The sequence below is a fragment of the Nelumbo nucifera genome, chromosome 2, assembly GCF_055504915.1.
Source record: "Nelumbo nucifera cultivar China Antique chromosome 2, China Antique-T2T, whole genome shotgun sequence".
Taxonomy (NCBI): Eukaryota; Viridiplantae; Streptophyta; class Magnoliopsida; order Proteales; family Nelumbonaceae; genus Nelumbo; species Nelumbo nucifera.
Window position 1 is genome coordinate 91,042,178 of NC_142650.1, and position 144,179 is coordinate 91,186,356.

At 38.5% G+C, this 144,179-nt stretch overlaps 5 protein-coding genes, 1 non-coding gene and 1 pseudogene across 9 annotated transcripts; 4 read left to right on the forward strand and 3 right to left on the reverse strand.

Annotated features, from left to right (window-relative positions):
* Positions 1–6,679: 6,679 nt before the first annotated feature.
* LOC104590047 (uncharacterized) lies at positions 6,680–39,669 on the forward strand. 2 transcript variants are annotated; one of them, XM_019196434.2, is made up of 6 exons: positions 6,713–6,840; positions 21,988–22,283; positions 22,458–22,675; positions 23,525–23,746; positions 24,190–24,314; positions 39,348–39,669. In XM_019196434.2, the coding sequence occupies exons 3-6, from the start codon at positions 22,506–22,508 to the stop codon at positions 39,533–39,535; spliced, it is 705 nt and encodes a 234-aa protein (XP_019051979.1). In that variant the 5' UTR covers positions 6,713–6,840; positions 21,988–22,283; positions 22,458–22,505; the 3' UTR covers positions 39,536–39,669. The 2 variants fall into 2 exon arrangements, with proteins under 2 accessions (XP_010246863.1, XP_019051979.1); XM_010248561.2 differs by lacking the exon at positions 21,988–22,283 and having other exon boundaries at positions 6,680–6,840.
* Positions 39,670–44,144: 4,475 nt separating this feature from the next.
* LOC104590048 (uncharacterized) lies at positions 44,145–53,300 on the reverse strand. The gene is made up of 3 exons (XM_010248562.3): positions 53,114–53,300; positions 52,669–52,706; positions 44,145–44,421 (listed from the first exon to the last, which is right to left on the reverse strand). The coding sequence occupies exons 1-3, from the start codon at positions 53,184–53,186 to the stop codon at positions 44,308–44,310; spliced, it is 225 nt and encodes a 74-aa protein (XP_010246864.1). The 5' UTR covers positions 53,187–53,300; the 3' UTR covers positions 44,145–44,307.
* Positions 53,301–62,633: 9,333 nt separating this feature from the next.
* Positions 62,634–92,968, reverse strand: LOC104590050 (binding protein). 2 transcript variants are annotated; one of them, XM_010248563.3, is made up of 17 exons: positions 92,735–92,967; positions 92,304–92,617; positions 92,064–92,221; positions 90,786–91,971; positions 90,081–90,272; positions 79,837–80,502; positions 79,474–79,650; positions 79,312–79,379; positions 72,997–73,219; positions 72,812–72,911; positions 72,615–72,730; positions 72,479–72,536; positions 64,147–64,298; positions 63,877–64,063; positions 63,481–63,657; positions 63,314–63,403; positions 62,634–62,854 (listed from the first exon to the last, which is right to left on the reverse strand). In XM_010248563.3, the coding sequence occupies exons 1-17, from the start codon at positions 92,865–92,867 to the stop codon at positions 62,835–62,837; spliced, it is 4,017 nt and encodes a 1,338-aa protein (XP_010246865.1). In that variant the 5' UTR covers positions 92,868–92,967; the 3' UTR covers positions 62,634–62,834. The 2 variants fall into 2 exon arrangements, 1 of the variants encoding a protein (XP_010246865.1); XR_016082867.1 differs by having other exon boundaries at positions 62,835–62,854; positions 63,314–63,421; positions 92,735–92,968.
* Positions 92,969–106,318: 13,350 nt separating this feature from the next.
* Positions 106,319–109,518, forward strand: LOC104590051 (uncharacterized). The gene is made up of 2 exons (XM_010248565.3): positions 106,319–106,669; positions 108,828–109,518. The coding sequence occupies exons 1-2, from the start codon at positions 106,576–106,578 to the stop codon at positions 109,418–109,420; spliced, it is 687 nt and encodes a 228-aa protein (XP_010246867.1). The 5' UTR covers positions 106,319–106,575; the 3' UTR covers positions 109,421–109,518.
* Positions 109,519–115,559: 6,041 nt separating this feature from the next.
* Positions 115,560–122,961, reverse strand: SRR1 (sensitivity to red light reduced protein (SRR1)). Of its 2 annotated transcripts, none has more exons than XM_010248568.3 (2): positions 122,822–122,961; positions 115,560–116,571 (listed from the first exon to the last, which is right to left on the reverse strand). In XM_010248568.3, exon 2 carries the CDS (start codon positions 116,485–116,487, stop codon positions 115,654–115,656), a length of 834 nt encoding a protein of 277 aa, XP_010246870.1. In that variant the 5' UTR covers positions 116,488–116,571; positions 122,822–122,961; the 3' UTR covers positions 115,560–115,653. The 2 variants fall into 2 exon arrangements, with proteins under 2 accessions (XP_010246870.1, XP_010246869.1); XM_010248567.3 differs by having other exon boundaries at positions 115,560–116,586; positions 122,822–122,960.
* Positions 122,962–132,104: 9,143 nt separating this feature from the next.
* Positions 132,105–133,983, forward strand: LOC148802505 (zinc finger BED domain-containing protein RICESLEEPER 2-like; annotated as a pseudogene).
* An 809-nt stretch (positions 133,984–134,792) lies between these two features.
* LOC148802506 (small nucleolar RNA snoR101) lies at positions 134,793–134,855 on the forward strand. The gene has a single exon (XR_016083309.1). It is a non-coding gene; the product is annotated as a small nucleolar RNA snoR101 (small nucleolar RNA).
* Positions 134,856–144,179: the final 9,324 nt, after the last annotated feature.

A 144,179-nucleotide genomic window follows, 5' to 3' on the forward strand; every position in this document is an offset into this window, starting at 1 on the left:
GAACCTCCCATCCCTTCAAAGATGGCACTTGTATATGGGAAAATCTCTCTAGTCTCAGGGCTTTCCTTTAATATATTTATGCATGTATGTATTTATGTATGTAATATTCTCCTAAATTAATTGTTAGTAAATATACAAACTCTATTTCTATCAATAGTAAATTAATTATTTATCTTTGATTAATCACTTATCTATTTAACTATTTTTATTAGCTAAAATATTTTTTTCTATGGCAATGATATAATGCTTATTTTTCTTTTTAATCCCTTCTATCATCATATTGAACAAGGTTTTAAAAAGCTAAAGGTGTAGTTAAGGCATAATGGCCAAAAAGGTGAGGTGCAAGCTTTAAGGCATTGCAAGGAGTAAGCCTAGAAGCTTAAGAAAAAAATTAATTAAAGTTTATAAATTGATAAAAATAACATATAATATACCAAGTTAAATGATAGAAGGCATATATACCCATATAACAAAAGTTATAAGTAATTGATTTTAGTGTTTAAGCATTAAATAAAATAATAACTAATTAACTAACAATTATAAAAATTTTACATTTCTTGTTTCAAAATGCAAAATTTTCAAATTATTCAAATGGCCATTTTATAAGAAAGGAAACATATAAAGAATCATCGATATAATTGATATTAAATTTATAGTCATCTAATGGTTTAGAATAAAGAAAGCAACTTAGTTTATTTGATCTATGGAAAAGAAAAAATCAATACAAAAATAAATCTATTAGGAAAAGAAATGAGAAAAATAACAAGATTGAAATGTTAGATTTAAAATAATAAGAAAAAAAAATCTCACTTGATTTATCTAGGAGAAACTAAGAACTTGATTAGCTGTTTTTGCATTGAATTCTCTTTCATCCCCATTGGCAGAGATGGGGAGAGCACTCCCTGCCTTGTAGGGCCCTCCGATCACTGCCTATAGGATCCCCACCTATGTATATGTATGTATATTTGTATTGTTAATATTTTTAAAAACATTATTGAATATGTTTAAATTGGATCTTTTTTAATAGATTCTAAATTTTAACTTTTTAAATAAAATAAAAGAAAAAACTAAAATGATTAACATCTTAAAAAAATTTAAGGGGGCGTTCTTTTTCTGGATTTTGAGAGGGAGGAAAGTTGGTCAATGGGATTTTGATTCCCATTGACCAAGAATCCCATGTTATTTTTTCAGATATATGTGGGGACCAGGGAAAGTTTATTTTCTTGGGTAAGTGATAACCATCTCCAAGGTGGATAAATAACTTTCCCATTGTTGATATGTAAAAAAGAGGGAGGGGAGAGAGAAAAGACGAACCAACTAGAAGAAGTTATTGGGCCTACTAAAAAAGGAATTGGCCCGTTATACTACATTAATGAGTCATGGGCTTAAGCCTCGAATTTTCATGCAATGCTCTTAAAAAAATCCTAGATTTAAATCTGTCATTTGATGGACAGATTGGACAAATCTTTGATTAGGATTTAGTGAATCCCATTTAAAAGCAACCAGCAGCTTTCAAGGCTTAATTGATCCACCAAAAAACGGAAATTAATGGCTGGTCAATGGGATAAATGATGCATGAAACCAGCCCCTTTGCCAAGTGACATGTTAAATCTAATCTACGGATTTAATTACACTTAAATGGGGATCAAAGATTGACCACCGAATTGTAAATTTAGTGGGGACCGTTTGAATTAACTTAAGTGCATCATAATGAATAAGAGAAGAAAAGGGAATGTTGGTTGGATATCTTGACCGACCACATGTGGGCTACTTTCATGCTAAATGGCTTCCAAGATCCAATCAATCTAGTGGGCCCATTGGGGTGACAATTGTCATTTTCCATTAGAAAGAAATTGAAGATTGTCTTGCTAAATTACAATAGGTTTCCACAAGTGAAGGCAATTCGAATGTGAGGTTGGGCGGGCTCTTCAAGTGAAGCCACCCATTATAAAAAGGAGAGGAGAGTAGTGAGACTCTCTCTCGGAGAGAGAGGTGACCAGGAGGATGAAAAGAGCTGGTTCTACTACAGAAAAGAGAAGATAAAAAAACATAACAAGGAAAGGAAGGGAGAAGACAGAATAATTTGGAAGAATTCTAGCTCATGAGCTGATGCTGAACTATTGAAATTTCAAATTAAATGTTGTTAGCCACGTGCATGTTGAGAGATTTTCAACTGAAATCATTCTCTCCTCTTCGATTCTCTCCAGCAATTCCCAACTAGAAATTTGGCTTCTCGACTGTAGAAGCCTCAAAACTACTGCAGTCCCGTGTCATGCGAATTGAAGAATTTGGTCATTTGAGTTGTTGTACTCAAAGAAAGCTCCCATCAAATTACTGCAAACAAAAAATATTCTATTAAATTATTGTAGTCAAGAAGATCTTCGTCAATTCATTACAAGGGACCTCCTACCACTAAAGTCGTCAAGCTTTATGGGTCGTGTTTGTGACAAGCTACAAATGCAAGTTCAATCGTGTTCGTGACAAGAGAACCAGAGGGTATTCTTAAAAAAAAAAAAATAGTTTGTATCCCACTTAAATTTCTACAAAAAAAAATTAAATTTCTTTGAATTTGTCCGCATTAATTTTTGTGCTCCAAATTTAGCGCGAAATTTATGTTGGCAAATTTCTAGCACGCCCGGTGGGACATCTCTTTCCTCTCATCTCTCAAGTCAACACATCAAGTTTGTTTTTCAAGCGGTTTGGACACATGTGTCCAAAGAAAACCGTTTCAAGCTTCGTCGAGAACAAGAAAAATGCCACATATAGCTCAAGCTCATCCATCTTAAGTACATTTTTAGCCTCCAACTACGAGAGACCAACCACCTGCCTTATGACAGGGTCTGGGAACTCACAACTGGTTGCACCTCTCACCTTCTATGGAACTCAAGGGGTCCCTTCAAAACTCTAAAATGCCAAAGAGGGACCTTCAATGTTGCCGGCGACAAAGGATGCTAATACGAAGCAGGTAGTCCCGGCAAAAGAGTTCATCACAACAAATCCACTTGAGTATCCAAGTGGAGGAATGCCCATGTCAGACATGGAATCGAGTACTGGGTCCAGGTCTGGCTCCCATCCCAACTCTCTCAAGATTGGAGGGTCTGATTAAATGCAGACTCGCTCCTACACCTCAGTAGCACCGTCATGATGGTGGGAGCTACTATAGTGGAAGAACAACTTGCTGAGATGGCTGCGGCCATCACTAAGTTCACAAAGACGGTGGAAGAGAAGGACCTTCAAATTGCTTCTTTCATGAACCAAATGGAACAAATGCAAACAATGACATCCAGTCAGGGGCCTTCACACCCACCAGGGTTCACCCCGCAAGTAGACCCTCCCTGAGAGGAGTTGCCAGAATGTACTAACATACGGGACACCCAACATGCTTCGGTTGCCTCCCCCTCAGTACAACAACTCCAAGACATGATAGCTGACATGATACGTACTCAGTATGGAGGTGTATCACAATCATCCTTAGTGTATACTAAGCCATATATTGGGCGCATTGATCATATGCTTATGCCATTAGGGTACTAACCCCCAAAGTTTCAACAATTTGATGAGAAAGGTAACCCTAGGCAACATATTGTGCACTTCATAGAGACATGCAACAATGCCAGAACTTTCGGTGATTTAATGGTAAAGCAATTCGTACAATCTCTACGAGGAAATGCTTTTGACTGGTACACCGACCTCCCTTCTGGATCAATTAAAAAGAGACTTCTTGGATCGCTTCTACAGTACTCGACGTACTGTAAGCATGTATAGACTCACTACCACAAAACAGAGAAACATTGAACCAATCATTGACTATATTGACAAGTGGAGAAATCTCTACCAAAATTGTCGAGACAATCTCTCAAAAGCTTTAGCTATTGATACATGTATCTAAGGCATGTGTTGGGGTTTGCATTACATCCTCAAGGGAATAAAACCCCGAACATTTGAGGAATTACCCACCCACGCCCATGACATGGAACTTAGTTTGGCTACCTTTGGAGAACATCACCTAGATGATTTTCAAAGGGAAAAGCAAAAGAAAGATAGTGAAAATGAGATGAAATTGTCTAGGCTGATGCAAGTTCTAGCAACCTCAATAACCCCTTTCAAGGTTATTGTGAAGAAAAAAAAGCAATAAAGAAATTAAATCAAATATTCAACGAGAGAAAGAAAATCCAAAGTTCACTCTTAAGGAATTGGAAGCGGAGGTGTATCCATTCTCTGATTTAAATGTCCCAAAAATGTTGGATGCCCTTCTAGTTGAAAAGCTTATAGAGCTTCCTGATAGTAAACGCCCAAAAGAAGAAGCGAAAATTGATCATCCAAAATATTGTCGTTACCATCGGGTAATTATCCACCCAGTCAAAAAATGTTTTGTCCTCAAAGGCAAGATAATGCAATTGGCCGAATCAGGAGTGGTCGAACTATATCCAAGTGAGGACATAGCGACCACCAACATGACAACCATTACATTTGGATCCTTTGAACCTGAAGCTCTCCAATGCCCTCATTATCTTATCATCTATGAACTCACACTGGGGGCATCACTAAAGCAAATAGTCCCCATTAACCCTTCTACATGTTGTCATACACTAGGGGTAGTATTAAATCGAGCACAAGCACAGGCCTTAAGTCCCAAGGAAATTCCTTCACCCCGACTCACCACATCACTCTCAAAAGATGATTGGACCATAATTACACGTTAGGAGCATCATGCGACACACCAATCCACTCTACCTTATAGACAATCAAAGCAAATTAAAAGGAATGTTCGATCACAAAAACTCCATGAAAGCAAGAAAAGACAAGGCAAGAATGTTGTTATCCAATCACTGCGAGTGGTAACCAATAAAGTTTTGAAACAAGTCCCTCGACTTCCAATTACTCTACAAGAGTACATACAAAAGAAATTTTAGCTATGCATACAGTCACATGTTACACAGAAAGAAAATGAGTCAAAATTCCCTCATGAATATGAGCTTAAACTATCTGTGCTCCCAAATACAATCCTAAACTGTCTATTAGAATAAAAAAAAACTCACTCAAATACGCTCCTACATATGAGTATAAACTATCTACAAAACTCCCGAGTATGAGTATAAATTACTTGACTTCCTAGATTTAAATTTGTCATTTGATGGACAAATTGGACAAATCTTTGATTAGGATTAGTAAATCCCATTTAAAAGGCAACCAGCAGCTTTCAAGGCTTAATTGATCCATCAAAAAAAGGAAATTAATGGCTGGTCAATGGGCTAAATGATGCATGGGCCTAGCCCCTTTGCCAAGTGGCATATTAAATCTAATCTATGGATTTAATTACACTTAAATGGGGATCGAAGATTGACCACCGAATTGTAAATTTAGTGGGGCCCGTTTGAATTAACTTAAGTGAATCATAATGAATCAGAGAAAAAAAGGGAATGTTGATTGGATATCTTAACCGACCACATGTGGGCTAGTTTCTTGTTAAATGGCTTGCAATTATAATTGATCATGATCCAATTAATCTAGTGGGCCCATTGGGGTGACAATTGTCACTTGCCATTAAAAAGAAATTGAAGATTGTCTTGCTAAATTACAATAGGTTTCCATAAATGAAGCCAATTCGAATGTGAGGTTGGGCGGGCTCATCAAGTGAGGCCACCCATTATAAAAAGGAGAGGAGAGTAGTGAGTCTCTCTCTTGGAGAGGTGACTGGGAGGATGAAGAGAATTGGTTCGTCTACGGAAAAGAGAACTTGTTAGCCACGTGCATGTTGAGAGATTTTCAACTGAAATCATTTTCTCTTCTTCGGCTCTTTCCAGTAGTTTCCAACCAGAAATTCGACTTCTCAACTGCTGAAGTCTCAAAACTACTGTAGTCCCGTGTCACGTGAATCAAAAAATTTGGTCATTTGAGTTGTACTCAAAAAAAGCTCCCATCAAATTATTGTAAACAATAAATCTTCTATTAAATTGTTGTAGTCAAGAAGATCTTCGTTGAATCATTACAAGGGACCTCCTACCATTAAAGTCATTAAGCTTTACGGGTCGTGCCTGTGACAATCTACAAATGCAAGTTCAATCGTGTTCGTGACAAGATAATCAGAGGGTATTTTCAAAAAAAAAAAAAAAAAGAATTTGTATCCCATTTAAATTTCTGCAAAAGAAAAAATTAAATTTCTTTGAATTTATCCGCATTAATTTTTGTGCTCCAAATTTAGCACAAAATTTGTGTTGACACCCATCTTGGGGGAAAGTTGCCAACACTTGAATAAAACAAAAATACCCATTGTAATAATGGATTTTATGACTAAAATGGTCATTGTTTTGTTTGCATGGAAAATAAAAGAACATGGTAAATCCCATAGAGACAAGGATGGAATTACCTTATCCTTGCTGATGAGGGGATGGAGATGGGGAGTGGCTCCTCTTCCCCGGCCTACCCTGCTGTCATTTGTATTAGCCCGGTTCCCGAACATTCGAGTCCGACTATGTAAACTTCTTACCCATCTGGGCCTAGGGTTTGCTTGGTTAGGGCCCAGGCCCAGCCTGCATTATGTGCGGGCTTGGTGCGGGGCTGAGCCCACAGGCAAAATAGCTGTCCGGGTCTGGAAGTTTGCGGGCCGATCCGGGCCGGGTGTTGAAAAATCATCCCTGCGGATCTGAAGGCTTTCTTAATCGGGTCCGGCCTTTCGGATCAATTAGAAAGCGGCCGTGCTTTGTCTGAAAGGAATGCCGGAAGGAAGTTTGAAAGATTAGCCGGAGAGCTCTCATGGCGGAAGAATCAAAAGCTCAGGTCTCTAACCCTCCACTGTCTCCGCCACCTAAATCATCTCAAGAAAACCCCAGGCAGTCTCAGGTACTTGAACCTTCTTATCTCTACTCGTACTGTCAAATTGGGATCTCAATTCGCTCTATCCTCCTTCCCCAACTTTCATTCATTGTGATCTGGGGTTTCTAGCTGTAACCATTCAATCTAGAGCCCTTCTGTTCTTTCTTTTTATCATGATGAATTTGGATATCTTTGGTTAGATAGGTTCATATTTTTTTGGTTCTTGGTTTTTATTTTCGATGAATTATTCTTTGTTTAATGTAAAATTGCATTTATGAATCTTTCTTCTTTTTCAGTATAAGATTTTTTCCCGTTCATTATGCACAGGATCTTTGACATATCTGGTGGCTTTTATCTGGAACTTTTGAGCTTTGAAAGTTATAGGCTATGCATCTATGGTTCTTTCTAGAACGGAACCAAATTTTGGACATTACATTTTATGCCTTGATTGAAAAATGGTGTTTTCAAGCCTCCCAGCTGGATGGGAACTATAAGGTTAGGAAGTTTTCTTGGTGTAATGATATATGGGAAATAACATATATCAGGCAGAAGTTACATTAAAGTACTTGTTCGCAGATTTAGAGGGCAAATCGTAAAATGAGATTTCCAACCAAAAGTGAAGACACAACAGTTTATAAATAACCATCAAGAGAATTATGATTTAGATTTCTATTAATCCATGGTTCCAAACTGTGCTATGTAATCAAATTTTATAATCTAGTCTCATACAGCTTTCTCATCTTTGGAAACTTAAATATTATCTTGGAGTTGGAGTTATCCTCTTCCATGTTTTTGGACTTCAATTAAATAAATTCCCAATCATGTATTCTAGAAATTTTCTTTTGTTTCATTTAGTTAGTCCAAGGACCCATTATCTGAGATTCCTTTGTTGCAGCACTTAAATGGGTCTCTTTGAAACGGCTTTTCTATGGCATAAACACACTTCCTGAAATACAAAGAACTTGTGAATAAACTATTTTGGGGCTAGCTTTTCACCCTCGAGTCATTTCATCACAAAGTTCGGTTTCATCACAACATGACTTTAAGCACTAAGCACTAGCTAGAAACAAGTAATAATAAAACCTATTTACTTTTTGTAGTTTTTGTTTTTGCCATTTCCGGAAGAAGGTGGCTAGCTTTTTTTTTTTTTTTCTGCTATTCCATGTGCTTTTATTTATGTTTTGATGGTCATATACAAAGTTCTATTCAGTGCAGCTAATTACATTACATGGATTTCCTCTAGGAATACATTGCCCAACGTTTTCTTGTCAATTTCCATGAAATTTACCATTCAGAAAAATGACTAAGATATTGCCATTCCTGGTACTTGGTTCCATCTGTCCAGGGTCTTGGGAGTGGGGACTGTATACAGACTTATAGGTGTAAAACGGGCTGGGCCACCCATGGGCCAGCAGAGCCCACGTGCTACAGTGCCATATCGTTCCAGGCGCAGCCCATACCCCTGGGCGAGAGATTGAGGCCCACAGACTGGCATGGCTCGCAGCCCATATGGGCCCATGCCAGTATGTATATATTAATGATATATAAATATATGAACATGTATTTTTTCCTTCATAGAAAAGAAAGAAAAATCATGCTGACCTACAGGCTGGCCTGGCCCTGCAGCTGTGCCCCCTACCCGCACTTTAATGCCATACCAGAAAGGTCTGCTACAATGCAGCAGCACGACAAAAATGAGTACACCTATATACAGACCTAATGCTTGTCAGCCAAAGTTTTTTTTCATTATACCAGGTCGTACAAAAATAACTAAGCTATCCTCTATAGGAAATATATTTATCAAAAAAAAATTCTCTATAGGAAATATAACTTGGCTGGCAATGAGACTTATGGTTGCTCAAGTTGGAGGAGTTCTTGCAAGGTGCAACCAGCTGGTTGGTAAGGTCTCCTGCTGGTTGTAGTGGAGACTTGGGATTGAATCCCGCCTGCACCTGGGTTGTGTAACCCTTCAGAACATATCAAAAAAAAAAAAAGGAAATTGGAGGGTTATGGAAGTTTCACAAAAGGTAGGGGTGGGTGACAGAACAAGCTTTTGGAGAGACATTTGATGCAATGACAGAAGCCTGATGGATAGATTCCCATTGGCAAATGATAGGGATACTTGAGTTTCAGACTTGTATGAGTTGCATGGTGAAGTCATCACATGGTGCCCAACTTTTTGAAGGAATCTAAACGAATGGGAAATTGAGGATCTGATTTTGTTGATCAATTTACTTAACACATCTATCCCTTGGGTAAACCAGGAAGATACAAGAATTTGGAAATGGGTAAGCTTGGGGAACTTTTCAGTGAAGTCTTTTTTCAAGAATGTAAGTACTACTCAGGTGGCAAAGTTTCCATAAAAGGAAATTTAGCTACCAACACATTTCTTGATTCCTTGAGTTGTGTGCTATGTGGATAGGAGAGGGAGACTGCAGATCATCTGTTCCTCACCTGTCCAATATCCAGTGTGGTGTACAATCACTTCTGCTATCTCCTAAATCTCAGCTGGTGCCTGCCAAAAACTGAGGGAGCACTTGAAGTCCTGGAAGATTAGTAGCCTAAACAGGAGGAGCAGAAAATTATGGTGTCTAATCCCAGCTGTTGTAACCTGGTGCGTATGAAAGGAGAATAACCTCAGAATTTTCGAAGATAGAAGCACCCCATATGAAGAGCTATTTTTAAAAAGGGGGTAGATGTTCTAAGAGGTAAAACGACCTTAGAAGTTAAGGCGACTGAGATCTCTGGCAGCAGAGAAGTGTTGGAGAAAGGTTATAATGAGTTTGATGGGGTTCAATGGCCTATTCCGGTTGTAGAGGAAGAAGGTTCAATTTAGAAGATTGGTTGAGTGTGGTGGTTCATGAGGAAAAGGGAGATGGAGTGGTTGTTGAAAGAAACAGTTTTCAGCTGAAAGAGTTAGCAGTCAACCAGAGATGGAGATTGATAGACAAATCAATGAACAGGTTGCATCTGAGAGGCTAGTTGGAGGAAGTTTTGTTGAAATTGTGGTAGGGAAGCTAGGGAGAGAATTGGGGAGAAGGAAGGTCAAAGCAGATAAGGAAAGTTTGTTGAAAGAGAATAGAGGCATCAGTGAAATCTCTTCAAACTTGAAGAGAATAAGGTGCTTGGGTTCTGGCCAGTTTGGTCCATGTGACTAAAGTATTTTCAGAATAGAGGCTCTTTGGGGCTAGTCCTTGCAATTAATATAAGAGATTGTATAAGAGGAAGAAGCAATAGGTAAAGCAAGACAAAACAAGAAATTTTGGAAGATTCACAAGTCATGGATCAAGATCTTTTGCAGACTAAGGATGCTGATCATGTAAGTGTGCAATCAGAGTTGGCAGATTTAGCTTATGGTGATGAAAGAACAAATTAGGATGGAGAAGATTCAAGAGGTAGTGGAGAGTGGTGGTGAATAGGTTTTAGATTAAACAATACCGGTTGAAAGAAAATTGGATTTGTGGGTGGAGAAGTGCAAGTCAGCATATTAATGGGTCTCTACTTTGTGGGTGGTGAAGAATTTGCTAGGAAAGCTTTTTTGGATGTTGAAAAGGGTGAGCAGAGTTGATATTTTATTAATGGGAAGAGCATGGGGAGGTGCTTGTGACAAGGTTGAAAGTATCAGAAACACCAAGTATATTGGAAAGGCAATTTTATGAGACATGTCGGGATATGCCTTGATAGTTGGATACGCATGTGTATCGGAGAAAAATTAAGATACACATGAAAACACTATAAATAATTTAATAAATCATAAAAATACATCAATAACACTAAATGTAAGGCTTGAATGAGGTATACATACATTAAATTAATATATTTTAATGGGTTTTATGAAAAATATATCATAGTCAACTATAATTTTCATTAAAAAACCCTATGCTTAACTATAATTTATAAATTATAATTCTTAAGTTTTAAGGGATGAGAAAAGCCCAACTATCCTATTCAACAATAAAACATACATTGGCACAACTTCTAAGTCAAAATATAATTCATAATTATTTCTTATTTAAATAATTACTATTTATTTTTAATTTCAAAATTTACAAAAAAATCAAAATAAATAAACATTGTACAATTTATTCAAAAAATTACTGAAGAAGAAATTTTAATTGCTCTGTGGATATGATAAATCATCTATAAATCTATTATATTTTGATTAGGTCATAAAAATATAATTAATTATTATTTATTTATTTTAATTCTGAAAATATAAAAAATAAAAAAAATAATTATTGAAGAAGGAAGTTCATTTGCTCTATAGCATAGTTTTCAAAGCGCCCAGGCGAGGCTAGGCGACAGGGGGGTGCCTTCTCGCCTAGTCACCTTGGCAATGGATTTTTTTTTTATTTTTTTTGAAAACATGGATCCTAGGGTAGTTCCCTAGGTACCATAACCATATTTCCTTAATAATTATTCATAATTTTCATAAGAAAAGTATAAAGTTCATGTTAAATTAAAGAAAATCAACATATTCATGAGAAGAAAAAGAAGAAAGAAAAGAAAATTGAAAAAATATAGGGGCTGAACCCTTATTTTTGTTATAGGAGAAGAAGAAAAAGAAAAAGTAGAAGAAAAGAAGAAGAAGAAGAAGAAGAAGATATGGAAGAAGAAAATGTGTTAATTAGACAAAATTTTAACTTCTACCTTATTGGTCTAGGTTTTGAGGTCTTTGAGGGTTCAATACAGCATTCAACAATGTTTGTGTTGATTGAACCTAACAAATAAGAAAATAATAAAAAGAAATTAGTACATAAGCACACAAAATGAATATTTTAGTTTAATAATGTCTACTTTATAATTTTAATCTCAAAAAATAAAGAATAAAAAAGTATTTTATAATAGAAAGTATAAAATTGCTTGGTGATTAGGCGAGGGTGTCTTGACGCCTAAGTGTCACCTTGACAACCATGCTCTTTGGATATGATAAATCATCTATAGGTCTACAATATATTCAATCCTTATGATTAGATCATAAAAATATAATTAACTATTATTTCTGAAAAATATAAAAAATTAAAATAATTATTGAAGAAGAAATTTCAATTACTCTATGGATATGGGGAAGAAGAGAGGAGAAGAAGGTTGAGAGAAATGGGGTGATGACACACTCTCACAGCCCTCTTTTGGAGATGTGGGGCCATTTGGTCAAGATGTCTTTAGAGGACATGGAGGTGATATATTGTTGCTTCTTTGTGCACTAAGCCAGATTGGAGATGGTGATGGTCAGAGCTGAGATTTAAACCCTTCTTGTTTAGATTGAAATGCTCCTTAAGTTTTGAGAGAACAGAGATAGAAGCAAGTTTCTGTGTGATTATAGGTTGGTTGTGGGAAGGCTTAAGGCTTGTAGAACTTCCGGACTTTGAAACATCATAGCCAGGGGCCCAGGGCTTGTAGAATTTCTAGACTTTGAGACAGCATAGCAGATGGCTGGTAATGATCACCTTCGGCCTGTGCTCTGGTTCTGTTTCTGCAAGAAAATAAAGAAAGAAAAGAAAAGAACAGAAGAAAGAAGAGAGGAAGAGAAGAAGAATGCAAAAGAAGGGAGCAGTTCTCTTAGATTCTGCCGCCCAGATCTGTTATTTATAGGTTTCTATCATAAAAGAGGTTACAAAGATATCTATACCCCTGCCGCCTAAAACACTACTTAACAGAATAAAATAGTAACTAAAGCAGGCCCCAAAAGAAGTAATAACAGGCCCATAACAAGGCCCAAATAGAACTAAAAATAAGTAAATAAAGAAATAACCAATATGGCAAGGTAGCAAGTAAATTACTATATTGCTTTTCTACAGTCCCCCTCAAGGTAGGAATAGATATAGGTCATTCCCTACTTGCATAAATCTATTTCTAATCTGTCCCTTGTAAATCTGACCTTGTAACTGCTTTGGTGAAGAGATCAACAAGCTGCATATTGGAGGCAACATAAAGAAGGTAAATTTCTTGGAAGGCAACTTTTTCTCTAATAAAGTGTCGGTCCACTTCAATATGTTTGGTTCTATCATGCTGTATGGGATTATGAGCAATATTAAACCTAGTTATCACAATACAACATTAGTGGTCTTTCATATTTAACCTCTAACTCCTCAAGTAGTGATCTTAGCCATAATAACACTTCAGTCACCTCATCAGCCATAGATCTGTACTCTGCTTCAGCACTAGAGTGAGCAACAACATTTTGTTTTTTACTCTTCCATGAAACAAGATTGCCTCTACAAAAGCACAATACCTTGAGGTAGATCTCCTATCATCCACATAGCCAACCCAATCTACATCAGTGTACACTTCTATCTTCATATGACCGTTATTCTTGAAGAGTACACCTCTGCTTGGACACCTCTTTAAGTAGGTAAGTATCATTTCAACTACAAGATGGGAAGTTTTAGGAGACTATATATATTGCCTGACAACACTAACAGCATAAGAAATATCTGACTGTGTTAGGTAGAGGTAGAGAAGCTTTCCAACTAGTCGTTGATACATAGCTTTATCTTTAAGTGACTCACCTCTTACATTTATCCTATGATTCAGCTCAATTAGTGTGTCTACTAGTTTAACTCCCAATTTTCCAATTTCTTCTAGGAGATCAAGGGCATATTTTCTCTAAGAAATGAAGATGCCATGCTTAGATCTGGTCACTTCAATTCCCAGAAAATATTGCAAATCACCTAGATCTTTCACCTCAAACTACTTACTAAGTAAAATTAATCTCATCACTATCAATTGCCCGTTAACATAATATCATCAACATATACGGCCTAGAGAGTTAAGGTTGAACCTGCTTTCTTAAGAAAAAGGGTGTGATCTAATTGAGCCTATACATAGCCAGATTTTTCCAAGGCACGTTTAAACCTGTCAAATCATGCCCTTGGAGACTGTTTCAAACCATACAAAGCCTTCTTAAGTCGGTAGACTTTCTTTCCACTAGCTTCATCATAGAAACTTGGGGGCAACTGCACATGTACTTCTTCCTGGAGATCACCTTTCAGAAAGGCATTCTTAACATTCATCTAGAACAACGACCATGAGAAGTTTGCAGCAAGTGACAACAACACTTTGATTGTGTTCATTATGGCAATTGGTGCAAAGTTTTCTACATAATCAATACCATAAGTCTATGTGTATCCCTTAGCCAACTAGTCGGGCTTTGTATCTTTCAATTGAGCCATTTGCATTGCACTTCACTACAAATATCCATTTGCATCCAACCAGTTTCTTCCCTCTTTGCTGATCTACTAGCTCCCAAGTATCATTTTTGATAAGTGCATCCATCTCTACCTTACATTGCTTTCTTCTATTCAAGTACTATTAGGGCTTCCTGCACTGTTCTAGGCATGGATACATCAGAAATGGACACCAAAAAGAACTTATATGATGGTGAGAGGTGGTCATAAGAAAGAAACTGAGAGATGCAATGGGCAGTAGACGAGGTGCAACGATGTTTCCCTTTGCGTATTGCAATAGGAAGGTCAAGATCATCTATAGGTGGCTGAGGTCAATGGTGGTGGTAGGCATATCTTCTGCAATAGTTGTGGGTACAAAGGATGTAATACCTGAATCTGGTGCCGCAAAGGTGACTAGAAGTGGCTTGGATTGCTCATCATTGGAACCAATTTGCTTCCACCATCGTCTGTGAAACACCCTCAACTCCTTGCACTTCTGATAGCCCCCCTCACTACACTCCCCTTCAGTGATAGGAATAGGCAATGGGACTTCTTGAGCAAAAACACCTTGCTCACCACTCTCCCCCTGAAAATAAATCCTAGAGTAATAAAGGACATCCTCAAAGAAAGTAACATCCATAGATACAAACGAGTCCCAAAGACAGGACCATAACATCAATACCCCTTTTGATTTTGTGCATACCCAAGAAAAATACACTTGGCTACCTTAGGATCAAATTTGGAACAATGAGGTCCAAGGATTTGAACAAAACAAGTGCACCCAAAAGTTTTAAGGGGAATAGTAAATTGGTCCTTATCAGGGTACAATAGGTTAAAAGGAGCTTTCATGTCTAAAACCCGTGAAGGAACTCTGTTAATAAGATAAATAACAATGTGGATGTCACCCCCCCCCCCCCAAACCAAATAGGAACATTAGAATTCAGCATGATGCTCCTAGTAACTTCAAGAATGTGTCTATTATTTCTCTTAGCTGGGGTGTGTGAGGACAAGTACTTTGATGAATAATCCCATACTCAAGGAGATATGAGGCCAAGGGTTTTGCAAAATACTCATTGGCATTATCAAATCTAGGATTTTTTTATTCTTATTCCAAATTGAGTCAAAACCATCTGGTGGAATGCATGGGTCAAAGTAGGTACCTCATCTCGAGAACGCATAAGATAAACCCAAGAAAAACGAGAGTAATCATCCACAAATAGAAGGAAAAATCTGTAACCCCCAAAGGTTCAAAATATCGATATGATTGTAGGGCATATTGGCCTGTACTGGTACTGTTTTTTATGTTTTTTTTTTTTAAACTGGTTCAGAGGGGCCGGTTTCAAGCTGGTCTATCCCTTGAACCACTTGCCGACCCGAAACACTCCCTGTAGGGGCGTATCGGGAAGGCTCTGATACTATCCGTATCGACCGATACGGGCTAATACATGACAAAATTTTGATCCTTCCCCCCCCCCCCCCCATTGCAGTAATGTGATATGGCCCCCAAACATTGGTATGCACAATTTCAAAAGGAACAATGATTCTTTTATTATTCAAGAAATAGGTTGATTTACAATGCTTTGCAAGTTCATAGCTCTCACACCTCAAACTAGACACTTGGATTGACTCAAACAAAGTAGGAAAAAGATTCTTCAAAGACCTAAAAGACAAATGACCCAACCGATTATGCCAAAGCATAACCTAACTCATAGATTGAGAATTGAGACACAAAAGACTTTCCAACCTCTTTCCTCCTCCCAGGTGGATGCTCAAGCAAATAAATTCCATTCGTTTCATGGCCAGTCTCAATTACCTTCCTTGTCGCCAGGTCCTAGAAGACACAATGATTAGGGTATAAAGTTACTGAAAATTTTGGTTTTTAATAATGCTACTCACTAAAATCATATTAGTGTCGAGTTTGGGGACATGAAGGACAGAGGACAAGGAGATGGAATTAGACACTCTGATATCTCCCTTGCCAGAAATATATACAAGAGAGCCATCAACAATAGTATTGATGAGAAAAAAGAGAGCCATCAACAATAGAAACCTTGTCTCTACCAAAAGATAATGAGTAGAAAGTAAACATAGAAGATAAACTAGTTATATGGTCAGAACCATCTAAATCAACAATCCAAAAAGGACTAGAGTTACCAAGGGCTGAAGCATGATATACAGTAGCTCTTGTACCTGAGTGAGCAAAAGCTGAAGTGGGAGTAGTGATAAAACTCAAACTAGATGTTCGTATAAGTTCAGATCAGAAGAAAGAGAAGGAAAAAAAAGAGAGAAGGAGAAGAAGGAGAAAAGGTCACATCCGAACTAGAGAGAAAAATTCAAATCCCTCTAGTTGGCCCTTCTTTTATTTATACTCTTCTAAGGTATACAAGAATTACCATTGTGCCCTCACTTTTGTGAGAGCCAGATAGAAAACAATTCACTCTTTTCTTTCATAAGGTAAAGCCATGTCATCCTTGAATAATCATCAACAAAAATTACAAAGTACTTGTAACCATTATAAGACACTACTCTGTTTGGACCCCAGATGTCCGAATGGATTAAAGAAAAATGACTCGATGTACGACTATCAACTCCAGGACTAAAGGAGACATGATGATGTTTCCCAAACTGACACGACTCACAATTTAAATTAGAAAGACGACTCAACGACGGAACAAGTAACTGAAGAGCTCTAAGAGACGGATGACCAAGTCTGCAGTGCCATTGATGAGGGGAGAGAGATGACTGAAGAGCTGTTGTCAAATCACCTCCATCAAGATAATACAGTCCACTAGCTTCATGCCCTCCACCAATCTTCATCCCCGTCTTGAGATTCTAAAACACACAAGTGGAAGGGTAAAAAGTTATTGAGCAATTAAGAGACTTAGTCAATTTACTAATAGACATCGGGTTAAAGGGAAACTTGGGAACATATAAAACTGAGGAGAGGGATAATGAGTCTGTGTCAACATTACCAACACCACATATGGCTGATGTAGAGCCATTGGCAAGAGTAACAGATTGGGAAGTGGAGGACGGAGAAATGGATGAAAACACACCTGGAGTTCCAGTCATATGATCGGAAGCTCCAGAATCTATAATCCAACGGGAAGGTGTGGATGCCAGACAAGTCGTGAAACACTCAAACACTCACCATCTCCTTTCTTGAAGTATCTGTAGATGTAGTGGGGATTTGATCAGTAACTTGAGATCCTTGTCTTGAGATACCACCATTTACTGCTGCATGATTTGCCCAGGTTGAAGGTGGGCCATGTAGATCATAGCAAAAGTTTATAGTATTCCCTCCATACCACAATGAGTACATCTTCTCTGAGTATTACCACGTCCCCTACCACGAGCTCCCCCTGAGTCTCGTCCTCCAACACGACCACCACCACAATTATACATGCCACCACCACCACGACCATACATGGGTCCACCACCACTACCACAACCATGCTGGCCTCCTCTACCACCACGACCTCCCCCTCTCGTAATTGCAAATGCAGACCTATCTGACATAGTGGAAGTCTCTGTGGGTCCAATTGAAATCCTCCGAAGACGAGCAAACACTTCCTCAAGAGAGGGAAGAGCAGATCCACCCAGTATTTTTGCCCTTACGGGTTCATACTTGGACTTCAATCCTACTAAAAATTTGGTCACATCCAATTGCTCTCTTTGTTGTTGCTGAATTTTGACATCAGGTGTAAGAGGATGATAAATCGTAAATTTCTCATACTGGCATGATAGTCCTCAAGACTCTGATTCCCTTGTTGCAGATTGAAGTACTCTTGGTACAGTTGGTAAACCCTAGTAGTGTTATCTTGTCCAGAATATAGTTTCCTTGCATGATCCCAGACTTCCTTGGCTGTATCTAAAAACATGAAGTTCACACTAATTTTGGACTCCATGATGTTCCATAGCCAAGTCATAATTTTAGCATCCTCCTGCTCCCATTCATCATATAGTAGGCCTTGCACTTTGCTTTGATACCAAGATGGTTGGTATTGACCACCTTCGGCCTGTGCTCTGGTTCAGTTTCTGCAAGAAAATAACAGAAGAAAAGAAGAGAGGAAGAGAAGAAGAGAAGAGAAGAGAAAAAGAATGAAAAAGAAGGGAGCAATTCTCTTAGATTCTTCCGCCCAGATTTGTTATTTATAGGTTTCTATCATAAAAGAGACTACAAAGACATCTATACCCCTGCTGCCCAAAACACTACTTAACAGAATAAAATAGTAACTAAAGCAGGCACAGAAAAAAAGTAATAACAGGCCCATAACAAGGCCCAAACAGAACTAAAAATAAGTAAATAAAGAAATAACCAATATGACAGGGTAGCAACAAGTAAATTACTATACTGTTTCTCTACAATAGCCAAGAGAGAACTGTGGTATTTGATTATCATGAGAGGTGTTTGTTAGATCAACTAAAGGAACCATTATCGACTTAAGTTTCTCAATAGAAGTTTGGTTGGACAATTTGTTAATTCCAAACTAGATGTAGAAGATGCATGCACTTGGGCAATGGCTGAATGGAAGCCGAGCAATTCCCTTCAAGGTGAGGAGACTCAATGCGGGTTTTTTTTTTTTTCTTTTAGTTTTGAAGTTGAAGCTCTTGATATTCTCAATCGTGAACAAGATCAGTTACGCTATACAGAATTAAGGTTGGGGAGATGGAATCCTCTTGTTGGGGCTTTGGGAAACATGGGGCCTTCAAGTTTCATTTGGATAAATGTTTTTGGTATTCCTCTACACGCCTGGAGCTTTCAAACGTTCAAGGCGGTTGGAAATGCTTGTGGTAGTTTTAGGTTTGTTGATTCAAGAACCAGTGCATGGAAGAATCTTATTACTGCACGTATTCTTATTGAGGTGGAGGAAATCCATCTTGTTCTAGCTTCATTGTTGCTACATTTCGGTGGAGAATTGTATGATTTAGGAGTGGTGGTGGGTCTTACCCTGGTGGCTGGATAGACAATATGGATTCGTGGATGGAGTGGATGCTTCTTCTTTAACTGGTTTGAAGTTGTGGGAGTCGAATGGACTCCTAGTAGGGGATGTGCCAGAGGTTGAAGGAGAGGGCATTTCTGGTATAAAATTAGCTAATGATGATAGTGGGGTTGTTGGGATGGGGCTGATTGATTTTCAAGATATTGGGAAGGAGGAGAGGGGTGACTTGGGGGAAGATCGAAAGAGGACATGATAAGTGGGGTCCACTCGGAGTCAGCTAGAGAAATGATTAAGGGTGGCCTGCGTGTCTCGGTAGTTATTGTTGCTGGAGGAGGGCCAGAGATTGAAGGACACGTGGCGGATCAAAAGAAAAAGGGGTTGTGGCTTGATAAGGGGGATTGAAAGATATAAATGGTTTTATGAGGAGCGGGTTGATGGTTTAACTGGGGACCACTTTCGAAAGCCCAAATTATTGAATGTGAGAAGCTGCTTGGTGTGTTGGGTTTAAATTTTAATAGATGGAGTTTAGTTTCTTTTAAATGTTCAAAGGTACTAAGTGGAGGAGACCGGGCAAAATCTCCTCAAATAAAGATTGAAGGGGAAAGAGGAGGAGGACTCAAGAGGGGTTGTTACGGCCGTAACAACATTTCCTCTTTCAGCCGTAACAACCCCATCATCACTCTCTGAAATGCCTCCTGAATCAGCCGTAACAACCCCTCTTGAGTCCTCCTCCTCTTTCAGCCCGATCTCCTCAAATAAATGTTGGCTTCGATGTGGCTTGTTGCACATTTCCCCAAGCTGAGAAAAACAATGCTGATCAATGGCTTTGTGAGGAAGTGTTGGTTGGAAGGTTTAAGGTTAGGTGTGGATTTGGGTAGGAGGGAAGAGGCTGAGAAACATTTGGGTGTAGTATAGCTTTCCTGCATACACTTCTCATAATAAGAATCATCCTCCTTGGGTTTGTCTTACCACCAGAAATATAACCCCATTTTCCTCTACTACAAACAAGTATCCTCATTGACTGTGACCAAGCTAAATAGTTAGTTCCATCAAGTTTTACTATTCTCACGGCCAATAGAGGATGTGCAAATGTTCCTGAACCCAGTCCGGGTTCTGTGTTTTGCTTAATCTCAACTTCAAAGTGTTCCATTAATGCAATACCTTAGGGAACAATGTTCAAAAGACAAATGGAGATAATTGAAAAAGAGCACACCCAAAACTGACCTGAACAAGATCCAAATCTAGGGTTGCGCATAGCCCTGCAACCTGGGAGAAATAGATAAATGGCAACCACTCCTTATAGGGACTACAAAACCCTGTTCAGATTGGGTCAATCTCAAAGATGGTCCAAAATCTTCCTTTCAAGCCCTAAGTGCCAGCTTGAAGTAATCTCCAGGACCCCTATTCTGTTTTCTCCAGTTGGCTAGGGCTTTTGAGACAAACTCCATGAACCAGTCTTGGGCTCCAATCTGAATGTGTATTGTCTCCAAAAATCCTCTACCAACTAGGCCACATGAATCAACAATCAATCACTAATTCAATTATCCATACACATTGTCTATGGGATTAAAGAAAAGGAAAAATTGTCCTACTATAATACCAAGAAGAAAACTAAACCAGCAATATGTATTCAGTTTAATCAAGAAAACGTATTAATAAGAGAATAGAGGAAGATCAGAGCAAGAAGAAGAAGAGAAGATGGAAGAAAAAGGAGAAGAAAAAGAGAGAATTGTAACTCTCTCCAGTCTCAATTCGATCTTTTTATTAGATCTTTGAAAAAATAATATGAAATTAAATAGATGTCCTTAATAGGCAGCTGCACTAAAGTAAGAACTAATAGGTCCATATGAGTGAGGCCCATTAACACAAAACATAGTAAAATAAAAAGAAATAAACTAAGGCCCATTTCGACCCTACATCTCTACAGTATTCATGAGTGAAATTGTGAATCATATCATAAATCATAAGATTTTGACAACTATCTTAATACTTTTCTAAAATATAATATTTTATGTCATAACTGCATATTTGTTCACATACATATTAGGGTTTTAGTTATACTAGTGGACAATTAAGTATAATTTCTAATCTAATCTTTACATAGGGAAGCCCAGTGCACGAGACTCCCGCCAATGTGGGGTCTGAGGAGGGACAGATGTACGCAGCCTTACCCTGCACATATAGAGAGGCTGTTTCCAAGATTTGAACGCTGGTCACCCAGGTCGCAATGGAGCAACCAAACAGTTGCGCCAAGGCCCACCCTCATGTAATCTTTACATGTTCTTAGAAATAAAATATCTAGAAAACAGTCAGGTTTATATCTGGATCTGATCCAGATAGATGTATTTGCAAGTTAAAGGGTTGGATTTGGTTTTGGTTATTATTAAAGTGGACTGAATATGGATCCTTCTTGCTGGGTCCAGCCAGATCTGAGTCTGGATTTGCTAAGGCCTAATGATTTTCATCTGAACTTGGATTTATCTGCATCCACTACAGATCCGACCCATTACATACCCTAGTTTATAGCTAACCTTCCAATTCTTCTTTTCTGCTTTGGCTGGACCCTTGGACCGGGGAGAGCTCCCTCAAAGAGATGTTTCCAACTCTGTTTAATCTGGCAGTTGACAAAGAGGTGTTGGTAGCTGATTCTTATGTGCAGAGGGGAGACAACATTTGCTGGACCCCCTCTTTTAGAAGGGACTTTAATGATTGGGAGATTCAGCAAGTAGGAAATCTCCTAGCTCTGCTCCAAGAGCAGACTCTGAATCTGCAAAGTCAGGATTCAAGAGTGTGGAAGTGGAACAAATCAGGAGAGTTCTCAGTTAAATCCTTCTACAGTTTGTTAGTCAAAGGAAATCAAGTTCCTTTTCCTAGCCGGGCCATTTGGGGAGCAGTGGCACCCTCTAAAATCAAATTTTTTGTTTGGGTGGCAGCTTTAGAGAAATGCCTCACAAAACAGATTCTGCTGAAGAAAGGTTTTATGTGCAATGACTTGAGATGCAACCTGTGCAGTGTGGAGATGGAATCAGTTAATCATTTGTTTCTACATTTTAAGTTTGTAACAGTGATTTGGAACTATTTTCTAAAGAACTTAAAGGTAAGCTGGAGTATGCCAGCCTCAGTTAGAACATGCTTGGAGGCTTGGAACATATCTGGAATGACATAGAAGGGGAAATTATGCTGGTCTTCGATTCCTTTGGCTATTTTGTGGGCAATTTGGGCTGTAAGGAACAGCAGGACTTTTGATCAGAAAGCCTCCTCAGAAGCTGAGATCATTAACAGGGCTATAGAGCTTCTTAGGAGCTGGTTGTCTATACACACAGGTTTTAAAGAGGATACATCTGATTGTACTTTTTTGAGGGTGAGGTCCTTTTGTTGCAGTTTTTGTACAGTTTCTCGTTGTACTTTACTTCTTCTCAAAAAAAAAAAAAAAAAACTTCTTTTCTGCTTTGAAAAAATTCACTTTCTGGCTCTTAATGTTTCCACGTGTGATTATTCTATGATTGGTGAGCATTCCCTTTTTCTTGTTCCTCAGGTACCCACATTCCCTGGTTTCTCTGCTTCTCCTAATGGTGCAATTCAGATGTATCCAATCATGTACCCTGCACTTGTTCCTGGCTTAATCCTTGTGCAGAATCAGGAACGCACTAACCATGGTGCTGGCATATATGCTGTTCCTGTTCTCCCATCCGTGGGGCCAATGTCTGGACTACCTTCCAACACTCTTATTCCCCTTACGTACAATCTACCAACGTAAGTATTTTGTTGGAACCTCTAATAAAAAGTAGAAAGTTGATATCTATAAATGGATTATATCCACTAGTTAATAAATAATTAAAAATATAGTTGTCTGTGATTTAAATGATTTAATGAGTTCCACTCCCTTTGGCTTCTGGAGAGAACATCCCGTTCAGGATGGACTCCTCTGTCAACTCATTGGTAGATGTCTTTTCACAGGAGCTGATGAGGGCTATGTTACATTTGGGTGCTGATGTCCTTGGACATGTTTTGCTTTTTTTTTTTTTTTATCCCTAGCTTTTCTGCATTTCTTAGCTATAGCATTGCATATCCCCCATCTGTGGTCACAAGGTTGTGGCTTTCTGGTTTTTATTGGGGGTTGTTTCATACTAGATGCTGTGGTTATGCTTATGATCCATATCTTATCATTGATGAATTCTGTGTTTCTATTAGGAAAAAGAAGAAAGAAAAGAATCATTTAGCTGTGTTTCCTTTCTCTATCAGTAATAAGTTAACATGCACAAGACTTCCGCCATTGTGGGGTCTGGGGAGGGATAGATGCACACAGCCTTATCCCTACACATACAGAGAGACTGGTTCCAATATATTTTTCCTATCTATTTCCAGTAAATTATTCAGGATTTAGTTGAAATGGTATCTGTTAATCAATGATCAAAAAAACAAAATGGTATCTGTTAATCCATACTGTGGTACTATGTCTAAATGATGCTATATTGTGTATTATATCCATGAGTTATGCAATGATACTCCTTTGGTTTACCAGAGGTATGCATTGAATTTATCAAACTTTATTTGATTATAAAGAATCTGTGAATTTCCTTCATCTTGCATGTGTGCCAATAGAAGGACAGCTACACCTGAGGGTGGAGCTGTAAACGAGGAGCAAGGACAAGAGGGACTGCAACAACATGCCCCACAAAGACAGGTTGAGAGGAGATTTCAGTTTGCTTTTCAGATTGACTTGTTGCTCATACTGAAGCTGGCAGCTGTGATTTTCGTGTTCAACCAAGATGGATCAAGACAAAGACTCATTCTTCTTGTCTTTTTTGCTTTGCTGGTGTATCTGTAAGCGGCTGAGTATATAATCTTTTCCTTTTCATCTCTTGAAACATATATCCATCCGATTGCTGTATTGGCCTCCAATTATCTGCATATACTTTGTCAGCAACCCCCCCCCTTGCACTTTCTTTTAGGGTGGGTTGTTTTCTTAGTAATCAAATTGGATCTTAATATATCTGATTCCAAATAAATTACATATTTAAGACATCTGGTTTTAATCTCCTTGTATTTGGACTAGACATGTGTATCATAGTACTGTCTTAGGTGGGGATTTTCTCCCACAATGCTGGTGAGTCTAGATCATTTGTCTGATAGAGGACCCGCCAGATTGGTCATATAGATGTTCTTTTGAACACTACATAACTTGTTCTTGATCCATTGCCTAATAAAAAATAATCATTTTTTTCCTAAAAAGATCATTAATATTTTTTATATTGTTTGTTTTGAAGATACCAGACTGGGGCCCTTATGCCACTTATGCGGAGGCCAGTAGCACCTCCACAACCACGACCTGTTAGAGATGAGAATGGCCCTGCTCCTGTTAGAGAACAGGATGAGAATGTTGCTTTGGCAGGTACTTGTTCTTTTGTTGCTATGTCTACATGCTTCTGTGCATACCTAGATAATCATGGATTTCCATACATTAATACATTACTTGAATAAAAGAAACAGAAAAGAATGTATTTTCTGATGTAATTTAGAGAGAAGAAGAGAGATTAACCTAGAATCGAAGAAAAGAATAAAAGAGAGAGAAAGGGTGTGGTTAGTTAATTCTGGATGCCCCACTAATTCTTATTTATACTTATGTCTTTACAAAGAAATAGAATTACTCTAATACCCCCACTAACTTCATACAAAAACAAAAGAAAAATAAATATGGCCCAACTGGCCCAACTACCATAACTGTAACATAAAGAAACAAACAGAAAAATAAAGTGTGGGATTGGGACCACAACACTAATAATCTACCAACTATCTCTACACTCACTCAAGTTGGGAGTAGATATTCATCATTCCCAACTTGCGTAAATCTGTCTCCAACTTGACTTTTGTGACTGCTTTAGTGAAGAGATAAGCTAACCACATATCTAAGGCAATATAGGGAAGACACACTTCTTGAGATGCAACTTGCTCTCGGATAAAATGTCTGTCCACCTCGATATGTTTAGTCCTGTCATGCTGTATTGAATTGTGGGCAATGTTAATTGCAACTTGATTATCACAATACAACATCAGAGGTTTCTCGTAGTCAACCCCTAGCTCATCAAGTAAAGATCTCAACCATAACACTTCTGCAACACCATTGGCCATGGACTTGTATTTAGCTTCAGCATTGGAGCGAACAACATTTTGTTTCTTGCTTCTCCAAGAAACAAGGTTTCCCCCTACAAGTGCATAATATCCAGAGGTAAATCTCCTGTCATCAATACATCCAGTCAGTCAGCATCTATATGTACCTCTATCTTCATGTGACCACTATTCATGAAGAGTATGCCTCTCTCTGGGCGTCTCTTCAAGTAAGAAAGTATCCTTTCCACCGCAAGAAGGTGGGTGGTCCTAAAACAGCATATGAAATATATAGTCGTGTTAGGCAAAGATGAAGAAGTTTCCCAACCAACCTTTGATACATAGCCCTGTCCTCAAGAGGTTCTCCACCTTTTGCACTTATTTTATGGTTCAACTCAATGGGTGTGTCAGCAGGCTTTACTCCTAACTTTCTAGTTTCTTCCAATAAGTCAAGAGCATACTTTCTTTGAGAGATAAAAATGCCTTGCTTAGATCAAGCTACCTCAATTCCTAGGAAATAACACAATTCCCCCAAGTCCTTCACTTCAAATTCCTTGTGAAGATGTTGCTTAAGAGAGTCAATCTCACTAATATCACTTCCTGTCACTACAATGTCATCCACATAGACAGCAAGTAAGGTCAAGGTGGAGTCTGTCTTCTTAAAGAAGAGAGTGTGATCTGATTGAGCCTGCATATAACCAAACCTTTCCAAGGCCAATCTAAACCTATCAAACCAGGTTCTTGGAGATTGCTTCAACCCATATAAAGCCTTCTTCAGCCAGCATACCTTCTTTCCTGCTTCTGTACTATAAAAACCAGGGGATAATTCCATGTAGACCTCCTCTTGCAAGTCTCCATTGAAAAATGCATTCTTGACATCCATCTGAAACAGTGGCCATGAGAAATTTGCAGCAATAGATAGTAGGACTCTTATAGTGTTGGCAACTAGTGCAAAGGTTTCCATATAGTCTATGCCATAAGTTTGTGTGAATCCCTTTGCAACCAATCTGGCCTTATATCTCTCTACAGAACCATCAACATTATATTTCACTGTAAACACCCATCTGCACCCAACAGGTTTCTTCCTCTCAAATTGGTCAACTAGTTCCCATGTATTGTTCTTAACAAGAGCATCCATCTCTACTTTCATTGCTTCCTTCCACTCAGGTATCAATAGAGCTTCTTGCACTATTCTAGAAATAGGAATAGCAGCAATAGATGCCAGGAAAGATCTATAGGATTTTGAGAGACAATCATAAGAAAGAAACTGGGAGACACAATAAGCAATGGATGAAGTACAACGATGCTTCCATTTACGAATTGCAATTGGGAGATCAAGGTCATCTAAAGGTGAAGGCTGAGGCTCAACAGTGCTAAGCAATGTATCTGCAAAAGTGGGCTCAATAGTGGGAGTAGTGCCTGGATCTAGAGTTGTAGAAGATGTTGGGATCGGCCTGGACTACTGAGGACGGGAATCAACCTGCCTCCACCATTGCCTGTGATACACTCTCAATTCCCTGCACTTCTGACAACCCTCTTCACGACACTCCCCCTCAGTGACTGGAATAGGTAATGGAACTTTTGGGGCTGAAATCCCTTCCTCACTACTCTCCCCCTGAGAAGAAACCCTATGATAGTAGGGCATATCCTCTCCTTGACTTGAAAGAAGAAAGGGGAGAATTTGGAGAGGCATAAAAGGAACAAAGAAGGGGTTTGAGAAGACAGCTAGAGGATTGCCTACATGAGGAGGAAATAAGTTGGAGGCAAAAATCTCGATGCAAATGGCTGCAAGAGGGATATAGAAATACCAAGTTTTTTCATTGTGGAAAATGGAAGGAGGAACTTCATATCCAGACTGGAAGTGGATGGTTGCTCTGACACAACAGGATGAGATAGCAGGGGCCCTTGTAGAACACTTTAAGTCCATCTTAAGAAGGCCTTTAAGTAGGGGGGTGTGGTTAAAAGGACTGGATTGGCCAGATGTAGGGGTAGACAATAAGCAAAGGTTGGAAAGAAGGTTTGAGTTGGAAGAGATTAAGGAGGCTGTGTTTTCTATGGACAGAACAAAAGCTCTAGGCCTAGATGGTTTTATGATGGCTTTTACCAAGACTATTGGGATATTTTTGAAGGTGACCTTTTGTTAGTGTTTGAAGAATTTCACAAGAGAGGAATTGTTAACCCTGGAATGAATTCCACCTTCTTAGCTTTGGTCCCAAAAAAGAAAGATGCATCCCATCCAAAGGATTTTAGGCCAATTTGGTTAATAGCTTGTATAAGATATTAGCAAAGGTGTTGTCTTTGAGATTGAAGGAAGTACTACCAGTAATCATTGCACCAAATCAAGGAGCTTTTGTGAGTGGAAGACAAATTACTAATCAGATTCTAATTGCCAATGAGTGGAGAACTTCAGGAAGGATAGAAAGAAGGGAGTGGTATGTAAGATGGACTTGGAAAAGGCTTATGACTTGGTGGGTTGGTCTTTTTTGAAGAAAGTTATGACCAAATTTGGGTTTGGGAAGGATGGTGCAAATGGATTATGGGGTGTATTTGGAATTGTCATTATTCTGTGCCAGTGAATGGGACAGTGGTAGACTCTTTCCAGCCATTAGGGGCATAAGACAAGGGGACCCTCTCTCTCCCTTCTTGTTCACACAGGTTGTTGATGTTCTAGAGAGATTGATCCATAGAGCAGATTCTAGGGCCCTCTTAAGAGGTTGGAGAGTTGGAAAGGAGGAAACCCCCCTTACCCACTTACAGTTTGCAGATGACACGATTTTGTTCTGTGAAGGAGGAAATCTGAGGTGCATCAGGAACATGAAATTGGTGATACAATTCTTTGAACAAATGTCCAACCTAAAGGAGAATTTTGAGAAAAGTTGTGTAGTGGGTGTGAATATGGAGGGAGAGATCAACGAGAGTGCAGAATTGTTGGGATGTGAAGTGTCAGGATGGACATTGAATTAATTAGGGTTGCCATTGGGTGATAACCCAAAGAAAGAGAGTTTCTAGAATCTGGTGGTGGAAATATTTGAAAAGAGACTTGTCTCTTGGAAAAAGAATTACCTTTCCCTTGGAGGGAGGATCACACTGATTAGGGATACTCTAGCCAACTTACCCATTTATTTCCTATTAGTGTCCAAAATCCCAGCGAAGGTATCTAACAGATTGGAGAAGATGATGAGAGACTTTCTTTAGGAGCCAGGAGAGGAGAAGAGGGACCATAGGGTGAGTTGGGAGGTGGTGACTAGGAGCAAAAACGTAGGTGGACTAGGGCTTGGGAATATTAGGAAAAGGAATTTGACCCTTCTGGGGAAATGCTTATGGAGGTTCCCACTAGAGAAGGAGAAATTATGGGCTAATGTAGTGGTAAGCATCCATAGGCTGGAGCAAAATGGATGGGATGCTGGAATTCGAGCTAGGACTACAAGTTGGACTCTAAAATTTGGATCCCCACCCCTACTGGCTCATTCTCTTGTGCCTCTTTATTCAAAGTCTTAAGCTAGTCCACCAGTCCTGTAACCCTCCCTTTCCCTGTTAAAGAGGTTTGGTGCAAACCAATTCCTCCTAGGGTTGGTAGTTTTTTGCTAGGAAGCTTTTCTGGAAAGAATCAACACTGGTGATCTGCTCCAAAAGAAGAGACCCAAGACATGTTTATCCCTTCACAGGTGTGTTCTTTGTAAAGCTGAGTGGGAGACTGGCTTTCACCTATTGGTGTCATGCCAGTTTGCAAAGTCTATTTGGGAGTGGGCTTTCTCCCTCTTTGGGTGTATTTGGAACCCTCCATCAAACTTGGAAAGTCTTTTCTCCCCTTCTTTCTTCAAGTGGCGTATGAAAAGAGGTAGGAATGAGTGCGTCTTGGACTTTATGGGAAGAAAGAAACTCCAGGATCTTCTCTGAAGTAGAGAGAGGTGCTGAAGAACTGAGAGAAATGATCCATATAAGGGTTGTACAGTGGCTGAAATCCTCAAAGTTGTTCACAAATTACGCAGTGGATGACATGTTGAGGAAGTGGGGTGAGATTGCTAGTTGCACCCAGATCAAAACAAGAATGAGTGTGTCTTGGACCCCTCCACCAACTGATTTCTTAAAACTAAACTTTGATGGGAGTAGTAGAGGGAATCCTGTACACTTGGGGATTGCGGGCATGTTTAGGGATGAGAATGGGATTTTTTTAGCCCTGTTCTCAGGCCCAATTGGAGTGGGTGACTCTCTCAGAACCAAGATCTATGCAGTTATGAAAGGAGTCCAGAGAACTAAGGAGATGAATATAAGAAAACTTATAATTGAAGGGGACTCGGAGGTAGTGGTAGGGTGGCTCCCCTTTGTAATTATTTCTATGATTAATTAATGAAATGTATTATTGATAAAAAAAAGCATATGAGAACATTAGAGTTGAACATGATGCTTCTGGCTACCTCCAAGATATGGCTATTTTTTCTCTCAGCAACCCCATTTTGCTAAGGTGTACAGGGACAAGTGCTCTGATGAATGACTCCATGATCTAGGAGATATGATGCCAAGGGTTTTGCAAAGTACTCCTTGGCATTATTGGATCTGAGAATTTTGATCCTAATTTCAAATTGGTTTAGTACCATCTGATGGAAAGATTGGGTCAGAGAAGGGACTTCAACTCAAGAGTGCATAAGGTAAACCCACGAGAAACGGGTATAATCATCAACAAATAACAAGAAGTATCTATACCTCCCCCCCCCCCCCCATAGCAGGAATATGATATGGTCCCCAAACATCTGTATAGACAATTTCAAAAGGAAGATCGTTTCTTTTATTGCTCAAAGAATAAGTTGATCTACAATGTTTTGCAACTTCACAGCTTTCACACCTCAAACTAGACACTTGGACTGACTCAAACAAATTTGGAAACCGACTCTTCAAAAACCCCAAAGACAAATGACCTAATCTGTTATGCCAAAGCATAATTTGACTCCAAGATTGAGAAACAAATAATCTCCCAACTTCACTCTCCTTCCCCTGTGGATGTTGAAGTAGGTAAACTCCATTCGTCTGATGGCCAATCCCAATCACCTTCCTCGTTTTCAGATCCTGAAAAACATAACGATCAGGGAAAAAGGTCACTGAACAGTTTTGATTCTTAGTAGTGTACTACTAACCGAGAACAAGTTAGCACTAAGCTTAGGGACATGCAAAACTGAAGACAAAGAGATAGCATCAGATAGTCGGATGTCTCCCTTGCCAAAAATAGGCACAAGGGAGCCATCAATAATAGATACTTTGTCTCTGTTAGAAGATAGACAATAGGTGGTAAACAAGGTGGATAAACTAGCCATATGGTCGGAAGCACCTGAATCTATTACCCAAAAGGGTCTAGTGTTACTTGGGGCTGATGTATGATATGTTGTAGCTCTTGTACCTGAGTGAACAAAGGCTAAAGTGGGAGTAGTAGATGTAGCTGATGGCTGAGATGAGGACCCAAAAATACCAACTTCATTCTCTAATTGTGTCAAGGCAGCCCGAACAGCAGCTAAGGCATCTAGGATGTGGTCCTTGTGTTGGAAGTGGATGCACTGTCTATAATAACTACCACATTAGCACTTTCCTTCTTGTTTCTGAATCTCACTAGCATCAGATGGGAATGCAACTTCCAACAAGTGTCCCTGGTATGTTTTGGCTTCTTACTCAGCATGAGGAGTTGCTAGTAAGTGATGTTATTAATCATGAGAGACATATTTGGGAGGAGAATAAGATTCGTAACTTAGTTCCCCTCAATATTTGGAATGGCATTAGAACCATCTTTATCCCCTCTAACTCAAATGAGGATATGTTGATTTGGAGGTTGAATCCCAAAGGGCACTTTACTGTTAAATCGGCATACAAAGAAGCTATTATCATGCACAGGGGTCAAAGTGATTTTAACCTTTAGGTCAACAGGATTTGGAGGCTTAAAACTCCTAAAATCAAAACCTTTTTATACCTGCTGCTTAATTCTAGGCTGCCTTCTAAAAGCTTCTTAAGGTCTTTAGGTCTCTCCATTGATGTTGGTTGCAGTTTTTGCGATGGAATTGAAGACATCGATCATATTTTTAAAAATTGTACTATTGCTAAACAAATCTAGAATATCTTAGACCCAAATATTAAGGGGCCTAGTGAAAACGACTCCTCACTTCGGGAGTGGTGGGATGGCTTAGTTTCCAATTAGACTGGTTCTATGTTCCTTGTGAAATCCTGCTTTATCTTGTGGCAGATTTGGAAGAATAGAAACGAAAATACCTTCCAAAACCATTGTAGCCACCCTTCGGTCATCATTGATAGAGCTTTGTCTCTATATTTTAATCACAATGTTGAAAATTGTTCTAAATCCAGTATTGTACAGAATAAAGATTGGAAGCCAATCAAATGGAAAGCTCCAAAAGGGAGTTCTATCAAAATTAATTTTAACGCGTCCAAAAATAATAAAGGTGATTGCGCAATTGGTTGTGTTGCAAGAAATCAATGGGGGATTGTTCTTGAGACCAAAACTTATTTTATTGGGAATTCCTCAATTAATGTAGCGGAGGCTTGGGCTGCGTGGGAGGCCAACAATATCGCTTTTTAACTATAGGGGTCTCCCCATCTTCATTGAGGGAGACTCTCTTCTTGTGATTTTGTGCTTAAAGAACAAAGTGGACTGCCCGTGGAGATTGAAGACCATCATCAAGGAGTGTTTGAAGCTGGCTGGAGATTTGGAATATGGTGTCACCTACAACCATGTCTATAGAGAGGCCAATCAAGCTGCAGACTGGATGACAAACCAAGCTCTTTCTTTTCCTCTCAGCACTCTTAGTTTTTGCCCTCCCTTTATCCTTAGAGACTTAAGTTCTATTTGTTTTTTTTATGCTTGGGGCCGAGCTACCCCCATCTTGTGTAGCTCCTCCTATAGGCTGAAATGTCTCTTTTATCTTCCTTTCTTCGTTTCCCTTTCCTTCTCCCCTCCAACCTTAGATTTTGTTGATGCTAAGGCTGATTCTATAGGCTGAAATGACAATATAACCTTTCTCCTACTCTTTTTACTGTGTACCAATGAATATGCTTGAGGTAATGTCACACTCTCCCTAGTAAGTGGTTGCTGTCTTACAATGTCAAAATTTGAATTTAGACCAACTAGGAACTCAAACACTCTATTTGTTCCAATCAACTTTTTATATGTTGTTGCATCCCTCTGACTTTCCCATTCAATTGTTTCCAAGTGATCAATTTCATGACATAGGGATTTTAGAGTAGCAAAGTAAACTGACACTGGTTTCTCCCCTTGCTTAAGATTATTCACTTCAAACTTCAGTTGATAAGCTCAAGCAACATTAAGGGGTTGGGAGTATGTCTCCTTCATGTTGTCCCAAATCTCCTTGGCTGTTTTTGCCCATAAGTAGTTTCGGCTGATGTGAGGCTACAAAGAATTGCATAGCCAAGTCATCACCAAATAGTTCTCTTGAACCCATTTGGGATGTGATATGTCATCCTTGGCTGGCTTCTTTGTGTCCCCGGTCACATAGCCTAATTTACCTCTACCTCCAATGGCCATCATTGCTGATTGGGCCCATTCCAAGTAATTGGTTCCATCAAACCTAACAATGGTAACCTGAAAAGAATTTTCAGTCATGCTACTAGTCCCTAAAAGTCCTTCCCCATGAGTCTTCAGCTCACTTCCAGCCTTCTCCATCCTATGTAGAGCACTAACAGGTCAAGACTTCAAGAAAGTAACCCAAAAAGAACTTTTATGCTGAAAACCCCAAGGAATTGAAAGAAAACAGCCCAGAATTCATTCACAACTAGGAACAGTCATCAAGAACTCATTCTCAGCTGATAGTCACCTTCCAAGAAAACATCTACAGTCAATAATCAACCCCCCAGTTCATCATCAGTCTGAAAATCAGTCTTTGAGTCCAAAAAACTGATCGTAGGGTTTTAAAAAAAAAGGAGAAAACAGCAGGGGAGACAAAGATTTAACAAGTGCTGCTCATAGAGAGGCTTAAACTACTTCTAACCAAGATCGGCCTTACTAAAGATTGTACCTTTCTCAGAAGAACACTGATTGCCACCTCAACTGAAATCCTAATCTGGTCTCACCTGTTTTTTCTGATTCTTCTTGGTAACTGGGCAATCTCCAATTCTTATTTATACTTGTGTCTTTACAAAGAAATAGAATTACTCTAATACCTCTACTAACTTCATAGGAAAACAAAAGAACAATAAATATGGCCCAACCAACCCAACTACCTTAACTATAAATAAAGAAACAAACAGAAAAATAAAGTGTGGGACTGGGACCACACACACTAATAGTCTATCAACTATCTCTACAACATTCAGTTTATTGCTTGCCATGCAACATGAAAGAATGACAATAGTGTATACAAGCCTGCTAAGAATAACAAGATGTACATACATGAATGTCCATCACCACAGACTAGTATAGATATTATCATCATCATCATGCATGCCTTATCCCAACTATATGGGATCAGCTACACAAGTCCTGTTTCACCAATCTGTTCTATTTAATGCCATACCCACTATTTAATTATTAGTGCTTAAATCATTTCTTATTACTACCCATGTTCTTTTTGATCTACCCTAAAATCTTCTAGCCCTTTCAATGTTGTAACAAATCACTTCTAACTGGTACAGTTAGTGGTCTTCAATGCACGTGCCCAAACCATCTTAGTGTACTCTCTTTCATTTTATCACCTATTAGAGCTACTCCTGGGTTCCCACGGATAATTTCATTCCTAATCCTATCCTTGCTAGTTTTCCCACTCATCCATCTTAGCATTTGCATTTCTACTACATTTATTTTTTGGGCATGTTTTTTGACTACCCAACACTCTGCTCCATACAACATAACTGACATTACAATTGTTTTATAGAAATTTCCTTTTAATCTAAGTGGTATTCACCTATCACATAGAAGTTCAAATGCACCTCTCCATTTGCCCATCCTACTCTAATTATTTGGGTGACATCCTCCCTTGTTATGAATTATTGAACCAAGGTTCCAAAAATGGTCACATTAAGTTATGGTCTTGATTTACACTCCTATTATTACTAAATTTACATGTCATATAATCTATTTTAGTCCTCATTTTAAAACGTCATCTTTCTAAGGCGTTTGCCTATAAGCTTTATTTTGCATTTAATCCTTTATTAGTTTAGTCAATTAAAACAATTCCTCCTAAATATGTTTAGTTAATTCATATATGATCAGTGCAAATAGATAAAGGCTAAGTGTTGAACCTTGGTGATGACCCATAGTAACTGTAAAATTTGAAGTCTCTCCCATTGGTGTTCTATGGTTGTTGCCCCCTCATGCATATCCTTAATTAGGTCCATATACCTATTTTGAACCATATTCTTTTTCAAGACCCACCATATTATCTCTCTAGGATCTCTATCATATGCCTTTCTCTAGGTCAACGAACACCATATGAAGAACTTTCTTCTTCTCCCTGAACTTTTCTATCAATTGTCTCAAAAGAAATATTGCTTACATGGTTGATTTCCCTGGCATAAAGCCAAATTGGTTCTTTGGTACACTTGTTTCAAGTTGTAATCTTTGTTCAAGTATTCTCTCCCAAAGTTCCGTAGTGTGGTTTATAAGTTTAATCCCCTAATAGTTATTACAACTTTGTATTATCACCTTTGTTCTTAAACATAGGCACCATACTGTTGTTTCTCCAATCATCAGACATCTTCTTTTCTTTCACAATCTTATTAAGTAGCGTGGTTATTCACCACAAGCCTACCTTTCCATACTTTTATCGGAATACCATCAAATCCTAACGCCTTTCCTTTCATCTTATTTAGTGCCCCTTTTACTTCAGTAAGTCTAACTCTATGAAGGTACATATTATTTTTAACCCTACTAGTATTGCTAGATTCTCTTCCATTAACACATTGTACTTGTCGTTCATTTAATAATTTTTCAAAATAGTTTTTCCATTTGTGTTTGATTACCTTACCTTTTTGCCAAGATTTTTTTATCTTCATTTTTAATGCACCTAACATGGTTTAAATTTCTTCCTTTTCTTCTCTTAGTTTTGCTAGTTTATACATTCATTTTTCTCCTCCTTTAGTGCCTAATTTTTGGTAAAGCTCATCATAAGCCTTACATTTAACTTCACTCACTTTCTTTTTAACTTTTTTTCTTATGGTTTTATATTTTTTCAAGTTTTCTACTTAAGCTTTTTGTGATTCTTTGTAGCATGCTCGTTTTAATCTAATAATATTTTGAACCTCTTCATTCCACCACCATGTTTCTCTAGTACTTTACAACTTCCTCTTATGTTCTTCCAAGACATCCTTTGCTACTTCATTTATATTGTCTACCATATCAAGCCAACTATCATTAATCTTCCCATTTAAATTCTAATTTCCTTCTATTATCAATATATTTCTATATCGAGCTAGCTTTTCTCCTTTTAAGTTTCTCACATAATTCTTGGACACCCAAATTTTTCTCTGTTCCTCTTCAATTTCCTAATGCACACATTTACCATCAGTAGTCTATATTGTGTTGTTAAGCTTTTTCTCAGAGCAACTTTGCAATGCTTACACATCATTCATTCTGTTCTCCTTGCAAGAAAAAAAAAACTATTTGACTTATGTTTGACCCACTTTTAAATGTTATTAAGTGTTCATCATTTTTTTCGAAAAAGGTGCTTACAATTGTCATATCATAAATTACTGCAAAATGTAATATTGTACCTCCTAATTCATTCCTCTCCCCAAACCCAAATCCTACATGCACCATATCATATCTTACTCTTGATTTCCTTACATGCCCATTTAAGTCTCCTCTTAAAAAAATCTTCTCTTCATTTGGAATTTCTTAAACCTCCTAAGTTTTCCAAAAATTGTCTTTTAACATTTTCTTCTAAACCCACTTAAGGTGCATAAGCACTAATTATGTTAATGATTTCCTCACCTAAAACAAGTGTAATTAAAATTATCCTATCCCTAAATCTTTTAACATTAACATTTTCATTTTTTAAATCCTTATCTACTATTATCGCTACACCATTTTTATTATTTACCTCTCCTATATGCCGCAATTTGTATTCATCAATTTTTTTGGCCTTTTTATCCTTCTGTTTAGTTTCTTGTAGGCATGCAATATTAACCCTCTCCTCTTCATAGTGTTTACTAATTCCATAGTTTTTCCTATTAATTTTTTACATCCCAAGTGGCTAAACGAAGTCATGTTTATTGGACTAGTATAGATATGCTAAGTCTTTCTTTCCATTTTTTTATTGCTTCATGGGGTTATACAATAGGGGGTAGCTCATCCCCAATGCCCATAATACCCCCCCCAATATACTTAACTTCCCTTGGAAGTTGGACCAAAACCTGACATAACCCCACCCGGGACCCCTTCACAAAGCAAACAAAGCTCACCCCAAACCTTTTGCAATTGAACTAAACATTCTCTTTCTTTTTCTTGGCATACCTATTCTTCTTAACCATCTTGTTGATTCCAACCCCAAATAACCCCCTTTCAATCTATCAAACACCTTCAAAATTGGCACGGGTCTGCTGAACCTTTGGGATGACCTTGACAGCTCTTCTTTTCTCCATTAAGATCACTAATCCTTTCAAGCTCAAAGAAGCATTCTTCTCAAACACCTACTTCGCAACCAAACCATCTCCCTTCAGTTGCTTAGGCTTTGCTTCACTCTGGAGTCTTATCACTCTTCTCCCACTCTGCCTCTAGATAATCTTCAACGGGGCTTAAAAAGCCCTCGCTGTTCTTCAGGAGCGCACTAGACCTTTCTTCCACTTCCCTAAAGGCTTTCATTGCAAAATCCTCTGTCCAAGAAAAAAATCTTGGTATCTTACTTAACCTCTTTAGTAATAATCTTTTCCAAATCGGCTTTCTTCTCAGCTTCATGGGTCTCATCCAATTTGATCTCTTCATCCTCCTCTTCATTCTCCCTCTCCAAATCATCCTCAAGGGGTTTCATTCTATATTTCCTTCTTCTATGGAATACCTTTGCTCTATTAACCTCCTTCCTTTTGTTTCCTTCCCTCTCCTCATCTTCTTTAACAAAACCATCCTCTTCCTTCTCCTTCCCCGAACAATCCTCATCGTCATTTGCTCCCTTCCTCAAACTGATTTCCTCTTCCCCTTCCACTCCTTCCAACCCATTTGAAACTCCCTCCCTTCCGCTTATAGTAAACAAATTAGAACCTTCCTTGATCTTTCCACCAAACCATTGAATCTGTTTGCCTTCCTTAACTGCTTGTGTTTTGCTGGATCCAACAGTAGTTTCCCCTTTGTTCTCCTCTTCATTGTCTCCCAGAAATTCCTCTTTAGCAACCAGACCCACGGCCTCTCATTGCATTCTTATTAAAGGAGAAGAAGAAAGACTGGAAAGTTCATTTAATATTTCCCCTTTCTCACTGGTCACGTGCTCCCTAAACAGTCCATGAGCCTCCTCCATGTCTAAACTATTATTCCCATTATTCTCATTTGACCCACCATTTTTTCCAGCCCATCAGCTTTGGGCTTCACCATAACAAGCCCAACCAAGTTACATAAATTTCCCCCCATGTGGTCCCTTACCTTATCACCTTCATAAGTTGTATCCCGATCCACAACCCAACTTGACCCATCCACCCAGCCCAACTCCTCTTCTACCGCTCTCTTAGGCTTCTCCACCACTCCTTCATGCATCTCCACCAAGTCTTGAAACTCCTGCACATGCAAACATGCACCAACTCCACCTGTCATCATTTGAAAACAAGTATTTTTTGAAAGCTACCCTTCTCCAAGTCCCAATTCGAAGAGACTTCAGCCTGCACTGTTCCTTTCACATTCTCCAGTCTTTGCTTGGCCGAAAGTAGGTAAGTACCATTAACTCTTAACCCATCGATACCCTGAAAATTATGTAAGCATTCCTTATCAGTCCCTTCGTCTTCCTCCCTGCAAGCTTCCTTCCACAGAAGCTTCAATGGAGGTTGCTAACTGTACAGAGAAGAGAAGATTTTTGGCCATCACTTTCACCTCCTAGGAATGTCATCCAGCTTAACTCCATTGATGAGTAAAGCTGCTGAGTGCAAATCGAAAGTGAAGCCTACTACCAACTTCCCTCCACAAATTGATGCAATGGACATGAACACCTCTTGCTTCCAAAGATGGAAAGGAAGTCCGACCAAACAAACAGTAATGCCATCTTCAAAAGACGGTCTTTGCATTGGACAAAGAAGACCATCTTGAGATCAAAATATTACCCTGATCTGTCTGTAAACTTACTGCATCCAACTCCACTTCTTCAACCAAATCAATAAGAGCTTTTCGTTTTTTAAAAGGTATGAAAATTACCTTTAAGTTTTAAACCTCGACTTACCACCTCTGCAATCTTCTTCCAATCCTGAACCTTCTTCAATTCAGCCACCAGCATCTTATCCCAGTTCTTTCCTTCCTTAATGTCCATCTTGCAATTCCAGTTCCCTCTTGCAAACACTATGGTGTTTTCTTACTCAACCTCCACCAGAAACAAGAAAACCCTGTTTTTCCGTTTTAAATTTCTTGGCTGTAACAAGCATATTCTCTAAATAAACAGTGAAGCCTTCCAAGATGTTGAATAACCCCACCCTTCTCTCATTCTTCCTTCTGGGAAACAAACCAGCAGTTTCCAACCTTTACCAAAAAGTTAAAACAGGGCAATGAAGTTACCTCTGTTATTCCTCCTCTCCGCCTCATACCTCCTTCCTTTGGTCTCCTTGTAACTTTTTTCAATCCAAACATCTATCTTTGTGTATAGCCATATGCAACAAAATTCTTGAACCACACAACAACCTCAGCTCCAATCAGAACCACCCACGATTTCTCCAGTTATAATCTTCAGAGAACTGTTCCTCCAACTCTGACCTCTTTGAATAAGAGATTTTTTTGCTTCAAACTGCAAACGAACCTTAACTACTTAATAAACATAAATTTTCAAAAACACCAATATGACCTTTAGGCTCAGTTTGGAAGGAGTACAAATGCAAATATGTAGAGTGCAAAATCTTGTATTTTATATTATTTGATATATATTTGCACTGTACATATTTGTATTTGTACTCCTTCCAAACTAAGCCTTATATGCAAGATGCATCTTCACCCTCATCAACACCACCCTATAGAACACTTGATAGCTTTCCTTTTCATTTTCTATTTAGTTAGTGGAATCTATTTGATGTCAGCTAGCAATCAAAAATTAGCATTACAGGCAAATGATTGTCTCATAAAATATTGAATCATTTTGGAATATTCTTCTTTCTTCATTAAGTCGATTACACTATTTTCTGTCACTCCCTTCTGCAGAGGTACAACCTGGAGATGAAAATGAGATTCAACCTCAAGATAACGTGAACCAGCATGTTGAAAACGAGAATCAGCCAGAACCTGGTGCAAGGGATGGTATAAACTGGTGGGGGATTGCAAAGGAGATCCAAATGATTGTTGTTGGATTCATCACTTCCCTCCTTCCAGGGTTTCACAACATCGATTAATTCTCTGTATAGATCACCAACTTCATGGAAATACATTTATACTTGATTTTGGACTAATATTCTTTCTACCATTTCAGGTATAATACATAATTATAAAAAAAAAGGTATAATACATGCTAATTATTTCTTTTGTATCCTTTTTCCCTTTTTCGTGCCGGGGGTATTTATTTTTTCAAGGCAAAAACGAGAAACATCACTGTTATAGATGACAGCAACCAAGGCGGTTTAATTCAACTAGGACAACTAGATCAACTAACAATTTGTTGACTTGGTCCACCTAGTCAGCCAAAAAATTACTCTTTAAGTTGAGGTATTTTTCCCTTTGAAAGTTGAATAATTTCTCATCCTAGCCCAATTAGTCTTCTCATCAATATCATAACTTTGTCTTTCCGGCAGTTATCATACTTAAAAACTTGTAACCAATGAACCAGTATCATAAAGGTGTAACTAACCAATCACAGTAATATTTTATTAAAATTCACCGAGGATTGAGTGATGTGGTTTGATTGGTCAAAATTCTTTCAGTATCATGTCTTTCCAACAGTATATAATTGACCTGAACGGTTGGACTACTTGACCCATCATCTGGAGACAAAGTAGGGATGTAACTTGAGTTGGCCCAAATTAGCGTTCTACATTGAATTCAATGGTCAAACCAATGAATTGTTTAAACCGTTCACAAGTCATGGTTTAGACCAATTAAAACCTTCAATTTAAATTTATTATATGCAATATGTTATATTTATATACATGGATTCGACAATGATACCAGAAAAGCTTACAGCTAATCAACTGGAGTGGAGTGCTTTGATTGGTCAAAGCTTTTCCGGTATCATAGATTTTCCCTATATACATATATCAACTATGAAAAATGGAAGTGAAATAACGGAGAAAAAGATGAGACCTGTGAGGCAGAGAATGAAAGGGCAAAGAGAAATTAAAAGAGAATTATTGGTTAGTGAAAGGCAACAGCAATGGCAATGGAGATGGTAGCAGTTCTTAAACAATCTCTCTCTCTCTCTCTTTCTCTCTCTCTGATCTAAGGATTTGGATTTCTCTGGTCTGATTGGTTCAACCCAGATGTTTGAAACTTTGAACTATTTACCCACCATCCAGAAAGAAAACTGGTTGCATCTTTAGTTTGGTTTTCTAAACATTGATTTTCACGTTTTGGAACCTGTTAGGAATCGTGTAAAGGAATTACACCATTCATATAATTATTGATTTTTGTCTCTAAATCTATGAAGGGACTGTGATCTCTTTAAATCTACAAAACGATTTCACCCACAAATCTGCATAATCAAAACTGCTACTTCAAGGTACCAATCTAGGAAATTTCAATGCCAGTTCCAATAAAAGGATCTCAAAGAAATCTAGGCCCCATTTGGTTTGCAGGAATAGGGATCTGGAATCGGAATTGGAATGGGTTATTCCAATTCCAACTGTTTGATTGGGTAGAATTGGAATCTCATTCTCATTCTTGTTGGAATGGCATTTCACATTTGAGGCCTTGGGAATGAAATTTCATTCCTGCTGATTCCAATTTCCATTCCCATTCCTATCTGAACCAGACTATGAGAATAAACCATTCCAATTCAAATTCCGATTCTGACTACCAACCAAACTGACCCCTAATTAATTTCCCATACGTGATATTACTAATCAATTACTAAATCTGTCCTCCCGAATTTTTTTAATGGATGAAAATTTTCTCAGCATTAGGCTGCTCTAATAAATCCTGGGGATTTTTAAAGGAAGCCCAACCGTTCTATTGGTATCAAATGAAAATCATGCTAATACAATGGTTATGGATATAGAAAAGCCATCACGTCACTGATCTTTGCTTGAGAAACTTGGGAGGACATAAGAAGTTGACACAGAGTCTTGACACACCACTCGGGTACAAGCAATATCAAAGCCCACGACTGTACAGCTAGAGAAAAGAAATGGTCGACTATACATCAATGACCCATCTTGACATCTCCATGTTGTCTTGGAAGTTGGGACAATCAATGGAGTGAAAGTTTCATGTAGAAACTTGCCAAACCGCAGAGAGGGAATAGAGTTCGGAGTCCATTGTATGCTCGCAATCTGTTAAATCAGAGACAGGATTTCCCGAAAGCAAAAACCATGCAAACATCCTGAGATCATGGCATCCAGCTGCATATTGTGAGAGTTTGGTTTCAGTCAGTACAAGCTGGTGCTCACACCATTCAAACAGTCTCTTGCAACCTTACATTGGAAATATTTCCCCATGAAAATAAATCACACAAATACAGAGATATTCTTAATGCAAGGCTGTAAATACTGAACAGGCTTTGCACTGACTGAAGCCTATCTCATATTATGAATATCTCCCCATGAATTTAACATACAAGCACAGGAGATATTTCTGACTTGTGGCTGTATGCCATGCTCTCAGGGTGTTAACATGGTTTTTGCTTTCAGAAAATGATTTGCATTCTTAAATTTGTATTTATTCTCATTTGCACCCACTGGCAATACAGATTTTGTATTCCAAAAATTGATGCAAAATTTGCACCTTTCTTCTTACATCAAGTCCCTCTCACATAAAGAGGGACCATATCATCTTGTTTCTTATCTCACTCATACAAATAACCTTCCATACTCTTTCTTACAAGGCTATATAAATGGGCTCCACAAGAGGGGTAGCCCTCCCCCAAAAGGTTGGATCCCCCACAGAAGGCAAACTCGGCCCCAAATCTTGGCCACAACCAGCTAGAGACTTTACCAGCAGTTTGGGTGGCACCTTCTCTCCCTTATAAAGTAGAGACCACATTATTTTACTTCTCACAAAGACAGTCAAATATGAAGCAAAAGTAAACCAGACGTGCATTCAACCTACTGCACTCCATGTATTTACACCAGTGCAAAGCACTACAAACTGAGCCTAACAAATCACTGCCTACCTTAACCTTACAAACAAACACAACAATCACATGTACTGATGATAATTACCACTCAGACTATAGCGGTGTAGGTGGTGCAACTCTTTCCACCTCTGCTGTGCCTTTGGACTTCATGTCGGACCAACATATTTGAAAATCACTTCTATTATGGACCTGCCCTCATGGATCCAAACAAAAATGTAGATGTGATTGAAGAGTAAGAAATATTGTCCTGATGATATTTAGTTGTCTTTGAAAAGTGTTTACTGTTTAGTTGATAGTTGATACATCATACATTCATTCCATTCTGGCCAAATTTCGTATCAGAGACGTTTTCTGAAGAACTTTGAACTCTTGATTTGTCAGAACAAGTAAAACCAGTCCCAACTTATTATAATCGGACTTAACACAGGAGAGGGCCTCATAAAAGAGAAAGGACCCAATAGTTGTTTGTCTCCTCATTGGTGTGTCCTTTGTAAATCTGATGGTAAGTCTGGATATCATTTACTAATTTCCTGTCAGTTTGCTAAAGCCATTTGGGAATGGTTTACATTTTTGTTTGGTACAGATGGACTCCCCCTTTGAATGTGCAAAGCTTATTCACTTCCATGCCCAACTGCCTAACAAAAAAGGCCAAGATCATGTGGAAATGTATTAGGGCTGCAGTATGTTGGACAGTTTGGGAGGAGAGAAATTCATGGATTTTTTTAGATAAAGAGAAAAGCTTGAAATTTGAAAGTAATATTGGAGATTATTCACATTATGATGATACATTGGTTGAAAATTTCAGAACTGTTTGCAGATTTCTCAGTTGATGAGATACTAAAGAATTGGAAGGAAATTGCAGAATCAGCTTCAGCTAAGGAAGCATCAAATCCTTGTTGGACCCCTCCACCTTGCGGACTTATCAAACTAAACTTTGACGGCAGTAGTTTGGGCAATCCAAGGCCCTCCGGAATAGGGGGAGTGAAAGAGATGAGAAAGGGAATCTGTTAGCTATGTATTCTGGTCCAATTGGGGTGGGAGATTCCTTGAGGGCTAAGATACTATGAGCTCTTGAAGGGGTACAAAGAATCAAAGACATGCATATTAATAAATTGATCATAGAAGGTTCTGAAACTGTAGTGAACTGGTTAAAAGAGGACAACTCCAAACTCTAGAACTACAGCAATGAAAAGAGAAAATTTAAGTGACTGACTAAGGACATTGAAATTAGTTGTACATGGATAAAGAGAAGTGCAAACTCATTGACAGATGGTTTAGCTAGGCAAAGGGTGAACAGAAACTCTATTTTTTGGGCTGTTTTGTAATTGATTTACGGTTTGGGTGTACATTGATGTATTAGGGAATTAAGATTTTTTAGCTCCTTAGCTATGTAATTTCTCAAATCTTTAATAAAATTCACTGTTATTGATAAAAGAGAGAGAGAGAGAGAGAGAGAGAGAGAGAGAGAGAGAGATTTGCCTTAAACAAGACCAGTTGATGATGAAATCACACCAGCTGTACCCAAAAGATGAATCTTAAAAGACACTTGACTTTCTAAAATGGAGTCTCCACCCAAGTTAAAAAGAATACCTTCTTCCAAAAATCGAAGAAGACGAAAGCATGATATTATACTCTAAAAACAAGAATCCCTCCCAAATACAAACTCCAACTGCAGTCAAGTGGTAAAAAGAAACAGCAAAGCCGAACCATCAACATAAACAAGAAAGGCAGAAATATTGCATTATGTAAATGCCTAATTTTCATTAAAAGATCCCCACATCCAAAGAGGCCTCCTTTTAATATTCTGGAAACTGAGACATTAATTTGTAACTGGTGGTTTTTTCTCCAAAGAACAACTTATTTGATACATAATGGAGCTCAATAAGACTTCCCACAATGTATCAAGCTTCCAGCTCCCAGGAAAAGACCAAAAATGGCTGCACTGCCAAGTGTGGTTTGGCCAATGTACCTAATCTTCAAAAGACCTGGGACCTGCAATCCAATAATGGACTTAGGACTGACAGTAACATGTATAATATAAGAGTATCATCCTACAATTTACACTATAAGCTAAGCCCCCAAACAAGTTTGAGAGGCTAGTTTGCTTGTTGGGGCTAGACAAATGTACTGTGAATACCAGCGAAGTCCTTTATTTGACCAATGGATAAAATCCAAGGGAAAAACAATAATAAACACTATAGGTTAATCACTGGTAATATCATACACCTTTGTAGGATATAACTGGAAAAATAGAAATTTCAAACACAAAATAAGGATATAATTGTTTTAATGGAACTTTGCAGAGATGTTTAAAAGGATGGTTTATATGGAACAATTTGATTTAAAAGCCTTAAAAGCAGATTTTTCACAAAAGAAATCCCTTATAGAAAAAACAAGTGCCAAAATTCCAGAAAGGTTTCAGATGGAGTTTTGGGAATGAAATTTGGTTGGATAAAGGTCATGAAAATTAGGACTGTCAACAGATTCCAAAAGTCCAAGATCTAAGCCAATTATTTCAGCCCATCAATAAAGAACTAAAATTATTTCAGAATTAGATTATCCATTTGCATAAACAGATTGGATTTAGATTTTAAAGGTTGCATCGTCATCATAGTCCAGATTGGATTTCGATCTGATTATGATCCAAGTCCAATTAACTTTTACAATAACATACATACCATCATCATCATCCAAGCTTTATCCCAACTATATGGGGCTGGCTACATGAATCCTGTTTAGCCATTCTGTTCTGTTTAATGTCATATCCATTGTTAAATTATAGGTGCTTAAGTCATTTCTTACTAGTTACTATTACCCATATGCCTATTTGCATATGTGTGTATGTGTGTGTGTATATATATATATAATGCACATACACATAATATATAATCATATGAAGTTTATAATAATTAAATTCACTAATCTACATTTATATAAATTTATTCCAAAGTCAAAAAAGAGAGATTATTTTTATAGTTTTTTAGTATTTTCTTTGTTTCAACTTTTAAGATAGTGAAACAGACTCATATTAAACTGAATTTTGATGAAACTCCATTGTAACCTGGGCTCATCCAGAACTAGGTGGAGCTTTCAAGGATGAAATGAGTACAATAGTGGCTCTCTTCTCAGGACTGATAGGGGTTCGTGATTCCCTAAAATAGGCCTGTCAAAAAATGAAAAAAAAAAACCACTAGGAAATGAAACAGATAGAGGAGACTGGTTAACCATTTCAAACCTCCCTTCCCTGGGATGTTCTCTTTGGAAGAAAATCATGGAAGTCTATCCTCTTCTTCACAATGGTCTGTCCCCTAAGTTGCGTTCTGGGCACCGTCTGAAATTCTGGAGAGACAAATGGTGCAATAACAGGTCCTTATAAGAGCTGTTCCCCTGCTTTTTCAACTTGCAGAAAATCAAGAAGCAATTGTGGCCCAATGCTGTGAAGTGAATGGAAATAGAATCTCCTGGATTCCTTCTTTCAGAAGACCCTTTCAAGATTGGGAAGTGGAACAAGTGGTGGATCTATTGGGCTTGCTTTCGAACCAGAATTTGAACCTTTTGGAAGAAGATTCTTGGACCTGAGATTGGAATACAAGATGGCATTTTCACTGTGAACTCCTTTGCCAAAGTGTTATCAAGTGGAGAGAGTGGGAATTTCCCTGCTGTTAAAATTTGGAGCCAGATTCCTCATTTCAAAGCGAATGCTCTGCTTTGGGCTGTAGTTTTGGATAGAAACCTAACTAAACAGAATCTGGCCAGGAGAGGAATTCTGATTCAGAACTTGTTATGTGAGTTTTGTGGTCAAGCTGGAGAGGATAATAATCATCTTTTTGTCCACTGCCATATATCGGCAGCATTATGGGATCATTTCCTCTCTTCTGGTCTTTCCTAGGTCATGCCAAAACAGGTGTCGGACCTGTTATGGAGCTGGAATCTGCAAGGTCTCTCTAAGCTGGCAAAAAGTGTGTGGTGGGCTATCCCTGCAGCTGTGATCAGTTCTATCTGGATGGAGAGAAACAGAAGAATCTTTCAAAACAAAGCAAAGGATGTAGACTGTCTCAGCTCCTGTGCTGTGGGAAAATTAGTGTCATGGACTGCAGGTGTGAAAGGCTTCCAGTCTAGGGTACTTGGAACTCAGTAGCCTCAGTTGAGGTCCAGAAGTGTATTTGAATTGTAATGTAAGTTGGGAGATTGTTCTCAGTTTTTTTGCTTCTTTTATGGGGGCTTATTTGTATGCTCTGTTTCAGTTAATAAATTTACCTTACCTTTTCAAAAAATAAAATAAACCTAAAGAAAAATGGATCAAGATCAATTTGTCCCCCAAAGATGTTGAATGAACACCTTTGATGAACTTGTAGATTTTTGATAGCTGTAATGGATGCTTGAGATAGAAAATATAAAAGAGAAACTACTGGAAGGGATGGGAGCATATAATCACCTAGGCATAGAAATCACCTTTTTATAATTAAATGTGAAATGGTTAAAAGCCTTAGGAGGAAAAAAAAACTTTGACTGTCCAGGCTAGACATCAAGGACTAAAACAGCCAAATCTGACAAAACAAACCAGAAAAAGAAAAAAAAAAAAAACAAGAATAAAAAAAAATGTAATTACAAAAGAATCCCAGATCCAGTTATTCCCCAAATACACATTGAATCGAAACCCCAGCTCTGGCCTATCAGCTGAGGCATTAGCCAATCGAGGAATCCACCTGAACAAGCAATTCAGGTTACTCCCAAGATATTTGACTTCCCTAACCATAACCCTGAATCTCCAAGGAATTTCATTGTCAGAATTAAGCCAAGAAATAACAACTCCCTTCAATTATCACATTTCTCCAGCTATGTTGTTTTCCTGAATGTCTCACATACAGACAAATTAATGTTGAAGGGAGTTGTTATTTCGAGACATCAAAAGGAAAGCAAAGAGAAGCTGTGGTATCATCCATATAAACATAGAAGAGTAAATTTGTTTTGGTAACTCTCTAAGTGAGCTGTTAGGAGCTCTGTACGTGCCCAACATGGGCCGTACATCTCCAAAATAACTCTTTCCATGCATTTCAATAAAATGGTATTACTTCTGCCCCAAATTTTAGTTTGCATATTTTGGCTTCATTTCTAAATCATTCCCAGGCAGCATAATCTAGTGCCTACATATGGTATTAGAACCTTCGTTATCAAGTCTTTCTGAGAGTTTGAGTCAAAAAGAGAGACGAAAAGACAATTTTTGCACTACCGCCATAGCCCCAATATCTTTTGTCCCAAAATTCAATCCTTGAAAATCTTCCCAAAAATGGGTGAGTTCCACTAATGGGGTAAGATTCCAAATGGAATTCCCATTAAGTAATAACCAGCAAAAGCCAATGAAGATGTGGGTATGTCTACCATGGGCAATGTCCCAATGAATGAAAGAAAAAAGGGAAACTCCCATCAGTTTTCTCACAAGTGTGATTTTACAAAATATAGCAATGGAATCAAAGGGTGGAGTTTAAGAATCTGTTTGGACGAGTTAACAACAAAGTTAAGGATTCCACCACCGGAATACACGATTGAGGACATTGAAAGGAAATCCATGTGAATATCCATTTACGCCTGAAGGGACAAGTATTAATATTCTCAAGAAATCACACCATCACCAAGAAAGAGACTGAGCAAACTGCAGCAAGAGAGGTGATTCAGAAAATTAAAGAGTTATATGGGGTTCATATCAAAGATGTAAATTTTGTTAGGGTAGGGTTTTTACCATGAAATCCTTCTACTCAGCTCTGTTAAAGGACCAGCAGGTTTCAGATTCTATGCGAGGGATCTGGGTGAATTCCATTCCACCTAGAGTGGAAGCTTTTGCTTGGTTGGTTGCCCTGGATAGTATCCTAACAGTTGACCACTGAAAAGTAAAGGACTGTATTTAGCAAACATCTGCGTTATGTGTGGCTCGGATGAAGAAACTGTCTTACACTTTCTCTCCTTGCAAGACTAAAAACATCATGTGGAAATTCCACTCCTCTTTATTCGGGCAAAGAGTATTTCAGCCAAGCTCAGCAGCAGAATTTTCTCCACTTGGCCAAGAATTGGAGGAAGTAGGAAAGCAAGGATAGTATGGAGCTGCATTCCCTTTGCTGTGTGCTGGACACTGTGGAACAAAAGAAATAAAAGGATTTTTTAAGACAAATCTAAAAATACTGAAACTCTGGTGGCTCTGGTTGGGAAATTAGTTTCAGATTGGGTATGGATGCTACCAGATTTTGATCAAGTCAGCAGATCAGACTTGGGGGAGTATTTCTGGAATGTGCTTGAAATTCAATCGTTGTAACTTGTCTCAGTTTTGTTTTGGCCTGTGCTTTTAGACGAGTTTGTTTTTTTTTTTTGTAAGCTAGGTGCCATCTTATCACCTATTGTCTGCATCTGTTTTTTGATTTAATAAAATTTTGTTTCATTTTACTCTTCAAAAAACATTATTTTTGGGTGACAACTGAAAAAGGAAAAAAAAAAAAAAAACATTGATAAATTAGAATTGGAGAATATGGAACTCAAAGCCCAACTGTCACAGTCCGTTGCTAATGATGACCCAATTCAAGTTGTTGACATCTCCGATGATGAAGGCAGCGTCCAAGGCAAAAATTGAAGATTTTGGATTTTTCAAATTACTAGGGAGGATATTGGGACATAATTTGAAAAATACCATTAGTCTAATAGTTATGATGAGTTAAAACTTCGGTTATGGTGAATTATGTAAAGACTGATTTGCGTCTCTTACACTTTCTTTCCCCTTTTGGCTCTTGGAGCACATTTTTATGTTGTATCATATGTACAATATTATTTTTCTCTTTATTCTTTCTTGTAAGTGAGGGACATAAATGTCCTTTCTCAGCCTTGTACAGAATTCATATATAAGATAATCTTGTGGGACATGTGACTCATTGAACACACCCTTACATTCTAGTTTTTCTCTTGTTCGAACTGTGTTAACATAGTAACAGAGCAGGTCTCTCAAACATGTCTTTGATTGAGATCTATTTATTGGACTTGTAAGGGAGATTGAAGGGCTACTAGATCAACCTACTTGCATCAGTTTGGGAACTCTCTGATAATTGTTTTGGTCAGCACAAGCTTTCCCTCTTTTTTTTCTGGAAAATCACATTCAGCCCTAAAGTTTTTTCTCTTTCTCTTGATCTGCTGCTTCAATCACCTTGAAACTTCAGACCTGAAGTCGCCCAGGTCAGTTTTAATTTAATTGTTTGCATAATTTTTTTTTCTGGATCAGATTGCCTTTGAGGGGTGTTTTTCCCTCTTCTCTGTTTGACAGTCCAGTAAACATACCTTTTTTGGACTGTCATCTGTCTTCAACCTTTGTCTGGCTGATCTATGATTGGGTCATGATCCCCTTTGTGCTGTGTGATCACTTGCATATCTGATATCAAGTTTTTGGTTTATTTGGTGGTGTGGCTGCCTTGTTTTCCTTGGGTTTTCTGGAATCCTTTAGCTGAAATGGCTCTGGAGAAAAGAGATATTCTGCCTGTGAAGTTCAATGTGACTAATTATGCATTCTGGAAGTTCAATTTCCAGAAAGTTAAGGATTGGTGGTTGGAAAGTAATCCTAGTGTGAATTGGGAGGGAATGAGGTTTCATAAGAAATTGCAATACCTTAAAAACATAAAATCAAGGAGTGGAATCTGACGGAATTTGGGATAATAGAAGAAAGGAAGTTATTTGTGATTGAGAAAACTGAGGAGATTGATATGAAGGCAGGACTCTTGAGGAGGGAGATAAAAACAAATGTGGAAGTTGAGGAAACAGCTGGAGGATATTTTGTATAAGGAGGAAGCAAGTTGGAATCAAGATGCAAATGGTTGAAGGAAGGGATAGGAATACAAAGTATTTCCATGGTGTGGGAAATGTAAGGAGGAAGAACCAAAGAATTTCATCTCAAAATTGGAAATGAAGGGTTCAACTGTTACCCAACAAAGTGAGATTGCTAGGGCCTTTGTAACTCATTTTAGATCCATTTATAGAAGACCATTAAATGATCGTGTGTGGGTTGAAGGTTTGGACTGGTCAAGACTAGCTGTGGAGGAAAGGGAGTGGTTAGAAAGGAAGTTTGAACTGGAGGAAATTAGACAGTCACTAGTTGAGTTGCCGTATAGCTTGGTCCACACCCTGGGTCCAACCAAGTGCTGAACCGAATCACCTCAACAAAAGACTTGACCCATACCTCTTGACTTTCCATTTTAAAATTGTTTGAAAACCTTCCTTTTTCATTTACCTTTACTTCCCAGTCAACCGAAGAGGATTATTATTCCCTTTCCCCTTCTATTTTTTCTTTCATTTGCAATTACTGCTTAGCAGTCTGTACTTATAAGAATATTTGATCAGGTATTCATTGTGCCCATTCTACAAATAAAATCTCTCCTCTTCATAAAGAGAAAGCACTCACAATTGAAGACACTCTATGGCAACATGACATCTAGCCTTTTGGATCAGATCAAAACCCTGATAAAAAAGGTGCAGTTTTTCCTTTGGTTGGTAACCTATAGCAATGAGATTTACTCTTTCTCATGGAATTAAAAATAATGGGACTAGATGTTGAATGACAAAGAAAATGGTTGTGTCTGAATCAAGAGATAACCTAGAAAGAGGCAATGGTGATGGTCTGGAATCTATACCAGTGAATCAGTAGTCAATAAAATTGATAGTCAGGAAAGGATGACAAAGATACACAACAGTTGTTTAACATGCATGGAGTCAAAGACATCTGAGCCTAGACCTACATAAGTTTGACTAGTTGGCATGTAACATGTCTAAATGAACAAGGAAGGCCAAAGAAGGGTTTGAGCCAAAGTAAGAATTTTTCAGTTGGGTTCTATCAATTCAGATGCTTTGGGAACAGAGAGAATTTTTCAGTTGGATTCTATATTTCTATGAATTCAAGATCTGTGACATATCTTACAAAAATTTTTACAACCAGGATTCTTCTCTTTGAGAATAACAAAGAAATGGCTGGTTAGACAAGGAACTCATGCTAGTCCCTCCATGACTTCACTTCTGGAACATAATATTTGGCAATATTGCAGCTGGGTTGTAATATAAAGCAAAGATCATCATTGTAAAGTTGGCTATGGCCAACAAAGAACCTTTTTATACTTTGTTCTGTTGGATGTGGGTCCAGCCCATATGGAGGGGCCCACCCCACCTTCATTTACTCCCTAAAGAAAAGGGAGCCGAATAGTGGGTTACCACATTATTCGGTCTTGGTTTTTTGGTGGCGTCAAACTAGTAACCACCGAACAGAGAAGGACGAAGAAGGAGAAAAAAATTACAGAACCAAAAAAGAAAGTTTTTTCTTGGTTCTTTGAGTTTTGTGAAGAAGAGGAAAAAGCTGGCTCTTGTTCCATTCAAGATCAAGTTCGGAGGTGCCTTTCAAGCCCGTTCTTGATGATAATAAGTGCTGGAGTTAAGAATCCCACTCCAGTTCAGATTTGGTGATTCTTCTTCCTTTTCTCTACTTCTCAGTTCAGATTTACAGCAACTTGGTGAGATCTAAACTTATGTTTGTGTTGTATCCACCTTGCATTTGGTGATGTTAATGCTGTTCTTGTGAGCCAAGGATTATTTCCTTGATGTTTGTAAGCCTCTAGTTGCAACTAGAGAAGACTATTGTACCCATTCATTTCTAAATTAGTGGAAGACTTTTACGGACCATAAGTCCCGTGGTTTTTCCCCGATTTTGGGGTTTTCCACGTAAAAACTCCGGTGTGCTGTTGTGTGGTGATTGTTATATGTTTTTCTGTTACTTGACTGAATTGTTTACTTGTTATTATTGTTGTTGGCAAACCCATTTTGACACACAAATTTGGGGGAAAGTTTGTTGCTGTCTTGTGATTGGTTTTACATTCATTTCTGCTACTATAATGTAACTTACCCAACATGTTCATAGTGGTAACCTGGTAGTTCTAAAGAGAGGGATTTTTTAGATATTTACCAATCCCTAAGTTTCTAAAATATACCTCCTCAGAAAGGTAAAAAGTTATATTTGAATATCCCTGAATTCAAGGGGTCTTCAACCACATAATTACCAGGTTTTGTGTGGCATATATTTCTCTTTCTTATTTCTGTGTATTTCATGTACATGCATCGGGAAAAGCATCACCGCAGAAGAATGAGCCAACAGATGAATAACAGAAATGTAGCAAATAGAACCACGGGATTGGCCTTATCTGTCAAAAAGCAATAGCTACCTAGCGACAGTACCTTGTACCGGATGGCTTCATAAGTTCCATAGACAGCACCTGCACAGAAGCAGATAGTTCATGTCTCCAGCGACACAATTCAATTAATATAACTAAATATCACTTAACGCCATTACATGGCAACACGAAACAACACAATTATATAAAATCACACAAATAAGAAATCTGAGTTCACCAATACAGTAAGAAGGGGAAAAAAGAATGCCTATAATAAAGCAAATATAGTACATTCAACACCGCAACTGTCATTCAAAGCTCTGAAGATTTGACAAAGTTACATTATCCTAAAAAAATTAAGGGTTGAATCAGCTTTCGTGCTCGAGATTTTAGCTTTAAATTAGCGGAAAAAATCAAACAGAAACCAAAACGAAAGAAAATCAAGAACTCTGAAACAATACTGAAAGTAGGATTTTAGGGTTCCAGCGGAAGGAGGGAGTGAAGATTACCGACAGCGCCACCAACAGCACCGCCAACGACAACGCCTGTGGTGACCCGACGAAGGCAGCTATCACTCGCCATGCCTCTTGCTTATTCTTCTTCTTCTTCCCCGTTTAACACTCTCCCAGTCTCCCTCACTCTCGCTCTCGCAGCTTTGCCCAAGAAGGGAAGTAGTTCAAGAAGCAGGCGTCTGAATGAACTGAGAACCTTCTTTCTGTTGGTTTTCCTGTGGGACTTTTTCAGGCCGTTGGATGAGAATCTAATGATGATTTAACCGTGAAACGGTTGGACCAAAGTACGGACCAGGAGTATTGGACCGAGGCCCAGGCCCAGTCCTCAAATTTTCAGGCGGCTGTGTTAAAATTGATCGCCCTTAGTCGGCCCACTTCGGCTCCTAATTGTTGTTGCCTTGTGGATTGCTTCTGGTTTACTGCAGTTAGGGCTGTTCATAAGAAGATTCAACCCGACCAAACCGACTAATCCGGACTGACCCAATCCGAGTTGGCTGGGTTTTCTTCAATACTGTTCGGTTTCGGGTTGTAAAAAATTATAAACCAATGGTTCGGATCGGTTTCGGTTTTCTGAAAACCGAAACCGATCCGAGCCAAACCGACTTAGTAGTTAGTATTTAGTTCTTAGTTAGTAGTTACAACCTACTTAGTTCCTACTTAACTAAGTTGCCTCTATCCTAATTACAACCTAACTTAGTTTCTAGTCTTCTAGTTAGGAATGATATTAATGGCAAGTATTGTAAGACAATTAGATAGAATTTTTTTGGAAAAGTTTAAAGAAATGAATCAAAGGATCCTAGTTTCTATGGTCTTTTACACCAAATAGGCAACCAATTACAATTATAATTAGGTGTCATTTTTTACTTAGATTAGAAGGTTTCTTGAAATATACAAATTTCAATCTTCTTTCTCTAATACAGTTTGACTTACTATTTTCTTGATAACTTCTATTCTAACTTGGTCCGCCCCTTTAGCCCCTCAACTCAAGCACAATCTCTAATACAATTTGACTTTCAAGCATGGTTGAACTTAGAGCCGAAACCGACCCAACCCGACTCAAACCGACCAGGTCGATTTTGCTTAACACAGGGTCGGTTTCGGTTTCAATTTTAGGTAACCCAACCAAGTCGGGTCGGTTGGAAAAATCTCAGTAAACCAACCCAACCCGACTAGTGAACAGCCCTAACTGCAGTCGGGGGTTCAAACCAAGCTCTTGCACATGATTTTCAGGTTCTGGGCAGGATATGGACCTGAAATTTCAAGATTGAGCTGGGTAGACCGAACCCAGTAAAGCCCAATCAAAACCTACCTGAAGTTCTACAATATATTTAATTAATGTAAACTGTGTATTTTTGTTATATATATATATATATATATATAAGTTGAAGGGGCTAAAAGGTAGGGGTGTTCATTATACGGTTCAAACCATAAAATCGAACTGAATCAAATCGAATTTGCAATTTGGTTCGGTTTACACCTAAAAACGGTTTGGTTTGGTTTAATAGTTTTCTAAATTACAGTTTATGGTTTCAGTTTGGTTTATTGAATTTCATAAACCAAACCAAATTGTAAACCGTAAACCAAAATTATATAAACCAAACCGTAAACCAATATGAATATATGATGTATAAATATTATATGTAATATAATATATCTAAATTGAATGCATAAAATTGTAAATGTATAATACACTCTTTATTTTATAATAAAATAAAAGTTTTAAGTTTTAATTTTTAGGGAAGCTGATGCTGCGCAATCCAGGCACTCCTAGCTGGTTGCTGACTGGCTCCTACCTGGCAACGGACGACACCTAAGAAGAAGACGGTGAAGAATTCCCGGGGGACTTGCCTGGTGGGAAAACTCCGATGCTTAAGTTAGAACGCTGGAGAAAATAGTAAAGAGTGTAAAGAGGCTAAGAGTGTAGGTCGCGCTAGATCACTAAGTGCTCCAGATCAGCTCGAGAGCAAGCTTGAGTAAGGTAAGATGATTCAAGATCCCAAATCAGATCAGATCCCCTCCCCTTCGACTAAGGGGCTCTTATACAGGCATTCTTGTCAAATCGAGTGTAACCGCCACTGGGCTTCTATCGCAGCCGTTATCTGCCAGGGCTGCGCAGGTAACCATTGCAGGGTACTACCCATCTATCGAGAGACGTGGGTGCGGTTTGTTGAATTGGCAGGGACTGCGCCGTCAACCAGGAGACGTGGCGCAGTCTAATGGGTATGGTGTTGTCAGATAGAAGCTTCCTGAAAGCATTGCATCGCTTAGTCGTGAGCTACCTTGTAGCGAGCTATCCTGTCGCGTAGCGAGCTACCCTGTCGCGATCTACTTTATAGCGAGCTCCTAGGGGTACTTCGAGGTGACCTCTCTCAAGGTTGCCTTTGGGGCAGTTTTTCTACCTAAGTGTTGAAGCGAGCTGATTACCCTAGCTCGCTAGCTGTGATAGACTTGGAGTATTCCCTTTCAGTAGATCAGAGGTTCTCGAGCTCGCGTTGTAGTGAGCTCCCCCTATAGCGAGCTATGACGTAATGAGCTATCCTGCGAGCTCGCTACTTAGCCACGGTCAGGCTATGGTGCTGAGTTGTTGTTCGTGTTGAGTCATGTCCGTGTGTCATCGTCTCAAGGGGTCAGGTCAAATCACCCTCCATCAGAAGTTATTTGGGCTTTCTAATTGTATTAAGCCCAATAGAATCATAGAATGGTTCAAGTCTCCAAACTGTATTAGAAATCGCACCAAACCGTAATAAAACGGTTTGGTTTGGATTGATTTCCATACCAAAATGGTTTGGTTTGGTTTGGAAATTTCTCAAATCGTAATGTACCGGTTTGGTCTAAGATCTTCTCCAAACCGCACCAAACCAGACCGTGAACACCCCTACTAAACGAGCTTCGATAGAAGCAGTAAGAAATTATTTAAGCATCAATAATTTAACAATGATATGACATCAAACAAGACTGGTGATACTTTTTTTTGGCCAAAAGAAACCTCAAGATATATCATTCATTTGATATAGCAAAAGGGCACCTAGAGTTGCTGCTATACATACATACTATTTTGTCATATTTACAGGCAGAAAAATCTAGATCATGAGCAGCCTCATTAAATGATCTGCTAAGGTTTGAATTCATATAACCAACCCAATATAGTTGGGATAAGGTTTGGATGATGATGATGATAATATTTATATTATATTTGCACCCTTATATACACAATGTGATCCTTTTCTTTTTGAAATAAAGCAGAAGAGCACTACACACAATGGAGAGTAGTGCATCTCCAAAAGTCAGCAAAGCAAATAAGAAGGGAAGGAGGAAGAGACAAAGAATTTAAATCTAAAAAAGTCGAAGAAGAAGAAGAAGAAGAAGAAAATTGAGCTTCATGGCCAAGCCAATCAATTGCCTGGGTTGCCTATTGGAACACATGTTGGGTGTTAGCCCTCTCTTGAAACAAATCTCACATCCGAATGCAGCTTCAAATCACGTTCTTCGACTTCCATGGAGTCCTCATCTTGTGCTCGAGACATGATATGACCAACTTCAGTCGCCCTCAATGATAATTGGATAATTTCTAAACTTTAAAGCCATAATATGGGCTTCCCAAGCAGCCCAAGCTTCCGCTTAGCTAATAGTGCATAAGCCAAGCTTATAAGCTTTAGTGTAAAGAACTCAACCCAGATGATCACGATATATGCTTGCAACCGAACACTTCTTGTCACTATTGCAAGATGCATCGAAATTGATTTTAATGATGCCAAACTTTGGATATTTCCACATGATAGGTTTCCAAGTCTTCTCATTTAGCTCCACCATTAGGTCCTTTGACCCTTCAAAATACTCTAAGAACATACTAAGCACTCTTTCCAAAAGGATCAATTGGGGGACTGTTACATTATTGAAAGTCTTGAGGTTCCTATTCCTCCAAATAGCCTACAAAATAAAAGGCAATTTTTCTCTCACTAAAAGCTGATTATTTTCCCTTCTATTTCCTAACCTTGTCCACCAATCAAAAAGAGATTGTGGGTTTTTAATGAAACAGAGGTGGGATCAGATCATGGTCCAATTATCCTTCACTGTTACAAAGATATTTGGAGCGGATTTCGCCCTTTTCACTTTGAGGGGATGGGCTTCTCACCCGGAGTGCGAAGAAGTCATAAATGAGGCTTGGACATTCCCGAATAGGCAGTCTTCTCTAGGGTTGAGGCTGAGTAGATATGTAGGCAAGCCTTAAAGACTTGGAATAAACACTCTTTTGGCCATATTCAGCACCACATTAATTTAGTGAAACACCAACTGGAGATGGTGCAACGTGAGGCAGTGAATAACTCCAACATTCAACAAGTTGCCTACCTTCAAAATCAGTTAGATATTGAGCTACAGAGAGAAGAGTTGATGTGGAAACATAAGTCAAGGATATTGTGGCTTCATTGCATTAAAGATAGAGATGGGCATCTAGTTACTTCTGAAGCTGAAATTGAGGAGGTAATTTTAAATTATTTTAATGATCTATTTACTTCCTCAAATCCAAATTCTCTTTGTGCCCCCTAAGTGCAAATGGGATTCGAAGAGCAGCTTTCTCTATAGGAGCTTTTAAGGCTCCAGATTCGGATGGCTTCTCAGCTATCTTTTTCCAAAAATTCTGGAGCATCGTTTGTCCTAATCTAATTATATCCTTGCAGGATTGGTTCAAAAGAGGAATAGTCCTGGACAACTATAACTTCACGAGCATGTTTCATCCCCAAATGTCGTTACGCCCAAGAGATGAGTCATTTTAGGCCAATAAGTTTGACAAACGTGACATACAGAATTTTTCCTAAATGTCTGGTGCACCGGCTTCAACAAGTCCTACCTCTTTTAGTTGATGATTCCCAATGTGCCTTCGTGAAGAACAGAATGATTATTGATAATGTAGGAATAGCTCATGAGGCTTTTCATTTCCTTAAGAACCATAAGTCGGGTAAGACCTTTTACATGGCCGTTAAATTCGAATCTTAACAAGGCTTATGATCAATTGGAATGGCCCTATATTATTAAAGTCCTAGATAAATTGGGTTTCAATTCACATTGGCAGGGCCTAATCCAAAGTTGTATAAGCTCGGTGGAGTTTGCCTTCAAGATAAACGGCACACAAAGAGGAAAGGTGAAGCCATCTCGGGGAATCAGACAAGGGGATCCCCTGTCCCCCTATATTTTCATTTTAGTAGTTCAAGCTCTTTCTCTTCAAATCCAAGACTCAATTCAGAATGAAAGGTGATGAGGGCTGATTTGGCCCTCCAATGATATTGTGACACATGGCACCTCGGAACAAGTAGGTGACACCCGAAACCACTTAGGCAACAACTTACCTTAGCCAAGTTGACGATGTTTCACCTAGCGGCCTGGTCCAGGCGCAAACTGGCGGCCTGGCACAGGCGTCAACCTAGTAGCCTGGCACAGACGCCAAACTGGGGGCCTGGCACAAGCGCCAAACCGGCAGCCTGACGCAGACGCCGAACTGGCGGCCTGGCACAGGCGCCGACCTAGCGGCCTGCAAGACGTGCTCGCCGACGAATTCGGCATGCATATCCTAACACTCCCACGATCCTTAGAAGTTGGCTCACGTGTCGAACGATCTGGAGGGTGGTCAACGTGCATGGCGGTTACCTCCGGGAATCTTGGACCACTTAGACGACCTCATGGAAATCTCGGATGCAGTGCGTGAAGCCCACGCCAAACAATGCCTATATAAAGGCACCAACCCCAATGGCATAGGGGGGGCAAGTAAGCATATTCTAGCTCTCATACTTTGTGATTTTTAGCTCGCAGTCTACATAAGAGTACTGACTTAAGCGTCGAAGCGACCTCGCCGGGTTAGCCACCCCGGGTCCTCTGACATTGGTTCCTCGTAGGTCTCTAAAAAACTACGAAGCTCAAAATTCAATCCAGCTCGCCACCAGCCAGCTCGGCACTCTGGTCAGCTCATCACCTAACCTACCTAACTCGGCCCAGCCAGCTCGTCACCTAACCTGCCTAGCTCGGCCCAGTCAGTTCGGCACCTAACCTGCCCAACTCGGCCCAGTTAACTCGGCACCTAATCTGCCCCCAGCTCGGCCTGATCAGCTTGGCATCCAGGTCCTCATCTAGCAAAAGTTCACTTCGGCCTCTGAATCATTGGCCACTTAGAAGCAAACCAAGTGACGAGGTACTTAGCACAAAAAATTAATACTTTACCAAAAAATTGATTCATCAGAAGGTTACATCTGTTGAGGTTCAAGAGATCAGGCGTGAGTATCTCACATCTATTCTATGCTGATGATTGTCTCTTGTTCCTGAATGCTGACATTCAGAATGCTCTTCAAATTAAAAAATAAAAAATTACAGGAATACTCTGAAGTCTTAGGGCAACTTATTAACTTGAATAAGTTGGATGTGAGTTTCAGCAGAAATACCCCTACTAAATTCAAGAGAATCATCACAAGAATCCCGGGTATTAAGGAGAGCAAGGGCCAACCAAGATATCTAGGCCTTCCGAGTTCTATTGGGGCAAATAAATCAAAGATGTTTGCTGATATGGTGAGCAGAACTCAGTCTAAAGTGCAAGGTTGGAAAGGATGTACCCTTACGCAAGCTGGTAAAGATGTCTTAGTCAAAGCTATTGCTACCCCATCTTCCATCCATTATATGAGCCACTTTAGGATTCCTGAAAGTATTTACAGGAAACTTAATGGGCTTATGTCAATTTTTATTTGGGGGCAGAGGAGTAATGAAAATAGAATTAAATGGGTGGGTTGGAAAAGAATGTGTAATAGCAAGATGCAGGGTGGTTTGGGCTTTAGAGATCTCAAGTGCTTCAATTTAGCTCTTTTAGCGAAGGCAACTTGGAGAATTATTCAAAATCCTAATACCCTTTATGGAGTAGGACACTCAAGCAAATTTATTTCCCGCATTCAAGGTTTCTTGAGGCGTCTCTGGGGTCGAAGCCGTCTTGGGCTTTGAGAAGTCTTTTAGATGGCAGAGCTTTGCTTTGTAAGGGGCTAATTTGGCGGATTGGTAACGGGCTAACGGCAAGGAAATTGACATTTGGAATGATGTGTGGATCCCAAATTTTCTGGAAGGTAGAGTGATATCTGGGAGACCTGCTGACTGTAATTTTAACAAATTTTGTGACCTAATTCTATTAAACCCATAGAGGTGGAACACTACAATCCTACGTCATCTCTTCTCTCCTGAGGAAGTTGTTGCTATAAAGAAGATTTCTCTTGGTTTGCATGAGTCTGAGGATAGATTGATTTGGAAATTCTGTAAGGATGGGGAATACTCTTATCAAAAGTGGGTATTTTGTCCCAAAATTATCTTCTCAAATGCCCTCTCATACTAAATCCTCTGCTAGGAACAACTAGTATCCTCAGATGCCAGTTTCAGCTTCAAAGAAGGTTTGGAACTCTAAATCCCCCCCCCCAAAAAAAAAAAAAAAAAAAAAAATTTAAAGTTTTATGTGGCAAGCTATCTCTAATGCTCTAGCAGTCCACCAATTATTTGCTAAGAAAGGGCTTAGGATCTCGGCTATGTGTCCTCGATGTGGAGAGGAGGGGGAAGCAGTAGTTCATGTTCTCCTTAAATGTAATTTTGTGAGGGCTATCTGGTTTGCTAACAACCTAGCAATGCGTACGGAGGGGATAGACCATGACTCAATTGCAAACTGGTTTTTTAAGCTTCTGGCCCAACAACATGGAATGCCAAATGGCCATGACTGGATCTAGGCATTCTCGATTTTCTGCTGGGAGATTTGGAAGGCTCGTAATGGGTTGATTTTCAATGGAACAATCACCACCTCGAGTCAGGTAGTTTTGAAAAGTTGGAGCTTCATTTCAAAGCTACAATCAATTGCCCATAGCTGGCCAATTCTTACAGTTTTAGCTCCAATTACTGAACAACAACAAAATTGGACCCCTCCCCCCTGGGATGGATAAAGGTAAACGTGGACACGAATTTTTCACCTCATAGCAGCTACTCTGATATTGCCTGTATAATAAGAGATTTAGAGGGTTACATTCTAATTGGAAGAATTTCCAAATGCTTATATGCCTCAGTGAAGATGGCGGAAGCTATGGCTTTATGGTTGGGTTGCATGGAAGCTTTAGTATTCGGTCGAGTGAAGATGATTTTTGCATCAGACTTGCTGGAGGTGGTGAATGATATCCGGGCTGCTATCAATCCAACTGCTTTGGCTTGCTTTTCTCCCTTAAATGCTTTTTGGCAGGATATAAAAATTTTTGTAGCCTCTTTTGAAACTGTTTGTTTTCAACATGTTCCAAGATCATGTAATTCCTTGGCGGACCTTCTGGCCAAGTGCGCTTTGCAAGAGTTGGGTTTGACTCCTCCCCTGTTTTCCTCTTTAATGGAATGAATAAAATCTCTCTTTGATTACCAAAAAAAAATACAAAAGAATTGCGTATCATGAATTTTCAGACAGCGATATTCTTTAACTTTTTTTTTATTTTCAGTATTTCACCAATAAATACATTAAGACCCTTCTAATGATTAAAATTACAAAAAAAAAAACAGTAAATCATAGTATTTGGCATTTCAGTGGCCTTGAAAACTGATATGCCTTATTTTTCCAGACTATAGATAGATAGATAAATAGATAGATAGATCTATACATCTCTTAAAATTGTCTTTCTAATACTCTTTACATTTTCAATTGTTTGAACGTTACTTTCAATATTGCCTTGTTTTAGTATATAACCACAACTTTAAATCGAAAGTCAAAAGTCAACAACGCCTTACCGCATGGTAAGGGATGCATCCAAGCATGAAAGTGTAGCCCAATGGTAATACGTATATTACAAAGAAAATCTGAGATATATACAAAATGCAAAGATGTGTATCATTCTAATATAAAATAAAATGGCCAGCTTCAATTCTAAAATATTTTTCATACTTTCGTACTTTTTTTTTGATAAATACTATTTCCTACTTTTCCTTTCAGGGTATGAGCATATCGTCCTTACTGGTCTAATTTATTGTTCACACCTTACTGGTATACTCTTCTGGTTTACTATTCACGCCAGTAACATTTAATTTTGTTACTTGGGCAATGTTTGGAAGGAGTACAAATACAAATATGTACAATATAAATACATACAAAATACAAGATTTTGCACTCAACATATTTGCAGTTGTACTCCTTCCAAACTGAGCTTTAAAATAAAATAAGGGAAGTTTAGAAAATGCCATTTTATTACTTAAACAAGGGTATTGATGTAATATCATTGTTAAATTATTATAATAAGGGGGATGATATAAATAGAAGTTGCCGACTTGCTGCTAACTTCCATAAAATTGATGGGGATGAGATTAAAGCTATGTTTGGTTTGAAAAAAAAAGGTAGGGAAAGGAAAGGAAAGACAGGGAAACCAATACAAGATTTGTAAAGGTCTCCCTACCTTTCCTTTCCTTACATTTTCCTTCAAACCAAACATAGCCTAAATGATTAATATAGTTTGATGAAAAGAATAATTTGACATTGGGTTGGTCATAAAACATAATACCATGGGCTGCATTCAATCATTGATTAAGTAGAAGTTCATTTGCATTTTCATTTTGCAAGCCATACTATTCATTTCAATATGGTGAGGCAAAAACTTACAACAAAAGAAATTACAACAAAAGTATTGAACTATACTGGGAAGCAAGCGACTTCCCCAGTTGGCATCACTAAAGAAGTGAGCTGCCTGATCTAACTCCTTCCTCTTCTACCTGCATTAACCATATAATTAAAGATAATAATCTGAAGTCAGGGCATTGATTTATAGCTATAGGTGCAGAACGCGCAAAAGTAGAAGGGATGGAATTAACATTTAATATGAGAAGGCAGCCCACATTATCTGGCTGCAGTAATGCAACACTTTAAAAAACCAGAAATTTGGATGGGGCCATTTCCACTCCAGATCAGCGGTTTGATGGCCATTGACACCAAAAAGTCCAACTGTCAAGACTGCTATACCCATTTTGGACCTTCAGTGTGAGCGGGCGTGTTTGACGGTTTGTGTGTGTGTACATGAGAGAGAGAGAGAGAACTGAAGGATGGATGGATGGATATAGGGAGACACCACAAAAGGGAAAGGGCAGGATACTTGGTTGAGCTTGAAGAGATACAAACATTAGAGTGATGTATGGATGTGTGTGTGAATAGGAAGTTGAGACAGGTGAACTAACCTTTGACGTGACCAGATTTTCTTCTGGTCAGAGCGTCATCCTTTTCATCTTTCACAAGAATCCCAGCACTTTTTTTGGCCTTTGAGATACCTACAAGCAGTTAACACCCTACTCAGATAATAATGTCAATATTGATCTTATACCAGTAGCTAGAGAGCTTGGACTACCTCTTTTTCGAGAAAACTTTGGTGATTGAACCTCCCCACCACCTGGTTCCGATTCTATAACTTCACTAGAGACACCCGAGTTTCCTTCCAATTCCATGGATTTTGTTGCTGCTTCATTGGAAGTTTGAGTTGATCCCTCCTCAATAAGAGGGTCTATTATCTCACTAGGTCCTCCATCTGCAAGCAAAAGCAAAATCAACTTAGACACGAATTTAGCAGAACAGGCTGACAAGTAGCAAATGACCATTATAAAGAATCATGTTGTGGTTATCAAATTCAGGAAGCTTCAGAAATTGACTTACTAGATTACAAAGGACAAACCATTTAAAAAAAAAACACTAAATAATGAATAGATGTCCTAGGGATCATCTTGTTGACTAACTATGCTATGCCTACCATCATCAGCAGCTTCTGTAGCACCATTGGTCGCCATTAAACCTTCCAAGTTACCCACTCTCTGCTGGTGAACTTGGGCATTTCTAGCAATTATCTCTTGCTCCTTCTTTTCCAGGTGGAATTTATTTAGCTTGTCCTCGAACTCCTCAATGCAGGATTTCAGCTCTGGCTTGGCAAATTTCTTACCCTGATTTTAGTTGATATACATAAAAAAAATGTTAGTAGATAGACCAAATGGAATGACGCATGCACCAAAAATAACTTCAATACCTTGGCAATAATATTTTTGAAGTGCTCCATCACAGAATCTTCAGATAGAATATGTTCATAGGTTTTGAATGACTCCATTAACTTTTTCACTCCTTTTTCAGTGAATGTCAATTGCGAAAGGCAATAAGAAATATCTTCCCACTGTTTGACATCTGCAAGAGAAGTACCCAAAGTAACAAAACAACTTCCCCAATCATTGACAACTAAGAACAGAAGTTTGTGAAATGGATCCTGTGTCATAACCAAATTTAGTATTCATTTGTTGGTAAAGCCCTACATCAGAAGAAAGTGCTGTTTTTCAAACTATCAGAAAAAAGAAACATGAGAGAGAGAGAGAGAGAGAGAGAGAGAGAGAACAGCTTTCTACTTCCCTGGCAGCCATAAAATATAATATTCCCTCTTAAATGTTGTAAAAGCCAGGGAAACCCTAGGTGAAAAACATATCCTAGTGCCAAGGCAGAATGCAAAAGTCCATTATGGAATAACATATAATATTCCCACTTAAATGTTGTAAAAGCCAGGGAAACCCTAGGTGAAAAACATATCCTAGTGCCAAAGCAGAATGCAAAAGCCCATTATGGAATAACATTTAAAAGTTACATAATAAGATGGCACAAGAGAAGGCCACAATGGTCCTTTCTCACATTTTATACCAGTAATATATAACTCTCTTTTGGGCATGTGACAACATGACACACCCTATCCATACTCTGTTCTCTTGTTCTATTCGAACTGGTATCTTGGTATCAGAGCAGGTTTCTCAAACCTGTCTTTGACTGAAGACTGAAATTGGATATTCGTAAGGATATTCAAGGACTCTCACATACTTTTTTCTGAAAATTTGCCTTTCAGGTCTGATTTATTCTCTTTAACTCTTGATTGATCAATCCAATCAGGTTGGGCTTTGGATTCTATGCCACCCTAGCACACTCTCCCTGTTTATCAAGTCAATTTTTCGATCCATTCAATTTTCTGAGGATTTTGATCCCTTTCTTCAAGTCAGCAAACCTGCAACCTCCCTTTTCTAGCCTAGTGCTCCTTATATCTAGTTATTAGAAGTTCTTTGGAAGAAATGCATCTTATTGAGTAGCAGTTTACTAAAACCCTGGCTGTTTACTCGTTGATCTGATTTCTATTAATGCCTTGCTGAAATGAATTTGGAACTATGTTGATGGCTCAAAAAAAAACAATGAATCTAATTCTAAGAATTTGAAGCAATGGAAGGTTGATGATGTAGGACCAGCTCAGTTCTAGTCCTTAGAGTGTTGAATGGTCTTCTTGATCAGAATTTTATGGCTGCTGATGGCTGTAACGGCTTCTTGGGAATAACCGAATAAGAAAGAAAATAGGGAGAGAAAGAAGAGAGAAAATACCTGGAATCACTCACAGGGTGCCTAGAATCACTCACCATAGTTAGCATAAGCAGAAAAAAAACTCAATATATTTCTTTGCCTTTGTGTAAAACATTCATGCATATTTATAGACTTTAAACTCATAATAATCCGAGGAGTCAAACTGTTAGACTTAATAACCCTAGTAGGACTCAAACAAAGTTTTCATATCCTATTTCAATTCAAAGAAGACTCAACAACTCTAATCCTACTTATGCAATAACTCTGAAATTTTAAACATAACAAACTATAATAGACAATCAAACCCTATTATTGGACCCTCCAGAAAAATTATAAAATGGTAAAAATACCCTTGGTGTTCAATTCAGTCCAAATCCCAAGTACCATCACTATGCCATATCAGAACCTGTTGTAAGGCCGCCTTCTTTCTAGAATAGTCTTCAAGGGTGCTGATCGATTCCTATCAATTGACGAGTTCAAATCAGCCCCCCACAATGTCCCACAGCACATCCCCGCCATGTATTGGGAACATCTCCCGATGATGACCTCATCATTTCTGGTATTATCATCAGGAGATGTTCCCAATACACGGCAGGGATGTGCTGTGGGACATTGTGGGGTGGGGGGGGGGCAATCTTGTGGGAGACTGATTTGATCTCTCAGTTGGCAATGCTAAAGCTGTCTCCTTGCTTCTTAGCTTGATTGAAACAGATGCTATCCCTATGAGTGACTTCTTCCAAACTGCTAGTACGATGTTTGCTTATATGGAAAAAGTATAGTAACAATCTAATATGCCCCGTCAATATCAAATTGAGACTAAGGTGGCGTTTGATTGCACTTTTTAGATGTCTGAATCTGAAAAGTTTGCTTTTCAGACACCTTGCTTTGTTTGGTATTACCTCTTATTACAGATCTGAAATTGGATTTCAGATATTAATTTCTAAGAGGTGGAGAAGCTTCTTAATGCGCTCAGACCTAATTCAGAGGTACTTAAAAAGACATAAATACCCTCAAAGAATTTTAATATTACATATTTTTGTCCTTCATGTAAATTGAATCGAACCCTCACTGTGAACTAACAAAGCTCCACCGCCACCACTGCCGCTGCACTCTCTCTCTCTCTCCTGTATCCCCGCCACCGCTGCTGCAGCAGCGGTGGTTCTTCTCTCTCGCTCTGCCCTGTCTTCCGCCACTGCAGCAGTGGTTCCTCCCCCCCCCCCCTCTCTCTCTCCCTCTGTCTTCCACCGCAATTTTTTATTATTTATCAATTATCAATTATTTTATTAAACATTAATCATAATAAATTTACTTGTGCTATTTATTATTTTTTAATTATTTTTATTAACTAGTAATTTTTAATTATTTCATTACATTTTTAATTTTTTTATTTTTATTTGTGTAAACTAGTAATTAGTCATTATTAATTATTTTAATATTTTTATAGTCATTAATTATTTTTTTAAATTTTAATCGTTTCATTTATTAATTAATAATTTTTTATTTTTTATTCATATTGTTTCAATATTATTTTGAGGTTGAAAACTACTTTTTATGAGATAATGTAAATTGAACTCAACATTTCCAAATAGTATGTTCTAGGGGTAAAATTAGTAAATTTCAGATGGTAAAAGGTCCATCCAACACAAACAAACTTATGGATTCAGATCCTCTAAAAAGTAGAAAAGCAACTATGCCTCTTTTCAGATTTCAAACACTTTTAATATCTTTTTAACTTTTCGATCTGAACTTTCAGATTTATCAAATGCCACTTAAAATATTCTCTTACAGTCAAAGAGAGAAGAAAATCCAAGTATCGATAGAGTCCAGTATGCCAAATTGGGGTATCAGATTTTGTAGCAACACTTTATTTCTTTAGTTTCTTTTCCAAACATGTTCAGGGGGTCAGTTAAAGGCCTCACTACCCCTTGAAACAGGTCTTACCCCGAAACCCCCATATTTTGCATATCAGTGACCACCAATACGATACGTATTGGCTGATATGGGCTGGATACATATCGATACTTTGGACCTTGTTCAGTAAGGATGGCAATTTTACCCATTGAATTGGGGCTCTGCCTGCCCGGCTGCCCCACCCTAAATGGAGTGGCTTTTCCCTGATCTTAAATAAGGACAGGGCAAGGACGGGGAAACCTTTTTTGCTCCGAAGTGGGGATGGGGCAGGAATGGGGTTTGCATATAATTTCCTGAACCCGGTAGTAAATTATTAAAATACCATGTTTATTTTTTTTTTTTATTTCTAAAATGTCCCCAAGTTTCCTTCACAATCCCCAAACCCTAGGATCCCATAATCCCATTTCTAAAATATCCCCAAATTCCCATAGTCTCATTTCTAAAATACCCCCAACTTCCCAAGATCCCATTTCTAAAATGCCCTCTAAATTTGATGTATTTTTAGGTGATTTCCTCAGGGTGAGGAAATTTCAGGATTCCTCATCCCCAATGGGGAATGGGCACCCCACCTCAAATCCACCCTAACACCAAGATGAGGAGAATAGGAGATGCCCTGACCCATTGTCATTCCTAATTCTCAGCAAGGATACAACACCTACTCTTAACTTAGTCTTGGGTGAGCTCCTTTGGAAGGAAATGAGGTTGATCACTCAATCTACTATTATTAGTGAGAAATATGATTCTAGAGTTGAAGAAATTTTTCTAGCAAACAAGTCCAAGACAAAGGACTTCTCAAAAATACAGTGATATGAGTGCAAGGAGTATGGGCATGTTATCTCCCATTGAAAAAAGAGCTTTTCTAGTTATTGTAAGCAACAAGGATATATAATATTTGAATGTCCCAGTAAGCCACATAAGGGAAACAATTCATGTTCAAGAAAGAATCGGTATAAGGCCTACCAAACTACCATAGAAGGATCATACAACACTTTCCTCCACTTCTATTGCAACAAAAGGTGAAAGTTTCAATACTCCTATAGAAGATAAAATGAGGCAATTAGAATTCAAAGTCATTTCCTCTGCATTTTCAGTCATTGATCTATCTAGCAAGTCATCATATTATTGTTCCTTCCCCAACCACCCATCGTTTTCAAGGCGCCAAGAGGAGTAGTAGTAGTAGTAGTAGTAGTAGTAGTAGTAGTAGTAGTAGTAGTAGTAGTAGTAGTAGTAGTAGTAGTAGTTCGTATTGATTAAACCCTAACAAATAAGAAAACAAAAAAAAAAGAAATTAGTATATAAACAGACAACTACTTGGCAATTAGGCGAGATGAGCATCAAAGGGCACCTTATCGCCTAGGTGTCACCTTGACAACCATGCAACCACCTTTGGATTATTAACTCCAATGCCTTTATCCATATGACAAGGGCATAGTCTAATCAGTCCTTTAAATCTCAATACTCGAATAAGCATATTATTACTACTAAGGGGGAAAAACTAGAAATTGTTGGATGTAATGATTTGTCCTTATTTCATCCATAACTTCTCTGTTTCATCCTCTTGAAACCCTTATTGTTCCTAAATTCATAATAAATTTGATTTCAATTTGTCAATTAGTTGAGAATGGTACCTCGTTTCATCTTCTCATGATGGTTGCTTGATATAAGACCAACGAATTGAGACGATGAAGGGGAAGGAGCATAAGTTGAGCCAACTATTAGATTTTGAAATTGAGAGAAGACAATAGGCTTGCTCTCTTCCATCTTGTTGCTTTCTACTACCACTAGTTCTAAAATTGTATACAAGAATAACATGTGCATAGTTATCAAGGCATCTATGTGATTCTAGGCAACATTGGGGTGCCTAGTCACCTAGGTAGGTGCCTAGGCAATAAGAATTTTATAAAATAAAGAACTAACTTTTGGTTAGTTACCTGCCTGGGAGTAGGCGATGCCCAACAATAAGAATTTTATAAAATAAAGAATTAGCTTTTGGATAGTTCCCTGGTTTTATATACCATTCAGCATGCATAATAATTGAAAAAAAATAGCAATTTTTTATTAAAACATAAAATTTCCATTAAAAATATGGCAAATCATCAATCTAAAAGACAAAAATCTTTTAAATATATTAATTTCATTATTTTCAAAAATAATACTACTATAAAAAATATTTAATAGAGCAACTTCATATCGATTAGCAACAAAAACCTTATATGATAAAATTTCAAGATGGAAGCAAAATAGGAGGATCGAGTTGTTTTATTTAATTGAAGAGAGGGAGAAACATGGAAAAAAACAAAAAAAAAGTCTATATCTATATGTTTATTCTTTCTTTTTCTCTCCTCAAAACCCTTTTTATCTTTTAAATTTCAATAGTAAAACATGAAAATATAGAACAAAGGATATGTGTAGATATAGTATATAATAGAATGTATTAACACATTAACAAGATATAGTAATACAATTGATATTATAATAAGGTGCTCGTCTTGTCATTTTTGTCGCTTAGACAAGCACCAAGTTGCTATAAGTAAAGGCATTTGGGCAAGGTGCCCAGCCAAGGGTGCCTAGTCACCTAGGCAACACCTTGACCGCTATAAGCATGTGGCATCCTCAGCATAGGCATCTAAATCATCCCTATACTAAATTACTAGCAAACTAGAGTCTTTGTTTCAGGTTAGATATTTGTCTCCTAAAGTTTCTTTCTTGCAAATGTTGATAAATCTTGCATTTCATGTTGTTTGAGTAAGAACCATATTTTACCCTTCTTCCACAAGCATACAATTGTTTCTCTTAAAGTGAAACATGGTGGTGTTTGGTCATATCCAGAGACTTCAAGTTTGAGATATAGATACTTTGTTTTATTTATTGATGAGTACACTCGAGTATATTTCTTGAGAAAGAAATCAGATGTTTTTTCCAATATTTAAATAATATTTATCCATGATCAAAAATCAATTAAACACTTCCATTTGAACACCTCAGTCAAACTTTAGGAATGAGTACATGAGCACTTTGATGGTGAAGTTGGAGAATTCCAAACCTAATAGATAAACCATGGAATTCAATCACAAAGCTCTTGCCCTAGCACTCCACAACAAGACAAAGTGGCAAAGCACGAGAGCAAATATATCTTGAGTGTGGAAGGGACATTACTTCATAATTCCCATGCTCCTACTTTTGGGTTGAGGTGACCAAGACAATTGTGCATCTTATCGACTTCTTTCTTTGAATATTGTCTCTCCTTTCCAATGTTTATTTCATCAGTCAATGGACCTTCCTATGCTTCATGTGTTTGGTCATGTGTGCTTTGTTCACCTTCCTCCCCAATCCCAATGAGAGTGCAAAGCTTACATCCCAATTAGCTGTGTGTTTTTGTGGAATACAGTTCTGATTACAAAGGATTTCTTTGCTATTATCCTTGCACCCATCAATTTTGTGTCTCGGAATGTTATTTTTCTTAAGAACATTTTCTTTTGTGCTCACATTGTTAAACTTCCTACTACATCTGTATTGCTCCATTCTTTTGACTACTCAAGTTCCATGGATTCCTCTTCTTCTATTCCGAAGTTGCTTGAGAAATCTCTATGGTCTATCAGCTTAAGTAATCCATCTCTATATGGTCTTAAACAAGCTACCCGAGCTTGGTTAGAGAAATTATGTTCTACCATAAATAATATGGGTTTATTCAAAGCTCCATTGATTATTGCTCATTCATATTGAGGTGACCTCAAAGAATCACTTTGATGCTTTTATATGTGGGTGATAATTGATATCCTTATCACCGGAGATGATAATGTTAGATTGTCAGTATTACTTGTTTGAAATAGCTACTTAGTAAATCCTTCAAGATCAAAGATCTTGGACATCTAACCTATTTCCTAGGGTTAGAAGTTACACATTCCTCTCATGGATACTTTGTTAACCAGAACAAATACGCTTTTAATCTTGTGAAACCTACTAATCTGACCAATAACAAGCATGTGGATACTCCTCTTGAGATGAACCTTAAACTTTCTAAGGACGACGATGAGATCCTTCTTGATGCTACACTCTACTAGCAACTTGTTGACAACCACATTTACCTTACTATGACTACACCAGGCATCTCTTATGTTGTTTAAGTGGTTAGTCAACTTGTGTTTTCTCCTCAATAGCAACATATATCTATAGTTCTCCAAATTATCTGTTACATACAAGGTAGTCTCAGTGTTTTAAAAGCGCAAGGGGCATTTTGCGCCCAAGGCATAAGGCGCAAAGCGAGGAATGTGTAGGGAAAAATAAAGAAAAAATTATCTGTTATCGACAAGACCCCCCTTTCAACTAATGTTATGCATTTTTATTCTTCTTAATATAAAAGATTTTTATTAAAAATAAAGAAAAAACGAGATCCCCCCTTCCTCTTCATCCTCCTCCTAACCCCCCCTCTCAAGGAGGCTTTACGCCTCCTTGTGTTTGGGAGGCTTATGCCTCTTGCGTTCTGAACTACACCTCATGCCTCTAGGTAGTGGAACGCCTCGCGTCACGCCTCCGCATTTTAAAACATTGATTTCATTCTTGTAAGAGAAGGGCACAATGGTACTTTCTTACTTTTTATACCAATAACATATAAGATTTTTTTTGGGTGTGATAACACAACATACCCTAGATAATCCATTTGAAATGTTATCACTACACATATGACAAAAATATAAATACTAGATAATCCAATTTGTAATTATGTTTTTATAATATTTTTTTATGAATATTATGTTTTTATAATATTATAAATATAAAATGACTAATCTAGCAAGAACTCATTAAATATAATTAACCAATATGTAAATCAACATAAAGAACTCTGAATTTCCTATTGACTGTCAAGTCAGTTAAATCTAAAGCAAATCCTTTGCCAAGTAAACCAAAAAATCAGTCAACTCAAACAGATTGAAAAAATAATATTGAAATTGCAATAGAAACTAAATTGGCTCTTTTTAAGCATGCATAAAAGTTTTAAAAATTTAAGATATATCTTAGTTTGTATAAGCATGCCATAGTATCTAAAAGCTGCAATCGCTAAATATACATACCTGTGACTCCACTAAATCTGTTGCAAAGCTTCTCAACAAGAGATTCCATTTGTTTATCCTAGAGAAAGTTTAAACACAATGTGATGTTCTTGAAACCCGATGATTTTACCTTCAACCAATTAAAAGCTACCTTTACCTTCTTGATGGAACCTATTAAGAACTGCATTATGTTGCAAAAGTCCTCTTTCTTCAAGTTTTGGTTGGATAACCTCCCCAAAATGTCAGGAAGCAGATTATAAATTGGATTACTTCCTGTAGGCAAAAATTTCCAAGATGCATTGAGAAACAAGCATGAGACATTTATCAACATAGTTAGGCAATCACAGTGCTTACCCTTCTTTGACAACTCATGAAAGAAGAGTTTGGCTAGACTTGAAATCCTCTCATCTTCATCTTCTAACCGCATGGCCATTTCATTTATATAACCCTTCACCTAATCAAGTAACATTAAATGATAAAGTCTCTCCATAACTAATAATAGAAGATTAAAGTCATAGTGGTTATCCAACCAAACAAACCTTCATCATGTCATTCAATATAAGATGCGAAAGCACTAGAACAGCATTTTTTCGAACAGGAATAGAAGGATCCCTTAAGCGAGCATACATGTTCTCAGTCCAAGGTTCTAAGAGATTAGGAAAACGAACAGCCAAGTCTCCCAGGGCTATGGTGCAGTTGGAACGAACAGTTTCAGATGGTGCACTTTCCACAACCGTGAATAGAAGTTGAAGATTTGCTTCACTAAAATGCATCTAGTTAGAAATAATTCACATTTCACGCTATTATTTTCTTTTGAATCAATGTACAAAAAGACACAGTAAGATTACTATAGTTAAAGCATCACTTGGGTTACTACCTAGGCGTTTTAGAGGCTCATCACCTAGGTGACTAACAAGGTAGGCAGTATGGATATGAACGTCTAATGGAGAAAATAACTAACTATACCCCGCATATATATTTGAAAGTGTATAACCCATTTTGCATTGGTAAGAGTGAATATAGAGGTAAACATTAGGACTTAGTCTTTATGTGTATGTGTGCTTTCCTTTGAACCAAGGATGTTACTAAAAGACTAATTTTTTCCTAAAATCCAGGTGTATGTTGCCATTTAATCATTTAACAACTTAATTTGTGGTTTTGTAGTATATAATTGACATGCGACTACATAATATTTATGTATAATTTACTCAGACATTAAAAACGTCAATATATTTATTTATTCATGTGCATCACCTACAAGATGCCTAGTAGTCGTCTCTGCATCAACTTGCCTTTCCAAGCTAGTGTGGCATTTGGTAAACCTGAACTCTTGCAGTCTTGCCTCTAGAAAACAAGAAAGTTCTGAATGCATTTCTAATCAAGATGTTTTTCTGTACTTCTGAATGTAATAAAGATATTTGGTGTTTCGAATGTTAGAACCTCTAAAGAAATACTTTTTACTGTTTTACCCGACAAAATATATGATATATATCACTAATAGGAGTACAGCATTCTGTAAAAGCATACAGGTAGCATTGAGTGTTTACATCTTAGTAAAAGGGGATCTAATTGTTTGTCACATAAGGGGCAATGAAACAGTATCAATAGAAAGGGAATGGGGAAGAGAGATCAGGCTCACCCATTAACCCAGGGGCACAGGTTTACTTCAGATGAAAAGAAGGTTCAATGGGAAGAGATCAACATAGTTCAGTCATCACTCATCAAAGGGAGTGAAGTTGGTCAGGAGAATCAAATTAATCAATGCTTCATTGCACCAGCCTAAGAGAGTTGGCATTGATGTTTCACTACCGTCTCAATGTAAGCAAGTTTGTGATCTCCATGTCCTGCAATAGTCTTGAAGATTGCAATGAGGAGCTGTTATGGGCCCGCGAATAGGATCTCGTCACGGGTCTGTCCACGGGGAAAAGCTCCTGTTTTCCCTTGTTCCTCCCCTTCCTAGCTTACCTATCTTGGCGTCCTAGAGGGCGATTTGTCCAAGAGATCACTGAACTCTCCTTTTACTCTCTTTCTTGACAAGAAATTTGATATCTTTATTCAATAATTTCAGCTCCTTAAATAGGAGATTACAAGAGGTAAGAGTCCTCCTTGTAGGAAGACTCCTTGATAACTAAACTGCTTACAGATAAGATAGATAAGACTCCTAGATAAGACTCCTAGAGAAGACTAACTAAACTGCTTACAGATAAAATAGATAAGACTCCCTACTCAAGAAGGATAAAAACTCTCTAAGATAAATCAAACTCTATACTAATCCTTACTAGAACAGATAAGATAAGAGTAAGAAAGCAGATAAGATAAAGATAAGGTAAGATGAACTATGGCTAGCTAGATAATCTGATGAGGGTCCCACGTTACTGCTGCTGCCGGTGGCGGTACTTCTTCCCCACGAATGCGTCCATAACATTACTCCCCTCCTGGACTACGAGCTTGTCCTCAAGCTCGAAATCTGGATATGTGTCTTGGAGTTTAGTCAAGGGAATCCAGGATAGGTGGAATGATTTAGCCCTCCTAAATCGGGTTCCAATGAAGGGGGTTCATCCTCATCGTCCTCTTGTTCCACCAGGAGGCAGAAAAGTCTCTTGCACTTGTGCCTTGCTGAGTAGAGTTCATCACAATTAAAACACTGTCCCCACACCCTGCGTTCCGCCATCTCAGCCCTAGACAAGTGCTTAATAGGGGGTGCAACAACGTTGCTCCCTTCACTGGACGCTGATCTGGAATTGTGGCTCGTCTATGGTTTCCATTCTTGGCTGGCTGCTGAAGATGGAGCCATTCCGAGTGGTTCCGAGGATGCCCATGCGGTTGGAGACCGCCCCATACTGAAGGTTCCGCAGCTGAGCTACATCTTTCGTTCGAAGGCGCGAGCTAGATTCATGGTTCTAACCAGGTTGGGGGTGTTGCATCTCCACATCCACCCTCAAGGGTTCTGCTAACCCTGCGGTGAACATGTCTACCTGCTGGTCCAGTCGTACCGAAGCTACTCTGGCAAGGAGGGTCTGGAATTGGCGTTGGTATTCAACCACCGTTCCCGTCTGTTTGAGGTTGATCAGTTCACCCAACGGGTTGCTCGTCAATGGGGAACCAAACCTGAGGAGGCAGTAGGATTTGAATTGGGTCCAACTGAGCCCGGGTTCCTCCTGCTCCAATTTATAAAACCAGAGTTGCGCCTCCTCCGTCATGTGGAATGCGGCCAAGCTTACCTTGTTGCTGTCCCCTGTCCATTGGTTGCGGAAGAACTGCTCGAGCCTATTGTACTTGGAAACGACCGCGGCTACCGAGGCGACGACCTGCTGTTCGTCGGACGACTCCGTCAAGTCTGATCAGCGGCTGTTTGTGGTTACAGCCCCTTCTAGATTCCTCTCCTTGTTAGAGAAATACGATTCTAGCAAGCGTCGCAGCTCCCGGACATCGTCTTTGACCTCACGAACCTCCACACTGGTTTCCATGAGCCTATGCTCCAATTCGTGGACCCTGGATGATAGCTGCTCTAGATCTCCCATGACGGTAGGCTCTGATACCAAATTGTTATGGGCCCGCGAATAGGATCTCGTCACGGGTCGGTCCACGGGGAAAAGCTCCTGTTTTCCCTTGTTCCTCCCCTTCCTAGCTGAACCTATCTTGGCGTCCTAGAGGGTGATTTGTCCAAGAGATCACTGAACTCTCCTTTTACTCTCTTTCTTGACTGGAAATTTGATATCTTTATTCAATAATTTCAGCTCCTTAAATAGGAGATTACAAGAGATAAGAGTCCTTGTAGGAAGACTCCTTGATAACTAAACTGCTTCAGATAAGATAGATAAGACTCCTAGATAAGACTAACTAAACTGCTTACAGATAAGATAGATAAGACTCCTAGATAAGACTCCCTACTCAAGAAGGATAAAAACTCCCTAAGATAAATCAGACTCTATACTAATCCTTATTGGAACAGATAAGATAAGAGTAAGAAAGCAGATAAGATAAAGATAAGGTAAGATGAACTGTGGCTAGCTAGATAATCTGATGAGGGTCCCACGTTACTGTTGCTGCCGGCGGCGGTACTTCTTCCCCACGAATGCGTCCATAACAGGAGCTCTCTCAGAGCTATACAGGTTGCATTGATGAAGGTGAAAGGTAGGTCGAGATAGTTGCTAATCCTTCCTCTCTCCAAGTGTCATTCAATCATGTTTGGTTGGGGATGAAATGGATGCTGGTGGCGTGTGTAGCAAGTTGTTGTCAGCAGGGGTTGAGATGGCTTCCAAGGTCCAACTGGTGGAGAATTCAGTTGAAGCTGGATCCAACAAGAAGGATGGAGAAAGGAATCTGAAGAGTATTAAAATTGTTCTAGTAAGGAATTCCAGCATGTAGATGAGCAGGTAAGCTTTGGAGAATGGTTAACAGATTAGAGAGAAAGAGTCACAGAGGAATCACAGGGTGTAGCAAGAAGTGAAATCATTATAAGAGGAGTTGGGGAGGAGTTGGGTCATATTAGGAAAGACAGTCAGATCGCTCTTTGGATTGTTCCTATGGCAAAATATCATCATCAACTGTTGACAAATTTTTAGTGAATGAGAAGGAAAAGAAAATTAATTTAGTGAAAAAAATTCAAATTTTCTAAAAATAGTTGGTTGATTCAGGTATCCAATTGGATTATGGGGAGCTGGTCATCGTAAGAGTTTTAAGAGGGTATACAATAGGAAGAGGTTTAAAGGTAGCAGACATATCCCTAAGTTGCTTTGGAGAGTGAAACAATATAGAAGACATTTCCAAGATGCTTTCAGGTAGAAACTCTTTTGAAGCCTCTGATTTGCTGAATACTGGAGAGGCTCCAAGAGTTGAAAATCAGAGGAAAAGGCTTGATGAAAAGGGGATGGCATTTTTATCATTTGAAAGTAGCCTAAGCTTGCCTTGGGTCTCTGGCACTCATACAAGTTATGAAGGATCAGAAGGGGATGAGGGTACAAATGTGATTGTGTTGAACAGAATCAAGGGAAGAGGAAAGGAGCACTGGAGCAGTATGAGTCTAATAGTGGTTTGACAGAAAACTCAGGGTAAGAACAACTAAGAGTCTGGATTTGTTCTTCCTGCAGGGTGACGATCTTGCCAGAAGTTTTTTTGGAATTAGATGGTAGAGAGTGAAATAAAAATCCTGATACCATAATTACCATTTTGGTTAAATCCATTTTGCAGCCTGGAGTTGATTCATCTGGTAATTTTGATGGTTGAGGAGGGTGAGAGCAGACTCTATGGAGAAGTTTCAGATTGGTCTAAGCTTCGTTCGGCTGTGATGGTTATTTGGTCTTTATCTATCAAAAAAAATGGTTACTTGGTCTTTGTGAGTTCATGTTAGGGGGCAGACAAATTTCCCATGATTTTTTATTAGATCTATGGTTTTAGGTTGTGTTTGGTTTGAAAGAAAATGTAGGAAAAGGAAGGGAAAGGGAGGAAAACCTGTACAAGGTTTGTATGAGTTTCCTTACCTTTCCCTTACTTTCCCTACCTTTTCTTTCAAACCAAATACAGCCTTAGGGTTGATGTTTTTTCTTGATTTTACTTCTGTCAATAGAAAATATAGAGGATTGATTTGTCATGTTTTGGGTGTTTGTTTATATTAGTTGAACTTTTATGTTGGGACTGCAGTTCTTGTAGTGTTCTGAAGCTTTTATAGTTGGGTGCAGTCATAGCTGTCAAGGTGATGTCTAGGCAACAAGGCATCCATTGAGAGTCCCCTAACCTCACCAAGTGCCTTCTCGAAACCTAGGGAACCACCCCCCAGGATCTAGGTCTTTTATTTTAAAATCCATTGAATAGGAAACAGGGCACTATCTATGCCTTGGCTCCTTGGCACCTTGGCAACTAAGCGTGTGGTAAAACATCATGAAGGATGTTGGGGCCAAAATCCCTGAATACATCTTGTATATTTCTTCTGTTTTTTATGAAAATCTCTCTTTTACTTTTTTTTGAAAAGGAAAAATATTTTCCAGATAACCTCTTGATTTAGGCATAGTTCATTTTTAGGGAAGTCATTTACCTAAGTAAATGCACTTATCCAGGTAAATGTTTCCTAGGAAACACTTACCCGGGTAAGTGCACTTACTAGTGTTCTTTTGTTTCCCAGATAAAGTTAAACAATGACCGTTTTATCTACAAAGGTGCCATTATTGAAGGGGAAACGTTGCTCCATCACATGTTAGCAATTCTCAACCGCAGACAAGAAAGTTAATTACCCAAGTGGGCGCAGGGTAATACTTACCCAGGTAACTGAGCTGCTCGGGAATCATAGTTTTCTATGAGACCCACTAATATCAAAACACGAATGCAGGTCAGTTGGTCAACTCTCGCACTGACTAACTTACCCATCCCCATTTACCAAAACACAAACGAGGCCTTAGTGCTAAATATTATCCACCTGATCCTTTAAAAGCAAAATTTTTGAAGTTCAAAGGCCAGTTCAGCACTACTGAAACAATCTAAAACACCTAGACCTAGGCCCTGTTCGGGCACGTCTTTCCGCGTGGTCTGTCAACAAGCTCGACAGACCGCGATTCGGTCTTTTCCCGTTTGGTCCACAGTAGATTTATCCACCAAAAGCCAACACACTGAAAAGACGCGAGAAGCCCAAAATGGGCGATTTTCAAGAAACTCTAAACGGAGCTTTTGCGTTTTTTTTTTCTATTCGTCTTCGTGCGAAAAGACACATCTTAACCAAACAGGCTTCAGGCTGCTCAGATCTTAATGCAAAAGCTCAATGCGTCTTTTGACTGTCAGAGCTACCAGAAGATCTTCCCAAAAAGACTTGCCAAATGGCCCCCTAGTCATTGCCTAACCACTTTAGCTAATGAATTAGATCTTACCAGAAATCTGAATCTATAATCATGAACCGGCAAAGTGAAAGCATCCCAGCAGCCTGCAGCTCCGGATACTAGAAGTGACAGAAAGATCATATCAGTTATGCGAGTATAAATTTTCTAGGAGATTAACCATGCACTCTACAGTATTTCTATGAAGAGAATTACCTTCTGCATCAAACTAAAATTTCTACAGAGCTTAGACAGGAAGGGTGCACATTCACCAATTAAGCTCTTTTCAGTGGAACTCCCTGAGACTATTTCTTTTTCTGCTTTCTCAGAGAGAGCATCAAGTATTGTATCTTCCGAGGCAGCAAGACCCAATTCAGCATTTATACCACTGTCCTGCATTCCATGTACAAATAGGAAAACACTGTTAAAGTAAATGGAATATCAATTTAAAAAAAAAATAAAATGAATATTGTGATGCACAGCGGAATTTCTTGCCAAAGACAAAAATAAATTGTCTTACTGGAAGCAATCAGTTCCATCAATGAAGTAATCAAGTAATATCCAAAATCCTGTTCTGACCTTTATAGGTGCATCTGCGAGTTTTTCGCAGCTATCCTGAGAATTTTGAGACTCAGCATCTGATTTTTCTTTCTTTGATTTCTGTTTCTGAATCTTTCGAACACAGGATTCAATGTAGACCAATTGATTAAGTGCCACATGACTTACAACAAACAAAAATCTACTAAGCTTAGCAACTTGCACTGTGGTAAGGTTGACAGAGGTACCACTTTTAATACCAATTGGCATTTCAACTCCTTCACTACCATCAAATACAGAACTTAGAGATATTTTCACCATATCAGCAGCTAAGGTTTCAGGTGTTGGGTGAATGGCGTAAATGACACTTATGGCTTTATCTGCAGCTGCATACCATATGTTTTCCGGTAGCCAAAAACCAGTTATTAAACTTTGTAGTAAACCAAAGACCCGGTTTCCAGCACCTGAAATCAACTTATGTTTGTCTTCTTCAGACAATCTTTGAAGAGCAATACATGCTGTTCTTGCAAGAAGAGGTTCCTGCTTTGCCCAACGGCCAAACCCAATGTCGATTATATCCTGCAAGTGGGAACTAAGAATTGCACTAGATGATTTTGCTGCCATGCAGAGAACTGACAAAGCTCCACGACTTTGCTCTGCTGTGACACCACTAACATTAAAGCTAAAGAAATCCCACAAGGCTGATATCTGCAAACAGAATGATACATAAAGAAGGAAATTGAACTCAGCAAGGCAGAACAAGAACAAGATTTGAAGATTCTAGAGAATGTGGACATTTACTAAAATATGTATGTTGAAGTCATTTTTTTATTCAAATAATCTGTAATAAGTGGGCTAGCTAGTCTACTAGCCAAATCATTAAAATTATAAAAAGGTATCCTGTATGGGAGTTCCCCCTCTTAAGTGGGGAGTTCTCTCTCTTTAAGTGGGAGGGACAGGTGTCCTTCACCTAGGAGGAGGGGGTAGTTACATAACCACCCCACTCCCTATTTAAGCTCCTTAAGGGGAAGCTAGAAACACATACACAGAGAGACTCTTCGGAGAAAATTTTCACAAGAGATTCTTAAGAAAAACAAAGATAAGGAGAGAAGAAAAGAGAAGTGCTCAAGGGAAGGCAACGAAGGAAAAATCTCATTAATACAAGTAGAGAAAAGGAAAGTCCTCTCTGTGAATACTTCCCATTTATGTCCTCTGCCATGTATTCTTCTTTCTCTCCCTTTTGTTATTACTTTTGAGAAAGGAAAAAGAGGGAAAAAACCATGTACAACCAGGTGTCTTTACTTGGCTGATTATGGTCCCTCTTTCAAGACAAAGTTAGGGATTAAACCATCTACAGTCTAATTCTCGAAGACTGATTATGGTTCCCTTCAAATGAAAATGAAGAGTAAGGGGGAATGAACCATCTACAACCAGGTGCCTCTACTTGGTTGATTATGGTCCCTCTTTCAAGACAAAGTTAGGGAGTAAACCATCTACAGTCTAAATCTCAAAGGCTGATTATGGTTCCCTTCAAATGAAAATGAAGAGCGGAGGGATGAATATCGTCTACAATCAAATATTCAATTTGATTGACTAAAGTTCCCTTTTTGTATGCAAAATTCCAAGGAGTAAGGCTGTCTACAATCAGAATTTCACCTGATTGACTACAACTTATTATGAAGAAAGGAGTGAGAAGGAAATTTTCTTTGTATTAAAGAAAAGAGAAATGTATTGCTGTATAGTTTCTCAATTGTATTTTTTTTTCTTTCGTCTCATTCTTGTACACCTGATGTAAAAGAAAAGCAAATGAAAAGTTCTTTTTTAAGTATCCTATTGTTCTTTTCTTTTGTTCTATGTGTTCATTTCTCCAAGTCAGAATCAAAAGGTGTTCTCTACTTTCTTGTGGGGATGTAATTATTTGCAGTATAATCACTGCATCAGCATATTTGCTGTTTTTTTAGCCAATTTTGCAGTAATTAGACTGCAAATCTTGACTTTAAATAAACAGCAGATACGCTGTTTCAGCAAACATGTTGATGCAGTAATTACACTGCAAATCTTGACTTTAAATAAACAACAGATTTGCAATAATTAAGGGGAATAATCTGTATGATTCCCTGAATGGGCCTTACCCAAAATAATAAAAACTCAATCACTTGATTGAATGGAATTATGTTGCATGAGAATTTATTAAAATTTTCACACCAACAATGTATAAGTTCGGATTTGTCTTGGCTAATGGCTACATTATGAGCAACTGCAAATTAAGAAGTTCTCAAGGACTTCATTTCGTATTTAGGATTCCTACTAAAATCACTATTTTTTGGTAATGTTGTTCATTCATTCATCCTACTAAAATATCTTCTTAAAAAGCAATTAAAATTATAAAATCATTATTTTTTGTCTGAGAACTAAGAATTTAGGACCCTAACATGGACTTATTTGGGCTTGCCTCGAGGGACGTGGCACAAAGGCAACTTGTAGAATTAGGAATGTAATATGTTTTACATCACATTAGCTACTTGAAGTAATGCAATTGAAGAAAAAAAGAGATTGTGGGATTTACACGCTTGAAAATGTTTTATATGTTTAATTTTATTGTTAAATTTTCATTTGAATATGCTTTGCATGTTATGTTTATGTATTTTAATTTTAGATAATAGGTTTTTTAAAACCATTAATTTTAAAAATTAAGTTGATATTTCTTATTAATATTGTGTTTAATATTTTTTTTGCATTTTTTGAATTTTCTGACACTTTTTTTATTTTTTAACAATTTTTTGTATTTTTGCGCCTTGCTTCAAAATGGTGTGCGCCTCACCTTCTGCCTCTCACCTCGGGTGCAAATTCGCCCTTGTGCCTTGCGCTTTTAAAACACTGGGAAGAAGCTTGTATAGATGAAACACATCAAATTGATGAAGTTGTTGACATTAATAAGGTTGTGGACAAAGGTGAATATGAGGATGTTGAAGAAAATGAAATTTCTAAAGTGTTCTTTATAAGTTTTTAAGCTCTGGGGAATTCTTGGGGGTATCCTTCAAAGGACTAGAAGAGGATGCGAAAGCCCTACTAGTTGCCATTGAAAGCAGGTTTTTAGTGGAAAAAGGAAAAAAGAACAAAAGGCAATCAAAAGAACTACTGAGAGTAGCCCAGGGCTTAAGTGACACCGTCAGGAGTGTGAGACGAGACAACGAAAACTCAAAAAGTTAACAAATAGAGAGGATCAAAGTTTCATCATGGAATGTTAGAGCTCTTTGCTCTAGTAGAAGAAGATTGGTAATCAGTGGTTTCTTAAAAAACAAAAGGCCTAGTTCCCTATTACTTCAGGAGACTAAATTGCAAAAACTAACATTCAAAGTGGTGAGAAGCATTTGGGGGTTTTGACTCTTGCGATTGGCTTGAAATACCAGCGGTGAACAGTGCTGGTGGAATGGCCCTTTTATGGAACAATAATGCCTTTAAACTCTTAGACAAGAAGATTGGAGTGTTTTCCATCTGAGATAGGTTTTAGTGGGAAGCAAATAACCCACAATTAATGGTAATAGAGGTGTATGTGCTAGTGGATTCAAGTCTAAAAGATGTCTTTTGGGAAGAACTAAACTCGGTTAGAAGAGATTGGGGAGGACCTTGGGTGATTGGGGGGATTTCAATGTCATTGTCAACCCGGAAAACAAGAAAGTTTGTACAAGGATTAATAGAGGTATAAGATATTTATGGAATTTATTCAAAGATGGGATTTAATTAATCCACCACTCTCCGGAAAAAATACACCTAGACCAATAATCAGGACTTGTAAGGTTAGATAGGTTCTTGATTTCTATGGAATGAGAAGAAACTTTCCCCAACTCAAAGCAAGAAGCTCTTCCTAGAGTTGTTTCAAACCATATTCAACTTATGTTAGACATAGGTGGCTTAAGGAAAAATCCCTCCCCCTTTATACTTGAACAATGTTGGCTGGACTCAGAGGAACTGGTGTCAAACATTCAGCAGTGATGGGATGAAGCCTCCTTTGAAGGCACAGCCAGTCATGTTTTTTTCAAAAAACTTCAATGGCTAAAATCTAAATTAAAGCTTTAGCAGAAGGAAAGGTCAAAAAAGGATGATGAAAAAGGGAAGAGTGCTTGAGATTAATTGATGATCTAGATGCAGCAAAGGAAGAAGGTCCTCTGGATGAAGATAACAGAAGGAAAAGGACATGGGCAAAAAAAAGACTGATTTCTTAACCTATCAAAATGAAATTAAATGGAGACAAAGGGAAAGGGCAATATGGCTGAAAGCAGGAGATAGTAATACAAACTTCTTTCATAAAATAGCTAACACTAGAAGAAGAGTTAATTCCATAAATCAGCTGGAGTTGGGTGAAGCCTTTGAAAGCTTCTTTAAAAACCTTTTCAGTGATTCTTGTAAGCGTAGACCAAAGCTGAATGGTCTACAGTTTGGGCCTCTCTCAGAACAGCAGGCTATGGAGTCAGAAGAACCCTTCTCTGAAGAGGTAAAGAGTACCATTGGCAGTTTGGAAGGGGAAAAGGCCCCTGGGCCAGATGGGTTTACTATCCTTTTCTATAAGAAAATTTGGGATCTAATTAAAACAGATCTGTTAAAGGTTTTAGGGGAACTTCATGAATCGGCTGCTCTAGAGAGAAGTTTGAATGCGACTTTCTTATCTCTAATGCCTAAGAAAAGTGGAGCTAAAGAGCTGAAGGACTTCAGGCCAATAAGTTTGATTGGTAGTGTGTACAAAATCTTAGCCAAAATCCTGGCAAATAGGCTAAGAGGACTGGACTCTTTGATTTCTATCTACCAAGGTGCTTTTGTACATAACAAACAAGTCCATGATGGAGTTCTTATAGTCAATGAGTTAATTGACTCAAGAAAAAGAAGTGGAAGAATAGGCTGGTTTGTGAATTAAACTTAGAAAAGGCCTACGATCATGTAAATTGGGCTTTTTTAGTCTATATGTTGGAAAGAATGCCTTTTGGCTCAAAGCGGAGAAACTGGATAAAAGTTTGCATTTCCACACCAAGGTTCTCAATCTTACTGAATGGGTCAGCAAAAGGAGACCCACTATCACCTTTGCTTTTTCTAATTGTGATGGAAGGTCTCAGTAAATTGGTCTACAGGGCCTCAGATCTGAATCTCTTGGAGGGTTTTGATGTCCTAACAGAACAAAAATCCCCATTCTGCAATATGCAGATGACACCCTCCTATTCTGCAATGTTTCAGAGGACCAAATCCTAAACCTAAAATATCTGCTATTTTGGTTTGAGATTGTATCAGGGTTGTAGGTGAATTTAGCAAAAAGTGAAGTATTGGCTGTGGGAGAAGTGCCTAACAACCATAGCTTGGTTGATCACTTGGGCTGCAAAGTGGGTAGACTGCCTTCAATTTATTTGGGTCTGCCCCTTGGCACCAAATGTGCATCTCTAAAGCAATATGGAACCCAATCCTAAAAAGGATGGACCAAAAATCGGTATCCTAGAAGGCAAGATATCTCTCTAAAGGTGGCAAGGTCACACTAATCAGCTAGCTAGCCTTCAAACTTATTGTATGAGCCTCTTTCCTATTCCCTTAGAGGTAGCAAAGGAAATGGAAAAAAAAAAAGATGAGAAATTTAGCAAAAAGTGAAGTATTGGCTGTGGGAGAAGTGCCTAACAACCATAGCTTGGTTGAGATTAAGGATGAGAAATTTTCTTTGGAAAGGCTGGAAAGACTCCCACAAAGTACCATTTGGTGAGATGGGAGCAAATCTGCAAGCCCCTATCACAAGGCGGACTGGGATTAAGACATTAAAAGTTATTCAACCTTGCCTAAACTCTGGAGGAAGGTTATTGAGGAGAAATATGGCTCAAGGAATAATGAGTGGGATGCTGTTATACCCTCCTGAACTTATGGTTGTGGGGTGTGGAAAGGAATTTGCAAGGCATACAGGCAGTTCAGCAGGTGTATCAGTTTTAAAGTGGGAGATGGAAGAGAAACCAAATTCTGGTTAGACCACTGGACCGGTGACAGCACTCTAAAAGAGATGCTTGTATAATGTGGCTTCAAATAAGGAAGCCTTAGTGGCTGATACACTCTTGATCCAGGAAGGTAGGCTATGCTGAGGTCCTCCCTTCAGGAGGAGTTTTCATGATTGTGGACACAGCAGTGCATGTAGGCAAAGCGCTTGGTCTGTTAGTTATGGGTGGTGAATCTTTTACAAGGAGAATGTTCCAAGAATTGGAGGAAAACTATAGGTTACCAACTAAGGAAGCTCCTGCCCATTAAAAAATAAAAAATAAAATTATAAAAATATTGAAAGGGATGCTCCATGGAGGGTAGTGGCTAGTAAGTAGAGCTGTCAATTGGACTGGATTTGGTCCAACCCGATCCAGTCCAATGTGAGTCCACTTACAAATGGATTGGACCCAATCCAGTCCAAATCCAATACAAACAAAATCCAATCCAAGCCATTAAAATGTAAATGAACTGGATTGTATCCAATCCAAACCAAATGAAATATCAAAAATTATATAAAAAAACAGAACATAGAACAAATTACAAAAATATATTAGAATGAAGAAAATCTGAAAATTACAAAAATATACCCTTTTGGCATTGAAAAAGCACTTTTGTAAAAAAAGTACTTCTGTAAAAGTGCTTTCGATGAAGTGCTTTTGTAAAAGTACTTTTGTAGAAGTGCTTTTATAAAAGTACTTTCGCAAAAGTGCTTTTGTAAAAGTTGTTTCTTAAAAGTGCTTTCATAAAAGTACTTATATAAGTGTTTTTGTAAAAGTGCTTTCATAAAAGTATTTTTGTAAAAGTGCTTTCGTAAAAGTACTCTCATAAAAGCAATTTTATGCCAGCTTCAATTTTGATCGGTTTCAAATTGGACAAGGATTTGACCTCATGATCAGATTATTAGAAATTTGACTTAGGTCCAATTCAGACCAATAAGAATATGGACCAATTTATTTTGGATTGGCCCAATCCAGTAATTATAATGGATTGTCCAAATCCGATTTGATGAGGTTTGGATCAGATTGGATCCAATCCAAAACTGGTCGATTGACACCACTACTTTAAGTATGGGGTAGTGGTTTTGGGGTGAGGCACAAGGGAGATGAAATCAGCTTATGGGGTTAGTGCATGGAAAGGAATTATGAGCTTTCAATTAGCTTTTTCGAATTTTGTTTTTCTACATGCTAGATGATGGTTTTTCCAAAAAAAGGTGGGTGATGTTTCATCAATAAAATTTTGGGAGGATGATTTGGTGGGAATTGATAATTGTGTGATCTTTGCCTGGGGAGGTACAGCTTAGTAGGAAGAACATGTCTATTGCGGAGAGTTTTGATTAGAAGACCTTTGCCCTATTAGGAAGTGGAGGAATGTGTGAGTTTGTTGTCAAAGTTGCGGCTAATTTAAGTTCAAATTGGAAGAAGGGACTTAAGATGTTCGTAGGAAGCTAAAAATGGCTCTCTTTATTCAATCATTTTCTAATGCTATTGCAAGAAATCAAATGGAGAAATTAGAGGGGAGTTCAGTGCGCAGGAAGATGTTATTTCTGTGGGCAGGAAGATGTTATTTTGAAGAAAGAGAAAAGAAGAGATTAAATAGTACTGCAGAGCTCTGAGACAAGGGTTTTATCTTACCAAAAGTTGAAGGTGTCTCCAAAGATCTTGGAAAAGGGTTTTGGTCTTTAGAAGAGTTTTGAGACAAGAAGTTAATTTGTTGTCCTTTTTCCTATGTCATATTGCTCTTTTCTTGGTTGTGAGGAGTTTTTATCTTTTGGTGGTACCTCGTTACCATTATGGATCATTGGATGTGCTCGTTTTCTTTCATTAATAAAATTTTGCTTTTTTTATTTATTACCAAATAAATGTTGGGAAAGGGTGTGAAGATGATGAAAATCTTGATACTGACCAAGAGCATGTTGAAGAGGTGGCCATTGACCAAGTGAGGGAGGTGGGGGAGGAGGTTGATTTAAAAGAAAGTTGTTGAAACAGAGGTTCAAGTGAGCAAATTATTAGGGCTGCAATTTGTGGGAGGGGAGGAATTTGCAAGGAAAACATTCTTGGAATTGGAAAAAAAATGTCTGTCTTCTTTGTAATTGTTTTAAGTTTTGGGCATTGCTAGAGTCCTTGTGGGGTAGGTCGTGTGGATTTGAGGTGAGAAGAGAGGGGGAGGCTTAATTTTTTGTTTAACTCTTGGTGGGGGCTCAAAATTATCTTTTCAAGAGCTGTTTGGGGTGTTGAGCTTTTCTTTTTCTCTTTGGGTGATAACTTATCACCTTTGTCTGTATTTCCTTGTCCTTGCTTTAATTGAATTTTCTTCTTTATTTATTTGCAAAAAAAAAAGTCTGTAAAATGTATTGACCCAACTCTTCTTTGGAATTGCTCAAAGAGATCTTTACCCCTATTTTATCTGGATATTTCCAAATAGGTGTCATTTCCATATCATAATTGTTTGGTGTCCATGTTGTCTCCTTGCTAAAGAAACATCACCCGAGAGAAGAACATCAAGCCACTCAAAAACACAATCAACTTATGCAAACTCCTACAACAAGAACCCCAAACCAGGTAGACACAACTCAAGCCAATGATTGCATCAAAGAACCAAATAATAACAGAACAAACATTGCTAAGGAAACAAGCATCCCCAGAAAACCCCACTAACCTAACAAATAATACAACTCACCTCCCCTTTTTAAAACCAAAACAAAGAAAAAACCCACAAACTCCTCCCATACATCAAGATAGGTCCTTCCCATCAAAGTCCTCTTCCTATCCTTCTCCCTCAACCCATGTCTCCCCCCTTCCCCTAGAATGGTCTCCTTACACCTTTACTCCTTTTGTGTTTTCTTAAATTCTTCAAAAGCTCTTCTAGCAAAAGCCTCTCCAGCTTCTGCCCCACAAAAATAAGCTCAAAGCCTTGCCAACCTCCACATCCCTATCCATAATTTTCTTTATGTCCAGGCTTCCTCTCTTTCCTCCCTCCAACTCTATAGTTAGATCATTAGCTTTCCTTAGAAGTTCACAGTCACCATCTTTTTCTTTTTTTTTTTTCTTTTTCCTCTGGGACTCCCTTCCTCCCAACCTCCCCTTCAGAAAAAAGTGTTGCAATATCATTTTGTCTATCAATTCTTACCCCTCCAAGGACCTTCCAATTCATGGCACTTATATTCTCCCTTCTTTTAAACACTCTCTTATATTTACTACTAGGGCCAGCCCCAACAAGCTCCCCTTTCAAACACAAGAAAACCTTAGTGATATGCAGAAATTGTGATTTGTTTAATCCTCTGAATTTCTTCATAGCCACTGAGCCATCCCCAGAGACAATGGAATCAAGCAACTTCCTCCTACACAAATCAACTCCAATCTTTCAAACTATCACTTCTACTAAAATGTTTTTGGAACTCCTCTGCAATAACACACTATCCCTCTCCACATCATCACAACCAGACTCTTGATTACAAACCAAGGCGAGGCCTCCCTTTCTTGCAACAATGCTCCTTCTTGTATCTAGACCATGAAGGGTTAGAAGGTAAAGGTATAGACCAAGTTTAAAGTGTTTTTTCTCCTTCTTTATTCAGATTTCAGAATCTCTTTTCTAGTATTGGTTGTCCTCCAAGTTCCCCCATTCAATTGCTTGGTTCTATCTCACTAGGATGGTGATTAGTACCAGGCCCACCTCCCCACACACACACACAAATTGAGATACCATGAAGTTCAAATTTAATTGATGCTCCCTCTATAAGCATGAGCACTCAAGAATTAGGGGGCCTCAAATGGCAATAGAGAAGAGATCCTTTCGTACTCAATGTAATGGGTGGCAAGCCAGCTGGAGTGATCTTTTCCCCTTCTTCAAGACCTCGAACTTTCTTTTCCAATGTTATTTGAGTAAATCCTTATCGAGAATGATTCCCATATTGTGATTAGATGGATGTTTTACCCCACTATGAATCCTTAGATTCAACCCCTCATTCTTCTAGAATCCAAGTGCTACCATTGGTTGTTGATGGGCTTGTTAGGAAAGGTATGAGGAGATTTCGTTTATGTCGGGCCCCATATTTATTTGTATAAGGGTCGTCTTTATATGTTTTGGATATTTCCATTTCCTATGTTTCAAATCTTTATGTAAGATTCTCAGTTTTGTACCCCTTTTAGTTAAATAGCTTATGGAACATGAGCAAAGTTACCATTTGGTGAAAAATAAATAAATTTTGTGTCAACCAAATTTATATGGACCAAACATAGAAATTTTTTTACAAAGAAAGAAATTATCCAAAAACTGAAAAGAGAGGAACATACCATGCTAGTGGAAATATCACCTTTGGACACCAAGGACGCAATTATAAGCTCCAAAGCTGCAAGATCTCCAATATTGGAATCGATGGCAAGACTTAACAGATTTTTAGCAGTTTCCATGGGACTTTTTCGTATATATATTGTAATGAATGCATTCTCTACAGCTTCATAAATGGATTTGTCTTGAGAAAATACCTGAAGAAAGAATACATACAAAGGGTGCATGTCAACAAACCAATTTATGTCAAAAACAACCTGAGAAACAGTTTTACATGGACATGGACATGGACATGGACACGGGAGTCAAAACTATGACATGTGTCCTGCAGTCTCACTTGACAAGATGGAAAAATATGGACTTAGAGAAGTCCAGAATCAGAATTTATTATTTAAAAATTTCTGTATTTTGTGAGTTTCCATTGTCATATATTTGAAGACTTCTCAAAAAAACCAGAAGTATATCTTTCAATACCTAGAAACATTCAATAAGAAAAGTCGGTGTTCATTATGTATATTAGATGTTCCTTTATGTCTAATAACAAGAAAGAAGAATAGGTGTACCCTCAAGAATCTACTTGTCAGAATCTGACATTTGACATGGATACTTCATCCATTCAGGAGAGCCCATTTAACATTGTTAACAAATTAGAAATATGCTCAAAAAAATTTAGTAATATAGCATGGAACAACCAAACTCAGGTGCATTACCAGAGGTAACATCTTACGAAGACAGGCTTCTGAGCCATCGATTTGGAATTGTCTGCACCTCATTAACAAGAGAATCGCGTTTTCAACATCTGTTGCAGAAGATGATGCCATAAGTTGAACAAGAGTTGGCATGGTAGCTGATATACATTTTGAGAACCTCAGACCTGACTCAAGCGATGCAACCAAGGCCCTGGTTTGCTCCAGATTCCCAACATCTGGTATTGAACTATCCGCTTGCACCATATCATCTTTAACAGGAGGCAAGCTATCTGTGATACTATCTTGCTGTTTGGGAACCTCTGCCTCAGTGGTTTCATGCTCAATCTCACCATTTGCTTCACAGGTACCACCATCAGATGGTATATCATCCATCGTAGTCTCTGCAGTGGCAGCTGGCTCAAGTTCTCGTAACTTCTCTTTGTACTTTTCTAAAGTTGCTTCAAAAGAGGTAATACGGAGTTGGGGTCCAAATGGATTGTGCTGCAACATCATGATCAGTAAATTAAGTGCTGATTTCCTTACAATTGCACTCTTATCCTCCAATCGTCCAGCAGCAATCATTGCAACCTCATTCCACAAACCAATTGAAACAGCATGCTCTTCACATAGCTCAGCCCACACCTGAAGTACACGACTCCTGGTATAGGCCGAAACATCTCGGCATCGTTCAAGCAGGATATCTAACATGGCTTGTTTGGTACGCAGGCGGAGGGACTTGGAGCTCATATCTCCTTCAATATCTTTAAATGCTTTTGAGACCAATTTCCCAAATACCCCAACCAGAGAATTCCTTATCTTGTAAGATTCCCCACCAAAATGTGGAACCAAGATTCCTATATTCATTGACATCAACTTTGGAAGCCGGTCAGCAAGCTCCACGAGGAACCGCCCAATGTTCTCAGCCCCAACAGTATCCCTGACATAGTCTTTTGGGTTTGTCCGTCCAACCTCTCTGATGAGGGAGATTGCCAAGCTACCATCTGCATACTTTTTCTCCGCCCCCGCAACAGTATCAGCCATGTGGCTTACAACGAAATCATATTTGTGGATCAAGTGAAGGATTGAAGCACATGACTGTGCTGTATAATGATATTTGGTTGCACAGGTACCAATTATACGACTTAGCGCCTCTTTCGTGTCCAAGTCCTTCAGCAAGGCTGCATTCTCAGACAGGGAGAATGCATTTCTAGAAAACCCCATAATAGTAATATTAAATCAAGATGAAGACAGAGGAAAAAATCCAAAGCAGTTGGATATAAGATAAACCATTTAACTTACTTCACGATGAAAGACAAGTAATTCTCATCTGGGTCGGTCGATCCAAAAAGCAAGGAGAGGTTGATCTCTAGTGAATTAGCAACTAAATTAAGAACCCGACCTCTCTGTGATTCCCAATTCCACGAGTTCGTAGAATGTTTCTTCCGATTATTGATAGCCTAAACCCATAAATCAAAACTAAGAAAAACAGTGCCGGAAAATCAAAATCATATAATGAAAAAAAAAAACGCAAGAATCTACCTTTGAATTATTGCTCGCATTTTGATTGGACTCCTCGATTTGGACGATACTGAGTAGGAAGAACGAGTAGATTTTAAAAGCGTTACGATGTGAGGCAATGCGATCAAGGATGGGTGCCTCATCTTGGGGGGCTCGTGAGAGGGAATCAACATTGGGGAGCAGAACACTGAGATTAGACCGAAGGCTCTCGACAAGATTGAACTTACATGCTGGGGTGAGAAGAGAGAATTCTCTTACGACGGAATACACCCGATCGAACACCTCTTGCTCTTCCACGCAGAACAGCTCCTTGTCGGATAGATCGAATGAGACCCCTTTGTCAAACAAATTAGAGAAAAAAAAGACAAAAATAATTTAGAATTGGAATGGTAAAAGTTGAAACAAAATGGGTTATTAGGGTTTTCTATGGAGAATGAGGAGGAATAACTGACCTTTAACGAACTCTTCGAGTTCGGAAGGACGGAAGGAGCCAATGTCGACGGGGGCTTGAACCGAAAGGCGGTCCTCATCGTGCTCTGTTTCGAGGTCACGGAGATTTGGCGGGAAAATGAAGGAAGGAGCCATGAAGAGAGAGGAAAGGGTAGAGGTAGAGGAGTGTGCAAGGGAGCGGCACCTTCAGCTCTTTCTTTTCATTCAAATAAGGATGAAACCCAGATGAGCGGGAAGGAAGCCTTTTGGTATTTGTGACGTGATGGGATCTGCTCCTCATAGATGGGCGCCTCACAGGAAACATCCACCGTGCACTAGGAGCATCTCCCGTGAATTATAATTGATAAGTACGGGAGATATTTTCAATGCATGATAGGATGTGCGTGTGAGGCGCCATGTGTGAGGAGCAGATCCGGTTTCATTTGTGACACGCGTTGGTTTGAGAACTGGTAAGGTTTAACTTGCGCCGGTGGAGCACTATTACATGTCTGCTTATGCACGGATGCACCTGTGATTGGTTTGGTTGGTCGGTCCATGTTTTGGAAAATCGAGCGGACGGCGAACGTTGAATTGATCACTGAGCCGAACCGGTCCAATCGCACATAGGTGCCAGACTGCCAAGACTAAGGGAGACCGGTTTTGTTCCTCACACGCACATCCTACCATGCATTGGGAACACCTTCCGTACTTGTAAGTTATTTTTCACGGGAGATGTTCCCAATGCATGGTGGATGTACATGTAAGGCGCCCAAGTGTGAGGAGCTAGACCAAGGAGTGATCATGCCCAGGCTAATCCGGATCTCCTGCCAATAAAAATCCCTTTCGTTTATCAAAGAAAAAATCCCTTCCAACATGTTCCAATTGAGAGAGATCAAATCTGTGCCCCACATGCACATCTCACCGTGCATTGGGAATATCTCCCCTGACAACATCGGGAGATGTTCCCAATGAATGGTGAGATGTGAATGTGGGAGTTTTGGGAAGCAGATGTAAATTCATTCCAATTTGAGGGTATCATTAGACCTGTTCATGGGTCAGGCCATACCAGGCTTTGTCTTCATATATTAATAGAATACAATCAGGCTCGAGCCCAGCCCTCATATAAAGCTTGAAGCCCAACGAGAAAACTGGAAAAAAAATATATACTTTTTTTTATTTTTTACTATATAAAAAAATATTTTATTCATATTAAAATACCTCAAAACCCAAAAATAATAAAAGATTTTACTATGGCTTGAAAATCTAAAAGAGGAACAAAGAAAACAACACATTATATGTATATTTTTATTATACAAAATACATTTTTTTGCTATAAAATATAATATCAAGTTGGGCTTGGGCTCAGGCCGGGCTTTTTCAAAAAAAGCCCAAGCCCAACTCCAATAAAAGTTAGGCCTGGTATTTTAGGCCCAAGCTCAGGCCCACGGCCCTAAATTCATGTCCAAGCCCAACTTATAACAGGTCGGGCTGAGCTGGCCCGTTAGGTTACCCGGTCCATGAACAGGTCTAGTGATCATTTTCAACCCCGACCCATGAATTATGGACTTGGTCATAGGTTTTTCTCTTCAGGCCCAGCCTGTATAATCCCTTCCAACACATTCCAAATAGAGATGATCATTTTCAATCTAGCCCAGAAAATTCCAATTTGGTCATAGGCTTTTTTGTTCAGCCCAAACCAGCTCATATATATTTAATTACTAGCAGGGACCCATGCGATGCATAGAAAAATTTGAAAAAGATTGAATAATTTTATTTATTATTAATTAATTGATAAATTAATAATCAAAATTTGTTGTTAATTAACTAAAAGCATTCAACGTTATTGTTAATATTTAAAATTTTAATAATTGTATTTTCATTTAATGTTGATATGTAGGAAATAATTATTGTTAATTTAATATGAACAAATATTTTTTATAAATTTAATTTTATTAATCATTTGTACTAATTTTAATAATTGTTAATATTTTCATTATTTTAAATGAATTTTTGATTGAACTTAAATAAATAGAAATAATTACAAAAGCTAACATTTTTATTAATTTCACTAATAATTAATAATTATATAGGAATGGGAACAAGGCAGGGCACCCCATCTTTGTCCCCACCCCATAGTCAAGACACTCTACCCCATCCCCACCTCGTCCTCATTGTCGGGCAAGTTCAAGGCAAGACACACTCCTCACCAATGGTGGGGAATCCTCAAATTTTCTCCGCTTCGTCCCCAGTGTCGAACAGGTTCAAGGTAAGGCACCCACTCCCCGTCAACCCAATATTCAATTTGACAACAAAAATGATCAAAACGATATACTAAGTATCAACCACATGGTATTGAAAGTATACTAAATTTTCTTTAATTTTCAAAAATGTTATTTTATGAAAATTTTGGAAAATTTATTCAAATTTATTTTTAAATTGTTATTAAATAATTTATTTTCTTTTTAAATGGTTTACTTATAGAACTACACTAATATATCTTATATTTTTCTAATATAAACCAATCAATAATTTCCTTTTTCCAGTATTGTACTAGGTACAAATTATAGTTTTCCCTTTCCCATACTCATTTAGCTTTAATAATTTACAATGAAAATTACATAATATTTAGTTTTCCAAAACCTATCAAATATAATAAATTTTCCAAAGTATTCCAATAATTTTCAATAATTATTTTATACATTTTAAATAAACTTTAAAAAATTTATATCTTTTATAAATTAATTAACATTTTAATTTTCCAACATTATAATATTTTATTCCCCATCTACATTTGATTATTAACTATAATAATAGCAACAACTAAAATTTTATACTTTTTGATAATTGTTAAACATAATTCTTAATTTTATATAAATTAGTTAAAGAGTTTTCATTTTTTTATAAAATGTTGTTAATTAACATTAATATAACAATATATACCCAAAATACTTTAAAAAAGTCATGATGAATTAATTAATAATAATATTTATTAATTTTTGGTAATTTACTAATTGTATTTATTAACTATTGGTAATAACACTATTTAATACTCGTTGAATTTGAGTTTGATTAAATATTAACTGTATTTAACTATTTATTAATTAACTAGTGGGGACATGTGCGATGCACAGACTTTGTTAAGAAAAGGCTAAACAATATAAATACATAAGAGTATACAATTGTTTTATATTTTAATTTTTTAAATAATTAATAATTATTTATATTTTGTATAATACTTTTAATTTTTTTGCAATACAAAAAATAATAATAATTAATTTCAGCTAGGATGATTTATCAAATTGATGAAACCAATGAAATCGACCAACCCGACCTAACTTCACTTGAATTATGTTGATTTTTACTAATGATCAGTTGGTTTCAGGTAGACTTGTACATGGGTAGGCCCAAGCCAGGCTTTTCCTCTTTATAAACAGAAAATGGCCAAGCCTGAGCCCAAGCCTGGCCCAACCATAGAGCTTAGATCTTGAGCCCGAAGTCCAATCTAGATAAATATTTTATGTTATATTAATTATACATTATTAATAATTATAGTTTATAATATTCTATCTATATACCTTTTCCACTACTAATTTTATTATTATATAATATATTATGTATTATTAATGTATATTATATATTTTTTACTATATATAATATTATTGGGTCGAGCTTGGGATGAACTTTTTTGGGAAAGCTCAAGCCTGGCACAAAAATAGTCAAGCCCAATGTTCAAAGCCCGAGCCTGAGGCTATGGGCTTAAAACATTACCCAAGCCCGGTTTTGAATGGGCCAAGCTAGGCCAATCCGCGGGACTACCCAACCCATGAACATCTAGTTTCAGGTGACCAACTATATCCCCAGTCCAACCAAGTTGGTTTAGTTCGCCAAACAACCTTCAACCAAACTGAAATGACCCACAAACACTCCTAATTTTAACTAAATTAATAGTCTAGTCTCTAATAAATAGCAATAGTTTAATTTCCAATAATTATCGAGAATTTATAGCAAAAATACACAATTATTGAAAATAAATTGATAACGAAAATACAACAAATAACTAATAAATATACAATGAATATAATAATTACTATACATATATTAAATTACTCAATAAATAGTGTAATATCCAATAATAGTTTAATCTTTAACAAATATTAATCAATATTATAACAAAAATACAATTAATCAAATAAGTACAAAAAATAAATTTAAAAGTTAAATAGTATTTTTTAACTCCAATGATTATTGAAAATTTTCTGTTAAATAACAAAACAAAAATAGATTTAGACATAATTGTCAAAAATATATTTATCATAAATACAATAAATAATTACTGAAAATACACTCAATATTAATTTTATCATATACAAATATATAAAAAATATAGAAAAATATTTTAAAATTATTATTAATGAATATTAATTTTTTAAAGTTATTACATAATTTCCTTGTTTAAACTATCTTTTAATTAATATTCAAAATATGATTTAGTTATTAAATTTTTATATTGAGCATATTTAAAAATTAGTTATTTACAATATTGTTTAGTTATTCAAATAATGTCATTATTTATATTTTAAAATATTAATTATTTATTGAATTTAATAATTTTTACTATTATTATATAATTTCATTATTTTAAGTATTTAAAATTTAGTTATGTCAAGTATTTCGCTATTTAAATATTTAAAAATTTTAAATAATATTTTTTCACGTTTAACTAATTTTTTCATTTACATTTTGAAAATATTATTTATCTATTAAATTGAATAATCCATAAAAATATTATTCTTGTGTTTATAATAAATATTAAAATATTTTAGTTACATAAATCTTTTAATAATATGTAAAAGATTTAATTTTTTTATTTAATTTTCATTTATTTTATGTTATATAATTATTTATCTATTTTTAATATTTTTTATTTAAAATATTTAGTTGTTGATATATTTAAATAATATTTTTTATTTTTTATTATGTGAATAACATTTAAAATGTTCTGTCATTTAAATTTTAAAATATTATTTATTTATTAAATTGAATAACCATAAACATACTATTTTTGTATTGATAATAAATATTTTAAAGTTTTTACATAATTTCATTATAATATTTAAATAATTCTTAAATTTTTTATTTCAAAGTTCTTTTAGACGTATATAAATCAAAAGTGGGAGAAGATATATAAGAATTAAAGATAATTTAAGAGAGAGACTCTCTACCTAATTAGAGATTATTTTAGAGATAAAAATTATAAATAAGTTAGGGAAAGGTGGGGGAAAGTGTTGCCACTTTGCTAGATATTATAAAACCAAATTTATCTTTTTTTCCTTGATAACTAACTCCCTTGCCACGTGGCTTACTGAGTGGGCTGTGTAGAGAAGAAGAGGAAAGAGATAGAGTGGATGAGAGAACTAGAAAGGGGTAAGGGAAAAATGAGAGAGGTTTAAGGAGAGAAGAGAGAAGAGGGAATGGGTGTTGGCGTGGAACCAAAAAGCTTTATAATATAGTATAGATATGATTATATGAATATTTTAAACGAGAGATAGTGGATATAGATTGGTGTTAGAGATTTTATGAATTGATTGGGGAGTGGGGCAATAGGATAAATCCTAATGGCTTATAGGAGACACCTTAGGAAAGAAATTCTATGAATATTTTTTTGGTAATTGGGTTGAGAATGGTGACATGGCTTAATGGGAGTGGTGAAAAGGGAGAGGAGAGAGAGTCAAGGAAAATGCAAGGTGGGGGTAATAGAGTAAGGAGAGGCATGTTGACATGGATCATCTTACTATATATTTATTTATATATATATATATATATTATGTTCATTGTTATATTTTATATACAAATATTATAATTTGACACTTATAACATATATTTTATACAATGTTTTATATTATATAATACATAAAAGAAATTTTCTATGCATATTATGTGTCATATGATATAAAATATTATGTATATGTAATATCTTATACATAAAACACATAAGCCTTGAATCATGCCTGGCCCACCCTGGTCTAGTGTAAGCCTACGCACTGCTTATGTTTTAGGCCTAGGCACTGGTTATAACCATTATTATTGTGCAAAACCCCACCCAGCCTAATCCATGATAACCCCTAGTTCAAACATGATATTAGGGGTGGCAATTTTTCCAATCCCCGATGGGGGACCCAACTTCCCTGACCCGATGGGGTTAGGGATGGGGATTGAAGAAGGGTGATTTGGTCCTCCAATGATATCACGACACATGGCACTATAGGATTGTTCTCTAGCATATCGGCACCACGCAAGCAAAGCTTGGACACTTGGCATCTGCCTCAATTTCCTCGGCCCCACCTCGTCAGAACGACCTATGGACAACTCGATAGATGTCAGGTCGGTGTAATAGGCAGCCTGCCTCCGTTGACCTAGCTAGAATTCACTTAGCAATTTTCCCAATGTGATAGGCGAATTCCTTCTCAGGTAGGTAACTATCTTCAATTCCTCTGGGATCACGATGACCTATCGACGGGTTTGATATCGATCTCGCCCGCCTTAGACAAGACTAGATAAGCATTACCAACTTACGCAAAGTCAATCTCCAGGCGTGGAACCACCTCCAAATTAGACGGGCCAGAGATTTCGGATGTGTTTCGTGGAGCTCATAGCAGTTAGTTTATATAAAGGCGTCCTCTTCCTAAACAAAAAGGCATCCGTTATTTAGCTCTCGCAAGCCCTCTAGTCTTCTAGTTCTCACATTATCAATAACAAATCGCTGACTTAAGCATCGGAGTGCACCCCCTGGTAAAGCAACTCGGACACTATGGCCTCGTCTTTTGCAGATTAGTTAGGCGACCTACCATGTTTGGCGTCCGAGTTGTCTGCTAACAGGGAGCTACCACATCGTGCACCATCAGGAATTATTTTGGCAGGGTGGAGACGGGGACGGGGATTAATAGGAATCCCCGATAAGGGTTGGGGTCGGGGATAGAGATTGAGGTCCTCGCCCCACCTCGACCCTAATTATATATATTAAAATGTTATTTATATTAAATATACTATTGTATTATTTATATTATATTATAAATAATATTTAAAATATTATTTATAATTTATAATTTTTTATTTATTTTAAGTAAATTTATTTTTCAAAAAATACTATTATCTAAAAACATTTTGGGATTCAGGTCCCCACAAGAAACCCATCCCCGTCGGGGATCGGGGATAGAGGACAAATTTTATCCCTTGCGAGGATCAAGGACGGGGATGGGGATTAATTTTAGAATCGGGATCGGGGAACAGGGAATATGATCCCTACCCCGAACCCGCCCCGTTGCCATTCCTACATGATATCGATATGTATCTACACATCACATGCATGGTGGGTCCACAAATGATGTGCAAGCACAAATCTCTCTCTCTCTCTCTAACGTATATATGTACACACACACATATATATATATATACATATATATATATATATGTATATATATGTATACATACATATATACAAATGATGTGCAAGCACAAATCTCTCTCTCTCTCTCTAACACATATATGTATATACATACACATATATACATACATATATATACATATATAACAATGTATCCAAATTTTTTTATAAACTTTATGTTTTTTTTTATTTTTTTGTTTTTATATATTTTTTGTTTTTTATTATTAATCGGATGCTGATTGAAAATTTAAATATGATTATATAAACACCTCATCCAAATATATGATAATCGGGTTGAGTTTTGAATTTTCAAGTATCATTGATAGGCCTACTTGCTTGGATAGATTCTCCTTTTGTAATATTAATCTTGTTGGTGTATCTTTTTTTGTTCATTTGCCAAAAATCGTAATATTTAAATAGAGGGAATTGAATGGGGTGAAAAGTAGTAGTTCATTTTACAATTTAAACCTCATAATTAAATAGAGACTAAATTCAAAAATGAGTATTTTAGTCAAAAGAAAGTTCCATAATCTTATTCATATTTTTAATAGCAATGTAAATAGAATTATAAATATGTCCAGTTTTTTCTATAACATTTTTTGTATTTTTGTGTGTAAAAGTAATTCTAATATGTAACACTTACTTTTTGTTTAATATGACAAATATATGTTATTATACACGTGCCTAAATGTTTTTTTTTTTTGTAAAATTTATGTATTTTTTCATTTTTGTATTTTTATATTTTATTAAACTTTTATTATTTATTTATGACATTAAAGGTTAACATGTTTGACCCAAATTTTGAACTATTGATCTTACTATACAGTAAAATAATTTCATTTTTGGTCAGTTCTAAATTATGTATTTCATTTTCATTACCAATAAAAATAATTATTTTTTATTACACTTATTTTTTTTAATATTGTTCAGGTCATGGTTGAGCTGGCCTTAAATGCCACGTGGTTGCCCAGTCACCTCAACCACATCGGCACCGTCCTACTAGCTCCACGGCCATGACCGCGCTACGCTACTTCTGTAGTCCCCACCTTATCCTCTCAGCCATGTCAACTCCACGTCATGCGGATAAGTACGACCAAGAAAAGGAGAGGGATGGGGACAACTCCACTGGAGATTAGGACTCTATCCCTAAGACCTTGGCAGTTAACCTCATCCTGGCAGCCCCGGAAGCCTAATCCGATCAGGACACGGACCTTCGGCTATAAAAAGGTATCTCCCACTCAAGGTAAGGGATTCCAACTTCTAGCACCCATATTATTACTTTACTCGGACTAGCACCTTCATTGCTCAGCCCAACCATCCACCACCTTTTACTGACTTGAGCGTCGGAGTGCCTATCCAAGGATAAATTCCTCAAGCCTTTGACTTGCTTTCTTAATCATAGGTCTTAAAGCACAACTCTGTCCTTTCATCTCGGCTCCGTCCTGTTGGCAAGGACTATCTGACTACAACCTTGGTTCGTGCACCACCTCAGATTGAGCAGTATCAGATTGGCATTATCTGTGGGAAATGCACAAAAATCCTTTCCTGAAATATCTCTCTCACCGTGCAATCAAAAAAGCAATCAAGATGCCTAGAAATCATTCCGAGCGATCAACATGCCGATCCCCATCTTAGGAATCTTGCTGCCGCAGCCCCTCACACCAAGAAACTCAAAAACCTCTAGCCGCGGTCAACCCTGTGCAGTTCTAGGTGATGCAAGAAAAGGGCGATAAGATCTTTGCGATGATGCAGACACTAGGGTCCGCGGCACCGCCCAACCAGACCATCCCTCTCTTGCCCCGATGCGTACGAAGGATGATCCTCACCCCGAGGACCCCAAAATGCATCGGTCAAACAAGAAGGGAGTGTGGTCCCATCAAGAAAAGCAAGATATGACAAGAAAGTTTGTCTCCTCTGCCCGCTCTTGTGAACCTGACAAGCGTAGTAGGACGCATTAGACTATACGGATCCCCACTAAAGAGAGGCTCGGCAAGCGGACGCCGCCCCATGTGGTCTTTGTCGCCGAGTCCAATTCAGTAAAAGAGCACCCTGCACAGCCCAAGAAGGAGAGGGCCACACACAACGCAGCCCCAGACAACAAGGACACTAAGATTCGGGAGCTCTGACAACGTTTGATGGAGTTGGAGCACAACTAAGTTCAGAGAAGCATGACACCGCCTGTAGACCAGCCCGTGCAGCCGGCAGTTCAGCCCGTTAGAGAGACCTTCGTCCAAGAGATAGTGGATGAGATACCTCCTGAGAGGTGGTGGGCACCTCAGTTCGACAAGTACAATGGAAATACCGACCCCGATGACCATATTGAAGCACTAAAGGCCTAGATGATGTTGCATGGATCGTCCGAGGGCCTGATGTGTAAAGCTCTTGTGGCCACCCTTAAGGGCCCGACCCAAACCTGGTATTCCTCCTTTCCCTTGTGCTCCATAGCATCATGGGAGCAGCTGGAGACCCAGTTCCTGGCGTAGTTTACAGCGATCCAGAAACACTAGAAAAGTTCGGCCAGCCTCATACAAGTGCGGCAAAGGAAGACAGTATCTCTCAAAGACTACCTAGCGAGATTCAACAAAGAAGCACTACAGGTCTGGAACCTGAACTAGTCTGTGGCCATCACTTCCATACAACATTTTACTCTGCCCCTCACCATTCAACTTCTCCACATCTAAGAACCCTCTTCAGACACTAGTCGTAGTGATGAGCCATGCCCAGAAGTACATCAACACGGAAGAAGCCCAGGCACAACTACGGGATGAGGAAGAAAGGCCCGACAAGAAGAGGAGAGACACAGAGGAGCGGAAGGCAGAGAGATCGGATCGGGATCATAAGAGGCAGGATCGCCGGCCCAACCGCAAACCACGGACACCCCCGCCGACCTATAAGAACTTCATGCCGTTGAGTACACCACAATCTGAAGTTCTGATGTAGATTTGCGACCGCAGCTATGTCCGATGGCCCAAAAAGATGAAGACACAGGGCAACAAGAGGAACTATGACAAGTATTGTGAGTTCCACAGGGACCACAACTACGACAAGGACAACTGCTTTGACCTCCGCAACCACATTGAGGACCTGATCAAGTGCGGGTAACTTGATGGATTCGTCAACAAGAGTGAGAAGTTAGTACAAGAAGAGCTGCTTATAAAAAATGTTTGGCCACCACCCCGAGCTCCTCCTACCAGTGTGATTCATGTGATATTAGGAGGGGTCATCGTGGGAGGAGAGAGCATCTTGGGGCGTAAGAAGTACACACACTTGTGCGAGATCGACAACCGAAGACAGAAGAAGAGGCGGGACGATCCGATCACCTTCACTAGTGACGACCTTTGGGGGGTCCAAACCCCACACGACGACGCCCTGGTAATCACGGTCGAGGTTGCTAACTTTGAAGTGCGGCGCATCCTGGTTGACACAGGTAGCTCCACCAACGTCCTCTTCAAAGAAGCACTCGAGAAGCTCGGCATCGACAAGGACCACCTCACCCCCGTCAACACTCCCCTAATGGGCTTCTCTGGGGAGTCTCCTGCCAACCGGGAGGATAACCCTCCCCCTTTTGATTGGAGATGGCAACACCACTGCAACGGCCATGGTGGATTTCATCATAGTTCGTTATCCCTCATCCTACAATGCCATCCTCGGCAGGCTGACGCTCAATGCTCTGCAGCCTCGGTTTCCACCTTCCACCTTGCTATGAAATTTCCAACCCAATATGGCATAGGGGTGGCACGTGGAGACCAGAGGACTGCATGGCAATGCTACCTGCTTTTCTGTCGAGGACTACGCCTGCCGTAGAGACGATAATGGATGAAGCCTATGACTTGCGGGATGAGGTGAAGACGTAGTGCGACCAACCTGTCGAAGACCTCATCCAAGTGCCTTTCAATGAGGAAGACCTCGAGAGAATGGTCCAGATCAGCTCTCTCTTGGGCGACCGCCTTCGGGAAGACCTGGTACAACTACTAAAGGATCATGCCAATGTGTTCGCTTGGTTGGTGGCGGACATGTCGGGGGTCGACCCTGAGGTCATCACCCACCGCTTGAACGTCGACCCGCGCTACTGACCCATCAGGCAAAAGAAGAGAAGCTTCACCACTGAACAGTGGTAGGTGATCACCGACAAGGTCTAGAAATTGCTCGATGTTGGCTTCATTCGGGAAGTGAAATACCTCGATTGGCTGGCCAACGTAGTGATGGTGAAGAAGGCCAATGGGAAGTGGAGAATATAGATTGACTTCACCGACCTAAATAAAGCTTGCCCCAAGGACAACTTTCCCCTGCCGAGGATTGACCAGCTCGCCGACTTAATGGCAGGACACAAACTCCTGAGCTTTATGGATCGCGGATGACTAGGAGAAAACGACCTTGATCACCGATCGCGGATTATATTGCTACAAGGTGATGCCTTTTGGCCTCAAGAATGTCGGCGCTACCTATCAACGGCTGGTGAACGAGGTCTTTAAGGATCAGCTCGATTGAAACGTGGAAGCATATGTGAATGGCATGCTCATGAAAAACAAGAAGGCCGAGCATCACCTGGCTGACCTTAAGGAAGTCTTCAGCACCCTCAAGAAATACAGGATGAAGCTAAACCCGACCAAATGCGCCTTTGGGGTCGGCTCCAGCAAATTCTTGGGGTTTATGGTGACATAGAGGGAAATTGAAGCCAACCCAGAAAAAAATACAAGCTATCCTCGACATGCAGTCACCCCGGACCCACAAGGAAGTGCAGTGCCTCACCGACAGAATAGCCGCCCTTAGCAAATTCATGTCCAAATCCACGAACAGGTGCCTACTTTTCTTCAAAGCCCTCAAGCGACTGAAGGACTTCCAATGGATCGAAGAATAAAGTATGGGAGATGTTCTTGATGTGCGACTGAAACACATTGTGAGGTTGGTTTGAGTAGCATGTTCGAATTCCATAAATGCAATAGATATCTACTCCCCATAAAAGTTGACTCAACACACTTCCAATATGATTTGTGACTTCATATTTCACAAAAGTCTGAGATCCACCAGGTCCAATCTAGTCCAATGAATATTTTAGACCAATTGATCAAATCAGTTCAATTCAACATCTACACCGTCCAATCTGTTCAAATTGTTTTTTTAATTTAGATTGGTGCCAATCCAGACCTAGCTTATTGACACATGACACATGTATTCTTATTTCCAATGAATAGACTGTATATTGTTTCAATCCGATCCGATCCAATATAAATCTATTATGGATGGACCAGGTCCAAGTCAATCCGATAAAAACTTGATGGACCAGGTCCAAGTCAATCTGATAAATACTTGATGGACCAGGTCCAAGTCAATCCGATAAATACTTTGGACTAGGGAACTGGTCGTGGTTTAGTTAACCGAACCATGGGCATTATTCCAAAATCAAATTGGTCATACTGGTTTTTGTATTTTTTTGAACCAAAACCAAACCGGTAGGACCAATTAACCGGTTTGTCAGTTTCAATTTTTTTGTTTTTTTTATATATTTATAATATGTTATATAAATATATAATATCATATTATAAATAATAAATGATATATAATATATTATAAAATTATAAATATAATAGGGCTGGCTCGTTTGTGTATTAGCTGATTAATTTGTTCGAGTGTTAACGCGGAAGTTATCAAATTCCACAACCAGTACCAGTCGTTGTTTTCTAGGTTAACTGAAAACCGAAACCACATTTTCAGTTCAGTTTTCTTGGTTTGGTTCAATTTTTCGATTATTTATGAGCACTCCTACTTTGGACCATTAAATTTGGATGGATAAAATTCAATATATCTTATTGGTCCATCCAATCCATCTAAATGGATTTTGACTTAACGTGTACATAGTGTTTTTTTTTTTTACACTTTTTGGTTGTAAGAGATCCCATCGCATAAAAGAGACCAAATCAGCCCCCTACAAGATTACCCCTCACAACGTTCCACAGCACATCCCTGCCATGTATTAGGAACATATCTCGATGATAATCCCAGAAATGATGATGTCATCATCGGGAGATGTTCTCAATGCATGGCAGGGTTGTACCGTAAAACTTTGTCGGGAACAATCTTATGGGGGCCTGATTTGAACTCAACATAAAATAGCTATCAAGTTCAACTAATTCAATCACTCCATCAATGTTTCCCTTGGGACCTCTTGGCACCCTTGCAACGCTTATTAGTAGAGTGGAAGGAAAACAAAGAACCTTTTATGACCTTGCTCGTGCGGGAATTGATAAATAACTAATCACAATTCACATCACAAACCCCACGACACCAAAAAAGAATACTTCTGCTTCAAACCAAATCCACGAAGGAATTTTCCAATCTACAAAACCCTAGCTCTTAGAGGTTCTATTTCCATTCAAGGATTTCATCGTTGCTCGCCAGATCGAGAACAACACGAAAATCCATCCGATGGATAAAAGGGCTCGCGTGTATGAAGATTTCCAACCCACGATGGAATGGAAGAAAGAAGCTGAATCTGACGTTCTCCACGTTCGTCTACCAGGTTCATCTTCTGTTCCAATTCCGTGACTTTAATTTAAGTTACATTCGCACAAGCTTTGTTGTGAAAAAAAAAGTGATTTTAAAATATAGTAGCTTCTGGCTTTACAATGTTGGTCCCACACAAAAAGCCTAGAAGCTATGTTTGGTGAAAAACCCGTAAAACCGAAATGCATTTTTATTGAACCAAAAAGTGACATTCTGGTGAAGCTACATTTTAGTAGCTTTATATTGAAAAACCAAACAACCCCAAATACATCTTAATGGTAGCTGAAGTAAGTGCCCGTTTTGAGTCGGATCTCCTGCCTACAAGAATTCTTTTCACATCTATACACATAACATTACAGTCACACATGGAGAACATTTCATCCTCTTACATAATATTATATACGAAAAGATGTTCCCAATTCACAGAGGTAGTATGCTAATAGATGTGGGCAGACTTCTTGTGGAGAGGAGATCCGGATCTGATGTCGCCCGTTTTATGAGAGATTTCAAGCAATGGCTTTTGGCTACGGCAATATGATGTGGACCCCATCCAAACACCCCAGAAAAGCCCAAAATAACTGTCTTTTATCTACAAAATTGACTTTCTTCAAATATTCTTCAAGTGGTTTATCCCAAGCCGTCCATCAAAGCTTCAGCCCCAAAAATAGCTGTCTTTCTACTAGATTCTCTTTTTTTTCCCCTTTAAAGCTTCTATAACCAAACCTTCAAATACTTTTTGGCTCATTTTTATTCTCTACAACACAAATTTCAAAAAGCAAAGATTTATCCAAACAACGCCTTAGCATCTGGTTGAAAGTTAATATGTGCTTGTAGTTTCATTGTGGTTTGGGATGTCAGGTATATTTGGATATAAGATCAGGTTAGGGCTTTGATTCATTGACTCAAGTTGGGTTCAGGTGTCGGTGACCCGCCCAGTTAGATCATGATACCTTTACAGGGTATTTCATTTAATTCATGATTTTTAAAATCAGATTGGACTGGACGGTTGTATCGGTTCTGTTTTTCCCCAAAATCGGATTTTTCTCAAAAGTCATTGATTTTGGTTAGTAAACCGCTAACCCAGGTGATTAATTGTTTGAACGGTCGGACTGTTGAACCTGGGAACCGGACCCCTGATCGATTTATTCTCCGGGTCAGTTTTAAAAACGTTGGTTTAATTTGTTAACTTTTAATTCCACAACCTCATCAAAATTTATGATTTCTTTTCATAATTTGTTAACTTCTAACTCTATAACTTCATAAAAATTTGGGATTTCTTTTCATATTTATTTTATTTTTCTTCTTACAAGAGAAAAATAACATTTTATAACCTATAAATTAAGTTTCAACTTAAATATGACTTTTTAGATTTTCAAGATGTGATAATTGAAAGAATGTGAGCCGTGTTGAGTCAGTATCATGTTGAACCCTAGCCCCTATAAGGTAAGATCGGGTTTGGAGGTTACATATTATGAATTTGGGTCGTGTTTGGTTTTTAAGGGATGCAAATGGATCGGATTGGATTCGAATGACATTGTTCGATCCGATTGGATCTGATAGGATTTGACTTGAATTTGGATCATATTGGTAAGTTGAATATTTGGATCGGATTCGATCCAATTTATTTTTTTAAATTAATAAATTATTAAAGAAAAATAAAATATACTAATTTTTAAAAATAAAAAACAAAAAATGCAAATATTTTTTAATTATTTTCATTATATATACATGTTTTTATAAAAAAATAAATAATATAATAAATTTATAAAAATATGTATTATATATATTTATATTTATAAATATATAATATATATCAGATCGAATAGGGGCTTGATCCGAATCCGATCTGATTCATGATCCGATCATATTATCGGACCCAAAGATCCGAATAGGGAGAATATGGATGCAATCAAATAGGATCGGATACAGGATCGGGTCGTTCTCCGATCCATTTGCACCCAACGGTTTTTGGATCTGGACGCTGGAGAGTCAAGGTAACGTAACCCTATATCAAACCCGACACTCGACATCCCTAATTGTGAGCATTCATCGAGCTAAAATAACCAACCCAAACCCGCGATACTATAATAACTGCAATAGGGAACTAAGAAAGAGTGTTGAACTATCATGGCTCATGGGTAAAAAAAAATGGGTTTCACCTATCGATCTTGCAGGCTTTAAAAAGGATCACATAAGGGTCCAACTTGCTGGATCCAAGACCCTGACAATCTCCGGGGAGCACCCGCTCAGGGACAACAGATGGATCCGTTTCCAGAAAGAGTTCAATCTTGCTGAAAATTGCCGGACGAGAGGCATTCAAGCAAGATTCGCTGCCGAAGTACTTACAATTGTAATGCCAAAGACAGTTGCTCCAGCCCACCCAGAGCCCGAAGTTGAACCCAAACCCGACATTCAAGCTGATGATAAAGGAATGAAGGAGAACGGAAGGCTGATTGATGCTAACAATGTGGGCCAGAAAGCTTCAGAGAAGAAGGAAGAAGAGAAGGGTGATGATAAGTTTGTTGATGCTAGAAAAGCTTCTGATGAAGAAAAGGAGGAAGAGCAAGAAAAAGAAGCCATTAATGGTGAAGCAAGAACTTTGGATGGGGCGACTGAAAATGTAATAACTGGTGCCGGTGGTCGAGTTATGGGACTGTGTGAATCTAGAATTTTGAACATGGTTGCAGCTGTTATGGCAGTGATGGCGTTTGTGGTGTATTTAATATCTAAACTTGGGTCTTCAGGAAAACCTGAGGCTGAGAATTAATCGTTTGCAAGGGAAATGATATCAAAATTTCACAAGAATTGAGAATCTCAGATGAATTCATGTCTATTATTAGGGTATTAATGAATTAAGAAATTGGATTCCTTAATGCTGTGTTTGATTTGATTGAAAAATAATACGGCTGCAAATGGATTGAATTAATCTGACCAAATTCAAATATTGGTTGATGTGATGAATGAACCCCAAAAACGGATCATAAAACACCTCCTACTGCATTAAGAATATAATAAATTTCTGAGCCGCTAAGGGGCAGTTTCTAAAAACTGTACAAAGCAAACTTAAGCTCCGTGTATTAAAAGCAAGGTTTTTAAAACCGGACCGGATAGGAAATCATTCAGGGTTCGGTTCTCGGGTTGAGCAGTCTGACCGTCTGGTTCAAATAGATGATCTGTTCTGACAAACAAAATAAAAAAATTAAAAAAACCCAAAAAATGGCCAAAAATCGTTCTCGGGTCAAATGGTTCGACGGTTCAACTTCCCAAATCAATAGTTTGCTGACCGAATCAACAGTTTTTGGCCAAATAGTGATTTGGACCAATTTGGACTGGTCCAATTGAATCCAATGAATGTTTTGGACCAATCTGGACCAATCCAATTCAATGTCTGGACCGTCTAATCTGTTCAAATTCTTTTTGATTTATATTGGTTTCAACCCAAAGCCGGTCCATTGACACATATATTCTTATCTTATATCAATGGACCAGATATTGGCTTAATCCAACCCAATCCAATATAAATTTGTTATGGACCAGGTCCAATCCCATCTAATAACTATTTTGGACCGGATTAATCCAATCTAATATGTCTTATTGGTCTGTCCAATCCATCCAAATTGATTTTGGATTGGACATGGTCCAATCCCAAACCGCCCCATTGACACCTTTAACTGTAGGCTAGGGGTGCAACTTTTCCGGGTTAGGATTGAGATTTTCTCAAAATTTTAATAGTCTCAACCCAAAACCCGAGCCCAAAACAGTATAAGCTATTAATTCGGGCCAACCCGATTTACACCCCTACTGTAGGCATGAACCAAAGCACAATTTATGATACATTATATAGAAATTGCTGCAACATAATCTAAATATAAATGAACCAGTGATAAATCAATAGATTACAATGGCACCTTTTAATGCTGTTAATCTTTAATGATATATAAATACATTTAGTGAAAGTCGAATTATGAAGTCTTTAATGTGACATACTATAAAAATTTTGAAAAGAATAATAGTCTCACTCATCAATCAAATTTGAATTTATTCTTCATATATTAATTGGATATGGATTCCACTATGATGCCGGAAAGAAACCAATCAAGTGGGTTTTCATCAAAATTCACATTCACAGAGAGTTGTGATTAGTCAAAACCCTTCCGGTATGGTGTCTTTCAATGATCTCTCTCTCTTATATGGATAAACAATTTAAAGCACTTAAACTGTTTTTCAATGATCTTATCCGATTCAAAGCTGGCTTTCTCTATCTTTTCTTCATTGTAACCATTAGCTCATGTTGGGAATAGACACTCTTTTTTATTAAGTCCCAATTTATATATATTTTTTTTCTGTTGACAAAATACATGAACTGGTCGTCTAATTGATTCCACAATTCCCTTTCCCTATTTATCTTCTAAATTGTACTCGAATGGGTTTCTATTTGGGTACTATATACATGAATGGGTAAATCTATGATGCCAGATCAACCCCTTCCCGCAATTTTGATAAATGCTTGAAAATCACTTTTATGATATCGGTTGATTGGTTATAAGTTTTTCTGGTATCATGTGTAGGGGTGCAATTTTTCCAGGTTAGGGTTAGGATTTTGTCAAAATTTCAATGGGCCCAACCCTAAGCCTGAGCCCGAAACAGTGTAAAATGTTAACTCGGGTAACCTGACTTGCACCCCTAATCATGTCTTTCCGGTATTGTTGAGAACCACTTTTATGAGACAGATGAATCAATGCATATTTATGGTGCATTCTATAGAAGTTGCTGCAACATGATTCATGTAAATGAACTAGCGATAAATTGATACGTTACATTGACACCTTAAATGTTGTTAAAGTAGTATTTAATAATAAATACATATTGTGAAACATGAATTAATAAAAAGCAAGTAGACTATGTGATGTCTTTAATGTGATTGGTTTGAAATTTTGATGTGAGATGCCATAAAAAAATTTGAAATGCATAGTAGTGGACTCTATAGAAATTTGAAATTTTGAATTTATGCTTCATATTTGGAACCTTTTGAAGAACACCAATTGATTGGTTGTAAGTTTTTTGGTATCATAGTCAAACTTGTATGAATGAATCAAGGCACAATTTATAGTGCACTCTATAGAAATTATTGAAACATAATTCAAACTGTAAGGCTCAATTTGGAAATATGTAGAGTGCAAAACCTTGTGTTCTGTATTATTTTATATGTATTTGTATCATACATATTTGTATTTGTACTCTTTCTAAACTGAGCCTAAATGAATCAGTAATAAATCAATGCTTTATAGTGACACTTTTAATGTTGTTAAAGTAATTAATTATAAATACATCTTGTCAAATGTGAACTGATGAAGAGTAAATAGATCATGTGATGTTTTTAATGTGATTAGTTGAAATTTTGATGTGATATCCTATAAAAAATTTTGAAATGTATAGTAGATTGAAATTCAAATTTGAATTTGTGTTTCATATATTTATTGTACATCAGAGACACATCAAATTCTTACTAGATTGGACATAGATATAGCCATGTACCCCCATGAAAATTCATTTTAATTAGCTTTATAACCTTCTTGTTGATGGTTTTATGTTTGCCAATACACATATTGAGGTGATTAAATGAAGGGAATTGAAGAGATAACTTCTTCTTCTTGGGGCTACACAAGGGTGGGGGGAGCCCATCCCCCATACCCTTACCCCTTATCTCTACTACAACTAGGTAGAGATCTAGGGTTGCAAGTTGGGCCGGGTTAGGTCGGGTTGAGGCCAACCCTAGTCCAACTCTAAGTTCTAAACCACCAACCCTAACCCTAATCCAACTTGACTTACCCAACCCAAACCCTAACCCTAACTAAATTCCTTCAACTTTAACCCAACCCAAAGTCAACTTCAGGTTGGGCCCAATCCAACATTCTTTCCATTCCTTAAAATCTTGTAGAACTTCTTAATCTTATATCTTAACTCAACTTTCATTACATATATTAATCCTATGTTTTATTTGTATTTGTCAATTGATGTTTTTATTGGTTCTTTAAGTACAAAATTTAGAAAAAAGTGTTTGAAATGACTATAGTTTATTATGATGACTTATAATAGATCTTTTATGGGTGGTAAGCTATGGGTGGCAAACATCAGAGAAGAGATAAAGAATAAAATATTCAAAAAACATAAAATATGTTATCAAGGTTTTAGTATTTCCAATTAAGATTAAGTGAAGTGATTATCTTAAATGAAATAAGTGGTAGTATGTGGTAGGGGCTATACGACTATCAAGCATCTAAACAAATCAATATATCATATATATATATATAATATTTATATATGATATGTACTATATAGAGTTGGGTTCGGGTTGGGTCAAACCTAACCCAACCCAAAGTAAAGTTGGGTTCATAAATTTCAGCCCTAACCCTAACCCTAACCCGAACATCAACCTGACCCGACCCGACCTTTCCAAGTTGGGTTAAAGCTAACTCGGCCCAAGTTGCAGCCTTAAGAGATCATACCAATTGAACCATCATCGGTTGGGAAAGAGAAAACAGTTGTAGCATGGGTGATCAATCCCACAAAATTTTGGACTTGGTCCCATGTCTTATATCTAGATTTATCTCAAGTTGGGGTGCAACTGAATCGAACCTCTACATGTCTTGCCTTGATTTGACAAAAATATTATTAGGCTTGACTTTGTGTTCAAATTTGACTTGAATATTACTTAATTCGAGCTCAACTTGAATAAATATTCAATGAGGTTGAATTTGGTTTCAAAAGCTTAAAATTGAATATATTTTCATATTATATATATATATATATATATATTATAATATATAGTATGTTCTTATATTTTATATAATATAAAAATTTATATTCTATAACATATGTATATATGTATGTGTATGCTAATGGATCTAGGCTCACGAGCTTTCTAGTCAAACTTTTTATGAGGTTGAGTTCAAATAATTAATCAAGCTTACCTTGAGATTTGAACTTGATTAGAATGGAACTCAAATGGAACCTAATCAAACTTGATCTGTACTATTTGATTAAGTGTTGGTTCAATTGCAACCTTAATCTCAAGCTTAGGAATGTATATATATATAGACATACATATTATTTTATCCAATTGGTTGGATTCATCAAAATTCACCTTGGGAGTTCTAATTGGTCAAATTTCTTATATATATCATGCGAGTCACATGAATACTATATATAATATATTTTACAAATGCTAGAGAGCTAATTCTTTAATTTTTAAAACAAATGATTAAGGTTCAAGCCTTTTAAATAACATTTTCTTTAAAATGTGAGTGTATTAAACAATATGTACATTAAAAAGGCAAAAAGAACATAAGTAGAAAAGTGGGTTAATGGTAACAAGATGGCATGTACAAATAAAAAGTTGTGAGTTCAAGTCTTACCATTGGCATTGGCATTTGATCAATCAATTCATTTAGTGACCAAGTCTTATCATTGGTATTGGCATTTGATGCTAGGTCCATTAATGAGTTTGCATATGATACATATCTTAAAAGGTCTAATAGATATATATTTTTAAATTAAGATTATATGTTTCTTTAATTTATTAATTATTATTTTTGTTTACAAAACATAGCACATTTATTATTTACAAAAATAAAAATAATATTTATGAAATGTTTAATGATTTAAGTTTAAGTTGACTTAATTTTTGTTAATATATAAAAGTAAAAATAATAAATAAAAACAATTGAGTTGAAAATTAAAATATAATACTTGCATATGATTTGTGTCTTGGATATTCTATATTCTCACAAAACTAATACATTTTTAAATTTATTATATATTTTGTAATTGTTAATAAATAATTTAACTTAAATAAATAATATATTAATGGCTTTATGAATTTAGTGATTTGTAAAAATATGTATAGCAAATGTCATACCTTATTCATAGTTATTTTGACCTTAATTTTGGTTTTATTAATGCATTTGTGGAGTTTAATTAATGTATGCAAACATATCCATATCCTACTACTGTATTCATGTATATCCAAAGTATATTGTCATATGTATCCATTTCCAAGCTTACCGATAGGATATGTAGCACCAATATTTTGAACTTTGGATAGGACATTTTCTTTTGCAGATCAATTTAGCAGCTCCAAATCCAAGTGGTACATGCACTGGTTGAGGTCGATCATCTTCTGATCCATGGCATTCAATTGGCCTGTCAATGCTATCTATCTTTCATCGAGGAAATAGATGCATACAGTTTATAGAGACTCTACCATAAAAGGGACTACGGGTAGGGGTGCAAACGTCACGAAAAAACATTTTGAGACTTTTATAGACACGACATTTGTACAAAAGTCGGCAAAAGTATTTGGCAACGTTTGTAGTAGTTTTGGTGACGTTTCTCTAACGTCGTCAAAACCCTCTTTTGGTGTAGTGCGAGTTAGGGTTGGGGTTTTGTCAAAATTTTAATGGGCTCAACCTGAAGCCCGGGCCCAAATCAATGTAAACTACTAACTCGGGCCAACCCGACTTGCACCCCTTACGGGAGTGTCCATCCAAACAAGGGCTTCTTTTCTAATAGCATGCTTTTGCTTCATTCCACAAAAGGAATATCATGTTCATGGGTCTGGGGGATACAAGGCCCCGAGTACAGACCTAGAGTTCCTAAATAATGTATTGGGCATTAGATATCCCATTTATTCAACCTAGCCATGATAACCAAGCATGGAGATTATGCCCAAAGCCATAATCACTATGAGCAAATGTCAAGGCTGAGTATTTTTCTACAAAAGAATTTCTTTCCTGCTCTATCGCAGTGTTATAAGACTCGGATCAGACTGAATGGTCGCAATCCATTTTTATGTCTAGTATAGGCTCCTATCAAGATGTATGTGTACATGCCAAAGAAACTCAAATAAATCCGAAAAAGGGCTGGAAACGTCACTTTAAATATGTAAAGTATTTCCTTTTTACAAAGTAATAAAATGTGTTGTTATTGACAAAAAAAATGCTATAATGCAATGAGTTGAAGATCCACTTGTGCTTCTAGATTAAAAAAGTGCCAGCTCAAATCATGAAAAGCCCTATAAAGATCATCTGAAACTGTCTTAATTGGAACCTCATTTGTAAATCTTCGGATACTCAAAACATGCTTTGCTGAATCAACAACGACCGAGTTCTTGAACTCCACTACATGGTGTTCATATCTCTCGAAGCTGTTCCCAAACAATACCATTCGGTTCAAGAGCTCTGGCCGCCAGTTTGCTTTTAAGAGATTGTCATATAACACTGCCTCACAGTGTGGCATGAAGAACATTGTTGGCTTTATTGCCTCTCTCCGACCTTGCTCATTTACTGATAGTACACAACAGCCTAAGGCTTCCAGCACCCTAACTTCTATTGCTGAAAGAACTGGATCAAACACTTCAATGTCACCAATCCAATTTAATGTTCTCTTTATTAATATTGCAAGGCTCAACTGCAATCGAGGGGGTTCATATGATTCAATACTGCCAATTCCATACACCACCATCTGCATCTTTATTTCAGAACCCAAAATCCTAGAAAAATATGTTAATATCTCAGGAGTGAGTATTTGATTGAGGAAAGTGCAGTAGAATTCTGAGTCCTCAAGCTTCTTGATGCATATCTGCATCTTCTGCATCAGTTTTGATTCTCTTTCAGGGTCAGTTTCAAGATCAGTTGGGACCCACGGTTTCTGTTGTTGCTCTTCTAAAGCTCTAATCTTGGGGAGACTGCCCCTTCTCTGTTTCCCACGACGAGGTAAAACAACTGTCCACTCCTTAAGCTCTTCAGGGTCAACATTTTTTGTAGTAGTAGCCATTCTTGTTTGTGGGTTCTCCAATTTCTGGAGACTAGAAAAGTGCAAGTATGTTTAACAGAGCCTACAACCAAGATGAGATTCACTCTGCAAACAAAAGCCCTGACCAAAAATTAAAATAGAAGTAAATATATAAATGATAAGTGACAGGAATTGGAAAATCAATGACCACGAGGGTTAAAAATAACTGTTCCCTCAAATCCCAAGAATCTAGATGAGAAATTGACAACGTTATCTGATGCAGATATCACATCAGCTTGGAGTGGAGTCCCTAATGATAAAAGGGGACTCAAAAGTGGTGGAAAGGATTCAGATTCTGTTATCTGGTTCTATAGGAATGAAATAAAGAGATTCAAGTGGCTTATACAGAACATGAATATAAACATACAATGGGTGGGAAGGGAAGCAAATGTTTTGGCTGATTGTGCAAGGGGGGTTAATAGGGAGCATTTGTCTTGGGCTCAGTTGTAACTGCATTTTGTATTAATCTATGTCTTTTTGGAGAGGAGGTAGCTCACGCATCTCTTAGGGATGCTTCTATTGCTTCGGTTTTTGATTAATAAAGTTTTCGTCATTGATTAAAATAAAACATTATCTAATGCAAATTACTCTCTATAAGACTAACAACTTAATCTCATTAGAAAAGCGTACAAATTCAAATGTCAGACACATGTCAATGCTTTCTTTGCATATATCCCTTTCTTCTAATAAGTACTGAAATAATAACCTCTTTTTTCCTACTCTATCTATACATTTTATTTTACTCTCTATATTTTGCTTTGGTCTTTTGATTAATAGAGTTTTCTTCGTTGATTAAAAAAGTACATTATCTAATGCAGATTATTCTCTATAAGAATGTAACAACTTAATCTCATTAGAAAAACGTACATATTCAAATGTCAGACACATGTCAATGCTTTCTCAGAAAGCTTAGTTGCATATATCCCTTTCTTCTAATAAGTACTGAAATAATAACCTCTTTTTCATACTCTATCTATACATTCTATTTTACCACCCAACTACTTGTATTGAATCTTGAAATATTTTAAAAGATGAACAACTTTTTTATCTGGTTGGCAGTTCAGAGTGCAACCATCTAGTTTGAACAGTTCAATCAGTAATGTCAGCAGATTATTTATTATGAACGCAACCTGATAGTGATGAGTTGAGAAGGACCATTAATCCCTAAATAAGAATAGGAAAACACAAAAAAACTTACAGGAAAAGAAAAGGAGATTGGTGCAGCCAACTCTCTCTCTCTCTCTCTCTCTTACCATTACAAATAAAAGAATTCTGTACAAGCAAGTGCCTTAGCAGCCCTCATTCCGGGCCAACTACTACTGCCCATCCTTTACTTTCTTCTTTCATTCCTCTTTTACAAAAATACCCCCAAACCAGTCCCCAAAACTGATTTCTGCCCACACCCTGCCTTGCCAGTGCATCAGCCACACAATTAGCTGATCTAGATGTCCATCTTCATATGATCACTACGTGCCTTTCCATCTTTGTTCTTAACATCCTGAACTTCATATCTATAGTGACATGTTAGCATGGGAATCACCTTCTGTCATCAAATTTCTGAAATTTAAAGTTTTAGCCAGCTTCAATCCTTGTTGAACTACTATTATTTCTGCCCTAGTGAAGTCCCATTCCAAAAAGGCTAGGGAATAATGCTAAGATATGCCCATGGTTTCTAAAGACACCTCCAATTCCTGACTCCCCTAGATTATCAAGAATATGCCTGCCAAACACCATTGCCTAAGAGTCTTTTTCCAATGAGCTACCTTTACAAAGATGTTTTCTATTGAAGCTACCTAGGATAGCATTTTCTCTTTAAAAATTCCGGTGTTCCTTTCTTCCCATGCACACCAAACATGGCAGCTCCGACACATCTCCGCAGCATCTTAACACTCTATTTGGGTGGGGAAAGAAGAGAAGCAAAATAGGCTGTGAACGTTCCTAGGAGCTGTCTGCCTGAATTCAGAATAAAGAAAAGAAAAACTCCAAAATGCTAGAGGCAAAAGCATAGAGATTAGCAAGCGGTTATAGTTTTGTAACTTGCACTTCCACTTCCACTCGTCATCCACCTCAACAGAAACTTACTGATTCTGCAATAGCTGAAGAAGCTCCTCCAACAGTTGCTCCAGCTCCCAATCATGGAGGTTCCTCCTAAAGAGGGGACACCAAACAACACTCCCCTCCTCCCACTCAAGAGAATACTGATGCATCAGGGGGAGAGGCACAATGATAGAGGTTAGGGAAGACCTCAGCCAAGGGGGAGTTTAGGCACCAGGGGTCCTTCCAGAATTTCAGCCTCTTTCCATCCCCCACCTTATATTCCAAACCTTCTAAAAAAGAGGGGAAGTTTCTCATAATACCTTTCCACAAGGAACAACCCCACGTCTGAAAAGGGTCCAAAGGTCTCCAGTTACTCCAATCCACACCATATTTAGCAGCAATCAGAGACCTCCACCAAGCCTCCCTCTCAGAGCCAAATCTCCAAATCCACTTGCTTAAGAGGGTAGAATTAAAAATCTTAAGTTTTCTCACTCCCAGCCCACCTTCTTTGACAGGCAAACAGACCTGATCCCACTTGACTAAATGAATTTTCTTTTCTTCTTCCCACCCCCTTCACAAGAAGTTCCTTTTGAGGGATTCTAACTTTTTAGAAATCTTGGAAGGGATGGGAAAGAGCGAGAGAAAATATGTTGGGTGATTGGAAAGGGTACTCTTTATTAGGGTCACTCTACCACCTACAGAGAAGTACTTGGCCTTCCAGGAAGTCAATTTCTTCTCCATTCTTTCAATCACAGGAACCCAAATAGAAGAGGAAGTGAATTTAGCCCCCAGAGGAAGACCCAAACATTTCCCTGGGAGATGGTTTACTTGACAGGCCAAGATCTCAGCTAACTCCTCCAAATTCTCCACATGGCCAATAGGAAAAATCACACTCTTACCGAGATTAACTTTGAGTCTTTGAGTCCAGTCACTTCCTCAAACCAGCAAAGAATGCCCAACATAGATTCAAGCTGCTCAGCCGAGGAATCAATAAAGCATAAAGTATCATCTACAAATTGGAGAAGATGAACCTTCTCCCCTCCTGGAGAAACCTCAAAACCATCCCACATGCCTCCATCCACAGCCTACTTGCTAAACTGAGTAAAGACCTCCACAAGGCAAATGAAAAGCAAAGGGGAAAGAGGATCCCCTTGCCTTAACCCCCTAGAACTCTCGAAGAATTCCGACACTTGACCATTGATTAGGACTGAAAATTTAGGAGAAGACACACACACACACACACACACACTGTCATCCAATTCCTCCATTTACGACCAAATTTCATTTTACCCAGGATGAAGTCCAGACATCTCTAGTTCACGTGGTCATAAGCTTTCTCAATATCCAGTTCACGTGGCCATAAGCTTTCCCCTGATTATGACGACATATTAACAGTCTTTATGGCTGCCAGCGCCCTGGGCCTGGGATAGCTGTCTGAGCTTGAAAATTTGCTGGCCACCAGGTCGTAAATGATCATCCCTATTAGAAAACTAATTGTTTACATGTATTCATAAACTAATGAAGGGTGGCTGCATTGGAAAGGGTTTTAGATCATGTTGAGAAGGAGATCTAAGTAGATTTTTATTTAAGTAGTCTTTAGAAAAACTAGTTATGTAGAAAATACCTGAATCTACCTCAATCAACATAAAATTTAGTTAGGTGACAATATTGCCTAGGCATTTTGGAGGCTCATTGCCTAGATGACCAACTAGGTAGGTGGTAAACACATGAGAATCTTAGTGGGGGTAAATAAGTAATTATGCATTTATGCCGCCCCCTTTATACATTGACATGAAAGTGTAATCCACTTTAGGTCAATAGGAGTATTTATAGAACTAAAAACTAGACCTCCTAATCCCTTTGTATGTTTTCCTTTAAACTAGGAAAGTTATTCAAGATCCTGTTTTATTTTCATTTTTGGAAAATCAGGTATAAGTAGTCTGTAGTCATTTGATCACTTATTGATTAAATTGTGGTTCACTAAACGTAACTATATAATATATATATACAGTGACATACACAATAAAATATGTATATATTTATTTATTTATTCATTTTAACTATCAAAGAAAAAATGCCTAGTTGTGCACGGTGCCAACCAGTGGGTTGGTAAGGTATCCTGTTGGTTGTAGCAGAGACTTAGGATCGAATCCCGCACCTGGGTTGGGGGGGGGGGGGTTATGGGTTGGGGGATGGGCTACCCCCCGTTGTGTACTCCTTCAAAAGAAATAAAAAAAATGCCTAGTTGTTGTTGCCTAGGCATTGACTAGCCTTGCTAGGCCAAAATACATATGCTAGGCATCATCAGTTCTAATATTTAGAAGCAGGGGATGGTATTTTGTTCATGGAACATTGATGTGCTTGATACCCTAGTTGACACACCAAAAGAGTGATCCTTAATACTGCATTGCCTATATCGGGTATTGAAGATAAGTTTATTTGATTTATGGAGGCAAGTGGTGAATTACCAACTAAGTCTGCCTATAGTATCTTGTGGCTTGTGCTCCTAGCAAAGAGAGATAAACAGTGGCCTTGGGGTTATTTGAAGAATTTGGAAAATCTAGTGTTTTCCAAAGATAAAAATACTTTTATGGTTCTTAATTCAGGAAAAGAATTCCCAGTAAGGTCTTCCTTTGCAACAAAGGAATGAATTTGGATTCCGACTGTGCTATGTATGGTGAGGAGGATACTAGACATTTTTTTTTTGATAATTGAAAGATAATTCCATTGATCAAAGAAGATAAGCTGTTACATGCTTCCCTTCGCACCTCTCCTAAACATTACAGTGGAACAAGAGCAACAAGAAAAAAGTTACAAACTTGCCCAGAAAATCTCTTCCCTAGACACCCCTTGTTTGGCTAGCAAATTAGCGAAAGCATTTGCCGACCTACCCATCCATTGGACTCTAATAGTCATGTGTCTTGTTAACCATTTAACTCTTTTAATAACTGTGAATGTCAGAAAACAGTTCGCTTTGGTTAATTTGGAGTCGCCACTCATCAAGTAAATGAAATGGAGATGATGAGACCTCCGTGATTTACATCTGAAAGCGTTTTTGGTTTATTAGTGACTCCGAACCTAAGGCACTGGCTACACCAGTCTGAGTAAGACTCGGATGGGAGAGGGAAGGGGTTAGGGCACTCCTCTCCCCTGTCCAATAGGTGGGGGCCCACATGGGGCTTCAATCAGGCACAAAAAACATAAGAAAAACAATCATTTAAATGACTGGGAACATATTAATAATCAACAAATCAAAAACAAAACAACACAATATTTTTTTATAGTTTTATCATTTGTTTATGTTATTCTCTTATGGAACCTAATTTGTATAGCTATTTTGTGGAATTACGTTTTATTTATTTCCTTTTTTATTTTCTACTTTTTTATTTTTTAACATTTTTTATTATTTTACTATTTCTACCCATTTTTAATTTTTATGTTTTTTTACTTCATTTTTCTATTATTGTTTCCCCTTTCAATGGCTCATTCTTCCTCATTCACCTAAGCAAGTCTGAGCCTATACTAGCCTCCCCATTTCACCTTTGACCTGATTTATTTACTATTTATTTATTTTTATTGGGTTAATTTGGCCTCCCCTGCCAATCTGCCAATTACCCTTCTCATTCAGAATCCGCAAAATAGAGGAATCACTTCGGTTCTTTCACATCTTCGCGACCATTTCTCTCTCTCTTCCTCTCTCTACCCCCCCCCCCCCCCCTCCTTTTTTACTGTATTTGTTTATTTATATTAATCACGATGGGATGTGTTTCAATGAACTGAAATATCACACTGACAGTCCTCTCTGAGATCAAAGTTCAACTTAACCGAATAACGAGATGAACCTGTGTTTCTCATCTAAGCCGAACCAGGTAATTAATTGTTCAATCCGACTCATAAAACTATCATGAGAATATGATATCAATCTGATTCGGATCAACAACCAATGAAATGGAGTAAATCGGAAACTAATATTGGTCTTAATCATAGTAAACATAGCAAGCAAACAGACCAATCAAACAGCTGAGAGGATAGGGGTGATATGTCTGGATTCGAAGATTCTCAGCTTTCTTATCCAAACTGGTTTTCAAGCTTAAAAGAAAGGGAAAAGAAAAATGGCATAAAATGAAAGCGGAACCAGCAGTAGCATTATCAGAGAAGATAATCACAACAAAAAAATGCAAGAAATGATCAATTATTCACCGAAACTCATCGCAGATGGGAGAAGAAAAAGCACAGAAAACGAAAAAAAAAAGAAAAATACAGTGAGAGTAGGACTTACCTGGGCTGTATGCCGGCCTGAATTCGCACGATGCAACAGGGGTCTATTCGTTTCAGATCGACTTCTCGGACGACAGTGGTGACCGGGGCTATATCCAAGCGGTTGATGAGAAGGGGAGTGATTCCAGTGTAAGATTCGCCTGAACGTTAGCGTAAAACTTCCAATAAGACTTGCTGCGGTCGGCTCTGTTCAACCGGGAAACGAAACAGAGCTTATATGATAGATTGGGGAAGCCAAAATACTACAGAACGATTGTGGATGATGGAAGATGAGAAGCGTCCTAGAAAACGGTGAAAAATCATCGAATACTTGGAGGAGTAACCAAACGATTTTCGCTGGTATAAAATCCCTTTCGTGATAACAGAGGTGGATGGTGGTCTGTAAACGACGCCGGTGATGAGAAAGAGAGAAAGAAAGAGAAAGAGAAAGAGAGAAGAGTGAAGAGAAAAGAGAAGGAATGAGAGAGAGAGGCGGGGGAGGCGGGTGAGAAAAGAACCGAAAAACCAAATCGAGAAATCAGTTAACCGAATCGATCGGTTCAGTGGTTTTAAAAAATCGAAGGTATCGGTTCGTTTCGATTAAACAATATAAAAAATCTCGATATATATATATATATATATATATATATATATATATATATATATATATATATATTTCTAAGAGTGGGAAAAAAGCTAATGATATGATAAAAGCAATAAAGTCAATGGTATAACTGAAAATTGCAATTCATATCAAAATTTGCAATGTGTTGTGTAATACTAAAGACAAAAAAAAAAATCACAAAACCATAGAAAAAGCAATTATCATGATTGATGTAACTGTTTTTGGTCACGTACCATTTTTTGTGATGTATAAATTTTTTGGCTAAGTACCTCGTTGTTTGACCCGGTGGTGACGTGCCTTGCTGATGAGCTACTTGGTGGCGAACTCCCTGGGGGAGAACTACTTGGTGACGAACTGCCTAGTGGTGCTCCCTGGTTGCGAACTGCCTGGTGGCGAACTGCCTAGTGGTGCTCCCTGGTGGCGAACTACCTGATGGCGAACTGCCCGGTGGCGAGCTGCTTGGTGGCGAACTGCCTGGTGGCGAACTGCCTGATGGCGAACTCGTACTTGACTTGCTCCTAGGCGGTCTGCAACTCAGAGGATGGTGGAGCTCCCCGGTGCAGCGCAACCCGACTACCCTCCGCGTGAGGTGATTTTCTCTCCTTTGTAGATGGCGGGAGCTGAGGGACATGCGAGAACTGAATCAGAGGACCCGGGGGTATTTTCACGGCGGGGACTCTCCGATGCCTAAATTAGCCGGCACCTGTGTCTGTCGGCGGGTCAGTGTCCGGGCCAGGTTGCCAGGTCGGCGCCTGTGTCCGGGCCAGGTTGTCAGGTCGGCGCCTGTGTCAGTCGGCGGGTCGGTGTCCGGGCCAGGTTGCCAGGTCGGCGCCTGTGTCCGGGTCAGGTTGTCAGGTTGGCGCCTGTGTCCGGGTCAGGTTGTCAGGTCAGCGCCTGTGTCCGGGCCAGATTGCCAGGTCGGCGCCTGTGTCCGGGCTAGGTTGCCAGGTCGGCGCCTGTGTCCGGGTCTGGTTGTCAGGTCGGCGCCTGTGTCCGGGCCAGATTGCCAGGTCGGCGCCTGTGTCCGGGCTAGGTTGCCAGGTCGGCGCCTGTGGTAGGTTGATCCGGCCAGGTCGTGCGCAGGCCGTGCCAGGTCGCGCCAGGCCAGCCAGACCGGTGCCCGGGGGGGACACCAACTTGGTAAGTTGTTGCCTGGGTGCTTGCCTAGTTGTCACGAGGTGCCATGTGTCGCAATTTCACTGGAGGGCCAAATCTGCCCTCATCAATTGCCCCCCACTCCCGAGCTGAGAGTAACTCAGGGAAGGGAGTAGATTTCTTTTGGTCCGTAAGTCGACGAGCTAGTAAGTTTTGATCTAATTCCTTAGGCATTGGGAGCTGCCTGTATGTGGCGAGCTGCCAATAAGACGAGGGGGTCTCCACCAGTTCAGTAGTGTAGCCCTTAGGCTCTAGGGCAACTTATAGTTCACTTTTGCTGATTTTGTTCCTGCTGAGAAAGCGACTGGATATTTAGCAATAGTGTGGCCCGTAGGCTTTGGGAGTGACTCGTAGTCTACTCTTTTTTGACTTTTGCTCGTGCCGGAGAGGCGACCGGGCCTTAAGCAGTAATGTGGTCCGTAGGCTTTGGGAGTGACTCGTAGTCTACTCTTTTTTGACTTTCCTGTGTCGGTGAGGCGACCAGGTCTTAAGCAGTAATGTGGCCTGTAGGCTTTTGGGAGCGACTCGTAGTCTACTCTTTTTTGACTTTTGCCCGTGCCGGAGAGGCGACCGGGTCTTAAGCAGTAATGTGGCCCGTAGGCTTTTGGGAGTGACTTGTAGTCTACTCTTTTTTGACTTTTGCCCGTGTCGGAGAGGCGACCAGGTCTTAAGCAGTAATGTGGCCCGTAGGCTTTTGGGAGTGACTCGTAGTCTACTCTTTTTTGACTTTTGCCCGTGTCGGAGAGGCGACCGGGTCTTAAGCAGTAATGTGGCCCGTAGGCTTTTGGGAGTGACTCGTAGTCTACTCTTTTTTGACTTTGCCCGTGCCGGAGAGGCGACTGGGTCTTAAGCAGTAATGTGGCCCGTAGGCTTTGCCTGTGAGGTGTCGAGCTATGATTGTGCTGCATCAGCTTCGTAATGCCGGTCACCCACTCCTACAAGAAGCTACTAGGAGCTCGACCTTCAGGGGCAGCACTACTAACTTTAGGTTGCCAGCTCACACGGGAGCCTTGGAAGGCTCGACCGGTAAGGGCGCCTATGTAGTTTGTTGGCCGTCAACTCCCGCAGAAGCCACGAAGAGCTCATCTTTGTAGGGGGACCTTGCGGAGAGGACTGATGAGGCATTATCTGAATTGAAAGTAAGGTTGGTAGAGCTACTTAGTCTGTTAGCCCCCTGCATAGTTTTTGAGTTCATAACAAATGTAAACTATAAAGTGATATCTTCAAAAAAGTGAGGACTTAGCTTTGGTAAGATGAGAACTTAGCTTTTGTAGGATGAGAACTTAGCTTTTCGTAGCGTATTCCCACAGACGACGCCAATTGATGTAACCGTTTTTGGTCACATACCATTTTTTGTGATGTATAAATTTTTTGGCTAAGTACCTCGTTGTTTGACCCGGTGGTGACGTGCCTTAGTGATGAGCTACTTGGTGGCGAACTCCCTGGGGGAGAACTACTTGGTGACGAATTGCCTGGTGGTGAACTGCCTGGGGGCGAACTGCCTGGTGGCGAACTGCCTGGTGGCTAACTGCCTGGTGGCGAACTGCCTGGTGGCTAACTGCCTGGTGGCGAACTGCCTAGTGGTGCTCCCTGGTGGCGAACTGCCCGGTGGCGAGCTGCCTGGTGGCGAACTGCCTGGTGGCGAACTGCCTGGTAGTGCTCCCTGGTGGCGAACTGCCTAGGGGCGAACTGCCTGGTGGCGAACTGCCTGATGGCGAACTGCCTGGTAGTGCTCCCTGGTGGCGAACTGCCTGATGGCGAACTCGTCACTTGACTTGCTCCTAGGCGGTCTGCAACTCAGAGGATGGTGGAGCTCCCTGGTGCAGCGCAACCCGACTACCCTCCGCGTGAGGTGATTTTCTCTCCTTTGTAGACGGCAGGAGCTGAGGGACCTGCGAGAACTGAATCAGAGGACCCGGGGGTATTTTTCCGGCGGGGACTCTCCGATGCCTAAGTTAGCATTCTGATTACAGAGGGCTTGGAGAGAAATGAGAGAGCTAGAGAGCGGGGGTTACCATACTTTTTTCTCCCCTAGCTTTGGGGGTCGGAGTCCTTATATAGTGGTGCCCTCGCGGGTTAGGTGGGTGAAAAGCTTTCAAATGGTAAGACGTCATATCCCGTCAGAACCGGGGTACGGTGATGAACTCCTCGAGGTTGTCAGGTTGGCGCTTGTGCCAGGCGGCCAGGTCGGCGCTTGGGCCAGGTTGTCAGGTCGGCGCCTATGTCAGTCGGCGGGTCGGTGTCCGGGCCAGGTTGCCAGGCCGGCGCCTGTGTCTGTCGGCGGGTCGGTGTCCGGGCCAGGTTGCCAGGTCGGCGCCTGTGTCCGGGCCAGGTTGTCAGGTCGGCGCCTGTGTCAGTCGGCGGGTCGGTGTCCTTGCCAGGTTGCCAGGCCGGCGCCTGTGTCCGGGTCAGGTTGTCAGGTTGGCGCCTGTGTCCGGGTCAGGTTGTCAGGTCGGCGCCTGTGTCCGGGCTAGATTGTCAGGTCGACGCTTGTGTCCGGGCCAGGTTGCCAGGTCGGCGCCTGTGTCCGGGTCAGGTTGTCAGGTCGGCGCCTGTGTCCAGGCCAGATTGCCAGGTCGGCGCTTGTGTCCGGGCCAGGTTGCCAGGTCAGCGCCTGTGGTAGGCTGATTCGGCCAGGTCGCGCAGGCTGCGCCAGGCCAGCTAGACCGGTGCCCGGGGGGGGACACCAACTTGGTAAGTTGTTGCCTGGGTGCTTGCCTAGTTGTCACGAGGTGCCACGTGTCGCAATTTCACTAGATGGCCAAATCTGCCCTCATCAATGATGAAATGAAGACAAGACAAAAACTTGCTATAATGCAATGAAGAACATCACCAATATGCCAAATGTAATGAATACACAATGTGATAGAGACTCAACAACTATCATCTGTGAGCATTGGGAAACGACTCACTTGGGCTAGAAATGGAATCGCCACTCATCAAGTAAATGAAATAGAGGTGATGAGACCTCCGGGAATCTCGTCAAAGTTGTCTTTGGTTTAATAGTGATTCTAACAACCTAAGGCATTGGCTAAACTAGTTTAGGTAGGATTTGAATGGGAGAGGGAAGGGGTTAGGCACCCTTCTTGGGTTTAATTGGTGGGACCCACATGAGATCTCAAATAAACATAAACACAAACAAACAATTATTTAGTTGATTCAAGGGGCCTAATAAAGCAAAACAAATAGAACAAACACCATAAGAGAATCTATCTAAACATTTTTTATTTATTCTATTTTTATATATTTTTATTTTCTTTTACTTTTATTATATTATATTATTTTTAATTTAATTTTATTAGTTATTCACATTGTTTTCTCATGAAACCCCGTTTGATTTCATTTTTAATTTTTAATTCTGTTTTTTCCTTTCCTTTTTGTTTTCTATTTGTTTGAGTCTTTTAAACTTTTCTACTTTTTATTTTTCTCTTTTTTATTTTTATATTTATTTTATATTCTATTTTTATTACTTTTCTCTTTCAACAGTTTATCTCCCCCTATGCCTCCCAAGTATGTTCAAGCCTAATGAATCAACCTCCCCCATTCCACCTTTTCCCAATTTATTTATTATTCTACCTTTTTTACCTATTCTTTAATTGTAAATTATTTGTTTATTGTTCAAGTCAATTCAGTCCGGAGGATTGTTTAGAGTTCATATCTCCTGCACATTTGTCCTTGTAGAGCCTCCTCTACATCAATTCAGAGGGTGCCATGTCAACACCCTCTCATGCTTAAATTTCACATGTGTGAGTGGGAGTAACAGACATTTCATACATCCTCCCATCCAGTTTTTAATATATTAAAATTGTAAAACAAATAAAAAACAGAAGTTGAGGTTTCTTCTTCCTACTTCGTTCAAATAAAAAACAAGAATTTATAGAGCTGAATATCACTAAGAAGAAAAAACCACAAATAAGAGTTCTGACTTCCAAGAATTGAACTCCCGAGGCTAAGACGATTCTCTAACCTTTACATGACTACCAACTGGGATCAACAATTGAGGTAAGGTCTTGAATTGAATAGAAAATTAAGAGCGATGGCATATGCTCTGCTTATTTGAGTTTCCAATCTCATGAAAATTGGTGGTTGTTGAATGATTCTCTACAAGAACAAATGTACAGGAGATCTTGTGATCTCAGTTGAGGTTTGGTTGATAGTTAATACTTAACAACAGAGTGATAGATATGAGAGAAAGTCATTCTAACCAAGCGTTCAATCCTCTGAACCCTTATTCTTGTTTTTCTTCTAGTGTTATTCAATTCGTTCGTTGGAGAAAGATTTGAACAAGGAAGAAGAAACCATTTTAACCCTTGTTTTTTATTTGTTTTAAAATTTTACAAATTTTAATACATTAAAAACAGGATGGGAGGATGTTTGTAATGTCTGTTACTCCTACTGGCACATGTGAGATTTAAGCACGAGAGGGTGCTGATATCGCATCCTCTGATTTGATGTATAGGAAATTCTACAGGGATGGATGTGCAGGAGACCCACACTCCATTGTTTAAGTTCAATAACTCGGTAACGTAATCTTCCTCACCTAGGGGACAAGAGTAACAACATGATCAGAAATATTTCATCACATTATCGTGAGACTTAAGAGAGACAGTTCAATCCTGGCATTGACTCATCAAAGATGAAGTATCAAAACATCGAAATGCTAATTCAGAATATTGACGAGAAAACATAAACATAGTAAATCCCAACCTCAGATTAATCCCCAAAAGGGGTGCCAATGGACTGGTTTCGGGTTGGACACTGTCCGAATCGGAAGTGATATGGACAGACTAGACGGCCCTAAAAATGATATGGACTCGGACTGGTGCAAACATGAATCGTCCATTCATAAAATGGACCGAAAGTGGACAAAGCCAAAATTTCAAATGGTCCATTCATTTTCGTTTGAACTTTGAAGCATTGATAATTCTGCACTTTGATGCCTTAAGGGCATCAATTTAGGAGTATTTTCTGCCTTAGAATAGTCAAGATGTGCCATTTTCCCAATTAAATGCAATGTTGTGGCCTTTAAGGGTTTTTGTGCAAATTCTAGGAAAAACTGGAAAGTTTTCAAGGCTGAAATGCAGATTTTGGGAAGCTGGTATGAAGTCCATCTGAGAGAGAGGGTGTTTTTGTGAAAAACTGAAAGCAGGAGGGCGCCTTCTATTTGGTAAACCTAGTTTGATGCCCCTCTTACTGTATTAGCATGCTCCCCACGCCTTAGCAAACCTTAAGGCGCCTTTTAACCCATTCTTTTCACTCTTAACAAACCCTAGCCACCCCTAACTGCTAAATCCTCACCTTCCATCCTTTCTAATCTCCACCATTCATTATAGGGCACTCTCTTTCTAGCATTCTAATCCTAGGAGCCACCTAACTTCTAATCTTCACCATTCAACCTTTAGTCATTAAATCTCAACCTTACATAATATTTGGTGTCCTCTCCTTCTCTTCTCAGCCTTAGGATCAACCTAGAGCCATCATAACTCTTCATTAGAAACCCTAGGGCACCCATATCTTTGCTAAAACCCAGTTGCCACCCCCTCTTTCTCTCTAATCCCAATTGTATCCACCATTCTCTATAAAAAGGACCTAAAGGCTCATGAGAAAGGGTTGGATGTTGCTCCCAAGTAAGATGGAAGGCTGATATTGAGAAGTTCAAGGGTAGAGGAAGAGAAGGACGCCCAGACAAGAGGAGGGGTTCCTTCTTGCAGTTTGCCAACACCACTACTACCACCACTGGAATCGGATCCCAACCATTTCTGCTTTACTTTAGATTTAATTTTTGTTCTTTTCATTTCCAGGATCGTTATTTACTTTATGCAATTTATTTTCATTCCATTTGATTTTTGTTTTGCTTTTTGCAGATTTGCAATTTGGCCAGGTAAGGCAAAAGGCCTAGCTCGAGAAGTTCGAGGGTCAATGAAGAGATCCGGAGACTGCTACCTCTGATCGGATTAAAAATTTTTATTCATTTTCTTTTGTCCATTTATTTTTGTTTATGCACTTTTAATTTTCAATACTATTTGAATTCTATATTTTTCTTAGGTTAATTAATTAATTTTTATATTTCTGCACTTCCTCCTTGTGTTCTATTGTCCGGATTGGAGTTTATATTAATTTTTCCCTTTCTTCTCCATGGATATGACCCGTTCTCATCCCTTTACTGCGTTAGTAATTGTTTGAGAATGGAAAAATTTTATAAATAATTAAACTAGTGTTCCGAAGTGCTTAACGACATGCTTCCAGATCACACCAAGCGTCAAGCATGAAAACTTTCGATGGCTAGGGTTCAACGCCTCTACGCCTCCATTGCTCCATCCTCAGTCTCATTGGTGGACAGCGGTATTTCATTTGAAGCTTCGAACAAACTCTGGCTGTATTTCCCTCTCTCCGACGATCTTCCTCTTGCCCTCTCACTTTCTCCAACGATAGAACTTCTTCTTCTCTCAGCACCCTGTCACTTTGTCTAGTGACAGCAGTACAACACTCTCTCTTCTCTCAATGCCCTCTCACTTTCTCTAGCGGCGACAACACTCCCTCTTCACTCAAGCAATCATGTTTTGGTGATTTTTTTTTCTCTTGCATCCTGCTCTCAAGTGATAGTCTCCTCTGACCTCTACGATTTGTTCATTCAGGTATCCTCTGTCATTAGAATCTAGCACAAAGTTTGGTAGACACTCTCCTAATTTTAATTGTAGACAACAAATACATGGTTCTGTTTGAATATTTGTTTTCTACAATTTGAATATTTCTTGGAATATCTTTATGATTTCTGATTGGAATGGCTGGATGGTGGGATTATTCAAAAATTATGCAGATTATATTGTTGTTTAACTAAAAATTAAACATAATAATCTTCAAAATCAATATTTTATAAACATTAGCAGAATGGGTAAATCTATCAAATGTCATATTATGTATCTTATAAATTCTAATAGATTTGATATATTTTTAAGTTAAAATTAAATATTTTTTCCTTGGGGAAAATCTATGCTATCGAAAAGACATGATACTAGAAGGGCTTTGACCAATCAAACCCTCCCATGAATTTTGGTAAATATCATCTGATTGGATACCTGTTTTATGATATTGGTTGATTGGTGATTTGGTTTTAGTTTTCTTTTTCGGTATCATAGTTGAACCCTTTCTCTTGTTCTTAAATTTGGTATTCAATTGCATTTTCTTTTTAATTTTACAATAGAAGAGGCATATTCAACGCACAAGCTGTAAATAGTGAAGGGATTTATAATTGTATCCTTGTAAATGGAGGTGCCAATGGTTCGGGTTTGGTTGGACCTTACCCAAATCAAAACCAATTTGGATGGGCTGGACAGTCCAAGAAGACAATGCTGAATTGGACTAGTCCAGACCTAATTGACATGGCCCATTTGTAATGGGATCATATTGGAGTAGATCAAATTAGACCAATATCCTATCCATTGACAATTCTGTTTGTGAACAATCTATTTGACTTTCTTGTGTTTCATGTTAGTGTGAAGGTTAATTTATTTTCTTTCTTATTACATTAAGGATGGATGAAGTTGCTGCTGAAAATACAAATGTGCCTGAAAACCCCAGTGAATCATCTATGGCATGTAGCTCTACTGGAAAGAGGGTTAGGTCCAAAGCATGGGATCATTTTAAGAAAATAAAATTGAATTCAAGGGAACAGAGAGCTATTTGTAATCATTGCGGAAAACAATATATAGGAGGAAGTTCTAAAGAAACAAGCCACCTTTTAGGGCATGTAATAAAATGTCTTAAATTAAAACAAAAGGGCACAAATGAAGAAGTTATAGAAAACTTCAAATTTGACCAAGATAGAAGCCGAATGGACTTAGCAAAGATGATAATGAAGCATGGACATCCTTTTACTATAGTTGAAGAATAGTTTTTTCAGATATTTGTCAATAATCTTCAGCCATCATTTAGGTTTGTTTCTAGAAATACAATAAAGAATGATGTCATGAAGATTTACTTGGATGAAGAGGATAGGCTATACAAATACTTTGATGGTTTGGATTATAGGATTAGCTTAACCACCGATATGTGGACTTCAGAACAAAATTTGGGGTATCGTTGTTTAACAATGCACTTTATAGATGATGGGTGGGAGCTGAAAAAGAAAATTATTGCATTTGTGGTAGTTGAGTGTCCCCATGATGGAAACACTCTGTATGAAGTTGTTATGGAGAGGTTGTTAACTTGGAACATTGATAAAAAAATATGTTCTATAGCAATTGACAATGCCTCTAACAATGATGTTATGGTTAGGGAGCTCAGGAATCGGCTTTGTGCATGTGAGATGTGCTACTCACATCTTAAACCTTATTGTGCAAGATGGGTTAAGAGAAGTATCACCATTGTTACATAAGATTTGAGAAAGTGCTAAATATGTAAGGCTGACGCCCTATAAGAAGCAGAAATTTGACAATGCAAGAAGCCAAGCAAAAATACAACATAAGAAAGGGGTGGTTGTTGATTGTCCAACGTGATGAAACTCCACATATGACACATTGGACACAATTTTAGAGTTGAAGGAAGCATTTTGTTGACTAACTAAGCTTGATCGTGACTATAAGAATCTACCATCTAATGAGGAATGGGAGATAGGGGCAGTGTTATGGGATTGTTTGACAGTTTTTTGCATCTGCACACAAAATATTTGAAGTACTACTCTAACCTCAAATGTATTTTTTTCCGATATTTGCACAATCAAGCTTTTGTTGTTTTAGTGGCTAGATAGTGAATATGAGTATGTTCGTTCAATGGCAAATAGAATGAAGCAAAAATTTGATAAATATTGGGATGAATGTTCTTTGGTGCTTGCGATTGCCATTGTCCTTGATCCTAGGTTTAAGATGGAGATTGTTACATATTACTACAATCTCATTTATGGGGGGACTGCTGAGAGGCATGTTACAAGAGTTAGAGAGGCACTACACGACCTATATTCAGAGTATGCGGGTTATGATATAGAGGATATGTCACTTGTAGGCTCTAGTATTACCTCTTAATCATTGAGGATTCATGGTGTTGTAGATTCTTTGACCGGTTTTGGTTGGTGGTTGACTGAAGAGCGTCCGAAATGTTGTCTAGGGACTCAAAAGTCAGGGTTGGATCTTTATCTTGAAGAAAAACTATTTTCTAGAGATGAAGAGTTTGATATTTTGAGATTTTGGCAAGTTGATGGTCCCAAGTTTCCAAAACTCTCTAAATTGGCACGAGATATTTTGACAATTCTAGTATCCACTATAGCATCCGAGGGAACATTCAATACTAGGGGCAGAATAGTGGATCAATATTGTACTTCATTATTTCCAAAGATTGTGGAGGCTTTGGTTTGTGGGCAAGACTAGTTCGAAGCTCCAGTTACAAAAAATAAGTTAAAAATTGGATCTTGAAGCAGTTGTTATCTTTCCTATATGTTTATGTTTATTTATATGTTTTTGTTTCTAATATGTGTTTTTGGTTGTGTATTATTATTTTTAGAATTGGATCTTGAAGCAGTTGCTATTTCTTCCATGTGTGGCTTCTACAACTAATACTAACCGAACATGTAAGTTATGGAAAATGGTCTATAATTAAATTATTGATTTGCAAAATGTTTGTCTTTATGTAATTTAACTAAGAAAATGTTTTTGTTTTAGGATATTGGAGCATGTGCCATGCATCTAGTTTGGACATTTTTGCTTCATAGGTATTTTTTTTTCTTATATTTTTTTATAAAATATATGTTTATAAAATTTGGATTGGATTGGACATAGTCCAATTATAATGGTTTATATTGATAGAAGATAAGATTGGGGTTGTCAATGGACCATGTTTGGGTTGGACACAATCTGAATTGAATTAAAACCAATTTGAACAAGTTGAACAGTCCAATGTGACAGTGGATTGGACTTGTCCAATCTAGTCCAGGTTGATCATTCCAATAAGATAGTGGATTGGACCAATCCAATCCAGTCCAGGTTGATCAGTCCAATAAGACAATGGATTGGACCAATCCAATCCAATCAGATGTTAAGTTTTTTTTTAACATACCTAACAAAAACTATCACCACTGAATAGATTTTAAGTTTTTTTTTGCCTAAAATAATTGATTTTCCTATTTATATTATGGCCTTTGATGCCTATACTTTCAGATGTTAAATTTGTTTTTTCAATTTGGGCTTTTTACTCTTTCATTTTAAGTGAAGTCTATGCATATGATGTCTTACACTTGATCTCTAAGGTAAGTTCATGTGTTGACAAGGGTTGCTCTCATTAGAGAGCCTGTGGAAGTAGATATCAGCCATGTGATGGTATATGAGGGATTGGCTGCGGTGGACAATTGCTCTAAGTCAAATTCTACAAGCTAGAGTTATAAAAGACATGAAAAGATATTAATGGGAGTTTGAAGATTATATAAACGTAGGTAAAAAACTGATAAAACAACCAAAAAAATATACATGTTTAACTTGAATTGGTTCAGTTTAGATACCTTGTAGATGTCCCATAGGTTAAGAAATTCCTGGAGTCCTCCTCAGAAGGGAAAAATCACTAAAGCACCTTGCACAAATATTCCTGTATGATCCAAATATGCTCCCTAACATGGAGGAACATTTTACTTGTTTTTTTTTTTGTTTTTTCCCTTTGACCGATTGCAGAGCACATTTTTGTTTTATTGTATCTTTAGACCTGTTATTTGGGGTGTTTAAATAAAAGTTAACCCCACCTTACTTTGATAATTCAGATAGAATTGACTGAATCTTCATTACTCGCTTCACTGTCACTGCTACTGCTCCCACTCCCACTCCCGCTCTCACTGCTGCTCTCACTGCTCCCACTTGAACATGAAGTCTGCTCATCTCTTTCTTCAGCATTCACCTGGGCCCTCAAGGCCTCTGCGGCATTAGTGCCCTTTTCTGCCTCATCATCACTGACATCTACATCAGCAATCTCATCATCTGTGTCATTCTGGTTGATACCAAGCATAATATTGATCATTTGTTCAGCAGCATTCCCTTTGTTAGATGTTCAGCAGCATTCCCCTGGTTTGTAAGCATTGGTCTTGCTTTAACAATTGGCTTCATGTTTAACAAGGTAAGCTTGTCTGAGTATTGAGTGCAGTCTTTGATAGTGAGAATTGACTGCACAGTAATAATAATGGTGGGTTTACAAAATTGATATGGTTCATGATGATATAATTTTAGCTAGTATCTTTAAGATCAAGAAGTCTCAGGGCAATCAGTGTCTTGGCAATATGAATTCACTAATCTGTTTTCTATAGAGATTCTTTGTATAGGTGCAATATGAGAAGAACACAAGATTTAGGCATGAATTGGTTATTCTTCATAATTGAATTTGTAGGGATAAATGTGTTTAAACTTCTAATATTCTTTCAAATTAATTGCAGTTTCAGACCCCCGTCAAGCAAGAGATCTAATGAGGGAAGAAATGCCAAAGTTCTCTGATAAGTCACGAAGGTCGCTGAGAACACCCATGAAGAATCCCAAATACGTCCCATGCATGCATGGCCCATGCAAGGCGTGATGTGGCATCAGTCAAGGCGTGACGTGGCATCAGGGCTGCTTCATTTTCTTATCAGTTATTTCTGTTCTATTTCCTTGTTATCAGTGCATAGGAATAGGTCAATAAAGCCAAGGGTTGGCTCCTTAGGAAGTGGTCATTGTGGTTAAGAGTTATTACTTAAGACTAGGCCTGGTTGTTAGTGGTTAAGCTTAAGACTAAGTCTGGTTGTTAGTGGTTAAGTGGTTATGTTCCTATGGCTTAGGGATAGGCTAACTAATAGAGAACCTTATCCCTTAATCAGTGGCTAAGTTAGTGGAAGGAAGCTGAGAATTTTTTTTTTGTATTTAAACACCCCCCAACCAGCATGGGAGGCCAGTTGAAAGTTCAATAAAATCTGGTGGTTTGTTCTCACCCTAAGCAGAATATTTTTCCTTAGTTCTAGCTTTGACTGAGATCTAATATTCTCTGGTTCTTATCTTGCATATTCAACTTTTGTTCTTCTCATCTTCACCATTTTTTTACAATATATTCTTCATTACAGTTATCAAACCATCTGTAGATGCTTGGTGGAACAGAGTCAGCTCCAACTCCTACTATCTTCTTCCAACCATCCTATTTCGTTTTTTGGTTTTTGATGAACACCCCTGATTCCAACCATCCTATTTCTAGCTTACAAACTTGTCTTCTTCAACAGGCCATACTAGATGATACGCCCCAAAAGGGGTTATTCTAGGCTAAGCAGGTCTGACCAGACATTCAAACCATGTTTACCTAATAACACACCCGACAGAGATAGTCAAACAAATGGATGCAAGATTCCTGATTCATTTGGGTAAGTAACATATGGTCCAGAAACTTGGGCTATTCAACTAACTGGACCAGGTTTACTGAGAATGTTCCAAGAACCAACCTTTATGCATCCATGTTGCACCACTTATCTAGTCCTAAATTGTGAACGAGTTGGTCAATTCAGACGGAACCAGGTTTATTGAGACGTTAATGGTAGTGACCCACAACTGAACCGACAGATGACGCAGTAAACTGCTTGTGTGAAATGAAATCATATCCTTTTATGTTGACTTTTAAGTAGGGAAAGCATTTTTTGAGGAAAACATTTAATTTGGACTGGATTGGGTCCAATCCAGTCCATTTGCATTTCAGTTGGACTGGACTGGATCCGGTTTGTATGGGGTTTGGACCGGATTTGGTTCAGTCCATTTGTAAATGGACTAATGTTGGACTGTACCGGATTAGACCAAATCCAGTCCAATTGACAGTAGGGGTGATCATGGGCCAGGCCAGGCCAGGCTGGGTTCGGGCCGGTTTTGCACTTATCATAAGGGTTATAGCTTAGGCCCGGGCCTAAAACATAAGCCATAACATAGGTCTATACGAGCCCGGGCCGGGTCAGGCTGGGCCTAATTCCGAGCCAGTCATATATAAAACATTACATAGCTATATATTAAATGACATAACATGCATATAAACTTATTTTATACATTATATAATATAAAATATTACATATAATATAAATTATACATGTCATATTATAATATTTATATATAATATATAATATAATGTAAAATAACATGTATACATATGTATACATTATACACAGAATGTATAAATTTAAATATATGCGGGCTGGGCTGGGCTTAAAGCATTAAACCAAAGCCCAACCTTAAAATTTGTGAACTTGATGTGGGCCCGGGCCCAAGCCTGACTTTAACACAAAACACAGACCCAAGCCCAGAATTTCCCCAGGAAACTGTCAAAAGGAAAGGCGGCAATAGACTACTTGACTTACTAATCCTCGCTCCAACAAGATACTGCATTTAATAGAATTATCATTAACAATGTCGTCAGTTGAACAAGATGGATAACACCGATTTTTTCTTTGAATAACTAAAGTCTAAATGAAACACAAAATCACAAGGAGATAGTTGTGGCTGATCTGAGTTGGTTTTAGGGACTTCCTAGAGAACAACTCGGTGGAGCCACATCTTAGGTTCGGATGACCACCCGGATAACAGTCCAGAGCAAAATGACTGAGATAAATAAAGCAGAAAATGCCAGAAAATAACAGAGGAAGAAGCGGTAATAGTCAGGCTTACCTGATTTTATTTTTGGCCAAAAAAAAAAAAAAAACCGAATGCTGCAACGAGGGGGTGTATATCCAAGTCGTCTATTTCACCTTTCAAATTTCCATTCCGAGCGCTGGTTTGGTTCGATGGACGAAGAGATTTAGAGACGCGATTGTATTAGCTTTTGATCTGTACTCAATTGGCGAAATAGGGGAAGCTCAATCAATTTCAGTCATCCGTGGCTTGCCAGGAAGAGGATCCAAATGTACGCTGGATCAGTGAGAGTAAACAAGACGCACCGCCACTGCAGCTCTTCTGCCTTCGTCAAAGAGAATGGTGGATGGGGAACCGACAGTGGGAGAGGAAGATCGAAAGGAAAATGGGTGAGCAATGTAAGGTACTCCGGAGAAGCGGGGAGAAGGGGATTTTTCTCTTAGTCGCCGCTTTGTTCTTCGTCCCAAGAAGGAGACAATGAACAGGGACAGCCGAAAGTAGAGGAGGAAGGAGAAGAAGAAAAAGAGGAGGGGCCGAGGGGGGAAGAGAGAATGAGAGACCGAGAGAGGAAGGAGATTGAAGAGGAGGGGGATTAGATAGAGAGAAGCAGAGAGCGTGAGATGGAGAAAAACTGGAGAGGGAGAGTGGTCAGTCGTTGCTAAACTGTTCTCTTCCAGAAGTAGACGATGAACAGTAACTTTAAAAATCCTTCTTTGAAATGAAATTAGATTTGTTTGACGAAGTACAGATACTCCAGAATTCTGAATTCCAGCCCCCTCCTACTAGCCCCTCTCCCTAAAAACCACATCTGCCCGTCAATTTGGCATCAATTCACGGTCAGTATGCATTCTATAATGCTGATTGGTCATTCTCCCTTTGTTTGAATAGTAGGGCGTGCAATGGCAATTTTTGTAAATTTTGGAAAATCTAAGGGTACTTCTTGGTAATGTCATGAATTTGGGTCAAAACCAGTCCAATGGGGTCAACTGGGGTTCTGTTTCAATGATGTGTGTGTGTGTGGTGGGGGGGTGGGTTTGGGTCAATGAACAAAGGGTTGAGAGGGTCTTGGCCATAGAGCCGTAGAGAAGGATTTTGCATATGCGGGTAGTGAGATTAGCCAAAATAGAATCTTTCCTGATGGTTTGGTAAATTGGGGTAGCTTGGGTTGAAACTTCACAGGATAGGGTCTGAGAACAATCTGAGGTGATCAGTAGGGTTTGATTGGCCCAATCGGACCTAGACTAGGCTGATCTGGAAGGATAGTGGTTTGTTTGATTTAGGGCTTCAAAATGGAATCTTGGTGCAATGAAGGGACAAGCAAAGGGAGCTTTGGGTGAAACTTCATAGGGTAGGGTTTTTGGACAATCTGAGCTGATTGGTAAGGTCATATTGGGCCAGCTGGGTCTGGATTGGAAAGACTTGAAATCTAGTCAATTTAGAGTCTTGAAATGAAATATAGGCACAATGGAGGGGCAAACAAAGACAGTTTTGGGTGAAACTTCACAGGGTAGGGTTTTTGGACAGTCTAAGGTGATTGGTAGGGTTTGATCGGCCCAACTGGCCTGGACTGGGCTGATTTGGAATGATAGTGGTTCAACAGATATAGGGCTTTGAAATGGAATCTTGGTGCAATGAATGGGCAAATAGATGATCCAGAATGGTTTAGGGTATTTGGGATCTTGTGGTAATGTCTGATTGGTTTAGGGGATCAAGATTGTAAGAATTTTGGTCAACTAGATGATCTAGAATGGAATCTTGGTTTGATGGAAGGGCGGATGGGGAAATCTGGGGTCAAAACTTTATGGGTAGGTGTTTTGATGTATTTGAGGTTTAATTATCTGATTTGACCGGTTCGAATGTATTAACATCAAGGGAATCTGGGTTCTAAGTGTTTAGGTAAACGAAAGGCAAATGGAATCTTTTCTTGATGAAGGGGTAAAGGAGGAATCTTGAGTTGATATTTTATGGGTAGTTATTTTAAGAGGTCTTAAGTGTGATGGTAGTATCTGATATGAGGTTAAAAGTGTTGATAGGGGTTGAACGGGGCCATCAGATTGGTATCAGATAGATTTATGGTGAATTTGAGGTTGAAAGTTTGGCTTTTTGGGTGTTTTGGAGATGTTGGATGGGTCTAATCGAGTGCTTGAGGTAAATTGGAGGTTCAGGCAGTATACCGAACAAAAATCGAGTGTGACATTATCCCAATAGGTTTAGTTTAACTTCTATTTCTTACTTAATCATTCATCATAAAATTTCACTCCTTTTTTATTATTTATTTATTCATTTATTACTCTTTTTTCTTTTCACATTTCTTCTTTTTATTATTAATTTTCTTGATGCACAATGAACAACCGAACTCTTTTTTTAAACACCTTTGCAATGGAACAACTTGTGACACATTTGTGCTTGACTTAAATGCCAAATGCCCTAGGATGGCCTCATTTTAGCTTTTTCTTTTTTTTTTTCTTTTTAATTCTCTTTGTAACTTCCAAAATAGAAAGACAGTATGAAACTTCATAAGAAAAGGAGATTGGAATTTCTTCTTTTTATTGTAAATTTTTGGGAGGCTATGGGATAAAAACAAGAAATGTCACTAGTACTAATTTAGAACAATTGTATCCAATGAGTTCGGCTTCTATTAGGGTAGACTTTATAATCGCACCATTTGCACAGTAAGAGGATGTACCACGTGTTCTTTATCTCATGCGCTTGCTTAAAGCGTGCGTAAACATCGTCTCCTATCAACATCGTTAGGCTCTATTTGAAAATTTCATATTTCATTCCATTCTACTTCTTGCTCCTTTCTTGCCAAACAGACTCCCCTCTCATTAGACAGAATGAACCAAACCCTGTTTGCTCTTACTCTCTCCCTCTCCAACCGGTGGTGACCAACAACCAATACCAGTGGCTGTTAACACTGGCAACCGGAGGAAAACCTCATGTATTGATTCTTTTCATTTTTTCCTTCTCTAAATATTACATCTTTGCCATGAAAAACCTAACCCTAACTGGTTTGGATAGCAATCATATTCACTGGTGACTGTTTTACCGAATACCGGCGACCGGTGACAATTAGATACCTATATCTTCCTTCCTTCCTTTTACTTTCCCCAAAACCAAAATTTTTTATTTCATCTTGTCTAAACCCACATTGGAACTAGTCATGTGTTCGATTCCCTAGATGAGTAATTAAGATAATTTTTTTATTTATCAGATTGTACTAATGATCATATTTTACCATTACATTCTCGTAGTATATAGGTTATCAAATTTTATTGAAGGGGATTCCTATGGATCTTAAGCTCTTAAGAAAACACAAACTTAATTAGGTAATCATGTCGTTCTTCTTCATTGAGTCAATGGTGTGATAGGGATTCATGTAGACCTAGATTATTTAATCTTATCTATTTCCTGTAATTCACTTGCTATTAACAAGTTAACAAGGTGAATGTGTATTGGCTAAACCAATATGAGTTTAGTGTACCAAGTTCATCTACCTTATGAATTATTTTAATAGTATATACTCATTCCATAGGCATAACCTTTAATTCAAAAAACATGAATTATTTTAATAGTATATACTCATTCTATAGGTATAACCTCAAATTCAGTTTTTCTTATATTGCTAAGTTAAGCTCTTGGATCTACTTTGGATTCCAAGTCCCATCTCCAAGTACAAGCAAAATTGGTTATAACTAAATTCCATACACCTCTTTTTCTTAACAGAAGGAGGATAGAGTTGGCATTTATGTTCTTTCGATTCAATGGTAGACCCCCTCCCCTAGAGTTGGCATCTGCTGCAACCAACCACATAATCTGTACCATTAACTATAATGATATAGTCTAGATGTAAGGAGACAGATTTTATAACGTGTGTTTATTAGTGCAAAAAATGAATTCGCAATCGATATCTTAGAGTACATCTTATAAGAAGTTGTCAAGACTCTATGAGTGTGGAAATAAATGTATAATTCGTGTGTTGGAGACAGATTTGAACCCACAAAGGTTGTTTTATAGTTGTCTCGGAATCATGGTAAGTGTTGTTGCTCGGATTGGCCGAGGACAATATTGTCAATTCACTCCTAAGCCCAAGAGGGACTGAGGTGTCCGAGGCCCGCTATGTCTTATGTCCGAGGCAGCCGAGGACCAGGGAGTCAGTTCTGCAAGAGGAAGAATGTTAGAGGCCCCGGGAGAGGACCTGAGGCAGAGACTTCAACGGTCAAATTAGTATTGAGGCACGGAATGGATGAGGCCTGAGGTGCGAGCACCTAGACGAGGTCACAGGAGAGTAATAGATCTTGAGTGCTGGTGAGAAAACTCAAGCGTTCCTCACCTTGAGGGGAGTCACCTCCTATTTATACTTGAATCCGCCTGGAGGCAGGTGAGCTCAGACGGTGGGGATTCAGCCCGTATGCAAGGAGGCCATCTTAGACTGCCAAATGATGCCGCGCCATTGGCTCCCTGAAACCCGCTGAGCTGAGCTGCACGTATCAGCTGCTTGGTTCCGTTTTGGCTTGCGCCACCCGACACGTGTGAGCCTACAAGTGGACAGGGTCATCTGCGCCTACATCAATAAGTTTGATCCTAATTGTATATTTTACGTGCTTGTAATTACAATTGTGAAGTTAGATATATTAACATGACTTATGTGTATCTAGGAAAAAAAAGTCAAAATGTTGTTTTGCCACTATTTTGAATGGGCATATCCTACCACTACTTTAGATGAAGCCACACCATCCACAAATGAAAGACGTGTAGAAACTCGTTTTGAAGAGGTTGATAGGTTAGTATTTGAATTGGATAGACGTGTGCAATCATTGGAGTCCTTGAAAGCTGCTCAACAACTACTTGTTGAAGAGTTGAAGACGATATGGGTTTTGCTCTTCTTTTTATGTTTTTGTTTCTTGTGGTGTATATGTTTAAGAACTAGCACATGATGTAAACTTTTATGGTGCTCTGTCTTGGGATTTTGCTCTATAGATTTATGTTTTTGAATCTCTTTCTTTCTATTAGGACATAATGTATTTGTCTTTTTTCTTATTTTTTTATTAATATGTTAATGTAGGCTTTGAAATCCATCTAAATGAGGTATTCATGCTACATGGTGGACCACTAGATTGGCAACATAAAGATAGAAGCTCCAAAAATCCTCCTTAACAAGTTTTTGTTTTGTTTATCGATAAAAACAAAAATAATGACAGCTGAAAATTTCACTTTCAGCTAATACCTAATTAACTGGATTATGAGTTTATAACCACTAGTTCCTTTTATTGTTGACCCAATCAATCAAGCAATGTGTAGCTACCTGATCCACTTTAAAGCAGCCTTCGACCAACTTCAGCTCCAAGAGGGCGACTTATAGCCCGCGAATACTCCCCTGGTAGGGTTCAGCGGAGAGGAAGTCAGGCCCCTATGAAGGATTACAGTACCTGTGGAAGTTGGCACTTGGCCTAGCATAGTGAGGCTCAACTATGATTTCTTAGTGGTCGCAACCCCCTTCCCATATAGCGCCATAGTAGGTCGGCCGATTACTCATGCCTTACGGGCTGTGGTGTCCACTTACTACTTGGCCATGAAGTTCCCCATGGACTTTGGAATCGGGATAGCGCGAGGTGACCAGCTTGAGTCTCGCAAATGCAATGTCACCGCCCTCAAAGGGAAAGCCAAGGTGGCCAATGACCTTGAGCTGGAGCGACCTACAGAGCAGAGCGAGGAGCGAGCTGCGCCCACAGAAGAGACCGTCTCCATCCCAGCCTCGACGGAGGATCCAACATGAACTCTTCAGATCGGTGCTTCCATTGAGGATCCTCTGCGATCTAAACTGGTACGGTTTTTTCTTGAAAATTTAGATATTTTTGCATGGTCTGCGGCAGAAGTGCCTGGCATAGACCCTAGCATCATAACTCATAAGCTTAATACTGATCCTGTAGTTAGGCCCGTTAAACATAAGAAATGCAAGCTAGCCCCAGAGCGATGGAGGGCAGTCAACGAGGAGGTCGGGAAGCTCC

Excerpts from the sequence above, each read along its gene's own strand:
- LOC104590048 (XM_010248562.3), bottom strand. The coding sequence starts at position 53,186 with ATGGCGAGTGATAGCTGCCTTCGTCGGGTCACCACAGGCGTTGTCGTT. Across the intron at positions 52,707-53,113 it reads TGCTGTTGGTGGCGCTGTCG|GTGCTGTCTATGGAACTTAT; the intron begins GTAATCTTCACT and ends GCTTCTGTGCAG. Across the intron at positions 44,422-52,668 it reads ATGAAGCCATCCGGTACAAG|GTCCCAGGTCTTTTGAAGAT; the intron begins GTACTGTCGCTA and ends ATTGGATTGCAG.
- SRR1 (XM_010248568.3), bottom strand. The coding sequence starts at position 116,487 with ATGGCTACTACTACAAAAAATGTTGACCCTGAAGAGCTTAAGGAGTGG.
- LOC104590050 (XM_010248563.3), bottom strand. The coding sequence starts at position 92,867 with ATGGCTCCTTCCTTCATTTTCCCGCCAAATCTCCGTGACCTCGAAACA. Across the intron at positions 79,651-79,836 it reads TCGCAGATGCACCTATAAAG|GACAGTGGTATAAATGCTGA; the intron begins GTCAGAACAGGA and ends CATGGAATGCAG. Across the intron at positions 63,658-63,876 it reads TACAGAAGCTGCTGATGATG|ATGGAGGACCTAGTGAGATA; the intron begins GTAGGCATAGCA and ends TTTTGCTTGCAG.
- LOC104590051 (XM_010248565.3), top strand. The coding sequence starts at position 106,576 with ATGGATAAAAGGGCTCGCGTGTATGAAGATTTCCAACCCACGATGGAA. Across the intron at positions 106,670-108,827 it reads TCTCCACGTTCGTCTACCAG|GCTTTAAAAAGGATCACATA; the intron begins GTTCATCTTCTG and ends TCGATCTTGCAG.
- LOC104590047 (XM_010248561.2), top strand. The coding sequence starts at position 6,754 with ATGGCGGAAGAATCAAAAGCTCAGGTCTCTAACCCTCCACTGTCTCCG. Across the intron at positions 6,841-22,457 it reads AAAACCCCAGGCAGTCTCAG|GTACCCACATTCCCTGGTTT; the intron begins GTACTTGAACCT and ends CTTGTTCCTCAG. Across the intron at positions 23,747-24,189 it reads TTTGCTTTGCTGGTGTATCT|ATACCAGACTGGGGCCCTTA; the intron begins GTAAGCGGCTGA and ends TTTGTTTTGAAG.